The sequence below is a fragment of the Microcebus murinus genome, chromosome 15 (assembly GCF_040939455.1).
Source record: "Microcebus murinus isolate Inina chromosome 15, M.murinus_Inina_mat1.0, whole genome shotgun sequence".
In the NCBI taxonomy this organism is placed as follows: Eukaryota; Metazoa; Chordata; class Mammalia; order Primates; family Cheirogaleidae; genus Microcebus; species Microcebus murinus.
In genome coordinates, this window is record NC_134118.1 from 61,437,096 (window position 1) to 61,581,274 (window position 144,179).

A 144,179-nucleotide genomic window follows, 5' to 3' on the forward strand; every position below is an offset into this window, starting at 1 on the left:
TGATAATTGGTCTTCAACTCAGGTTCCTGACACAGAGCTCCTCATCCCTTGCAATTTCCTGAGTGATTATTCTAAGGCAGCTACTCTTGGTGGCCTCCTACGTGGAGCTGGCCACCAGAAAGCCCAAGCCAGGGTCAGAAGCTTAGAGCTTTCGGCCCCACTCCCCAGCCTCCTGAAAAGGGGGAGGGGCTGGAGATTGAGTTAATAATCAATCACTCCTATGTGATGAAATCTTACTAAAAAATCCCTGAACTGTGGGGTTCCGAGAGCTTCTAGAGTGCTGAACGCGTGGAGGCGTCTGGAGGTTGGTGCACGTGGACAGGGTATGGAAGCTCCATATCCCTTCCCACGAACCTCACCTTGTCACCTCTCCCATTTGGCTGTTTGTCTGTGTCCTCCACAGTAAGCAGGTCAACATAAGTAAAATGTTTTCCTGAGTTATGTGAAGTTTTCTAGCAAATTATTGAACCTGAGAAGGGGGTCCTGGGAAACCCAACTGGTGGCTGGTCAGTCAGAAGCACAGGTCACAACCTGGGACTTGCTGTTGGTGTGTAAAGTGGGGGCTGGCTTCCAAGACTGAGCCCCTCACCTGGAGGCCCTGTGCAGACTCCAGCTAGTGTCAGAATTGAGTTTTTCCTAGCCATGGTATACATGTCGGAGTCAGGAAATTGACATTTATACAACACTATTATCCACTCTACACACTGTACTCAGATTTTGCCAATTGTTCCAATAATGTCTTGTATGGCAAATGCATTTAGTTATTAATATGCTCTCTAGTCTCCTTTAATCTGGAACAGTTCCTCTGCTTTCCTTCATCTTCCATGACATTGACATTTTCAAAGAGTACAGGCCAGTTATTTTGCAGAATGTCTGTCGATTTCGGTTTGTCAGCTTTTTCCTCATGATTAGATTCAGTTTATGCATTTTTTAGCACACACAAAAAAATACTACATAAGTCATTCTGTGTTCTCAGTGCTTCATATCAGGAGGTGGAGGAAGTTCATTTGCCCATGATTGGTTGAATTAACTTTGATCTCTTGGTTACGATTGTTTAGACAGGTTTATTTACTGTGGAGATATTTTGTTTGTTTGCATTTATTAAGCTTATGAAAACATAAGCTTGTCACTCCTCCCCTTCTCCCAATCCTTTAAGGCTTAACTCAAGTATTGCTTCCTCTACCTAATATATTCTTCCCTGTACACCTATTCTCCTAAGAACGTCACTTCATTACAGTATTAATTATGCTAAAAAGTAACCATTTCTTTTTCTACATCACCTCATAGATCAGAAAAGCCTTTGTCATCTTGGACTTTATCTTGTTTTTGGTTGTATATTCTAGAAAAATAGAAGGTTCTCAACAGCTATTAATTGAAAAAGCTGGTAAATGAATAAATGAATTCCAAGAGCCAGAATGAAGAGGTATTATCATATCCATTTCATAAAGAAGAATCCTGAAAATCAGTGCACTGTGATTAAATCATGACAGCAAATTCTTAGCAGAGCTGCTCATTATGTAGCAGTGAATAGTATTGAGTTCATTTTATTTGAGTCCAAGAGGCTACTTTAATTTACTGTACCCCAAGAATAGGGGAATGATGTTTTTGTATCTAGATTCACAATTCTCAATGGATCAGAAAATGTTTCATGACTGCTGATAGTACATAGGCTAGCAGCTAGTGTAACAGTCAAGCTACGAAACAAACATCCCACAACTCAGTGTCCTATGACAGTGGTCATGACTCCCTCACACGCGTGTAGTCTGGGGTCACCTGGAGTCAGCTGATCAGGACCAAGATAGGCCAGGCTGGCTCTGAGCTTCAGGATCGATGCAGCTGTGCTTGCTCCTCTTGTCTCTCGTTCTCCTTGCAGCACCGGCTACCTGAGACCAGAAGGACGGCATGGCCAGGCCGTACTGTGCAATGGCTCACGGGGTTCATGCTCAGAGCTGGCACACTGTAACTAACTTCCATCCGCCGACCGTTTGCCAAAGCCCATCGCACGGCCACGCCCAGCCTCATTGCAGCAGGCAAATACACTCTCTGTAGTCAAATGGCAAAGGGTGTGGATACACTAGGGGTACAAAGATTTGAGAAGAGAAATGCAATCTACCACAGGAATACAAACAGGGGTATGAATGTGTGCAAACTCCCAGCTGAAGGACACAACAAGATCTCAAGTCCCATGAGAGACCTCTCGGGTGTCTGCTCGGCTGGGTGGGAGCCTGCGTGCTCCCTGGGCAGGCACCAGCTTTTCCTTTTCTGCCCTGTGCCTAGGCTGAGTCCACACCCTCACTCAGATGCAAAAGTCCTGGCTTCCCTTCTGACTACATGTGTGTGCAACCTCAGACATTTAACATTTTGGTTGTCACCATACTCCCAACTTCATTTCACACCGTTGTTGTGAGAATAAAAAGTCACCCAAGAGAAAAAAAACTGAAAAGATACAAGTGCTATGCTGCTGTCTTACTTGCATCACTGCTATGCTGCTGCTCAGGGCAGACCTGAGTCATTCTGCAGAGAGCTCCTACCCAGAACAGTAGAACTTACTTTCTGAGTCACGTTAAAATTTATATTAACTTGTATTAGACAGAAATAGTTCTTTAATTTCTGTAATTCTAAGAAAAAAACACTAGAAAATGTTCTATATGTCAGTAATTTTCTAGCAGCTAAAAAAGAGAAAGGGAGAGAAAGACAGAAAATTTCGAAAGCAAAACATCCCTCTCCATAGTGCCGGTTTTCAACAAATATTTTAGAACTGAATTTTTAACATATACATTTGTGTATGAAATACAAATTATAACTTCAAATACAGAGCACTCAAGTAAGAAGCATAGTAAATTCAGTCAGAGTTCCCTGAAAAAATCTATTTGCTCCATAAAGAGCAGATAAAAAATATCTTTTCCTCAAAAATGTTCATATTCTTTCTGTTTTTACAGCCTATAACTACAAAAGTCATGGTCTTCTTTTATGGTTGTAGGAGTGTTTTTAGAAACAGAAAACAAATGTTTAGGTCCTTAATATGAGAATGTGAAATAACTGGTTTGTTTTGTCATCTAGTCATGACAAGTCTTTACATCAAAACAAAAAATGCAACCAAACCATCATTTAAAGTTTTTTTTTCTTTTCATCAGGAAAGAAAAGAATTACCATTTTTAGTTTTTAAAAAGAGAAACTATAAAGAAACCCTTTATTCTAATAGATTAAAAGAAAAAGAATATAGTAGAGCCAAAGGAATTCTTCTATAAACCACAAACACAAGAACGGTGTTTACTATCTCTGTAATCTCATTCACCTCAATGTAAAAATGTGAACATTCATAGGCATGCAGTTAAAGGTTTGCTTTCTGTAATGCCAACGCTTTGTTCTATTTGTTATCAATGATCTTTTAGCCATTTTCCTTGTTCTCTTTCTCAGTGAAGTAACTGTGTAAAGGATAATAGTTTCAGGGTTTCCAAGCAGATCAGTCGCTGGTAGAACTAAATGTGCCTAAATTTGTCATCCTGATACTCAGAGATACTATTTTTAGAGCAATTCTCTTATGTCTCCTCTCATTCTCAATCTAAAATGTTTTCAACAGGTATCATAAGCATATGTTCAAGCATTGACTTGAAACATTTTCCCAGATTTCATTTTGGTAATTTGCATTTTGCAACAAACATATCTCACAAATATATGATAGCAAATATAATGTCTACAGTGTGTGAAGCACGCCAGTTCTGGCCTATTACATCCCAAACTTCTTGCCTGTCTGAAAGTCAACATTAATAGCAATCATTTTAAGCATATAGTATAGTTCTCCTCTGAAGCCAAATAAATCTCTGCAGAAAAATGTGGAATGAATAAAAACAGTCTGGTTCTCATTTGTAGAGAATGAAATACATGGGTTCCTAGAACTACACTTTAGATCTCAGAAAGTTTGTTTCTTTCTGTATCTTTTCAAGTTCCATGTCATTTGCAATGTGTGTCTTTCAAATGACAGGCTCTACAGGAATAATAAGACTGTCATAAGGCTTTCTTTAAGAACTAAGAGTTGCGTCCAGGTTTTATTCCCTACCTTCCTTCCTTCTTTCTCTCCTCCCTTTCCCCCTTCTCATTTTCTTTCTTTTTCCTCCAAATACAGTTTCAAAATCTGATTTTCCAAACAATAGGTTTGTTATATGCATTGGTGAGCTTATATTTTGTTTGTAAGGGGATTTCAAATTTGTTACAATAGAAAAAGTAAGAGAGAGTAGACCTTGAGAATTCATTTAAATAATTTTCTAGGTCAGGATTAAATGATTATATTTGGTCTGTTTGAATTGCCTTTTCTGTATGTCATCTTTTAAAATTGCATGACAAAAATATGTACTATACACTGCTTATTTGGTAGTATGTCTCCAGAGTAAATCTAAATATATTATGGATTTCACTAGTCAAGATTTCTAATATAATGATGTTTTAAAATGAAAAAAAAAAAAAACAGTCGATTGACTATTCTTTTTTTGAATCTTTTTTTTATTGTGGTAAAAACCACAACATAAAATTTACCATCTTAACTATTTTTAAGAGTATAATTCAGTAGTGCTAAGTATATTCACATTGTTGTGAGACAGAGCTCCAGAACTTATTTATCTTGTAAATATGAGTTCTATACCCACGAAACAATAATTTCCCTTTTCCTTTCTCCTTTGTTCCTGGTAACCAACCTACTTTCTGTTTCTATGAATCTGGCCACTTTAGATGTCATATAAGCGGAATCATACAGTATTTGTCTTTTTGTGACTGGCTTATTCACTTAGCATAATGTCCTCAAGGCTCATTTATGTTGTAGCACATGTCGGGATTTCATTACCTGTTAAGGCTGAGCACTATTCCATTGTATGTATATATTACATTTGGTTTATCAAGTCATCCATAGATCGACATTGGGTTTGCTTCTACCTCTTGTCTATTGTGAATAACGCCGCTATGAGCAGAATTCATATGATAGGAACTTCACAATGTTAATTCATCTGAACTAAATCTAGAGAGTATTTTCTCAGTTTCTCTAACACACAATAGATGAAAAAATTTAGGATTAAATACCTCACCCTATAATTTATAATGGAGAGTAACATATACATTAGATTAAAAATTATAAATTAAAAATATCTTGTACTTAGGCTTTACTTAACGTGGCTCAGGGCCATTCTTGCAGCTGGAAATGGGAATGTATTCATATATAACTGAGCACATGTGTAGCGCTGCTCCCATGCCTGGCCTTCCCCACAGCAGCCGAAAGCTCACCTTCACTTTCTGGACTCGCTCCACTGAAAGGAAAGAGCTGATTGTTCTAGATGGCTTTCTGATAAGGACGATTCCTTGATCATGATGCTTTTCTGATTACAGCAGTGCCGAGAACCATTTTCAGAGCTGATTCTTTGCTGTTGTTTCCTCAAGTCATCCATAACAATTCTTGTCCAATGATACCTGCAACCAGTGATTGAACTTAAGGAATTCACAACAAAATGACCAAGTACTTAGTAAGTGCTGGCCTAAATGTCATTCAAAGAGACACTCTCAACTGCCTTGGCAATATATCACAATACGTGTTCATACAGGGATGACAATACTTGCCAAACTATGTTGCAATGATCCACTTTCTTGTTGATTTCCCCTTTTAAACCACAAGCTCCTTGGGAATAGATTCTATGCTTTATTCAACTAGGCATTCCACATGTGATGTTACTGCTATTTAGCCATAAATTGTATTAATGACAATAATATACAAAATTTGAAACCAATGTCTAAACCATGGAAGTTTTTCAAGGGTAAGGTGCCTGTAGTGTGTATTTAATTATTTAGCGATAGCAAACCACTTATGTGGAGGTTCTGATACACAATATACTCAGAAAATAGCAACAAATTCCATTGTAAATGAATTTGACTTGGCAAGACCAAGGAAGCAAATCCTAGATACCGATTAAGGAAAAACTGTGCATCATTAGTAAAAACAAATGGCCCTTGGGCCCTTCAAATATTATTCTGACCCTCGTTAGTAACATGCACGCCTAATTATAACAAATCATATAGTTTATAAAGTGGCTCAGATACTGCAGAGAAGTGATATTACCAGGAAGCATTTCTTTTGATGTCTCTTGATTAATATTCCATATATTGAACTATAAATCATACAAATTAACCTATTAATTGAGAATTTTCATTGGTATGTGTGGTTAATAGAAAAAAGTGAAAGTTATTTCCTTGACCCTGCCTTCAGTAATAATCTAGAGAACTATTAGAATCTCATTTACTCTCCCAGGGCGGTATCACCAGGGAGCCACATTTTCTGACAGTAGAAATTCCTGTCTTTACTGGGAATGTTACAACTACTGTATCATAAATCAAGAAGCTCTAATGGATTGGGGGAAGGGGAACTGCTATAAGGAAACAAAATTAAACCACTCTTTGAAGGTAGCTTGTGAAGGTAACTAAATCCGTTTATCCCTTCCATGAACTTCACTTTTATGTGTGTTTGCTGAGGCTGTATCAGAAAACCAATTACAGATGTAGCTTCTGCAGTTTGCTTGCTGTATCACTGAGGAGCCACTGATGTCTTATAAACCCTACTCTGTTATCTCATTAATTGAAGAAACACAACTCAAAAGGGAAGTGTGTTTACTTTTAAAGTAATTAAAAGTAATGTCTAAAAGGATGTGGACTTGATAGCAGCCTGCCTGTCTTTTAGAAACACTGAATGACCTCAAATTTCCATTTTGTACTCAGGTGTATAAATTCTCACCAGGAAACTCTGAAGGGATCCAGTTAAATATGTTCCACATAGAATTTGTTCTTCAAAGATATATAATTTAAAGATACATTGTCTCGAGTATAAAAGAAATGTTTATATCCTGGGAAAAAAGGAACTTCAAACCAATAGCTAAGAAACACAAGCAGTCTAGCAAATTTTTTTTGAAGGTAGAAATGAAGACGTAAGAGTGATTCAGGAAGAAAAAGGGTAAGGAAAAAGGGAATTATTCCTCACCTCCTGTTAGCTGGGAAAGCTTTGTTACCAGGTGTAATTTCAGAGTTTTTTGGGTGATGAGGGTATTTGAATTGGGGCTTCATTGCATTTATTCTAGAAAAATACATAGATACTAAAATTTTAGACTGTATGTAGAGAGATTCTTAGAAAACAAAAATTCAAAAACACTCAACCAAATTTTCTCAAAGAATAAATATTCCCTGAAGCACTGTCATGATTTACCTGAATGATCTGAAATAGCGAAAGTGCCTCCCAAAGTACCAACTGCAAGTGAAAAGAAAATGGGCGTACTTATACATCAAAGTGCCTTTGGTGTAAATTACCAACAACCAAAATACAGTATACGGTTACAGCTAGTTTAACAGTCTTTTTGGCAACTGCATGAAAATCCTGACCATCCCCATATAAAGGACCTCAGGGCCAATTTGCTTTAAAAATCTCAATCTGTCTTTCAGAACACTTTAAACGTACCAATCTATCTTAATTTTCTCAAATCATTTTTAATGAATTGTTTACAAAAGTAAAGAACTAACATATTTAACCTGCTCCTATATCCCATATATTACAGTATATACAAGAATATCAAAGAGCAATAAAATGCTGAGAACTTGGAAATGAATAATTTTGGATGGGTGTTCACTGTATAATTACCTCTAACAGGGAATATCTTTGATACATTTTTCAAAGACCTAAATTGTCATGCACAGGCAATCAAAGTACCTGGTAAATAACTAGCAAGAATTTAAACGCAAATTTATGATAATAAAATTGGTTACACAGCATTTTGATAGGTTTAGTAGAAGAGCATTTTCAAGCGTAAATCCTGGCAGTGGCCCGTCTGCTAGCATAACTCAACCTAGCTTGCAAGATGATGTTTTAGAATGTCACAACTTCACTGACTGAGCAGTAATAAGAGCTACTTGGATAAATCTCTACTCTTGTGATAAAATAACTATAGTTAGCCTTTGGGGTTATGTAAAAATTAAGAAGGGCAGAGTGATACAGGGATTTGCCTTATTTTCTATGATTTAATCTTTCTTTCTTGGCTCTTTTGCCTTCTGTCAGAAAAATTTTTTGGAAAATAAACCTTGGATCCTTTTTAAGACAAGATTTAGGCACACTTGGTGGAAAATATAGAAAATATCCCCATAAATCATATAGTGCATACTTTTTATTTTTATAATTAATATCTCAAGTTACATAAGAAAACAATTATTTAGAGAGAAATCAAGCATTTAAAAGCAGAAGATGATGGATCCAGCTGAGTTTCAGGAACAAGACCTCACCTCTATCGTATGATAAATGTGTTGAGCTGTCTCAAATTCCTCTTCTAAGCACAAACCCTTCTGGGACTGGGATGTGTGTTAGTACCTGAAACCCTTTCATTCTGCACAGCGTTTCTGTGAAGGCACCCTTACATTTGACAGATGGGGAGACACAAACCTCAACTGAGTGCTGAGATTTTCACCCTTATTTTCTGACTCCTCAGACTGGGTTTAAACCACTATACCCGACTTAATGCCTTAATGGGAATTATTTAAGGAAGTGGGAATTTTAATGAAGAGATTGACATGACAGATATAGACTTTCCGTTATCCTCGTCTACCAAAGCAAAAACGACAGTCCCAGTCAATTTAATTCAATTAAAATTTATAGGGCATTTGCTATGCGCAAGGCAGCATGCTCAGTGCTGAAAGTTACAGACAGATGAGAAGAGTAGATCCCTGCCCGCAAATAATTTATATCCACTATGTGGGAAAAACATGATTAGGTTTGACCAGTCTTGGAGATCGGATATGGGTAAGGCAAGCACTGTATCTCCTATTTATGTTTCTCATTAGAGAAACATAAAGTGCTGTGGGGCAGAAAACAAAAAGACACTCACATCCCCATGATGGAGGCCAGCAAGGAAGGAGCTCCATGGATATATGATGCCCAGGAGAGACAAGGACAGAAAGGAAAAGTAGGCGGGAGTGACAGCCACACTTGCTTGGCTTTCATGACATTGCTCCAAAGAAACAGAACCCTTCCTTTCTGTGTCCATTTCCTTCGCAAATAGGTTTTGTATGGCAAAATATTCTCTGACCCAAGGCAAAGTTAAAAGTATGACAAACAAGGGGGAGATTGGGGACAGTGTGGGACAGGTGAATGCAGCTCTAAATCATCAGTTACAACTGAGGAAACAGGAGTCCCTGGTGTTTAGCACACACCTGGAGGCGAGAAGCTGAGACTTGGTGTCCCCCTCCTCCCGCTGCCTTGTTCCGTGTGCTTCCGAAATCCCCCTGGCAAACCTTCCTTCTCCCCTGCCCCCGCCAGCAACACTCATAAACCTGAAGTTCCACATATTTTAGAACTGACGATTTGGAGGGAGGATGGAGTTCATGGAAATAAAAGTGAGTATTGTTCTTGGACTCCCTGGCCCTTACATGGTGTGTTGAAAGGATTCCCCGAGGCATGAGGAGAAATAAGACAGGACAGGAAAATAACCCGAGGGAAAAAGTGAGAGAAATTGGTTTGGAAAGGCGCGTGCACCCCAGGGAAAGAGTGCAGAGTGGACTGGTTTGGGAAGGCAAAAAGAAAAAGAAAAAAAACAACAAAAGTCTGGCAACGTAGAAACAGTAGGAAGAGCCTCCACCTGTGAGCAAGAAAGATTTCACTAGTTTGTAATACTCTTTAAAATACACAAAAAATACATTGGCTTCTAAGTCGTCAGGATTACTTCTTTCAAATAATTGCTTATATATAAATTTTCTCATTTGCAGATTATCTTGGCAAGGTTTACCATTTGTTAACTGTTTATTCTTCCTCATTGTGCTTTGAAAAATTTGGAGATTATCTTACCCAAGTACTGACGTATGCAGCATCGCAGTGTGTCTGAAATGTTGCTTAGAGCTTGGAGAGTGTCCCGTTACGAGAACAAACCACAGGAGAATCCACAAAACATCATTCTCCTCAACAATGAATCTCCATGCTTCTTAGCGATGAACTCCTATACTTGATAAAATCATAAATAAGAACTACAAACAGAGAAAAGGCAGGGAAGCTGTGGTCGAGAAGAAAATATAAGAAGTGAGGCCTTTGAAAAAGATTTTAACTAAATTCTTTCAGTTCAACATAGAATTTATTAGTAAGTTATGCTTGCTAAGTGAAGTGCCATTTTGAGTATAGTCAATGACAAACATTTTCCCATGGTAATTAGGAATTTTCCTCAAAACCTATATAAATTGAACAATATTGTTCTCACACGACAAATGAAGACTTGAGTCTCTGAGAGATGGCATAGTCATTAGAAGAGTCACGATTTGAATCTGTCATTGTCTGGTTCCTGAGTTTCTGTTGCGTTTCTGCAAGTCCCTGTTCCTAAGAGTAGCCAACTCAGAGGCCTGCAGGGCACAGTGAGAAAATGTGAGGGAGTTCAGAGGTGGGATCCCTCCAGTTGAGAAGGAGTGGAGCTTAACAGTGCTTTTCCTATCTAACAGTAGTACCAAAAATAATGTTTTCAAACATATTAAGTTTGCCCAAAAAGAGCAGTAAGGGGACAGATTTTCCCTGAAGGTCACCAGCTTGTTGACTGCATCATAATATATTACTTCATTAGTTTAATTGCTCCCAATATAGACATGACCTTGTAGTAATTTTCACATGGGTTTAAAATTCGTTCCTCAAATAAAAGTCTGAGTTTGCTTCCTCTCTATACTCAAAACTAAATACTTTTATCCTTACCAGAAAAGCAGCTTTCCGAGCAGATATATATGCCAATGGTGTTCAGATTCTTGCCCTACTATTATTCTTGCTAATATGGCGTTAAGAAACAGTGGCTGTGTTCGAGTTTGGCAGCATGCCATAAAGAAATAAAATACTACTATGGTGGTAATGTTCATCAGGGATTGGGGGTAGGGGAGAAGACTCAATCTTAGGGATGTGGAGAGCATTTTGGAGGGGAAGGGCATAACTCTAACCCTTCTTAGGGAAAGGCAAAGATATACAATGTAACCAAAATGTCAAAAAAAAAAAAAAAGAAAAAAGAAAAAAAACTTTTCATCGGATGGTGGGCAGGCGGGAGGGGGGAGGAGGGGAAGGGTGTGCACTTACATAATGTGTGCCGTGCACGCCACCTGGGGATTGGACACACTTGAGTCTCTGGCACATGGGGGGAGGGAGGAGGGACAGGGACAATATTTGCACCCCTAACAATATTTGTACCCCCATAATATGATGAAATAAAAGGAAGAAAATAAAAAGGAGGTATGCCAAAAAAAAAAAAGAAATAAAATACCAAATGACCAAAGTTTAAAACTTCTATGCAAAGCCCTTAGCACCACAAGGTACTAGAAGAAGCCACATTAGACATGCGCCAGAAGTGTAAGTTTTGAAACCTTATATGTGTGCTGACATCAGCATTGCCCTGGAACACTCCGTAGGTTTCAAACAGAATAAAGAATTATCCTCGCTTTAGAAACACACAAACATTGGTTCAAAATCTGGGGCGGGGGCGGGGGGGGGGCAGAGACATAGATAGGAAGACGAATGTATGATAAGAAAAGTACACAGATTTTTTGCACACTAGATCAACTTTTAAAGAGAAGTTGTTTTTTTTTTTCTACAAAAGAAAAGTCACTTAAAGTAAGATTAATATTTTATTTACATGTTTTGCATGATCATTGAATTTTGAAAAATATCTAACTGGGTAAGTGCTGGACTAGTCAGAAATGTCTATATAAATCAAATATGCTATTTTGTCCATATCCTCTACTCACATTTGATTTGTCGCTACATCTAGAATCAAATATAATTTCAGTTGACTGAAGCAAGATTAGATAGAAATATGACAAGAAAGGAACAAGTCACACAATTTACTGTCTTAATTACATAAGGAAAAGGAAGACAATAAGATTTGTCTGCTAACAAGAGAGTCCCGGAATGAAAAGGGAAAGCAGATTGAGGAAAACGGGCCTATATACTGAAAAGTCATTATTGTGATCACTGCAATAACATTTCCTCATTGGCTGTTTTTTGGAGAAGGGAGAATTTCTTTTAAATAATAATCTCCACAAGCACGTTAAACTTAACATTTCTCCCCAAGCTTTCATTATTTCACTCACAGAATACCGCAGTCACCTCCTCAGTAGTCTAGCCACCGCACTCCTCTCATCTCCAAAATATCCTCTATACTGCTTCTAGAGTGTTCTTCCTAAAGCAGAAAGCCAGCCATGCTACTCCCCTCTTCAAACTGAGGGAGGTCTCTAAACCTCCTCAACTCCTTAATGGGACTTACAAGTGTCATCACAGCTGGGCTCCCTTGGACCCTCCAATTCCTCCATATGCCCCCCTTGTTTTGTGGCTCACATCTCTCTGGGGGTGTCATATTATTCCAAAATGTGAACATACCATGCTTCATACACTTTCCTTTCCTTAACGTGCATTGCCTCTCAGTCAAGATATCCCATCCTCTGTGTTTTCCCTCTACCTCAACCTGCAAAACCTTTATCAGACTGGGGAATCCTTCTTGTCCCACCAGATGGAGTCCAAATGTCACCTCCTCTCTCAAGCCTTCCCTAGCCACTTACCATTCTTTCCTCCTGGGCTGCCATAGAACTTCTACTAAAGCAGTGATCCTGCAGGATGCCTCCCTGTTTGGAGAGTAGACTACAGTAGAACTTACGTTTTATCTAGAAGTCTGCTAAAGCTGGTGCACAACAGCTTGTGAGAGGTGATCACAAACATTCAAGAATTTTACAAGCTGCTGGTTAAATTTTTGGTGGCTTGAAACCAACCTCAGTAGAAGTATTTATACCACAAAATTGACAAATACCACACATAAGAACAGTTTATTTCCTCCAGGAGGTAGTTTACGAGCATAGTTGGTTTTACCTCCATAGTCTAGCAGAGTCCCCAAGTATTCTCAAGAATTACTATAGTAACTAATGTGATTTCAATTAACTAGAATTATTTGGGTTTAAATTAAAAAAAGCTAACTTTAGGAACACTGGCAGAATTTCACAGGTTGCTATGCTTTGAATTACAATCAGATTTCAAGGTTATAAGTACTTGGAGATTTTATTCCAAGACAGCATAGGGCCAGGTGGTGAGTGGCTCAAGTGCAGAAATGTTCTCTTATTTATCTTTATGTCATAACACATCTCACAGTGTCTGGCATGTAGTTGATCCTCATTAAATTGTTATTAAGCAAATTTCCACATGGAAAACCATGGAGTATATTTCTGTACCCAAAGAGTTGCCTATTTTTATCCACTCATAGAGAGTCACTGCTGGAAGCTGGCAGCACTCTTATGGTAAATTTTTTGTTCAGAAACAAAAAATTAAGCTAGTTTGGAGCAAAGAAGAAGAGAATTTTTGAAAAAAATATTGAAAATAAATTGCTATTTCTCCAAAGCTGTGGAATTTTAAGAATAATTATATATTGAGCAATTTGCTTGTTTTTATGGTAAATATATATTTATAGGTAGTAACTATATTATATGGAACCATATTTATATATCTTATAGTAACGATTTATAATATATACAATTTCTGATGTTATATAATTGTATATTATATAATATGTATAATATATAGAATTTCTAACTATATAAACATTAGCAATTACTGCTTTGTAATAACTACAATTACTTATAGTTTTTTGGAAAAATATATATTACAGGATAACTTAACTTCGTTCACTTACATTTGTGTTTAGGTTTTTATCCACTTTAAAAGTCATCTGTATAAGTAGATCTACCATTTGATCCAGCAATTCCACTACTGAGCATCTACCCAAAAGATCAAATGACACTCTACAAATGGGACACCTGCACTCGAATGTTTACAGCAGCACAGTTCACAACCGCAAAGGTGCGGAAACAACCCCGGTGCCCATCAATACATGAGTGGATTAATAAAACGTGGTATATGTATACCATGGAGTACTATTCAGCTTTAAGAAACAATGGTGATATAGCACCTCTTGTATATTCCTGGATAGAGCTGGAACCCATTCTACGAAGTGATGTACTCACCAGCAAATTAGTATTAAGGGATCAACACTTAAGTGGACATCTAGGAATAACATTTATAGGGTGTCGGGCGGGTGGGTGGGGCATGGGCAATATACATAACCTTAACATTTGTACCCCCATAATATGCTGAAATTTAAAAAAAAGAAAAAAAATAACAACAACAACAAAAAAGAATTAAATCATCAGGATCACCAGAAGAGCCGTATAAACACAGAAGCCCCCAATGCAGAAATGAGGAAACACACAGTACGGTGTGCAAACCAGCCCAGGCTTTAAGGCTACCCTGTTAGATAACCTTTGTCCAGCACACTTATTTTACAGATGGGGAAGTAATGCCAAGAGAGCTTAATTTTATTTGTTCATTTTCATACAGCTGGCTAAGAACATAGCCAGGATTTTAATGTAGGTCATTGATCTGGGGGTCGGCATCTTTAATAATATATAAATTTGAAGTGTGTGTGTGTGTTGGCTATAGAGAAGTTAAGAATGCTATTAAGGAATTATTAAAGACTGAAGAACTAAAGAAGAAACATTTTAGACTTAAAAGTATCTAATTAGTAGTCCAGTGACAAACTGGTTGCCCAGAGAGGGGTTACAACCCAGTTGGATGACAACCCAGTAACAAACTCAAACCCATGACTCTTGGGTGTCTGAATAGAGACTTTCTCAGATTCGGATGAGTCATTCTAACACATATTTTATGTGTTTTTAATACATATTCGATTACTGCTGTGTCCATTACTTAATAAAATTGTTTTGTGTCATTATTTTTGCACTTCCTACCATAACATAGCAGAGTCTCATTCTGCATTTTCTTATTTTTAGTTTTGCATCTTACGGTTTTGTGAAATGGAGCTTACTAATAAACAAGTTTACCAAACTACTTTACCACTGATAATGTAGTGAGGGTTTGAAAAATAGCTTACCATATATTATATAAATTATTTTTATCATACTTGATAACTGCTTCCTAGGGGCTCTACTTTTGCCTCTATCTCTAACAGAAGAAATTTTGGAAGCTCACTCCAGCTAAATTTATCTAATAATTGAAAACTCTTAGATGAGTGTCTTTTTCACATATCTTATTTTGGGGAAAAGATTTATTCAAACATGTGTTCTTGATTTGTTGGAAAGATTAAAATATTCCTTTCAACTTAGGTTAAATATGTCTTACAACTCAGATTTAAGTTTCTGGCCAAAGAATACAGTCTCACTCAAGTAACACCCATAGTTTATGCTCAAGGAAAAGCAGTTGCAAACATTCACAATCCATTGGCTTAGGCAAACTTTGTGTCACCATTTTCTCAGTGGGGTTAATTTCATAATTCAAAAGGTACCCTTGCCATAATAAGAGAAATATCTTTAAGTTCTTGTTCAGGGGACAGACTACATTGTTTTTATTGTGTCAGTACTTAAAACAATGCCATGCACAAATAAATTGTCCAATGAATGCGAATCACAAATAGAATTAGATTTTTTAAAAATGAATGATCTAACACCAAAAAGATCTCACCTCTAAGATTCATTTTTTTCCAAAATGTCTTTCAGTTTATACCCTACATGGTTATATTTTTAACAGATAGTTCTATAATGTTACTTATGTTAGAAAAGTAATCTATTAGCTTTTTAGGCTCTTTAAGATTAAAAACAAAAATAGATTGAATAAAATAAAGATGGTTATTCTTGTTTTGTTTTGTAACCACAGGAAAAATTTCAGAATCTTTCTCCAGGTACCCACTGTGAATCGACCCCCGAAAATATTTTTGTACTCAAAAAAAGTTCCAGGAAAATAAAATAGGCACAACATTCATTTATTACAAGTCCTGAATTATAACCTATTACTATGAAAGACTACATGTGTACTCTTGTCCAGTATTAAAAGAGAGGGAGGGCATGGTGTGATTCTGTCTTAATTTACATTTTCATTTAATTGCTGCTCTCATGAGATTCTTGTGGTTAATTAAGAGTGAGAATAAAAAGCCATCAAATGGCCACCATGAAAAACTTATACTTATTTTAATGGATTATGAATTGTTTCTTTGACTCAGTGTTAACTAAATAAAAATTAGTGATTGAAAAAATAAAAGGTATTAAAGAAAAAAATATATGATAAAATTACTAAAAAATCTTCAGTTCACTAAAGTTTTATCAGATACATTGAACTATTAAAATTTTTAATTTTTAGAAAGATTAAGTATTATATAATTGTATAAAAATATTATCCTTCATTGGTTATATAGTTTAATTCTGCTATCAATATCATCAGTGACAATGAACATCTTATAACTTGACTCTAAAAATGTTCATAATAAAATAATATGTTGAATACCCACATTGTATAAATATGGTATATACCAATTATAATTATCTCCTAATTTTTTCTCTATTATTCCATTAGATTCAGTGCAATAATTGACATTCCTTTGGGAGGTATTTTCAAGTTTGAATATGCTCAAATATAAGTTTATACTGATTTTCACATATTAATGATATGTAATTCCCAGATATTTAGATGCATTATAATATTATGTAATTAACATTGTATTGATTGTAATTAACATTGTCATTGATATGACAAGATGCAATTAAATTGAACACAAGAATCAACTGCCTATCTGTATCCCAGATAGATGATAAAATTGTAAAAAATGCTTATAAAGATGAGAATTTTATATGTATTCTAATGAAACAGAAATTTCTCATAGAAGTATTATAAACACCTAAGCAACAATTTATTTCACTACCTACATAGGAAATTTCACTACAATTTATTTCACTGTATATAAACTGAAATAACTGTGCCTGAACCTACTTATATGCAAATGTATGGATGAATGTACCGAGGGATGGATGATAGAGTTTTCTTTCTTAGCCCTACTCTACCAAATCAAAGGTGGAAATTTTCTTGTACTTCCTGCTTCCTGCAAAAAGCTTTTGTTTTGTTTTGATTTGTATTTGTATTGTATATTAAGCATCCATGAAAATACTAGTCAATTCTGTGTGGCGATACTTTGGATAAATGATAATACCATATTTAACAAATATTTATTAAGCACCAGCCATAGTCAGGCATTGAATTAGACTCTGAGTCATAGCAATTAATTAAATAGATAAAGTCCTCTGTTCTCAATTATACTGGGGGGGGGTTGGAGAAAATGGTTAACATATATATGTTAAGTGCTGTGGGTAGTGGGGAAAGGACGTGGGGAGGGTAGCAGGTTTAATTTTTGTGATCATGGAGACCTCACTGAGAAGCTGAGATTTGAGTGCCTACATAGAGGCTATACGTAGTCTTACGGCTGTGAATATGTTGAAAAAGACTGTAACAGGCAGAGGGTAAGACAGTGTTGAGGCCACGGAGTGTGCTGGGCATGATTAGGGAATGGCTCTCAGACGGAGAGAGGGGGCAGTAGGGCCTTAGGGACTGACATCGAAAAGGGTGTGGAGCAGAGAAGTGACATGATCTGGTCATCACAGCAGGGTCACTCTGGCTATTGGTGATGGGATTAGACCATGGTGGGCAAGCGTGGGTAAAAGCAGAGACATATTACAATAATCTCATTAAGAGGTCAGGGCGCCTTCAGGCCAGGGTGTTGCCAGTGGAGGCGATGCGAAGAGATCAGAGTCTGGATATATCTGAGGATGAGCCAGCAAGTTTACTAATGGATTGAGCACGTGAGAGAATTAGAAGACTGAAGGGACACCATGATTTTGGACTCAAGCAACCAGAAGGGTAGAATTGCTCTCATCTGAGAGAGGGAAGCCTAGGAGTAGATCAGTTTATTTTTTCTATGTAGGGTGGCTAGTACCACATTGGAGCTCATTTTTGGACATCTCGAATCTGAGATGTCTGTTGGTGGAGAAGTAAGAAATGCAGTTGTGTTGATGAATTAGGAGTCTTAGAAGAAGACAAGGTTGAAGATATAAACTTGGGAGTGGTCAGTATGTAGATGGTTTTAAAGCTAAGAGACTAAATAAGATTTTCACAGGAGAAAACATAGATAGTAAAGAAATTCAAGGACCCAGACTAGAGACATTCTAGCTGTGAAAAGCCTGGGAAATATGAAGGAACCAGTGGAGGAGACTGAGAAACAGCAACCCTGAGGCAATAAGAAAGCCAGAGGAAGCTGGGAGCCTAGAAGTTGAGTGAGAAAATTATTTTTTAATGTGGAAGACATGCCCACCTATGTCAAATACTACTGATGACATGGAGACTGCAGATAGGGTATAGCAATGGCACGGCCATGTGTGAACTTAACAAAAACAGTTTCTGTAGAGCATTGGAATTATAAGCCAGACTGGACTGCATTAAAGAGAAAAGGAAATGCAAGAATTTGAAAACGAGAGAACATACAACTTTCAAGGATGGTTGCTAGGCAGAGGGGCAGATAGTAGGAACCAAGAGAAAAAAGTAGAATCAAGAGACAGTTTTGTAATGAGACAACAAATGCAATTAAATTGAACACAAGAATCAATTGTCTATCTCCCAGACAGATAATTTTTTTTTTTCTTGAGCCAGAGTCTTACCTTGTTGCTTAGAGTGCAGTGGCATCATTGTAGCTCACGGCAACCTCAAACTCCTAGGCTTAAGCGATTCTCCTGCCTCAGCCTGCCAAGCAGTTGGGATAACAGGCACGTGCCACCACTTCTGGCTAATTTTTTCTATTTTTAGTAAAGACAGGGTCTTGTTCTTGCTCAGGCTGGTCTCAAACTCTTGACCTCAAGCAATCCTCCTGTCTTGGCCTCCCAGAGTGCTGAGATTACAGGTGTGAACCATCATGCCCAGCCAATAAAATTTCTTAAAATGCTTATAGAGGAGACTTTTATACATAGTCTAATGAAATTAGATTACATGTAAAACTATGAGAATTGGGAAGAATTAGCCGTGTTTTGGTGTTCCAGCAGAGAAGTTGGCCATAAACAGCCGGGTGAGTATTTCAGAAACAGGTGGGAGAGTGGAGTACAGGAGAACACGTGCTGGGGGTGGATGTGTGTGGTGGGAAGAGCTGTGGAGGTCTGTCCTGATGGCTTCTGTTTTATCACTGGAATAGGAAACCAGCTCATCATATGATTGTAGCATGGAGGGGGGGACTGGAGATTTGATGGGCAAATGGCAGGTATGAAAGTGTCATTTATTAGTAGTTGAGTATGAAAAGGAATGTATCAAGAAAATGTAGTATAATTTCTGAGTTGCATTAAAATCTGCTTGAAATTAGTAATTTAACATGAGAATATTAGCATGACCAACCATGCAAGAGACTTTCTGCTATTATAGTGCATGGTGTCCTTAGTTTATAGATCTGATGCCCAACCCTAGGGAGGAAGCCAATAATAGATAAATCAGTATGCAGGAGGAAATGGGATAAGAAAAACAAACTAAAAACAAGTCATTCGATAGCTACTCAAATAGGTTAGAAAAGAGAAAAAAGAAGCACAGAAAAAAACGGGCCAAATAAAAGGTAGAAAGGGAGGTGGTATCAACAAATCCAAAAACCCAAATATATCAATGATCACAGAAATTGAAAGTGGACTAAACAAAAATCTTATGATTTTTTTAGATTAAATTTAAAAACCAAATTATATGCTATTATCAAGACATGACCAAGGAACTGAAAAGAATGAAAACAAAGGGATAGAAGAGATATATATGACAAAAATAAACAAAACCCCCCCAAGAGGCAATATTATTATTAATAGGAAACAAAATAATCTTGAATATGATTAGCATTCTTAAAGGTAGAAAGATCAAGAATTTAAATTGCCAGGGGGAATTTTCAACTCAAAGTCACCTAATTAAACAGCATCAAAAGATAAAATGGCAGAAATTGATGGATGTACAAAGAGAAATTAACACATTTTCCATCATGCTGGGAAACATTGCCATAGCTCTCTCAATTATTAGTAAACCTATAGAAAATTTGAATAACACAATTACATTGGTCCCATATGTTCTTTGTTTTTGTTTTGTGGCATTTTAGCTAAATTCTTTGCATTATTGTCATATAATTTTTGGAAATTATTCTAGGGATTGCCATATGCATCCTTAAATTATTATAGCTTAATTAATATCAGACTAGATCATGCAATATGTAAAACCTTTGCATCTGTATAAATGCATTTATCTGATACTTGTTGTACTATTGTTATCATGTGTGATACATCAGGTATACCTCACTTTATTATGATTCACTCTATGGCACTTCAAAGACACTGTGCCTTTTACAAATTGAAGGTTTGTGCCAATCCTGTGTAGAGCAAGTTATTTGGTAGCATTTTTCCAACACTTTGTGCTTCATGCCTCTGCATCACATTTTAGAAATTCTCATGACATTTCAAACTTTTTCATTATTATTATTATATCTATTATGGTAATCTGTGATTAGTGATCTTTGATGTTATTGTTGTAATTGTTTGGTGGCCATCATGAACCTTGCCCATATAAGACAAAGAACTTAATTGATAAATGCTGTGTGTATTCTTACTGCTCCATTGACCAGCCATTCCCCTGTCTCTCCCCTTCTACTTGGGTCTCCTTATTTCCTGAGACACAGCAATATTGAAATTAGGCCAATTGATAGCCCTACAATGGCCTCTAAGTGATCAAGTGAAAGGAAGAGTCTCATATCTCTCACTTTAAAACAAAAGCTAGAAATAATGAAGCTTAGTGAGGAAGGCATGTCAAAAGCCAAGACAGGCCAAAAGTTTGGTCTGTTGCACCAAACAGCCAAGTTGTGAATGCAAAGAAAAAGTTCTTGAAAAAATTAAAAGTTCTACTTCAGTGAACACACAAATGATCAGAAAGTGAAACAGCCTTATTGTTGATATGGAGAAAGTTTGTGTTATCTAGATAAAAGATCAAACCACCGACAACATTCCCTTAAGCCAAAGCCTAATCCAGAGAAAGGCCCTAACTCTATTCAATTCTATGAAGGCTGAGAGAGGTAAGGAAGTTACAAGAAGAATTTGAAGTTAGCAGAGGTCAATTCATGAGGTTTAAGGAAAGAAGCCACGTCCAGAACATAAAAGTGCAAGGTAAGCCTCAGGTGCTGATGTAGAAGCTGCTGTAGCAAGCTATCTAGATCTAGCTAAGATCATTGATAAAGGTGGCTACACTAAACACAGATATTCAATGTAGACAAAATAGCATTTATTGAAAGAAGATGCCCTTTAGGACTTCAGTGGCTGGAAAAGAGAAGTTAATGCCTTACTTTAAAGATTCAATGGAAAGGCTGACTCTCTTGTTAAGGTTGATACATTTGGTCACTTCAATTTGAAGCCAATGCTCATTGATCATTCTGAAAATTCTAGGACCCTTAGATTTATGCTAAATCTACTCTGCCTGTGCTCTATAAATGGAACAACAACACCAGGATGACAGAACATCTGGTTACAGAATGATTTACTGAATATTTTAAGCCCATTGTTGAGACCTACTGCTCAGAAAAAAAGGTCCCCTTCAAAATATTACCATTTATTGATAAAACACCTAGTCATGCAAGAGCTCTGATGTGAGAGGCACAAGGAAGGTAATGTTTTCATGCCTGCTTACGAAACATTCATTCTGTAGCCCACGGATCAAGGCATAATTTTGACTTTAAAGTTTTATTATTTAAGAAATATATTTTATAAAGCTATAGCTGCCATAGATAGTGATTTTTCTGATGGATGTGGATAAAGTAAATCAAAAACCTTCTAGAAAGAATTCACTATTCTATTTACCATTAAGGACATTTGTGATTCATGGGAGGAGGTCAAAATATCAGTATTAACAAGAAGTTTGAAAGAAGTTGATTTCAACTCTCAGGGATGATTTTCAGGGCTTTAAGACTTCTGTAGAAGTAGTAACTGCAAATGTGAAAATAGCAAGAGAACTAGAATTAGAAGTAGAGTCTGAAGATGTAACTAACTTGCTGCAATCTCTTGATAAAACTTTAACAGATGAGGAGTTGCTTCTTATGGATGAGCAAAAAGGTGGTTTTTTTGAGAAGGAATCTACTCCTGGTGGAAATGCTGTGTATGTTATTAAAATTACAAAAAGTATTTAGATTAGTATATACACTTAGTTAAAGCAGAAGCAGGGTTTGAGAGAATTGACTCCAACTTTGAAAGAAGGTCTACTGTGGGTAAAACACAATCAAACAACCACATATGCTACAGAGAAATATTTTGTGAAAGGAAGAGTCAATTGATATAGTAAACTTTATAATTGTCTTATCTTAAGAAATTGCCACCGGCCACCCCAACCTTCAATAAACACCATCCTGATCAGTCAACAGCTATTAACATTGAGGCAAGACACTCCACCAGCAAAAAGATTATGACTCTCTGAAGGCTCAGATAATTGTTAACATTTTTTAGTTATAAAGCATATTTAAATCAAGGCAAGTACTTATTTTTTAGACATAATGCTTTGCACACTTGGTAGACAGAAGTATAGTATGTAAAAATAACTTTTATATACCTTAGTATACCAAAAAATTACATGACTCACTTTATTGCGATATTTGCTTTATGGTGGTGGTCTGGAACTGAACCCACAATACCTCTGTGGTAGATTTTTATAGGCTACAAACTCTATCGTACAGTGCTATAATTTTTGTCTAAAAACTCATGTATATCCTAAAGAAATCAAGAATTTAAACATATAATTATATTCTTTTATATTTACTTATGTACTTATGATTTCTAGTATTCTTCATTCCTTCCCAGAGATCCAAATTTCCATCTGGTGTTATTTCTCTACAGTCTGGAAAACTTCATTTACATTTATTGTAGTATAAGTCTCCTGGTAACAAATTCTGTTTTTAGTTATCTGACAATATCTCCATTTTACCTTTGTTTTTTAAAAGATATTTCATGAGAGATATAATTCAGGGTTGAGGTTTTTTTCCTAACATTTTAAAGATGTTGCTCCAATTTCTTCACTTGCTCTTTTAAAAATTCCCTAAGCCAGCCTTCATTGGTGCCATTGTTCCAGCATAGGTAATGTTTCATGTGTCTTTCTTTCATGGCTACTTCTAAGACTTTTTCTTCACATTTAATTTCAGAAATTGATTATGATGTGTCTCATTTTTGGTTGTGGTTTGTTCATTTGTTTTTTGTTTGTTTGTTTCAATCTTGCTTTAAGCTTACTGATTTTCCTAGATCCATATGTTTGTTTTTCACTACATTTTGAAAAATTTTGCCCATTATTTCCTTAAATATTTTTCCTGCCCAATTCTCTTTCTTCCTCTGGGTCATAAATTACAAAGTACAACTTGACATTGTCCTAGAGTCCACTGAGACTTTGTTCATATTTTTTCCAATCTTATTTTTTTTCTCTTCTCCATATTACATACCTTCTATCAATCTATCTTCAAGGTCACTGGACTTTTCTTCTCCAAACACCAATTGCCTATTAAATACATCCAGTAAAATTTTCACTTCAGATATTGCATTGTTCAGTTCTAAAATCTCCATTTCATTATAATGTCTATTCTTCTGCTAAGATTCCTTATCTGCTTCTACATCAAGACCCTATTTGCTATAGTTTATATATTTGACCCTTCCAAATCTCAAATTGAAATTTAACCCCCTGAAGTTGGAGGTGGAGCCTCATGGGAGGTGTTTGGGTCATGGAGTGGGGCCCTCATGGATAGATTAATGCCCTTCTTGCTTTTGGGAGGGGTGAGTAGATTCTTACTCTGTTAGTTCCCACAAGCTAGTTTTTTTTTTTAAAAGAGCCTGGTACCTCCCCCTCCTCTCTCTTGCCTCCTCTGTCACCAGGTGATCTCTGCACACACAAGCTCCCCTTTGCCTCCTGCCATGAGTGGCAGCAGCTTGAGGACCTCACCAGATGCGGGACGAGAGCCACGCTTCTTATATAGCTTGCAGAACTGTGAGCCAAATAAACATCTTTTCTTTATAAATCACCCAGCTTCAGATATTTCTTTCTAGCAACATAAACAAACTAGGAAAATATTTTTCCTTAAAATTCTTAAACAAATTTCTAGTCAATTATGTCAATTCTAATACCTTTGTCAGCTTGAGTCCTATTTTTATTAATATTTTTTTCTTTTGATTATCGGTCTTATACTCTTGTTCCCCCCAAATGTTGATTAATTTTTGACTGTATGTTGCACATTGCAAGTAATAGATTTCAATGATTCTATATTCTGTTATCTTCCTTTGCATGTTGATTTTTGTTCTAAAAAATAGCTCATTTGGCTAGACAAGCCTTGTCTCTCCTGCAGTGTGCAGCAGCTGAAATCCCTATGCAGTCCTTCCAGGGTTGCTGGACCTCTGGATCTTCCCCTGAAATGCAGAGTTCAGAGACCAGTGAAGGATTTGGGTAGAGTTCACATGCAGATTTCAGAGCTCCCACCTCTGCCACTCTTTCCTTCTGGAATTTTATACTTTATATTCAGTTTTCTATAACAGCCCCAAAGTCAGACTTCTAACTCTTACCTGATTTTTCAAGCTTGTATACTGTGGTCATCTCCTTAAATTCTGGCTGTCCCGTACTATGAGAACGAAGTATGGGACAAAAAAAACATGCAAATGCAAATATCACTCAGTATAATCCTCTTTCAAGGGTTGTCTTCCCTCTCTTACATACCGATATTGGTCACTTGCCACCGACTTCATATATTTTTAAACTAGTTGTTTTCTATGGGAGGTTATTCTGATAGTAGCTACCCTGGCATCATTCTGTAATTCTAATAGTTGGCACAGATTAGGTGCTCAAAACTGATAAATCCATTACTAGGTAAGTGACTGCTAAAGTGGTTTAGAATATATTGTTATATGTTGTCAGCTACTTTAAATACTTCTTAAAATGATAATTGGCTTTCATTTTGAAGTTTAGAATAAGATCATAGTTTGAAATAGTTCTATGGGTCAAAGTAGAGGAATATTTTGGATAACTTTATACCTGAAGTTGGTTTTAATAGAAAAATAGTTTAGCTTGCTTAAGGAAATAACCAGATTATAAAGATTTTGGAGTGTTGAGAGAATAACTGACACTCTAGATGCACTTAAAATTCTGTCCAAGAAAGAAAGGGTAATTTAATGAAAAGTGAGAGAGAAGGTTAACTTCTCTAACTATTTATGACTACATATAAGAAAACACATTCTCAAGAACTATAGTGAAACATTATATGATAGAATTTATAATTTTAATAAAAATGTGTATATTATTCACTAGTGGAGGTTTTCCTTTTATTTCATTTTGATATTACTTATGATTACAGATTATTAAATCTATAGATCCTACTTATAAACTTTAAGTTTTCTGTCTGTAATTTATGTTGTCCTTGTATCTGTTCACACAAACCCTTGTGATTTGTTTCTGCTTCACCTAAAGACAGAATAAAAATATTTCCCATTCCTTTATACAAATAATTTTAACATTGCTCTATAGGACAGACTGACAGTGGTGCTATCTGAGGACTTCACACAATGAAAGTTTCACCCCACTCATAAAGCACTGTGCTGCTTGGGTGGCAGTGTCAGATCCCTGACATCAGGCATTAGAGATGATATCATGATGAGCCACCACCCTCTTTGAAGAGCTGTTATTCTCAGTGTGAAACAGCGCCCGGGAAGACAGAGGTCCTCCCTGAAAGCAAAGGCATAGCCAGACTTCCCAAATACCAGCAGTAGGTGCCCACCCACTGCCGGATGGTTTCTGCTACTGTGTTTTGCAAAGGGAGAACAGGTCCACACCTTCAGCATGGATGTGCCTGACTGCTCACAGATCTACACAGCACCCCTTGCTGATTGGATAAAAGGGCCTGAGCACCTTTCCTAAGGAGATGGAAGAGCCCGAGATTATTCTAAATGTTCCCAATCTCTGCCCTCAGGCTCTTTACACCACTTCTATTAAATATACAACTGCACAGAAACAGGGACAATTTGGGCATAGAAATAATAAAAAGAACTTTCACAATGACAAAGAAAAAATAAAAAGAAAGAAAGAAAATACTTCGCCATGAGGGAGAGTCCACAATACAGCAAAGTGCTTCACTTTGGGCATAAAATTATTGAAATCTTATAATGTTAGTTTTACCTGAGTTCTCCTGAAATCTCCTTGGATAGCCACAACTCTGTCAATCCCATTCTTTTATGCTTTGGTCGCATTGATTTTTCTGAAGGTTGTTGGGCTTTTATTGTGGTGGCAGGTAGAGAGAAGGAAGCTATTGATGAAATACTAATAATGGTAAAGGCATGGTTTAATCCATATGACTAAACCAAAAACAGGACATGTCACTTCTGCCATGCCACTTCTAAGCACAAAAAGAAGTTTTGGCAGATGAGGTTTTGGTGTCAAAATATTGGGATTTCCAGGATGATATTAGGTTTATGAAGCCAATATTATAAGAGAGTACTCCAGAAAACTCAGGGACACATCAGATATTCAGAGCATATAGTCTTCCTGGGTATAGTATATAAGTGCAATAGCTTATTAGAGAATTGCTTTGGGATTTTCTCTTTATGGCTTACAAAGAGCAGGGAGTCAAAGATTATGTAAGATTCTGCTGTGATCACTACAATGGACAAGGCCCACAGAAATTCTTTTATACTCTGTGTGGTTAGCATAAAACTACCCAGTGCCACTTGCTCAAGAAAAGAGTGCTTCAAAACCCATGAGGTCAAGATTCTTTTGTTTGACATTCTATGAAAATTAAATAAACAAAATCATAGTGTACATTTAATGTGTGTTTTCGCCGTCCATGCAGTTCTACCCCTAAATCGTGGGGTTACATGGCATTGAACAGAAAGATTCGAAAGAGCTGCACAACCTAAAAGAGCGTGTTCAAGAGGCCACAGCAGTGTGAAGTGCCTGGAGTGCTCACCTCTCATCATAGCCAGGGTGCCAGATGACACCTCTTAGGTAATAAATTCCTGATTTTGATTTTAAGGTCCTACAGGGCGGGATAATTCTGGCTGTATGGGTCCTAGAGAAGCACCACGAGCATTTGAACATTTAATCAGTGCTACTTGATGATGAATACAGGGTTTTACAGCACAGAATCAAATTGGTCCTGAGAGAAAAATAACTGACTCTCGGAGCTAAGTGCTTTCTCCTTAGTTGCTGAGTAGCGTCTTCCCGAGCTCAGCCCTGTGAAACTCCCCCAAGTAAAGAGTCACTTTCACTTGCCTCAAACCCCCTCAAGGTTAGGCCCAGGGATGACTAAAAATAGAGCTCGGATTTCATGGCCCACTTCACTGAAAGACCGAGAAAACTAACAGCGACTCTGGAAGGGGCAGCCATACTTACGGTCGTTCTGCAGGAAGGTCAGGCTGCCCCCAAAATGCCACAAACTGACAAGCTCTCAAGGCCCCGAGGCCCTTAACACATCTTGAGAGACTGCTGAAAAGATAATTCGCCTCTAATGTCTGGGATGTAATTTCTTTTAGTATGTGAGAGAACACAGTAAGCACTGCCTAGCCACTCATTAGAATCACATTTCCAAGTGCAGTCGAAGTCCTGGCAAAGTTGTCAGAGTCCAAGGGCATCCAGGCAGAGCTGCGAGTGGGGTCGGGGAGGGCCCAGGCCCGATTCCTAGGGCTGGCGCCAGCGTAGGCTCTGTCTTCCTTGGTTTCTGCCCTAACCTGTTTTCAAATTTGACTATTTCTATGAGCTATCCAATATTCTTCCAGTATTTTCCTTTTCACTGTTAAGTTAACCAGCATCAATTTCTGTTTATTTTACTTTATTTTTTTTTTTTTAAGAACCCTGACTAGGGCAATTGAGTGCTTTGTATTAAATGTCTTCATCATCAAGGTATATTGATAAACACAGGAAAAATTTTTGAACAATATATATTAAATGATACTACTTTTGCTTAAAATATATTAATATATGCACAGGAAAATGGAAAGATGGATAGCAAACATTTAATAAGGCGTGTATTAATATAATACTTTGGAGATTAGAAGTACAGGGGTTTTATCACCTCCTAATATATTTCCATGTTAGTTTTAGTTTTCATCTTTTAGCAAAATTACATGACTAAAAAATAAGAAATAAAAATGCTCATTATTAGGAAAGGTCCTCAAAGAAGCAGTGTTTTTATGACCGTCCTAATCCACACATTCCTGCAGTTTCAACTGTTCGATGTGGTTATGGCTACATGCAGAGCAAAAGTGTGTGAAATCCTAATGCCCAGCAGTAGAGGAGGAGGAACAGGAGCAGAACTCTGCAGGATCAGGGGCTCACAGGTGACAGTATAAGTTGTGCATGGCTATTTACTAAGGATAATTGAAGTAGAATTTTAATGTGTTTTGTATGTGTGTGCATGGGTGTGGGGGGTTGCTTTTAAGGCCAAGAATTCAAATGCACCTGAAAAACTAGCAGACATAGAGCTCTACCAGCTGTCAGGTACTGCAACAGATTTACCTACTTTTTTGGTCATTAATTCTTTAAAAATTTTTGTTGGTTAATTTTTTTCTTTTTTTGCCAGTGAGGAAATATATTGAATTTCACCAGCTCTTAAGTGGCAGAGCTGAGCCTTAAGCCCATGATCTCTAACTCCAAGTCCACTGCTTTTTTTTTCTGTTCATCCACATACTTAAGGATCTAGTGGGCTGTATGTGACATTTACAAGGAAGCCCCAAGGTTGGGAATCAAACACAGAGAAATTCTCTCACATCTAGGCTCTTGCATGCAGGTAAGATTTTGGTAGTAGCTAATTTGGCAGCTGCCAGCAGGTTTCCACCTTAAGCTAAGGTAACTCACAGCTCCCTCTGCTCGGCGCCATCTTGCCCAACCAGCCCTGTGAGGTTTGCTGGCTCTTCTATGACAGATAAACAAGTTCACCCATTATCCATAGCCCTCAGGAGAGAGAGGCTCACAGCTGGGTTGACAGAAGGAGCTCAGACAGGGCTTTAAATACATCCACAGAATGCAGGCCCTGGGGTCGGGGATTCCTCCATACTGTGGCCATCCCTCCACACTAGGCAGAAGCCTCAGTATAAGGTTATTATATTAGATAGAATACTTGGTGGTTAAATGGCCCTACTGATTTAGGAATTTTGTGTGCAATGTTTTGTTTTCAAGCTCAGTGGCAGACAGGCACTTCCCTTCCCATCTAGTTCCATCTGTGACCAGCAGAACCCAGTCACACAATGTCTAGCTGGAGCTGGAGCCATCTCCGCCACTGAGCAGAGCTAACTGGTGCCTAAACAGTGATTTCACTAAGTGAGCTAAACACACACATACTGTATAAGTACAGTTTTTTAGATGACCAAAGGTGTTACTTATTTTTCACATTTTCCTTAGAATAAAAAGAGTCACCTTATGTTTGGGACCTAACTAGGTCTCTTGTATTACCAATCCTCTGTTGCAGGCTGCTTTTCTGGAAAACATGCCTTAGAAGGCATTTAGGGTACAGGTTGTTTATTTGTGAGTGTCTTTGGTGTCAACACCAGTGACAAGGAAGGAAAGAGAAGGCGGCAGGGAGGGGTTGTGGGAGAAGAAGTTGAGCTCTGGAGCTAACATGACCTGTCAGAATTGCCTCATGTTGGGCCAAAATGGTGAGCATTTGTTCTCTCATCTTTGTTAGTCATTCGATGCAGACCATGCTGAGAAGGACATGACCTTGGGTGAGGTGGCTTCCTAACACTGAGGCCGTACCTGAGAGAAGTCACAAATGGTGGTTGTCTTCTGACAGTGTTGTTAGCATCTGGCACAACAAGTCCCCCTTGAAGGGTGCCTGTGTGGAGGGTCTCCTTGTCCACCCTCAGGGCCACTCGGATTCCTTTCTTCATCATACACACGGGGGGAGCAGCAGGTACTGGTGGGCCTCTGCCTAGAGGAAGCTTAGGAGAGAACAGTGCCCCACCACCCCTGGTGTGCACCGTCTCCTTCCTCTACCTCAAGTTCTAGGTTCTGCTGGGCTGTATGACCCAAGTGGCATGGCTGCTTGCACCATAGTCTAGATGTACTGCATAGCTTTTTCCTGCCCTGGGCCTACTCTAAGCTGGTAGCCCTTTTTGTCACTGATAAATGGGCCAGATCAGAATTCTCAGGTGTGGATTATGAGACCTCCAAAACCAAAAGAGTCTTACTAGGCATTACATTTCCTCATGGTGGGAGATGTAATAATTGGTCTTTCTATTTTTCTTGTGATGCTTTTGATCACTGACTGATTTTAATTTTAGTGATGTCAAAGGGATTCTGAACATTCATAAGGTTTGTCTCCTACCCTCTGGAGTCCAGAGGTGCAAACAAGGCCTCCAACATGCTAGCCATTTCTTGCATATCCACCTTGATTTTCATGATAGTGGATAAGTGTGATATTCTGTGGGATATCTGGACATTCAAATCACTGCACATTATATCGTGACAAAGGGAGGAAGAGTTGACATAGCCCCAGGGCAAAACTGTAAATATATACTTTTGTACATTGCACGTGAATGCAAACTGTCTGTGATTCTCTTTTCTGATAGGGATAGGAAAAAACTCATTCTGCACATCCAGGCTTAACACCAAGTACTTTAGGTCATACTAATCAGACCAGGTGAAGATATAAGATCTAGCATGGAGGCTACAATTGGGGCTACTGAGTGTAGTCTACTGTCCTCTCCAGACCTCTGGTTTCTGGGGGGCCAGGCTGTTGGGTTAAGTGAGACATGATGAGAATCACACTTCAATTTATTAAGGGAGGCACTAATTTCTTCCCTCCCTTCTTACCCTGCATTGCAATGCTAATCCTAATCTACTATTTCAGCCCGGTAGGGGACTAGTGTCAGAAGCTTTCATCTGGTTTTCCCACTGTCGTAGCTCTTATTCTTCAGGCAAACGATTCCATGTGGAACTGCACCTAATACCGAGTATGTCTATTCCAAACTATTCACAGTCATACATTTGAGGGCCCAGAAAATTACCCTGAGTGTGTCAGCAGACCATGAGGACCACAAGGACCCACTGGGAGCCTGGTCTTGGGCAGGATGTCATCTGCTCCCTGTCCTCATCCTCCCCCGAACGACCAAAAGGACCATAATGACGCTTCAGGTTGTTAGGTGTCAATATCAACCTGGGTCTTGCTTCCAGCATTTCTCAGTTTCAGTGTCCCCTTTCTCCAGGGTGAGGGGACCTTAGTAAGTGGCCACAGGCCCTCTGGGGAAGGACTGAAAGAATTGTTACTACAACCACGTGCCATGCTGCTGTGGGGTCCTCCTGGGAATCTGGTTCCTCTTCAGTCAAGAGGTTCTAGGTCTGAAAACTGGCGCCAGCCCAGAAACCAGACAGACACAGGAAGCCAAGGTTATCCCTGAAGATGGCAGACAGCGGAGACTATCACATCAGTGTCACAACCTGTGAGGTGTCTGGACTTCCTGGAAGGGCAATCTGGTGGTATATTACTGTGTTTATTACACACCCTCTCACTTATTTTAACAACAAAATTCTCTTTGGTAGAAACACATGAGTGTAAAGTGGCTGTCCTCAAACTATGGCCCACGGGCCACATGTCGCACGCCTAAAACATTTATCCGGCCCGCCGGGTGTTTTTGCCACCGCTGCCTATCCTGCTTAGCAGCCAACTCATCCTGGACCCACAGTGCACACTCTCCAACGGTCTGAGGGACAGTGAACTGGCCCCTTGTTTAAAAAGTTTGAGGACCCCTGGTCTAACGCAACCTCAATCAATACAACTTTTGATGTGGTAATTGTACGAGTCACCTGTCAGATTTGGTGAAAAAGGACTCAGAGGTTGCGCGCAGACTTGGCGATCATTTGTGAGGGTATAGATGGCCTCACCTTTGCTAGCGTTAGATTTCATTAACAACAGCCCTTTCAAGGTCACTATTAAAAGCAATAGCAAAAGCGGTTACATTGTAAGATCAAAACTATACACATACAAAAAAAAAATTAAAAAGAGGAACCTAAGGTTGTTTTAATGCTGTAGGAATTGACAGTCAAGGATTATGACCAAATATTCAACAGCAGCATCTTATATGGTTTCAAAAAGTTCTGTATCTCATGAAATTTAAATATAAATGGTGATCTTGAACTGTGCAAAAAGTGTGAGATGACTCAGGAAATGACACCGGTGATGACCAAGACTGATGTTCGAGACGCACGTGAAGAAAACGGCCAGAAGGCTTCCCCCTCCCTTGGTACCGAGGCTCGTGGAGTGGGTCTGTCCTGACCACGTGGTCCTCGAAAGCCTCGTGAAATTTTCTGTGAGATCCTTTTCTATCACTAAATTCAGAACCGCATGGCAGCTTTTCTTGAAATAGCCAATCTATGCAGCGTCAAGTTTTAACTCAAATAGAGTAAGGAGTCACAAGGGAGAAAAGTTGGTACAGAACAAATACTCAGAGACACGGAAAAAAACAAAAGGGAGAAATGGAGAAGCAGAAAACTTGAACTCAGAATAAGAGAAAAGCAAGAAGAATAAAGGTTCTGTAAAGTGCATGTGCACATAATATTGCTCAGAGATGAAGGCGTTTTGTTATTTTAGGCATTTTATTTTATTTTATGCTTTGGGCCTTTGTGGACACGGTTACAAAATCTCATTTGGTGGACAGTTGGCCTATTTCCTAAAGTATATGAGAATCCTATTATACTTTAGTCCCTCCTAAAGCATTTATTCTTGGCTGTGGATTGTCCACAAATCCAATTAGCACACTCTCAACTCAATTTACCGAGTATTTAATAGGAAGCCTGAGCCGAATGAGATTGAAAAGGGATTCCTCTGACACACAAGTTGTCGTTCGGCTACTAAGAATAACAGCAATTCATATTCTAGAATTTTCCCCTTAAGATTAGGATAAAATCAAAACTATTATTGTAACAGCAATAGCAATAACCGACATTAGGATAGTACACATATCTTTACAAAACTGGTTCAAAGCCATCATTTTAGTTATTCTTTTCAATAACCCTTTGGGCAGCTAAACATTACCAAATACATTCTTGATACAATATTGATCTGACTTGGGAAAATGTGAAAACAGTCATTTATCTTTGTAATACTGATTAGAAAACCAAAAACAACTTAGGTGGTTTGTAAGACTTTAAAGTTTATACTGTTGCTCAAAATTTTAGTACCGCCTATTAACCCTGTCCCATAATATCAAGCCATGTTTTTCTTGTCTCAAAAAATCCATTCTTACTTATTTATCTCTCATCTAACAAACACTGGCTATTGTTTTCACAAATATGAAGCGGACAAGCAATGATCATTTACATTTTCTGATAGTCAACGTGTATCCATGCATGTGACAAAACTGCTCTGAATCACAAGGCCTGACACCTGTTGGCTTTGGCATCTGCTTCAAGAGGTTGTGATAGCTCAGTTCCCATCAGATGGCTTCATCTCCATCCCACTTTCCCGAGAAAACCTCACTGCAAAGTGTCTCTGCTGCCCACATGGTGAAGGAAGAGGCCACTTAGAAGCGTTCATTTGACCCCTCCTTTCACTCTCTAGAATTAAAAAACATCAAACAATTTTCTTTGGAAAATGCAGAACAGTGCTGTCACGATGAAGCCACCTCTGAACAGAGAGCACACTAACTGCACTCCTAGGAGCAAAGAGTCACAAGGAATTGTTTTCCGAACCATTGGCCCAACCTTCTCTAATCCCGATCAGATATTTTAAAGTTACCATGATGCCAGCACAACTTTATACTGTTTTGCCTAGAAGAAAAACCTTAGTAACTCTCTGCCTAAACACATAGTTCTGGCCTTTTAAATTACAGCCGTCGTTTACTAAGAAATCCACGGTAGTCTCAACGGCAGAGTGGATGGATCACCTGACGCTGTGGGCCGCCTGGCTGAAGCCACTCCCTGGGTTCAGAGTTTCTTCCTTTGCTGCTTTTCTGGGCTTCTCTTTCTTAGCAGAAGGCTGGAGACTGAGAACATGCACTACCTCATCTTTTCACAAATTCCTGAGCCCTCTTGGGATGTGCTGGAGATTCCCAGGGCCCCAGAGCAGCACTACATAGTTAAATGTTATTCTTCTACACCAGAATTTGCCACTTCTAAGAAGGCTCTACAGGAGCCTGGCCTGGCCTCATGGAAACGAATGTGTATTTGTAAAAGGCTCTGTTCAAAATCCTCGATATTTTTAATGACACTGAGTTTTTATGAGAATATTATTTCTCAATCAATCCCTTCTCTTTTTCTCTTTCAAAATTTCATGTCATCTTTGTTACTCTCGAAGGTGCTTTTATTCCCTTCTGCAGTCAAGGATGGGCAAGCTGCCAGGCAGATGTTATAAACGTCTCCATCAATGTGGGAAGATATATGCAGGTTTGGCACGACCCAGATAAGAGACTTTTCAATATCAAAAAGAAGAGTTTAATTATCACACCGAGCATACCATGCAAAATTTTGCTAGGCTTATTTCCATTCACTTTTGCTTTGGACCAAAGAGCGAGGTACAAAATAAATATTAGTATTGTCCTAATTTGGGGCCCCATAAGACAAAGGCTGTGGTGGCATATACTACTGTTTTGTTAGGGAGCATAAGCCTGGGGACACAGGAGTGGGTGGAAAAGAGTAGTAAGATGGGAAAGGCGAAGGGGGCTACCCACCTCTCGCTGACAGCAGCTCTCGGCCGCTCAGCTTACCTCATGGCAATCATCAAGGACAGACAGACAGACGTTTTCCAAAATATAAATCAGATCGCCTTGTAAACTGCCTTCCTACACAGACTTAATATTCAAGCAATGCAGTTATAATTTTGGTAATAACATGGTGTAACTTTTTTTATTCATTGAGAACTTTGAAATGATTCATTTTTTTCCCCAAGCTTGATGAAATCAGTAGACTTGAATTAGTAGATTTAAAGTCTAATAGATGACCTCCTCTCTCCTTCCTACCCTCCCCCCTGGGCCACAAACACAGACATGTGCCACCAACTCTCCCTAGAAAACAGAAGGTATTCATAGGTATAGGGGAAAAAAAGGGAACAGGACGTATAACATTCCATGTTTGGAGGGACGATGTTTGCAATGACCCCTACAGACTCTTAAAGAGGAAAAAGGACATCTTCTGATGTCTTGTATGCACACACCGAGGAACTGATTTAACTGATGATGAGTTCAATACCTTTCCAAATACAATGACTGAGAATAGTAAATGATCACAGCCAAATTTTGCGGGAGTCTCAGGCTGTTGTCACACTGTGAGTTTAGCTCAACTTAGTTCTGACTAGTTGTTTCATTATCCACACGTAACACAGTTATCCTACATGTAATCTCAGTAGTTAACATTTGACCTCATTTGCCGTGTTTGTTTTTCAAATAATGAAGCATCTGTGAGCCATACATCATCGCTATTTTTCCTGATTTGCAAAATTCACTTCTACCCTTTTAAAGCTGGGATACCCTCAGGCCAGATCAAATTTAATGAGATGACCTCTCTTGCATACTTCCCTTCAAAGATGTACAGAGAGATACTCTTTCACTACATTTATAATTATAGACCAATTTTATAAAATGCTCACCAACATGCCTGGAAGAAAAACTCACGCAGACTGATATATGTGATAAGAAATTATTTCTGCAATTTTGAATTATCTCAGTCTGCTGGTGGCAATGAGAAAGCATTCACATGGAGGAGTGTATTTTAAAACAGTGGCAACTGGATCATTTGCCTGAAATGTGATAAAACAGTAAGATTTTTGGTTCCACTGTATCTGTGGTTTGAATAATCTTACCCTGGGCTGTGTGAGCAGCAGGAGTCTCCTCAGAACTCTCCCTGTATTTATTCCAGGCACGTCTTCAGGTATACCTCTGCCATGCTCCTGTTACTATTGTTTGGAAGAGGCGAGGAGTGGGTGGGTGTTGGATGGTGGAAGATGGATATGTGAATGGGGACAAGAACCTAACAAGGTAGTAAGGCAAAGTTCAAGGGCGATTAGCTTTGAAGGCAGCTGGGACTCACAATATGGTCCTCATGACAAAACAATTGCTTCTCTGTGTTCTGCCATATGTGCTCATTGTTTGATAGCCTAAAGGAATGACCCTTGAAATTTCTGACTTATAAACTCAATATGTCTACCCAAGAAAAATCTCAGGGGGGTTAGAAGAGGGGAAATCCACACCAAGTCAATGTGTGAAACATGTCAAAGAGAGAACAGAGCTGGTTCCTAAAAAGATGGCTATAATCTTGTCCCATCCTATTTCAGTGAGGTCCTTATTCAAAGGAATAGACAAAAGAAAGTTGAGTGTAGTTTCGAATGTGGTAAAGATTTTGTATTTGAAAGCATACCATGTTAGTACCCCATGTACCCCCAATACGCTTGTATAGTTTTTTTTGAAACATATTAGAAGTAAAAAGTTAGTACTGATTTTTCATATTAATGTAGAATAGCTGAGTTTCTGGGTTCCATTGAGCATACTTTCAAAAGGCACATCATCTCAACTTACACTAAAATCTAAAACAGATTTAAAGAGCTGATTCCTTTGAGGATTATATTTTAATTCTGTGCTTGTCATTCAATTTCCTCCCCCCAAGAGGAGCTTGATATACCAATAATTTAAGAATTTAAAATGATTAAATACCTAATGAAATTGAATGATGAAAGCAAAACGTAACAAAATTAACAATATTGAAGGATAATATTTTGAGCTTCTTGGTGTTTGATAATCTTTGCTTATTTTGCACACGACACACTTTTCAAATTATAAGCATGGCATTTTCAACTTTTTCAACTTTCTCAACTTTATTGACACTCTCTGAACAGCACTATGATGTCAATAATAGTTTTAATGACTGAAACTATGGTGAAGCCCTCTGAATTAGAGGCTCAGGCAGATGTGTGTGTGTGTATATAAATACATATGTGTATATAAGCATAATGTATATACACATACATCACCTGTGTTTTTACAGGCTATAGGTCCAAGGAGATTAACAATATCCCCTAAGTAGTTAATAAAGCAACATTTCCTTGGCTGTGCTTATATCTCAGGTGTTTGTAATAAAACTCAGAAAGAAGCCAATGCAGCCACAGTTGTCTCCTTCAGAGAGAGCATACATAACAAAATAGTATCTTTTCCTAATTTGTTTATGGTACAGCTGAGCTGCGTCACCTTCTTTCAGGCTTTAGCTTTGTGGTTTCCTTGATCAAAGGTTAATTGTACTAGACCCAATCCCTGGACTACACGTCCTCATACGATCCCACGTGGTTATCCTGTCCAGGCTGTCCTGAACTTGCAAAGTCTCACAGACCTTTAGTAAAATAGTTTTCCTTATATTTTGTTATTGTATCCCCTTTTAAAAGCTCCAACACAAGGCTCTGATATGGGTAAGGCAGAGACAAGGTGGAGAAGAAAATCACATGAGCAAGGTCTCTCTTCTTGTCCTGGGACCTGACTTGCACACCCAAAACTCTCCCTTCCACCATGAACTTTTTCCTGAGTTGACTGTACACAACCAAACATATCTGAATCCTCTGGGGAATGAAGCTCAGGCTCAACACTTTTTCTAATATGTGACCAAGAGAAAGGGAGATATGTCTACATTAATTCAAAATTTACAATCAATACAATGTATTCTGTTCAAGATGTACATACAAACCATAATGCCAAATGCCAAGCCCCAGCTGATTAAGGAAATTAATGACCATGATGTAAAACTAATCCTTAATTTCTCCAGTCATGCAGCCAAGAGAGGTGATGTCCCACTTTGCAAATATCTTCAAGTTCTGCAGAAGAGTGTCCTCGTTAATATATGCCTGTGTGTCTGCTGACCTACATTCACGATAGCTCCTGCTTTAGGCTGCTTATGTTGTGCTTTAAATCCTAACACTCATTCAATCCATTCATTTATTTTCTCCTGTATTCATTTAGAGAGCTTTTCTAAATATGAATACTATATAGTTGGGACTTCTTTGTGCTAAGCTATTTTCTCTGGAAATACAAGTATTACTGTGCATTATCATTAACTAGCACAGTTTAATGTATCAGTTTATAGTCTCCTTGTGGAAAGCAGCATCTACAGCAAGAAGTGAGTCTTGATGTAACTGTTGGAAATTGGGTTATTACGACACAGAGATAGCTTCCTAAGTAGGATGCCTCATTGAAGGACTTTGGTTAACCAAAAAATACCAAAAGCATAGGAGAGGTATTCACGGGAAGAAGGTAGCAAGTGGTAAGAAAAAGGAAGAAAAGGTGTCCCAGAGATAAATTTGCCAAGACTGTAATAGATGAGGCCATAGAGCTAAATGTCTTTGGAGCCAGCTTAGGATGACCAAACATCTAGATTTGTTTGGCACTTAAGGGCTTCCTTTAGTATGGGCTATTCAGCACTAAAACCAGGACATTTACTCTTCTAACCCTAAACCAATTGCAAACCACAGAATCCTAGTTGGGTTGTGATGCTTGATTAGTACAAAGAAATTATATGACAAATTGTAAAACAAGGAGAAGAAGATTTTCTCTGAATATCAATTTTATTTTTCTTTTCTTATTAGGACACAATCAAAAAATCGCTTAGCTCTTAGAACTCTTTGTACTACTTGAAAAGAATTCATCACCCAAGTTCACTTGATCCTTCTAAAAATGCTTTTTAAGGAAAAATATCATGGCTCATTAGCCCACAACATTAGGTGACAGGGCTCTAGCTATCTTATTATGTGGGGAAATTGAATTTTTCTATTATTCAAATTATTGCTTTTTAGTTTATATCAATAAAATTTTGTATATTATTGTGATTTATCAAAAAATACTCATATTAAACTTTTGAAATGACACGTATTCTAAGGCTACTTTTATTTATTTTTGCTCACTTATCACTTCAAGTGTTAACACATGTCATTAACATTTATATAGGATCATTCATATGCATACCAATTTTTTTTTCCAGGAAAAACTTCATATCATCCAAATAAATCTCATAGTATCTTTTGCCAAACAGTTCACATTCGATTTAATTTTATTGTCCATATCTGGACTGGAAATTGCTTTATATTTTTAAAAAAACTATTCTCATTACAAAGTATCTTTCATATCCCATTCATTAATTTTAGTGAGGCCATTCAGTGAATTAAATATTCCTAAGTATAAATATTGTTGCCTTTGTTTAAAGATATCTGACAAGTATAAGCAGTGCCCGAAGTTTGGGAAACAGGCAAACAAGTGTTTTCATGCCAATAGTATAGTCATCTAGTGATCAGAGCAGGGAAGAAAGATGCTTCCCTGAGCCCCTCAGCTGATTACACTACACCCTATGACTCTGCCTGTTCTTATTCTCTCTGCTTGTACATGTTCATTGCTGTGGGATGCTCCAACAATTCAGCTCTGGAATGTAATTTCACTCTGTCCTATGATGACGAATGATTCATATGGTTTAACCATATGAATGAGATTTACTTTCAAAAACACATTCTTGGCTGGGTGCGGTGGCTCATGCCTATAATCCTAGCATTCTGGGAGGCTGAGGTGGAAGGATGGCTTGAGCTCAGGAGTTTAAGACCAGCCTGAGGCAAGAGTGAGACCCCATCTCTACTAAAAATAGAAAAATTAGCCAGCAGTCATGGTACATGCCTGTTATATCAGCTACTCAAGAGGCTGAGGCAGGAGGATTGCTTAAGCCCAGGAGTATGAGGTTGCAGCGAGCTATGATGACGCCGCTGTACTCTACCCAGGGTGACAGAGCAAGACTCTGTCTAAAAGGAAAAAGAAAAAAGACAACAAAAGACATTCTCTTTTTATTATATCATTAATAATTGTGATTATTCAGTTTTCACGTAAACCAAAGTCCCAACATAGCAAAGCAAACTAATAGACAAAATCTAAAAGATCATGTTCATCAAGCCTTCCTGAATTATTTTCACATTTTTGTTTGTATTTTTATGGTCAGGGAGCCTTTTAACATTTTTTTCCAGGTATAACCATTTAACTTTCTCCTATTGAGTATCATGGTCCAAAAAAAGACCACGTGGGAAGACCAAGAAAGAAAGGCAGAGGCACTGTGTCATCTTTGTTACCGTACATATTCAAATAGAATCTTTATTGATCACTGACAGTCAAAACACATTTCAGAAGAGTGGAAATAGGCCCAACTTTCTGGGCCAGGAAACAGTGACTTACCTCTGTCTACATTAATTATGTATGATCCCCATTCTGAAGCTGTTTTTTTCTTTTATTTAAAATTAATTAATTAATTAGTTTTTTGAGACAGAGTTTCACTCTGTTGCCAGGGCTAGAGTGCCGTGGCATCAGCCTAGCTCACAGCAACCTCAAACTCCTGGGCTCAAGCGATCCTCCTGCCTCAGCCTCACGAGTAGCTGGGATTACAGGCATACGCCACTATGCCTGGCTAATTTTTTCTATTTATTTTAGTTGGCCAATTAATTTCTTTCTATTTTTAGTAGAGACAGGGTCTCACTCTTGCTCAGGCTGGTTTCGAACTCCTGACCTTGAGCAATCCGCCCGCCTCGGCCACCCAGAGTGCTAGGATTACAGGCGAGAGCCACTGCGCCCAGCCCTGAAGCTGCTTTTAAGGTTCTGAAAAATTCATTTGCTAGTCGAGTTTTATCTACTCCAGGAATGAGCTTTGTTTATTGGTTAACAAACTTTTCTTTAAAACAATGTAGAACTATATCTAATATACATTTTAAACTCTCAGCTACGCATTGCATGATCCAGCTTGCTTTGCTTTGTAACTTTTCATTCTTATTTGTCTTATTTTGAGCAGTTCCTTCTCAAAATGAGGAGCCTAACTATATAGTTCCCATATTTTAGGAATAGAGTCAGGAAGCAGGAAAGCGCACAGAAGTGAAAAACAGGGAGTGTGTTTCATTCACTTATGAATTTAATGAATATTTATTGAGTGTTTACCACATTCTGGGCACCATAGACTGTCTGGGGATATAGCTGTCAACAGCAAGAATAAAGCCCTGACTTCAGGTAGCTTATATTTTAGTAAGGATGTGGGTGATGAACTTTAAAGCAATAAACTCACAAAATAACTTCAATTTGTAAGTGCTAATGAAGACAGTAAATCAGGTAGTAGGATAAAAAGTAGTAGTAGGAAGATACTTTAGATAAAGTCACAAAGAAAGATAATCAAGAGAAGGTAATCCCTCACCAGGGGAAAGGACCAAAGATACATGTGTGCAAAGAACGGGGACAAGGCCACCCTTCCTCCTGGAGACAGTCAGCTCGAGTGCTCTGAGCAGGGTTAGCTGGAATTGGAGGAGTTTGCCAATGCGCCACCGCAAGCAGCCGGTCAGTAACTTTTCTCAGGCTGTGCTCAGCCTGGAAGTCAAGTTTTTCTGTCCCAAACAGCTGAGGCCATCTGAAGTCACTCCTAGGGACAGTGAAGAGCAAAGATGCTCAGAACAGAGAACTGAGAGCAGCAGCCTATCCCAGGGTAAGAGAGGGAGAGACGTCACCTTTACGGTGTCTAGCATCAGTGGCCCGTATTTGCAGGTGCACATCGAAGCAAGGACTTCATTCATGCGACACTTTATGGGATGGATCTGCAGTGGTCGCTAGAGACGGCCATAGAGAGGGCACTGACGGGGCGTCGTGCTTAGGGGGCTAACCTTGTGGCACTACACACGAGAAGGTTGAAACACCAGGCAGGCAGGATAAAGTCCCAGAAACAAGCGTGATGAGAAGTCATCTCCATGGATGGCTCTTTTCCTCTAACATCCACCTAAGGGGATTCAAACTCCACCCTCAACAGTAGCAGAATCCTTCCTTCGCTCCTGCTCGGCAGGTCTTCTTCCTCCAAGACTTGAAAGTACAGTGGGCTTTTTCTTATCTTCTAGAGAGTCGGTCCACTTGCCGCCTGCCCCTAAACTCTTGCCCGCAGTGACCGTTGCTCCATGCTGAGTCGTGGGCCTCTGCTGGCTTTGCCGCTGGCCACGGTCTAGACCCAAGACTGCCCCTTCCAGCATTCCCCAGAGCACATCAACACAAGGCGAGTGTGTTTATCACAGTTTTACTGAGAATGCTTAGAAAGAAGAACAGGTTACTCTTCCTAGCAACTTATTAATCCTTCCCTGTTAAAGGAAATGTCACTGCCCACGTCTCTCCAGACATCCCCGGGCAGCCTGCCATCTCGCTGAGCCTCTCTTTCCTTTCTCCAATCCACCGTCCCCCCTCCGGTTACACACACACACACACACACACACACACACACACACACACACACACCTCCAGGCGCCATTCGTAAGTGCCAAAATTACCGTTACTTCGCTCGGCAGCACAACGTAATTCTTTATCTAAAATATTCCCACCGAGGTCATCCCAGAAGCTGTTACACAAAAGCAAGTGATCACACTGGGATCTTACCCTGCTCCATGTTTAAGTCATTCAAAGAACAAAACATGTACCTGAAATTTCCTCATTTTAAGGGAAAATACTTAAGAAAAATACTTTTCTATGGGCCATGATTTGGTGATCTAGCGCAACCTTTTTGTCTTTAGGCCCTACCTTTAACAGCATAAAAAAGAAACCCAGTATTTGAATAGCATTTTGGTTTTGTTTTCTTCTTTTAAGAGGTTTCCAAACTCATCATTACATCAACTCTGGGAGCACACAGAGATTATTGTTCAGCAACTGAAGATACCAAAGATGTGAGAAGTTAAGTTTCGTAAAGTAGCCTGAGTTCACTCATGGCGTTAAAGACAAGGAGAAATGAGCAGGCTAACCCACACAGCCATACTCCCAAACGAGCTAACTCAACAAGGGGCATATCCATCCCCCAAAGGGACCCTCGTCTACAACCAAGCTGCCAGGTAGGTCTGAGTGCTAGCTGTGTGTGTGTGTGTGTGGCAGGGGGTGACATCTACTCACCAGGTGGCCCTCATCTTCTCTGAGAGGAAGAGTTCTTTCCCTGTGAACAAAAATACACGGCATGGGGCTTGTTTCTAGCCCGTCATTATATAACTATGCTTTCAAGAGACATTGTCAGCTCAAGCTGAGAATAAGCTGATAGATAAGACTGTTTTTTATCTGGGAGGTAGAATAGAAGAGTGACTAAAGGTCTTAGCTCTGGGCTCAGAATGTCCAGGTGCTAATTTTGGATCTGCCATTACTATGACATTAGGCAATTTAACTTCACCCTTCTCCTCAGAAAAAGGGCGATGATAGTTGTATTGACTGCGCAGGACTGCTGTGCAGATTAAATGAGATGATGCATACAAAAAGATTGGCACAGTGCAGCACACCCTGGAGGCTTCACTAGTTATTATAAATAATGTATAAGGACCGTATCTATCATCCTTTAATTTTCTCAGGGAAGTCTGAGCCATTTACGTTTCATTCTACTTAAAAAAAGAGAGATTATTATTATTATTATTTGGTCTAACAAACTGAATAAATGAAAACAGCAGAACAACACAGATCAGTTTTAATTAAAAGTCTCTAATAGTTGGGACATATTTCCTGTCTTAGTATAGGATTTATAAAGGTGACAGGAGATGTTTGAACTACAGGATTCTGAGCCAGGACACACAATTGTCCTTTAAAATTTTTAGAAATTCCACAGCAAAACTTATATCATCATGAAGAGATAAAGGGCTCTTCTCTTAGTCTTTTTTTTTTTTTTGTATAAAATAAATGATTCTAAAAGTTAACGCTCATCAACATGAAAGTAGAATTATTAATGAACTTTTAAAAATACACATAAGGAAAAATAAGCCCATGTTCATATTTCTCATCCAGCCTCAAGGACAGGTCATTTGGTCACAGCTTGGAGTCAGCCATCAGCTCCACCATGGAAAGAAATGACCTAGTTCACTTTGGTATTTCTCACTGGAGATTAAAATATATAAAAGTTTAAAGGGCAGTGCCTGTCTGGATAGATCTATACAAAGAAATCTGTATAAAGATAGAGGTGTATATATATATATATATATATATATATATATATATATATATATCTTCATAGATATATGATTAGTTATTAGTTTTACAAAATTGCATAAAAATTATAATAAATCCATTTCATGTGCATGTATTTCACTTACAATTTTATATATTAAAGTTTTATAAACATTTTGTTATAGATTTTTGCTCTGCCATTTCCAGAAAGAAAATATAATTTTTAAAAAGTCACCTTAGACTTACATTTCATCAGTGCTTTCATTTTTTTTTCATCTGGGTTGAACATAAGGGCCGGACTCAATTCCATTCAATGCCATTTTTTAAATGATTTGAGTCATGAGATTATAGCAATGGAAAGGCCTAAGTTGGTGACAGACTGTTTACTTCCCCAGCTCTGAATCTCAGGGCAGCAAGATAACCGCAGGGGAAGCTACCTCATGGTGGGGTGGGGGCTTGAGTGTCTGCAGGATGTAACTACTGCTGTCCTTGCTGGAAATCAGCTGGTTCGGAAAGTGCCTTCAAGGTTCAGTTCTCCCAACCCCACTGGTGAGGGATGTCTTTCTGGTTTGTGGATGGCCGTCTTCTTGCTGTGTTTACCCATGGCCTTTTCTCAGTACATGCGAGGAGAGAGAGAGAGAGAGAGAGAGATCTCCCTTCCTCTTCCTGTAAAGCTACCAATCCTATAAGATTATGACCCTGCCCTTATGATCTCACTTAACCTTAATTGCCTCTTAAAAGCCCTATCTCCAAATACAGTTATAGTGGGAGTTAGGGTTGCAACATAATGAATTTTGGAGGGACACAATTCAGTCCATAGCATATAACTGCCATGTTAATACCACTCTTCTGTAAATTTATCCAGATAATTCATATAATCTATTATAATCAACTGTCAGTTCATCCTACTTACTCTATTGTCCTTTCCCGACTTTCTCTCTATGACTTCTAAGGCTATTTCAATAAGTTAGCACTTGTTACCACATTTTTCTCCTAGTTAGTTCAGTTAACACATGCAGCATTATTTCAACAGTTAGTATATGAAATCAACAACCCTCCTTTTCCCATACCAACCAATTTCTTACCTTGCACATGTTGATTCTATTTGGTAAGTTTTGAACCTCTTGCATGTTTCCTGTCCAGTCTTCCTCAATGCCTGAATTTCACACTAAGATTCCTAGAGTTGTTTCTCTTTTAATATCTGGAAGCTGTACCAAAGGGGCTGGCCACCTCACATCCATATAAGTTCATATTTTATGTCTGAAACCCAAGCTTCTCACACTTCAGAAAGCTCACTGATTTGTCAAGGGAAAGGAGAACTTATTTTATTTAACTATGGTCACTGTATTTTACTCTGTCTCCCTTGGGCTGTTTTGGGGTTCCAACCAGAATAGTACTTCTGATTTCCCTATCTTAACACTAAGTTTTCTGACTAATACTCATCCTATCCTGCTAACTGACACCCATCACCACCACCACTTCACCTCCAAACATGTGAACACCCTCCCTTCCAGGGTATGTTCCTCCATGACTGCCATGTAGTGTCCTCTTTCCAGAAGAAAGAGATCACATCTCATAAGCCCCATGGACCACCCCACCAATAGATTAATATATTCAGAAAATTTCACAGAACCGAAAGGAGCCTCTGCCTGGAGCCGAGTGTGTTATTTCAATTGCAGACAATATATAGCCTGGAGTTTTCTGAAAAATTTTCAAGAAAAGTCACTGCAAACTACTTGACTGCCCCCACAGGCCCTTATTGTGGTATTAGTAGTAGAGCACTAAAATTGATGGTTAACTTAGGATAGGTCCTTGGTGTCTTGGGAAGTCTAAACCCAGTAACCATATTAGATGGTTCTCAGGTATTGGGGGAATAGTTTGAAAAACTTAAATGGTATCTAAATCAACAACATTGAAAAGAGTATAAAAACCTCTTCATTATTAACTTTCATGTCATTGTGATTTTATTTAAAACACTTTATCAAACTGAGTATGCCTGTTCCTCCCAGGACCCAGCCATCCAGCCACTCTGCAGCCACTGCTGAAGGGACCCACCGTTAGAGGCTCGACCCAAACTGGCCTGTGAGATTATTTTTCTCAGGAATGTAGAATTAAGACTGACGAGTTAGTCACTCTCTGGTTGCTCTTGAGCTAAATGCAGATAAGTCTACTATCTGCAGGGTCATCTTCTGCCAGGAGGCCCAGGCTGCAGAGAAAAAGGAATTGAGCTGACATACAAGAAGCAGAAGCACACATGCATCCTAGAAGGAGGAAGAGGAGGCCTCAGGAAATGAGCTTTGCATCCGAGTGGCTTCCTAATGACTGTTTCTGGTGGCTTCTGAGGGCCGCCTGCTATTTTTTAACTTGAACCTCAAGACTTTCCCTGTGTAGTGAGTTGGTGACCCCCAAAAGATATGTTCACCAGGAACCTCAGAGTGTGACCTTACTTTGAATAGTCTTTGCAGGTACAATTCAGGTAATGATCTTGAGATGATATCCTCCCGCGTTAGGGTGGGCCCTAAATCCAATGACAGGTGTGCTTATGAGAGGCTGAGAAGGAGAAGACAGACACAGAGGAGAATATGGAGGCGGAGATTGGAGTGATGCGTAGACAGGCCCAGGAAGGCCAAGGATGCCAGGTAGCCACAGAAGCTGGGAGAGAGCCAAGCGAGGATGGTCCCCTTGGAGTCCTCAAAGGGAGCCTGGCCTTGCTGACACCTTCACTTCAAATTGCTGATCTCTAGAGCTGTAAGGGCACACATTCCTGTTGTTTCATGGTTTGTGGTAATTTGTTACCTGGTTACCTGGTTTGTGGTAATTTGTTGCAGAAGATATCAGAAATTAATATACCCCTTAAGTCTTCTAATTCATTCTGCTTAAACTAGCATGAGTAATATTTTAGTTTTACTAATAAACAAAAGTTATTTCACTAAGACAGAGCTTGTTTGTAAATAACAGATATTTCACTAACCACTTAAAAATTGATATTGTTGCTATAAGGCAATTAAAAATATTATTAAAGATAATGTTAAAATTATTCAATAAACAAGGAGACAATATACAAAGGGTGCAGTAACTGCCCAATAAATGCATGTTTGGCCATTTGACATAAGCTCAACATACAGTATGAATATTTTCCTCAATATTCTAAGATGCGAATATTGTTGCATGAATTTAATATTTTAAAGTTTTTGTTTTCTAATCTAGTATATAAAGAAAATCACTTTTTTAAATATACCAGTCAAACTGCAGTATAAATTTATAGAATACTAAACTGAAAACTGAAAAAAAGAAGCCATCTGATAAAAGAGAGGAAAAGAGGTGCTGGAATCTCAGGAGAATAGGCTGGAATCACCACCCCAGCCTCTTCACAAATCAATGTGAATGGTCTCTTTGGCTGCTGCCATTTAACTCGATGATTCTCTAATATTTGGGGCTATGGTAAGAGATTCCACCTCCCCCAGTGGGACATCCAAATAGCAAACCCACACAGACCTAGAAAATAAACCAACCACTGGAGCAGGAGATTAGAGTTAGGGTTAGAGTTAGGGTTAGGGTTAGGGTTAGGGTTAGGTTTCTTTCTCAGTTTGCAGAGAAAAAGCTAAGACCCAGAAAGGAGACGTAATGTGAATGCCCGATAGCTGCATAGCTGCTTAATGCATTCTTTCTGCTAATAAGTGCCCAAATAAGGAGGCAACAGGACTAGGCTACTTAGAAATTCAGAAGCCTGCCAAGGAAAAGGGAAAAAAAACAAATCAGAATGGCAGCAAAAATGAAACACAACAAGATTTTAAAATGCTATTTTGTGGTCACTGGAGGAAACTCCTAATTCTGCCTCAATTCAATCTTTTTGTCCCTGAAGTGAATAAGAAAGAGGAGAAGTTCATGTTTCTTTTGAAAGCTATGTTGTCTGTTCAGCAAAGTCTGAATAGTCAGAAAATTAGGTTCTGCCCTGCCCTTGTCTATATTTTCCAGCTGGGTATATATTCCCAAGCAGTGTCACACATCTGCAAGTAAATTAATCCAGTAGAAAAGAACACAGAGTTTATTTAAAGTTCAAGGCATTTCTTGAACATAAGCATTTGGTCCGACAGGTCACTGATTCCATTTTCAGTGCACTGATAACAAAATTCATATATTTAAACATTAAAAAAATAGTAATAAGGAAAACCTTTTACTTGTTTTTTCTTCTTGTCCATGACATTTCTTGAGGGTTTAGGCATTTGGCTCCTAATGTTATTTTCACTTCATTGCTCTGACAGCCGAGCTGCATAGCTTGGCATTACAAAAAATTTGGTATGAGTGGCTGAAATACATAATTTCCTTGGTTTGGGAAGGCCTGCAATGCCTGGTCACTTCCTGCCCAGCCAACTTTGTTGGTTGCACTGACAGGAAAGGTCAGACAGCTTTGAGATGAAAGATACATCTGAAAGAAAAGAAGGAATATAATTATCTGGTGTCAGAGGCCAGTGGAGTGGAGATGTACCAGATAGCCTGGCGCTGACTTGGGCGTCTGCCCTCTTCCCACAGCAGGACAGGAATGTCGATTGGCTGATGCTCCTGGTTTAATATTCTTGCTGTTACTCAAACAAGAAAGTAGCCTTTCTTTTCTTTTCTTTTCTTTTCTTTTCTTTTCTTTTCTTTTCTTTTCTTTTCTTTTCTTTTCTTTTCTTTTCTTTTCTTTTCTTTTCTTTTCTTTTTTCTTTTCTTTTCTTTTCTTCTTTTCTTTCTTCTCTTTTCTTTCTTTTCTTCCTCTTCTCTTCTCTTCCTTCTCTTCTTCTCTTCTCTTCTCTTCTCTTCTCTTCTCTTCTCTTCTCTTCTCTTCTCTTCTCTTCTCTTCTCTTTTCTTTTCTTTTCACATTGTCACTGTGTTTTCTATAATCTTCATAATCCTTTACTTCTAATCACCTCTTGAATCCTGGAATCAATGTTCACTTTCAGCAGCAAGATCTTCCTGCATATCAGGTAGTGATTCTCTCAGGCGTTCCTGACTGCTGCCACACTGGTAGCTGCTATGCACTGAACGTTTGTGTCACCCCAAGTCCCTATACCGAAACCTAATCACCAATGTGGTGTTAGGAGGTGGGGCTGCTGGGAGGTGATTAGGGCATAAGGGTAGAGCCCTCATGCGTGGTACGTGTTCCTATGAAAGAAGCCTCAGAGACCAGCCTTGACCCTAACACCGCATGAGAACATAGCAAGAAGGCTCTGTGAACTAAGAAACAGGCCCTCCCCAGACAGTGAATGTGCCAGCACCTGAGGGCTTGGACTTGCCAGCCTCTAGACCTATGAGTAACAAATCACTGTGGCTTATAAGCCACCCAGTCTATGATATTTTTTTATAGCAGCCTGAACGGACTAAGACTGTAGCCTTTGCTTCCTCGGGCCATTAGGTAAGAACGTAAGTTGCAGCAAATCAATCCTTATCTCAGCTCTAACCCTTTCAAACAACTTTTGGGTGAGATTTTTAGATTCCAAGGAAAGTGAAGGCTCCATCCTGCCATCCTTTAGCCATATCTATGCTTGCTGTTATTTCTCACCAGGAAATAGCAACATACATTGAACTAACTCAGTTCTTAGGGTAAAGTATTGAATATTCTCAAAATCTTTAATTATCCTGTTTGGGGACAGAGAAGGGACCCTGCTGCCTTTATAAAGCCCCAACAGAAGCCATTGGAGGGCCTCTTTTCTTAACCATATTTGAAAACAAAAGACCAGGTATGGTCCAGAAGGGTCTATATTTGCCAAGTTTATAAACTATGAATGAATTGTATATGTCTTGCATTGTCATGGAAAAGGAAAATCTAAATTTTAAATATCTGCTCCTCATAAATGAGCAGAGAGAAAGAATATTCAGAAAATGAAAGAAAATTGAAATAAATACTTTTCTGCAAGGCCTTACACAGGGCTGCACCAATAGCACCAATAGCACCGATAGCTGTGCAGGCCGTGACTACAATGGTGCCATTCAGGTAGGTGCAGGCAAGGATGTGACTGGTTTTCCTTGGCTTCATTTGATGCATGGCCCCTCCTTTGGGGCAGGAACTTGGGGTGGAGCTGCCAGAGGAGTAGGCAGGTAGGAGACAGATGCTTTTCCACTTTAAACTGAGCTGAATAACATTTAAAAAAAGAGCCTTGCTAGAACACTCCGGAAGCACCCTCTGGACTAAGACCCACCTTCCTGCTGGAATTGGAGGTCTCGAGGCTCACAGGTATTTTTCTCTAGCCGCTCAGCGTGCTCCGCTTGGAATTGGGTTTATTCAACATTTAGTGCCCCCTTGCCCTTTTAACATAAGAATATATATGTTATTTATTTCTTTTCTTCACCCTTGTATATGCCAGCCTTTCCAGCTTATTGTTATTATTTATGGCTCTACTAAATGTAAAGCTGGCCTCAGAAACATCAAAGAGAATAATGGGAATGGAGAAGTAGACACAGAAGTGAGCTATAACCAGCCCCGTAGCTCCCTCTCCTGCGTGACAAATGTGAGTGATTGTCTTATATAGAGTGTTTTTGTGGTAGCATGAAAATGCCAGTCTTTAAAACGTGTGCGCGTGTGCACACATACACACACACACACACACACACACACACACACAAAAACATGCCAATTTGTCCATAGGTGAAAAGACCCTTTGCTGAGACATCAGTTTACCAAATTAAGTCTATATTTTATACTACCTCAATTTCACAGTAAGGGGGCTTGCATGCTCTTTGTAGAGAAAAAATTTAGTACACACCTATGTAAGCTTATTTTGATAGGCTTAATTTAAACCAAAAGGGAAAAATGAAAATGAAAAACTAAATTATAGATACAAAATGGAAGAAGGAAATCATTTTTACAAAACAAGGAATACCAGTAAGTATAAGTCACAAGTAAAAAAAAAATAATTTTACAAAATTGCAATGATCTCGATAAATTAAAAAGTACCTATCAAACACTAGGGAAATGGGGAGCCCTGCATTCTGGTTGTGAATCTTTTTCTAATTAATCATATAATGATGGCAAATCCTTCAACATTATGTTCCCTCCATTTTCTCCTGTGGGAGAAAGAAAATTGGAATATATAGTACTTAAAGTATTCCAGCACCAGGACTCTAAATTTACAGACTTTTAAGTGATTTATACAAATTCAAATTGAAAAAAATCAGAGAGGAGGAAGAAGAGGATAGATTGCAAAAAATTCACTGATTATTTTTAATAGTATTTCTTTTTAAAATATGGTTATGCTTATAAATAATAACTCTAATTTATAAATTCATTTTCATGTCTCTACTCTTCTTTGCAACATGATATGAAATCCACCATGGGATAGATGTTGTTAAACTAACATTGAATTATAGAAACTGAGGCATAAAAAAGTTAAAACACAAAAAGTGTAAGGTCTAGACTAGAAACCCAAGTTTTCTGAGTCACATATTATGTTTATTGTTCTAAACCATTTACTTCTCCAAAGGCACAAGAAGCACAAATAACTTTTAAGAGAAACATTGCATATATTCCTAAAATGCCGAGATGACTTCCGGTAAACTTGAGGGGGAAAGTAGAAAACAGTAAAGAAACTGACCTCCGAAAGGCTCAAAATATCGCATATAGAAATCTCTCTCCAATGCGGGAAGAAGAGTGAGAACAGGCTGTTGCTAATGCCTATCGTAAGTATATGTTGTCTTAGGCTGATTTCCTGGAAATAAACTCCAAATTGGAGATGTATGTGGTTAGGATTTATCAGGGAAATGGTCTTGAGAATTACAAATGAATGCTGCAGGATCAAACACAGGCCGAGGTCGAACCACTATGTAGCTGCAACACAGACTTCAACCAATTCTCCAGGGAGCTCTGGGGCTGAGGTTCCCTACAGAGATGCCTGTTATTTGACGAGGGGGCCAGCTCTTTGTATCCCCACTTCGATCAGCACTGGGTGCAGGACTTTCCTAGGGAGGAGACATAACACTGACTGAGTGGCTCCCTTTGCCCAAGAGTGAGTTCCACATAAGGAGATAGCTGTGAGATGTCAGCACCCAGCAGTCCTCATGGCGGCAGCTGAGGGAATGAGTTGCCTCCAGCCCTAAAAGGGGAACTGGGTAGCACACCACAGCATCCACTACACATCCTACCTCTTGGTTGTGTGTGCTTCTTTTTCACCTAGCCATGAGGAGCTCCATCTCAAAAAATGTATTTTGGAAAAACTGAGGGAAGAAGAGACAGCATCTCCTGAAAGGCTGTCATCTAATTATGTTGGCCAACACCCTAAATCCAAATAAGATTCTCTTTATGCACATTGCACATATTAGGAGATCTTTTTGTTTGTAAAACATCAGGGACTGACCAGGAAATTTCTACTCATAAAAGTATTTGAGAAAAAAAAAAAGTAATCCGCAAGGTGACTGCTGAGAGTGCTATGGTTTGAATGTCCCCTCCAAAACTCATGTGGAAATTGAATTGCCACAGTGATGGTATTAAAAGGTAAAATCTTCAAAGGTTTATTATGTCATGAGGGCTCTTCCTCATAAATAGATTAATTCCATTATTGTGAGACTGGGTTAGTTATCACAGGAGTGGGCTGTGATAAAAGCATAAATTTGGCCTCATTTTCTCTCTGTTTTGTGCACTCTCTTCTGTCTTCTGCCCTTTCACCATGGGGTGACCCTCACCAGATGACTAAGCAGATGCTGGAACCATGCCCTGGAACCTCCCTACCTCCAGAACTGTAAGCCAAATAAATCTCTTTTCTTTATAAACTACCCAGTCTGTGGTAATCTGTGATAGCAACAGAAAATGGACTAAGACACACCCTACTCCATAGAAGTCAGTGTGGCATAGCATAAAAGACATGAACTTTGAAGTCAGATACAGCCAGGTTTAAATCTAATCCCATTAACCTCTCTGATGGTTTTCCTTGCCCTTCTCATCAAGAGCATTCTGCATACAAATCATCTAATTGACCAAGAAACATTTATTGACAGCCTGCTGTCTATGATATGGCCCTCATCTAGGTGATGTGTAGGAGATTCACACAGAAGGCTCAGTCTTGCCCTCTGCTTATATCAAAGGAGGAAGCATATGCCACTTAGTAGATGCCACAGTGGGGTGATTATAATGTAGAGATAGAAACACATAGGAAATATTCTAAGATAGGAATTAACATGACACACATCAAGAACCAAGAGATTCCAAGATACCATAACATAGAGATTGACTTGGGAAGGGTGAGCAGTGGGAAAAACAGATTTAAAGTGAGATATGGAAAGACTGTAGAAGGCTTTGAATGCCAAGCTAATAAGTGAGGATTCTACTAAATAGGTTTTAAGAAAGGAATATAAGCAAATTAGTCTTCTAAGAGGCGTGTCAGAAGCATGCAAAATGGATTGAATTAGTGGAAAAACTCAAGGGTCTGAAAATAGTATTTGGCATTCAAGGGCAAGCTGACATTCTCACTCATCACATTGGCAGGTGTGAATAATCAGGTTGTTATAGAAATGGCACAGAGAAAAAAAATCATCAAAACCAAATATCTGTGTATATTTTTATCTCTAATATTACAATTGTATTACTGAAAAAAATGGCATATGATTTCTTAAAAAAAATGGAGCAATTCATAATTATTTCCTGTCTAAGCCTACAATAGTCATTAGTTTTCCCAAAAGGTAATCTTTCTTTCTTTAGAATTTAGATTAAAAATAAAACATTCTGAATGCATCTGTCTAGACTATTTAAAGACTTTTCTAATATTTTCCCAGATGTGTTACCTTTGCTTCCCTGTATGTTTTAACTTCTATTCTCTCTCACAATTTTATATCTAGCTAGAAATCTAAACACTTCTTTCCTCTCAAGAAATATGTTAAACTGCAAAACGTAATATCCAGGGTTTGAATAAGACAAAACAAACCAACCTCAAGGTATTCATGAACTTCAGATCATTCAAAATTCACCAATCTGTATACATTAGGCTGCAGGAATTTTAGCAATACGTGTAATGTGACATGCTGTCTGCTTTACATCTAGACAAAATAAATAGAAATGGTAATGATTTTATGGAAATCTTAATACACATGGACATTATAAGATACATTAGGTTGGAAGGCTGTTACAAACATTAAAACAGCATTTTATATAGGACTTTTGCATTGAAGAACCTGACCCAAATATCTGGTAGGTACACATGATCAAGGGGCTCTGTTTTTTCAAGCATCCACAATGAAGACAGTGCCTAGCAAAGAGAAAATTGGGTTAATTTTAATGTTTTGTTTCGCCCAGTCACTGGCATTTTCCATTTGGATACAGACTCTATGTATGAGCTTCTTCCTCCACTTATCTTTTAAATATTGACCTTTCTCACAATTAGGTTTTAAGCATTCTTTTCTTACGCACATATATTCTTTCACAGAGGATCTCACGCGTTCCTAAGAATGTAGATACTATCTATAATCCGATAAATGTTAATTTCGTCTTTAGCTCAAACTTTCCTCCTAGATCCAGGCTTTTACCCAGCTGCCTGTGTGCAATCTATATGTAATGTGTCATAGACATCTCAAAGAGCCTGAGATATCCAACACATTCCAAGTGTGTTGTCTGACCCCCCTGGACACGCCCCTGGCATAGTCATCCACTTAGTGACCAGCCAAGAGCCTGAGTCACCTCCGGCTGTTCCCTTCTCCTCCCTCACAGCCTCCCAGCAGGCTCTCCATGGCACTCCCAGATAGAACTCAAACTCAACTTCCTTCATCTTCAATCTCACCACCCACACCCAAGCCACAGTTTTCTCTTGCCTGCATCAGTTGCTAACTGCTCTCGCATTTTTACATTTACCCTTTTCAATCTATTCTCCCAATAAGCCACAAAAAATGATCTTTCAGAAGTGTAAGTCATATCACAGGAGTAAGACATGTCCCGACCTACCATCCTTCAACTGCTTCCAATGACTAAGAGGGCCTTACATTCCTTCCCGATCACCCATGTCCTCAGCCGCCGGCTCAGGGCACCAGTCACACACTGAACTCTCCCATCTCAGAGACGTCATGTTTTCTCTTTTCTTGTCCTTTCATGGGACTGGATCTTTCTCATCCTTTGAGTCTCAGCTTAAACCTCCACCGAGAGCTTCCCACCCCCAGCCATCTACATTGAAGTAGCTTCCTCAGATTTTTGTCTACTTTAAAGTCCCAGTTATTATTACAAAAAGATCCAGAAACCCCATTAGTGTTCTTTATCACACTTTTCACAGACCACATTTTATTTTATTATTACCTGTTTCTTTTCTCCAAAAGACTATGAGTTCAGAGTCAGGCTCTGTTCAAGTTATATTCCCATACCTGTCACATGGAAGATATGCTGAAAATACTCCGGAGTGAAAGAATAAATGCATGGATGAATGAAATTTGCAATTTGAATTAAAAATTTCAACAGTAACTAAAATCATAAATTCCCTTCTAGAAATCCTTTGCTGAGAGCTTAGTAGTTCAGTGCAATGGTAAAACTGTCAGACAGCCACCATCTTGGAACAAAATTCTTCCCAAAGTCATAATATGGAAAAAAAAAATAGGATAATATATTTCATGGAAAAAAGCAAACCATTTGTAATAACGTTACCACAAGTTTCTGGCTGTCTCAGAAGGAATTGGCAGACTCCAGTTGAAGCCAAGCCAAGGACAGTAAATAGGGCGTGGTAATACATCTTAGGAATCATATACGTTGGCAAAATTGGAGGAAGACAATTTTTCAACCGCTACTTATACATATTTGGGCATATGAGATAGTATCATTAGTCTTTTTCTTCCTTTCAAGAATGACACAATTTACAATTTTTAAAAAAATTACTTCTTTATGTGTAAAAACGAGCTCTAATTTCATAATCTTCACATTTAATAAAGTGTGAATTAAATAGTGTCTTAAAATGATGTCATAATTGGGAAATTTATGAAACACTCCAGTGTTATTAAAATTTGCTACGAAATCACAATTGTAATTAAAAACACTTGGAGTTAACTTACCCAGGCATTGCAAAGGAAGGCAAACTAGTAAGACATATTTCTAATGCTAAAATAAATGCACAATCTTTGGTAGCACATTTTGTAATTTTGGAACAAAAACTTGTTTCTTCTCAAAGGGAGGAATTTTCTTTCGACCTCTAGCATTACCCCTATTCACTGAGGTTTCAACTTCATTGCCAAAACTCCAGTCCCCACTCATTTTGATGATGATATGTTTTGCTAGCTCGGGGCAGACACAAAGCTATATGTTCACACGAGAAGACTGTTTCCCAGCTTTGCTTTCAGTTAGGGTCAGGCCGTATGACTGAATTCTGGCCAATGTCCTGTGTGTGGAAGTGATATATGATAATTCCAGGCCCGATTCCTACGATATCCTGGGACATCCTCTGTGATTCCATAGCTACTGGGCAAAGATGGAATCTTCCAGTGGCTTTCAGGTCCACTCTATGGAAGGTGCCTAAGCCCCTGAGTTAGCTGGGTGGAGATCCTCCCCTTCACCTCGACCCGACTGCTCTGATCACTATTGGACTGTGATAGGCACAAGGATTAAAACTTTATATTGTTAAATAACTGAGTTTGTGGATGTCTTATAGAGCAGTTAGATTTTTCTGACTTATACATCTGTAAAACCCAGTGTTTGTAACTGTTCAAATAAAAGTTGTGACCACTTTTCGTTTTAATTGTATGATTATATTAGATGCCATAGTGAGCACTTTGTATAAATTATCTTATTTAAATAGGTGACAATAATTATTTAAGTATCTTTTTTCTTTCCCAATTATTTATATAATTTTATTATTAACTGCTTTATTTCGAAGAATACAGTTTTTGAAGTTAGACCAATGTAGGTTCAATTCTGGCTCTATTACTACTTCTGGTTTTGTGGTGATGCACGTAGTCGAAATGCCTCGCTGAGATTTTCTTTATCGGTAATATACCAAATATACTTGGTTCCTGTAAGAATTAAATATAATTTAATGCAGACCACTTAATATAGGACCTGATACATGGCAGACAATAAATAGTGACTTAGAAATATGTGGTAGCATGTTTACAATAAAACAATATTTTTTATTTCTTGGATTATTTCTAAATCATAATGAGAAAAAATATGAATAAGAGAAATAATGTGCCCAAGGACTTTTATTTACAGATACTTTTGATCAGCTCATTATCATAATAGCAGAATCTAATACATCAAAAGAGATTTCTAGGCCTTTTAAGATGGGGAACTTTGCTATGTAAACAAGCATTACACTGTTTAGACCCCAGTCCACAGTTGTGTGATGAATATATCAAAACCAGCAACAGACAAATAAAGATCTTCCAGCAGGCTCCTTTTGATTTTAGAGAGAATTTTCTTTTATTTATGATTGTATGCCCTACAGGAAGATCCCAATATTTAGTGAAAAATTAGCAGAGAACAAACAAAAAGATTAATAATCAAATTACAATAATGAAATAAAGCAAATGTAAAATGCACAGTAGGAAAAAATAAATTCTGCTATTATTGAGGAATCATAAATGTAACTTTTGTGTTTCAACTGTTTCTAATGAGTAATCAAATTATAACAAAATCCTTTACATATTCATAAAAGCATAAAATTTTATTGCAATTTATAAAATCCTTATGATATAAAAATCAAATATTCCTCCACAGTAAAGAATTATTCACTCAGTAAAGTCATGCAGATCACTGAATATTTGCTTTTTAAGTATCGGGATACCTTTTAGGACTCTTCAGAAGTGTGCTGTTGCATATATTTATTTCACCCAATTAGTCCAGAGCATTCATCTTATATATTTTTATTGAATTCTTTAAGAAACCTATCTGATAGGCACTGAGGTTTCCCTTTCATCTTATAAAAAGCACATGTAGATTTTTAAATTAAATTTTAATAATATCATTAGTTCTGTAATATTTAGGGATCAAAAGAAATTTCTCTCCTCTCACTCTCTTCCTCTCCCACTCTGTCTCTCTCCCTCTCCTTTTCCCTCCCTTCCATCTCTCTTTCTTTCTTTTACTAAATACTCTCAAGATGACCTTAATCATATGCATAGTCAAGAATAAGTGTGCTTCTCACTAGGTTCTCACTGAGGACTTTAGGAATTCTGAATTTGGTAAGCAGTTGTCCCTATCATTGGTAAGCAGTTGTCCCTATCATTAATGACATTAACAAACTGGATCTAAAATTTCCCGTTTTATCATGGTGGAGGGTGATGTGTGGCAAAAAGCCTTTCAACCTCAGCATAAAACAAGAGACCCTGGTCCAGAAGGTCAGAATTAATTCCTCCACCTAAAGCAGGTGATGACCACCCCCACCCCCAGCCATAATTTTTATGAACAGCCAGTCCAGGATTCAAGGGAAGTAATCTCAATGTAGGATTAGGATTTATGTCATGGACGGTGCAAACTCTTCTGTTTTATGATAGAGTCTCAAAGCTCTCATCAAATTCTGTCTCTGCAGTGACTTATGGAACCTCTTTTATACCAAAATAAAATTATTTCTTTAAAAAGCAGATGCCTATGCAATCACCTTATGCCCCAAATCTCCCACATTGTAAAGTTTCCTTTGAAAACTTTCCCAGTGGCATTATTGATTCATGTGTCTCAGACAATCCTTCAGAATTTTTTTATTAATTTGATTTTGTGATGCACCTGGCACAAGGATATCAACCACATAGTCAATCAATATCAGGATTATTTATGAGAAGTTTTGGGAGACAGACATTATACATACAGATAAATAATCATTAAAACAAATAACAACAAAACATTTCTATACATCAAAATTATTTTCGCTATGAGGGCTCTCATCTAAAAACTGAGAGTGCAAAATTTTAGTACCATTAAGAGGGTTCACAGTCTCTTTATTAAAAGAATTAAAGACACTAGATTTGTGTTTAGAAATGGAAGGTTTCTCAAAAACTTTTATTACAAAAAATACAATACCAGCCAAAAAAATAATATTCAAAACATCTTCAGATGATTTCCAGCTGAAACCCAGTAAGTCACTAAGATTAATTTAATAACTTAAATCGTTGAGAGATTCTATATTACACAAGCTTGTAGATTGGGTCAGATATAGAATCTAAAATTTAACCTGAATGAGGTACACTGCAATCTGAGTGTGTTAAAATGAGAATTGACCTAAAACATAAGAGCAGCTGACTCAGGGTGGAGGGCAATATGTTTGTGACAACAGGAACTTCCCTGGACACCAGAGGTATCTCAACTTCCAGCCCATAGGAATCACCTGATGTCACTTTTCAGCAAGTGCAAACTGAGCTTCTATGAACCATCCCGATTGCCACTACTGCATTGGTTGTGCACAGGGCAGGAGGAGGTGACCAGAGGACTATAAAAAGAGAGCAATGCCCACTTGTAAAGCTTGAGTAAGTGGGGAAAGGATAACTCATCTGACAGCTAAAGAATGAGCAGGAACTTACTAGCTGAAAAAAGGAGAGCAGTGTTCTGCAAATAGATAGAACACTATGAGCAAAGACACCATAGCATGTCTTTGCTGAAGAGCGCCTGGGCCAACAGAGTGAGGAGTGAGAGCGAGTGTGGTTTGGGGTGCAGCAGAGTAGTAAACTCTGGGCCACGTTATAGAGCTTTATTTTCACCCTACTATCAGTCCAAATCCATGAAAGCATGTTAACAGGGGAGTGGCAAGAGCAAATGTTTTTATTTGTAAATTACTACACAGGATACTGTTTTAGTCTATTTGGACTGCTATAACAAAATGCCACAGACTGGGTGGCTTAGAAATGACAGAAATTTTATTTCTCACAATTCTGAAGGCTGGCAAGCCCGAGATCAAGGCACCAACAGACTCAGTGTCTGCTGAGAGCCACTTTCTCATAGACAGCCTTCTTTTCACCCTAACCACACATGGTGAAAGGAAGTGGCAAGGGAGCTTTTTCAAGATTGTTTTGCAAAGGCACTAACCCATTCATGAGGGCTCTGCTCTCATGACCTAATCACCTTCCCAAAGCCCCCTGCTAACACTATCACTTTAGGGGATAATATTTCAATATATGAATTTGGGGGACATAAACATCAGAAAATAGCAGATACCAAATGGAGATTGTATAGAAACATCAATAAATATGACCTAGTAAAGGGTGATAGATATATAACTTGAAATGCAACATATAACAACTAGGTGATCCATTTTTGGAAACTACATCCTTGATTCAACTGCTTTAGCCTAAAAGAATCACAGTTTACTTTTTTAATGCTAACATTCACATGCTGGTAGCTCTGAAGGTTTATTCATAATTTATTTAGTAACAAAATATGATACTTGGTAAGATTTCATTCATAGTATTTAAAGATAAAAGATTCCAGAAAGTGTATACATACCATTATCAGAAAGGGCATTCATTGTTTTAACTTTCAGAAGTTAGGTTTTAAAGAAATGAAGCATAAAATCTATATGAGCAGAATAAATATTTGATGGCTAAATTCAAGAAAGGCCTATGTTAGGTTGATCACCTTCTCTCTCATAAATATTTGTAACTTCCTAAGTAAATGAAGTTAGTGTAATATTGATGATTTCCTTCAGTGATCAGCGCTCAACCGCTCAGGCTGAAGGGGCTGAGTGGATATTTTCTGAGCCGATGAGTTTCTTAAGTACTAACACATCCTACCTTCCAAGAGCATTTTGATTTAGTAGTTAGGGTAATAGCCAGCCCCTAGATGTTTTATGTTTTAGAGAATAGCAATGTCCAAACAACTATGTTCCAACGTTAGTAAGCTAAAAATAATTTCCTGCCTAGTGAAAAATACTTTTTCCTATAAAATAATTGATTCTCATGAAATTCATATGCAAAGACATAAGAAGCAGAGAACGTCATAAGTCTGGAATGGTTTAAAAGAGACCGCTGAAAGCACAATTGATTTATAATGATTGGACTCAAGGTGGAAGTTTAAGGACAAGACATTCTTTCTCATGTGTTTTCCCAGGGAGAGGGCATTTACAGAGTACCCAAGTGTGACTGAGCTGATTTGTTTATTAGGATGGCCTGACATGCCAAGGAACTGTTATATGGGGCACTATATGGCCTGGCATATGTGGCCTTTGGAAGCTCTCCCCTGCTCTCCTGGAAGCAGAAATGAATTCCAAGACAATGCTTTTACCTTGGCCTAGGAATATCTGGGTTGGGAGGTTGGATCCCAGGCCTGCACTGGTCTGGAAGTCTTCCGTAAGCACAGCCTGGCCCCAGGATGGCTCAGGGAAAGGGTCACAGATCCAATTTGGGCCATCCCACTTTTAAACCACACCAAGAGAATTTCCAGAGTCAAGTATCCTCCAGGATTCTGAGCACTCTAAACTCCTAAAGATAGGTGTTGAAGCAATGACATGCTATTTATTTTATAGGTATCCATCCAGTGTTTGAAATAATGGAGTTCCCCTTAGAACCACTAATGTGCCCAAGTTAAATTTGTGTCTCTTTGAACTTCATTCGTAGAAGCAGACTCTTTGAATCTGTAAGGCAAAGTCCTGGAGAGAATGGAGTTAGTGTATTTGTTAGCAACACTGTGCTGCCTTCTGGGGCTTTATGAATACAGGCATTTTTAACAAAACAGAAACTGTTTTATTAACAATTTTAAAACATAGAAAAATAGAAAATATACTAAAAAAAGACCTATATACTCACCATTCATGTTCAACAACTGTTAATATTTTGCCTTTTATGTTAACATACACCTATACTCCATATGTATACTTATGTTTATATTATTGTTTATGACTATCTTTAGGCTAAATCATTTAAAACAACTTACAGATATCTTGACACTTTCCCCTAAATTCTTCAGGATGAAAAGAAATGCTCTCCCAGGTGATCACAATAGTATTACTGTACCTACCTCACAAAATCAACAGTCATTCCCTAATATCATCAGATACTTAGTCCAAATTCAAATTTCCCCAAATGTCCTTTATAACTTTTTTCCCTCAAACCAGTTCAATCAAAAGTCACTTAATACACTTTTTGTTATGTCTCTTAAGTAGTTTTAAATCATGCATATTTTGCATCTCCTTTTTTTCTTTAAGGACATCAGTCAGATGCCATGTAATGTTCTATTTCCTACATTTGTCTGATTATGTCTTCATAATGTACTTCATGTGTTTCTCTATCCCTTGGATTTTCTACAAACTAAAACTTAAAACTAGCATCATGATTAGATACAGGTTGAACACTTTTAGCAAAAATAGTTCACGGAAAAAACAGGTTCTTGTTGCATTTTATTGAGAGAATAAATAAGTGCTATTGCTAGATTAATTCTGTTATAGTCAGAACTGTACACCATAAATCCACACGTCCTTGTTTACAAATATCAAGTAATCTGTGGACAAAGAATCAGTATTACATGAATCTTCTGTTTCTCAACATTTTACCAAATATGTGAGCATCCACTGAGGATTCCTCACTTAGTTACTCCATTATGATTAACAAAAATGATATTCTAATTCTACTCTGCCTTCTACTCTGTAAAATGTAAAATTTTACATTTATTAATTGCTATTCTTCTGTAAATAAAAGCTTTATCAACTAGGATCACTTTTTTTTAACCTTGAAACTGCAGTTCTTATTTTAAAAGCAGAATAGTTTGTTCTCATCTTTTTATTCCTAATTTTCAAAGTAAGGAATTCATATATTATTCATCTGTTTGATTTTCAGTCTCTTTTTTTTAGTATGACTATTGACTGAATATGTATTTATGTGGATTTCAATGAGTTCTTTTTGTCATTGTTGTCATTATTACTGATGCTGGAATTATCTCACTTTGAACCACAGGGAGACCCTCAAGTTGGCAGCTCTGTCCTTTTGACACAATCCCATTAGTCCTTGAATATTTCCTTTCTTGTGATCTTTAAGGCACTGGTGATGTGCAAGACTCAGCTGTGCCCACCCTGCTGGCCTCCTGGCTTCCCCTTCTAGAATCAACTATTTCCTAAGTGGTTCCTTCAGTGTGGAATGAGAACTAAAACAAAAAATTGTGGGGGTAGGGATCACTGATAAGGAGCATTATTGCTTCTGGGCTTTTTCCATGTAGAGGACCAAAAGAAGTATCTTTTAAAATCATAAAACTCTTTTGTTACTTTCAACTTAATTTAACATTACAGGGTTGAACCTTTTTGATTTGATTTTATTTTATTTTATTTTTTTTTTTAGGAGAGTTAATACAGTTGTAAACCTTTTTGATTTTATACTTACATCTCTCTTTTCTTTAAATTTCATTGCAACTCTTAGTCCTTAAAACAATTACTACTATTAAAACGACGGAAATTATTTTAAGATTCCCCTGCCTTCTTTAACTTTAGAATACATATTTCTAAGAATAAAAAGAATACTATGTTCTAAAGCCACTCTGATGTGAATATTTATATTTTCATAGACTTGTAAGTGCCACACATATTGAGCTCCTTCAAGACAGGAACGAGGTCAGATTCAGTATTTTTAATCATCCCTATTGTCTATACCCAGATCCTGGCACACAGATGCTAATTTTTTGCTGCATAAATAAAAAGTTGAAACACAAGCTGAACTGTCTTTTTCTGTCAATGATACCAATTGCTAGGCTTCTCAGACCCTAGATAAAGAGAAGGAAAAATAACTCCATCTCCAACCTCTGTGGGTTTTTACTTTTTAAATGTCTCTTACACTCATTCTATCCCCTGCATTTACACAGCTATTGCCGTGGTCTAAACATTACACACTACATGCCTGAATCATTGTAGTGCTTCAAGTCTGTTCTTTCCCCCTGTGGTATCTTCCTTTCAAATTTGTCTTATAAAAACCACCTCTTTAAATTCCCTTTGCATTGTTTTAGTATAGACCTCCCAGTGGCTTCCGGTTACCTTTAGTATGAAATCTATTTGAATTTGGTTCTCTCAACCTTTAATTTGACACACACAATTTAACTGCATACAAAGTCTTAAATCCTATAAGTTTTCAAATGAGCACTGTTGAGTTTTGTTCTAGGCAATATTTCATCGTCTGTGCACTTTTAAGGACATCTAATTCTAAAGAAAACAAAGAGACCATAGGGAAGAACTGGTAGGTGTAAAGACTGCTTAATATTTTGGAAGCCCAAATAATGACCTTGAAGAATTTATTGCTAATATTTAAATGGATGAGAATTTGTTTGTGGGCTCACATTAAATATACTGAAATATAGTGGGTAAACTGGGAAGCTCAGATTCATCCCTTAAAATCTGAAATTTAATTTTTTTTTATAAATATTAATCGTAGAAAAGGGAACAATATGGAAGAGACCTAAAGATCATCTATTTTGGTATGTTCAAGAAATAACCAGACATTAAAAACATACTGACAAAAAAGATGATAAATGAATTAAATTCACAAAATAATGTGATAATGTTCTCCAGCCACTGAAGAACACAAGCAGTAATATTTCCAGCCGCAGACATCCTATATAAGAGCATTTGGATCCGTGACAGCTGTGGCTGTCAGATAAGAAGAGCTTTGTGAAACAGTAGAGCAGTAATTTTCCTCAATTTATTTGTAGTTACCAGGGCTGTACAGGTAGGAAGGAGGGGCCTGGGTGGTGTAGAAAAATCAATCCCAGCATGCAAGAGAAAAAAACTCAATACTTATTTTATAAACATTATACATTGAAACAGTGACACTGATAACCCACTTCGTTTCCCACGCTTTTTAGATGTAAATCGGCCCAGTGGCAAATTCTCACTGGTGCTAAGATGGGTTTCTTGGTAGATGTCAAGTGTTATAAGACAGCTGTAAAGCTGCTAAGAGCAATTCAATTTTAGCAGATTCTAATGACTTTAGTGTTGACAGAATAATATTCATGGCCTGTAGCCAGACCCGGACGGAGTCTCATGGAGATCTAATAACCTTCTGGCCTAATGTGAATGCCTATTTTATCTCCCTAAAGAAGTCAACGAGAGTAAGTTGAAACAATGGACTAAGACACACGGTGCCCTGTTCCTGAAATTTCCACTGGGCATTGAGCCAAGATGTTGGTTCAGTTACAAAGTACTACACACTTCCAATGGGAAAAAATATATCTATTGATTAGTAAATTGTTGGAACATCTTTAATCTCTTTTCCTTCCCCAAGACCTCTGAGCCCAATTATAAGAGGAAGAAGAGGGAAAAAGAGAAACATTTTTTTCTCCCTTTCTATAGGGAAAAGCTATGAAATCACAGAAGAGAAAAAAAATGCAGTGACAAAATATGGTGTATAATCTTTTTAAAAATATCCTGGTTGCCCCTTTACTCTAAGTGCTTCAACTGTGAAAATTATATGGTTTAAAAATTGTAAAATGCATCTTTGAAGAATTATACTTTTAAAGTAGATTAGTTATGACCCTGACACTATTATTCCCACAGCGTCCCTTGGGATTAGCTTACTTTCTCACGGGAGAACTGAGCCGACTCTTGAAATAGCCACGTAGTGTTCCAAAAATAAGAGTTTCCTGACTGTGGGGATCCCGGGGTCAAAAATCCAGCCGCCAGGGTCGTAGTCACGCGCCATTTTGCATGTGAGAGAAGCTGACGACTTTGATGGCGCCATGAACACTGGTTTTCCCCGGGGTGACCCCGTCGCACTGTGGGTCAGGTAGAACGCAGGAGCCGTGCGAGTAGGTCAGTGGGAATGGAAAGAATGGAGAAGGAAATCAAAGGAAACACCAAAACCCATTTATTCTGGAAAATACAGAGTCAACGTCTGTATAGAAAAACTGGGATAACCTAGTGTCCCTACAGCAATCATCGTGACACCAAAATCAATCTTTATTAATTTATTTTAAAGGGCCTGTTAAATCATTGGCTTCAGAAGTCTTCCTTCAGTGTTTATTTTCCCCCACTATATTCAAATATAATGCTAGGGAGGTAACTTAAGTGAAAATATACTCAGTAAGACTGAGTCTCTCTTGCCTGAGGCGTGTATGTCATTTGGGCCACTCACATGGCAGCTGTCACACACTGCCTCACTGCCTGATCTTATAGATTCATCTGCATCTGCCTTATTTTCCTTAATAAGGTATTAAACTCCCTTATTTTATTTTATTTTTTATTTTTATTTTATTTTATTTTGGAGGCAGAGCCTTGCTCTGTTGCCATGGCATCAGTCTAGCTCACAGCAACCTCAAACTCCTGAGCTCAAGTGATCCTCCTGCCTCAGCCTCCCGAGTAGCTGGGACTACCGGCTTGTGGCACCACACCCAGCTAATTTTTTCTTTTCTTTTTTTAAGTAAAGATTGGATCTCACTCTTAGTATGACTGGTTTTGAACTCCTGATCTGAAGGGATCCTCCTGCTTTGGCCTCCCAGAGTGCTAGGATGACAGGCATGAGCCACCGTGCCCAGGCTAAAATTCCTTTTTTAAAGCCAGGCATTTTCCTGGAACAAGGTATAAAACTCGTAAGCAAAATGACCTTGTCTTATTCAACTTGTCTCCTCAAAGTGCAATAGCTCCAATAGGACCAAATTTGGTAGGATAAAGTGGATCCACAAAAACACAGCTAGCATAGAACAAAACTTCGTCACAGACAAAAGCCCTTCATCTTCTTTTTTCAACACTAATGAGTATTTATAGAGAGACTATAATGACTATTACAGAGAGAACATGAATATTGTAACAGAAAATTGAATGGAAGTGGCAATAATGATCCCATTTTTAGAAAAGTGGCACATTTAAATTTTTAAATATAATTTTATTCTTCTTTCCCAAAATAAATTGTGTTTTTAACCTATAGGTAGCACGATGCCAACTTAACCACAATTATGTATATTTGCAAAGAAAATGCTGTTTATTTTCTATAATCGGTCCTAATCTTCCTTCCAGCACCACCCCACTGGGCATTAGGAAAAAAGAAGACTTTCTCAGTCCATTGCTATGGTTAATTTCAGGTGTCGACTGGGCTAATGGGCACCAGATAAGTGGTAAAACATTACTTCTGGGTGAACAAAGGAGATCTGCCCTCACAAACATGGGTGGGCACCACCTGATCTGCTGAGGGCCCAGATGGAACCAAAAAGTGGAGGAAGGGCAAATTCTCTCTCTCACCTGAAGCTGGGACATTCACCTCTCCTGCCTATAGACGTTGGCACTCCTGGTTCTTGGGCCTTTGGACTCTGGAACATACCCCAGCTGCCCCAGATTCTCAGGCCTCCACCTGGAACTGAGAGCGACACCCCAGGCTTCCCTGGTTCCCAAGCATTTGGACTCAGACTCAATTACACCACTGGCTTTCCTGATTCTCCAGCCTGTGGCACTTCTTGGCTTCTAAAATTGCATGAGCCAATTCCCATAATAAACCCCCTTTCATACATCTCTGTATATCCCATTGGTTTTGTTTCTCTGGAGAATCCTGATTAGTACATCCATTAACAGTGCCTGTTGTTCTTCTAGCATTTGAGAATTGTCCATTAACTTGGACAATTTAAGTGTCGATTAACTTCGTAAGTTTCAGATAAAGGCTGTCTGTCTCTCGGATGGCAGCCCGTGTCACCGTCCCATAAGCATACACACAGCACACGCACCTGCACACGTGCCTGACCTTCAATGCACACGCATGCATGCACTCGACTCCTCTGCAAGACTGCATGCGGGTGACTGAAGAGGAAATCTAATGCCCTATTAGCTAAGTAGGAAGAAAGAGGACCTTAAATCAATGAAGTTCTATTTGCACCTTCACTTCTCTTTGCTCCAAAGGACCTGGTGAGATTGCGGCTTGTTCCATTTACTCAGCTGTGGAGTGACCTTTCCTCGGTGTCTGGGCAGTAGACGCTCAGAGTCTGCGCCCCATCCACGGTGTGGCTACACCCAGCTCTCACCGTGATGGTCTGTGCCACAGTTTTGCCCTTAGCTCGGAGACCTTCTGCCCCTGGATCCTTTCTGTGCCACTCGGAAGGTGGAAAGTGGTAACTGAGGCCCACTACCATGCCACTCGGAGACCCCACTGCTCAGGGGCCTGGCCGTGGCTGAGCGCCCTAACGCACCCTGTGCTCCGAGCAGTTTTCATGGGGGTGGCAGCTGCTCCGCCACCTCCCTCGTTGCTTCAGAGCCTTCCTGTGAACAGCTTTTCCCCAAAGTGCCAGTTGGATAAAGGAGCTTAGATCTCCTCTGATTTCAGTTTTCTCTTCAAATGATTTAATATCCCCCCACTCTCGGTTTCCATCCCCAAAGAGTGGACTGAGCGATAAACATGTCTAACCACTTTTCTTTTCCTTTCTTTTCTTATGCTTTCTCATTTCTCTTCCTCATCAGAGTGTACGGGGCAGATTTTTCCCTTTTTTTTTTTTTTTTTTCCTTCCCAGTCCAGAAAGAATTCTCTCTATAGCACATCCTCTTCTCTCTCCAGGTGCATTTGTCCTGCTTGGAGGCCCGGAGGGTAGAGGGTACAGAGAGAAGCTGGATTACCTAGTAAAGGCAGTGTTACAAAATATTTTTAGCAAAACCAGGGGCTTCCCCTCCAGAGTCCAGAACTAGAGAGCACTTGGTGAAACCGAATTATCCTCTTAACCACAGGGGACATCAGGAATCATAGCAGAATCTTAAGCAGCCGATGCCAGCCCTTCCCTGCAGGTTTGTGGCAGGGTCGCTCCCACAGCCGAGCCCTTCGCCTGCGGTGTCGGCCGAACACTGCTGCGAAGTCTGCTCTTAGAGGCATGGTGTGCTCGACGCCAGATAGTCCTTCGTCAAAATACCATGGGGACTGTATCATGAGAAATCATTCATTTGACACTACCTTGAGTGCTCAAGAAAAACACCGAAAAATAACACTGCAGTATTAACTAATAACAACAATATGCTAACTAAATGTTAGGAACACCAAAGAAATTAGTTGGGTTCTAGCCAATGGCATTATCAACTGAGAAATATCTGCACAGGAAAAATATGAAAAACACGGTTCCAATCCAGGAAATCTACTACCTAATAAACTTAAGTAATGCTTTTTTAAAAAAATTTCAAAGTAACTCTTGGTTTCACACCCAGCCATGTGGCAGAGTGAGAGGAGGTGGTTCTAATCCTAGTATCAGTGCTAAGTTTCTCGTTTTGATTCCATCCAGGTAGCCATCAGCATAACCTGTGTGCTTTTCACCTGGGCCTGTCTCTCTGTTCAGCTCAACGTTTATCGATCCCTTGCTACGTGTCAGGCATTGTGACAGACATCAAAGACCCCCCAGTCCCTGCTCACAGATGTTCAGAATCATAGCTCAAACTCAACAAGTTGAGGCTATTACATTAAAAGTTTATTTACTGACAAGTAGTGTCTTAGGATAGTAGCTGATTACGAAGAAGGAGGTAGGGCCACTAACTGGTATGGTAAAAGTTCTGATAATTATGCATAAAAAAATCATCCTTAAACTTCCATATATCATCACAAAGAAGAAACCACTAGGGCAGTTTCATTTTTTTTCCATAAACACCCATTAGGATGTATGTCAACTATTTAAAATACCTATTTCTCCATCAAAAACCTCTTATAATTTATTTTGACCTGTTTTTAATCTGTATTGTTTCAGAGAGAATGTTGTATGTCCCCAAATCTTATATCCACATAAGACTTTTGTGGCAACTATTATTATCTGATCAGACTGACGTACGTAGATCTGGGAGGAAAAGATTTAACTAGCATTCCACAGCATTACAAAAAAAGAAAGAAAAAAGGGTTCGATGTCATTTTGCTTTGTACAGAACTAAGTTAAATAACAAGGTTCTCTGAAGTGCTTTGTTATTCTTAAAGATTCAAGATGCAAATAGCATCATTTTTGTAAAGGGGCCCAGTGACACATCTTGCCCTGTGTGCAGATGGTTACTCTCACTTTTGTGCTATCTCTGGGCCTGAACATGCTTCACTTCCAAATATGTACTATGCGATTTTTAGTAGAAACAAATTTTTAGAAGACTTTCTCCAGATAGACTATAAACAACTTGAGGTCAGCAGTTTTCTAATACTTAATATCATATTCAGTAATTTTAATATTACTTCTTTACATTGTCATGAGAGGAAGTAGCTTATTTGTATATATACACACATATACACATATGTGTATACACATATGCACAGCAAAATACAGAAATAGAGGAAACATGGCTAAAAAAAGAGAGGAGAAAAATAAATTTAAGGGCACATTAACACATGAAATTAAAGACTATAAAAGAAAGACCATTTCAGGAAGAGAGAAAAGATATGCAAAGCTAGAGATGCCTGAGACCGGAGTTCAGGGTCCTGCGAGTGACACAGAGTCAGGGTGACATCAGTATAGAGTGGGAGGAAGGCAGGTGAGGAAGGACAGGTGGGGTGTGGGGTGTGGAGTGGTAAGTCCCACAGCTTTGGCTCACCTTGTAGGCGACAGAGCCTCATCTGTTTATGCATGTCCAGCCTGCTTTGCTTTAGAAAAGGACTCTGGCAACTGCTTTCCCTGCCCTACGGTGGCTCTGTGGCTGTTTCCGCAGGGCTGCGGGGTGACCCCCGCCAGAGCCTCCGCGTGCAGATTTGCGCAGGGGCGTGTGGGTCCGGAGACCAAAAGGCAAACAAAGTCAGCAGATGCTATCGTAGCAAAATCAATTTTGAAAAATACATAACAGACAAAACACAAAAACTTTCAAATAGTCAATTTTTAATTAGGGAATCCCGGGCAGATAGGAGTGTAAGAAAGGGAAAGTCGTGTCCCAGACGTTACTCTCAGGGTTGTGGTAGAACCGGGCGGAGCGGTAAGAAAAAGGCCTAGACAGTTCTCACGGGGCATGAGGAGGAGGAAAGTCTCAATCATCCGGGAAGATTTTTTCCAGCTCTAATATATCTGATTCTGTGAATATTGACAGATTTGTTTAAGGAAACACGACAATGCAGGAAAGAAGCTAGACAGAACTTGCTAATAAACAAAGTATGTCGATTTCTGTGCCAAGTTATCTTGCCAATGCTCTTTAAAAATAAGGCTCAGATTATTATTAAGTGATAATTAAAAGAAAAACATATGCTCAGCACTAAGGCTTGATTTACTGGGGGATGGTAAATTTTGAAAACCCTGGCACTTCATAAATTTGTAATTTCTATTAAATAGTGGACTGACCCGGGCTAACGTATATGATTTAATTGATTAAAAATGCCAACGTATGCAAGATCAATTTTCTATTTCTCTTGCAATGAATTTAATTATTAATTCATCATGAGTTGTATAATTAAAAGCATTAAAACCTTTTAAAATTTGATTATTATAAATTCATGTTTTGAGAGAAAAATGAAGTGGAGCAATGTTCCAGCAAACAGAGGAAGAAAAGGAATAAACAGAGCCTTAAGAATGGTCCCTCTGAAAAGTTTAAACTTGATTGGAATAATGGTAGGGCCTTGTTTTTAATATAAAAGCAATGCCAATCTGCACAACAAATAAATTCTCTCATAAATTCTCATGGCTTTTACATTTATGATGAACACAGAAAACAATGGAAAATCCATCAAATCAGGCTATTCTCTCTGGAAACATTGGACTCCTGCAATCTTTCATCCACTTACAGATACTTATAACCAACCCATGTACCGTTTTGCCACATGCTACTTTCCTACAGGTGCTTAATACCTCTGTTCCGTAAGTTATTGGAACTCTGTTTCAAGGCCTGGTCCGCTGTAGCCAAGAGGCCAGCCACAGGAGGTTATGAAAAGAAAAGAGAGCTCTCTAATTTCTTTCCTTTAATTCCCAGAGCATATTATAGTAGCTCTCCGTCCAGTGTCACAGAGTTAAATGAATGTTACGTTCTGCTCAGGTGGGCGCCTGAACACAATTATGGAAATTCTCTGCAACGTGGGGAAAAGTTGGGAGGCGGTAACCTGGTTGACTTGCAAATTCCTGAGTTCTAACATGCACATTCTGCTTCACAAATGAAAGTTTATTTTATGAAAAACAATGCAGCTCTCCTTGGGCTTGTTAAAGGGCCACACAGTTCCCAGTGGCCGAAGAAACGTTGGTGCAGAAATCAGAGCCCGAGGTTCTTTGCCTGGAAGGAGCTGAAGAAATACAAACCTGCTTTTATAGAAAGCTTTCCAGAGATCAGACTGCTGTGATTAGGATGTGAAAATTGAGGGGTTTGCTTTCTAATATTTCCCTTTCCACGCTCCCCTTTGGGTCTTGACAATTAATGGGCCTACTTGGGGCTGAGTGCAGCTCGCTCTGTGATAATGGCTAGAAACCTATCTTGGCGTCAAAATAACTCTTCGGGAATTTCACTTTTCAGGCAATGAGAGACTCCAGAATAAACACTTAATCTCTGTCTGCCACATTCTTCCTAGTGACCTTTACAGAACCGCTAAAGGATCCACAAATTGGCAGCTGCTTTTTTCGAAGCTCACGCATGAAAAATTGTTGGCGGTCTGAACGTTTTATTATTTAGTATTAGACTGGCAAAATCGTTTTAGAGCACGAGTATTGAGCATTGCTGACTTCCATCTAGTTTACCCACGACAGAAGGGATCCACGTGGATTAAGGCAATAATTCAATCTGAATGTTTGCTTTGTATTTAAAAAACAAATGAAATGTTGAACAGTTGTCAGGTGTTAGCTTGATCCTTATTGTAACTCTTTGCTAAGATTACGAGGATTATACTGAGCACTTGAAGTAAGATTTGGATAGTGACAAATACCAGGTTACCATTATCTGGCTTCGGCATCAATCAAAGAAGTATTAAATAATCAGATAATGTCTCGGAGCTCTCAAAAAATAAATCCTTTTATGCTAATCCACACATGCTACTAATCATAAGGCAACTATACAGGAACTACACAGAAAGCAGTATACATGATTCCATTCACAGTTCCTGTACTAACTATAAAGCAAGAATTAAGGTATTCTGTTCTGATTCATCCACATGTCACATACCTTTAGGCAGTAAAAAGTGTCTATGGGGTGCAGCATCTGGTCTGGCTTATGAAATTCATTGTGGATCTTCATGCTGGCTTCTGGTAATTCCTTCGTATTTTTCAACAATCTTTGAAGCGACCTTCAAAGATTGAAATGTAATTATTATAGAATCATGGCATTTCGGATCTAAAAGAGACCTTCAAAATGGTTTAATCTAATCCATTCACTTTATAGGTAAGAAAACTCAAGGCTAAAGCGTTATTGTTCTTTTATAGCATAACTCAAAACTTCTGACCTACGGCGAAATTCTATTTTCATTACGCCAAACTACTCTGTTTTGTCTGCTTGCCTTCTAAATCATCATTGTTTGTGATGAGGAAAACAGAATTTTTTAACAGCTCTAGAACACTGCTTTTCATTGTCATGAGATGAAAAAATTGCCTTTATGAGCACCTTCAGTGAGCAGCGAGCATTCTAAGTATACCTAAAAGATAATCTGCTTACTTAGTACATATGTACTTGTTTGGTGACAATGACTGATCGACTCTGCTTTCCCTCTCTTCTACCATCCCGCTTCTCTCCTACATATGGTGACAACACTTTTTTGAACAGATGGTTTCTTCCTACTCACCATCCACTTTTCTCTGCAATTTGGTTTCCATCTTTCCTGAATGTACTGAAACCTGTGATCTATCCTACATCAAAGTCACCAGCCTTCCTCCTGCCATCTAGACTCTGCACTAGACAGAATTTAACCACCCTCTTTGCTCCCTAAACCCAGTTTTATTCTTCGCGATTCCTCCTTTAACTCCCTCTCAGTCTGTGGTTGTTTCCTTCATCTCAGGTTTGTTAGTAAAAAATTGAGAAGCTTGGCAATTTCTGAAACACTGAGAAGCATCAGTCTCATAGGGTTCAAAGGGAAAGACTGTGCACTTCTGAAGGCAAAATTAGGTCAACTGACCACGTGGCTTTCGTTACCTTTCCTCGCACACCATTTCAAGATTGGTGGGGCTACTCTTTCTGAAACCATCAAAATTGCATGATAGAACTATTTTCCCCCTCTTGGTTACTGTCCTATTAAGTAAGCGCTTGTTTACATATATATATCACCTTAATAATCCTCGTTACACCAAATCCTGCACCAGCCACCCCCTCATTTCTCTGTTCCCTTTCAGAATAAATTCAAAATTTATTTTGAATCAAAATTCTAGCCTGGACCTGCTGTCTGCTGCCTCTCCTCTCGATATCCCTCCTTAGGACACTCCAATTGGGCTTCTATCCTCTCTGCGCCATTGAAATGGCTCATGAGAGTGCCGCCAACGATCTCCATGTTGCCAAATCCAATGACCCTTTCCCTGCCTGGTTACAGCTGCTCACCAGCAGTTGGTACAGTGTGTGCTTTCCTTTTAAATTATTTTCTCCTCTGTGTTCTCTGACACAACCCTCTCCCAGTGCGAGCTGAGACTCAGGCCCTCTTTGCTTTTCTATCTTCTGTTCCTAAGTATCACTAAGCCTAATTATCTCACCCATAACTACGATTGTCAATACCTGGATATCTCCATGTTGCTGATTCTCTAGCCTTAACCTCTCCTCTGATATCCAAATTCCCATGTCTTTTGTTAAAGGATATCTGTTTTTGGTCTAAGTTCAAACTTAGCAAGACCACCCATCTACCATAGCCAGCTTCTTCCTCGCTTCCCACTGTCTCAGTAAATTGCACCACTAGCCACACAGTAGGTCAAACTCAAATTCTAGAAGCATCATCATTGATTGCTTTCTTTCTCTCTCTCCACCCACTTTCCATCCATCACAAGGCTTGTGCATGCTGTGTCTGAACTATCTCTAGAATCTGCACACTTGTCTTCACTGCTGCACATTCCATTCGGAATGCTGTTCTCTTGCGCATGTATTCATGCTCCAACGTCTTGGCGTTCTCCCGGCTTCCATTATGCCTTGGCTTTCTGCATGCATGCTGCACACAACAGCTGAATATGACTCAGGTTGTCACTGACAGATTAATTCTTTCTAATACTATTCAATTACAGGTAAATTTTAAAAATCCCTGTTCTTTATTGCGGTAGCATGCCCTATTGTCAGTAGTCCCCAACTTTCTTGGTACCAGGGACAGTTTTCATGGAAGACAATTTCTCCATGGACTGTGGGGTGGGGGTGGGACGGAGCTCTACAGCCCGGTCCCTAACAGGCCACAAACCAGTACCCGTCCTTAGCCTAGGGGTTGTGGACCCCAGCCCTCTATGCTCTGGCCACTGCCAGCTGCTCCAGCCTCATCTTCCATGTTCTGACTTACTCGGCACTTCCCAGGCACACTGGGATTTTTCTGTCCTTCAGACCTGAGCACAACATTCTATCTTAGGACCTGTGCTTTCCCCCAGTTCTAAGCTTTGTTTGCCTCTGTCCTTCTGTCATTTGCAGTATAACCCAAAAGTGATATAAAGTCTTTTTTTTTTTTGATCTCTTGATTTTTTTTATTTCGGCATATTATGGGGGTACAAATTTTAAGGTTTCAATAAATGCCCTTTCCCCCCTCCCCCTACAAGTCTGAGTCTCCAGCATGACCATCCCCCAGATGGTGCACATCTCACTCATTATGTATGTATATACCCGCCCCCCGCCCCCCTCCCACCTGCCCAATATCCTATTACTGTAGTACCTATGTGTTTATTTGTGAACTCTTTCACAAGAATGGAAGCTCCATGAAAGCAAGTAATGTGTATGTGTGTATTTTTGTTTGTTTTGTTTATTGTTTTTTTACTGGTGTTTCTCCACTGCCTAGAAGAATGTCTGGCACATGGCAGATGATTAATGAGTATGCATTTAGAAAATGAAGCATGAATCTCATAGACAGCAGGTCCTTGAATAGTGTTGTTTAGTGATAACACTGATGAGGAAGGGAAATTGATTCCTGGCCAAGGCCACAGTTTCTGTGGCGTCTGCTCATTCTCCCACATCTGTGTGGGTTTTCTCTGGGTCCTGCAGGCTCCGCCATGTCCCAAAGCTACTCCTCCATGACCCGTGCGAGTGAGTGTGGGCGTGTGAGCCCCTGCCACGGGGTGGCTCCTGGCCAGGGCATTGCTCCCCTTGCACCCTGAGATCCAGGAGGGGCTCTGACTACCTGTGACTCTGAACTGGAATAAGCAGATTGGAAAATTAACAAATGAATGAATATAAATTATTGTAAAATAAGATTTTGTAAAGTTTGGATAATCATATGAATTCATAACAGTACTAACAATACGTGATGTAGTAGGAAAGCATTCGACCTTGGTGAGCTTGCTGTATTTGTGATTGTCAAGTTTTGAACTCCTCAGTGGGAGGAGGTTCTCCCAACAGTTTTCACTTTGCAAAGATTTATTCCTTAATTAACCCACCACAACCCCTGTCACTCACTGATCCACCAAAAATTAGGCAAATAATGATCTTACTTGTTTGTATTCATCTTTTTTAAATGTATGTTTAGCTCATATGTATTGTGATGTTTGATATGAGAACATTCGGGTCTTTATTTCGATGTTTGGTGGTGTTTTTGTGACCAGAAATGTGCCATAGGGACTTAACTCTTGTTTATAACAATTAGCCTAGAGGAAAATTGGTTTCGTTATAGGTCATTTCACTTAAAGTCACAGTTTCCAAGAACCTCTCCGGGAACTTGAGTGAGGCTTTACTGTATAGAGGATTTGAATACGTGGCTACTGAGAGTTGCTCTGTACAAGGAACTCTTCAGGTTTCAAGGGGAAGCCAAAAATGACTAAGGAAAGAATTTTGACCTCCAGCTATTTATAATGCAATTGAGAAAATAAGACATACATAGATTAAGTATAAAGTCATTTCTGTTGTGTAGTGGAAGTAGTATAAACAAAGTATTAAAGTAACTGACAGAAGGAATTTGAGAAAGTTTTTGACATATCCACATGCTATCTATTGGGCATGGCAAAGAAGAAAAAACTTTACGTCACAAAATAACATGAGAGAAAATAGGGTGGTGGAGAAAAGCAAAAAAACATCCCAAACTGTGAATACTTGTATTTTGGAAGCATACCAGTAGGAAGAGAGAGACGAAACTGAAAAGCAGGTTGGATATGTCCTAAGTCAGCTTAAAGAATTTAGATTTTATTTAAGAGAAATTAGGAGTTGTGGAAGTGATTTGAGCAGGGTGATAATCCAATCTTAGAAACACTGTGGGAATTTTTCATGTGTTCATGCACATGTTTCTAGAATGTTTCTAGGAATCTGATTGTTGTGTTTCAGTAGTGCTTGAGAAACAGTAAAAGAATTCTTCAAAATGGAGGGAAGTGATATCAAACAGAGATTTGGAAGTAATGGCAAATACCTGAAAATAAATATGTGAGTAAATATAAAAGATTTAAGAGAAATTAATACTAATTTCTCTTTGGCAAATTTGGGGGCTCACTTCTGTGGTTTCCTCTGTTTTTGCTCCTCAGGTTTCAACAATTTTAGCCACAGATCTTTGCTTTGCAGTGTAGCAAAACTTGCCATCTGCTTTGGCCCATTCCCTGTCCCCACCCCACCCCTGCACCCACGCACACACCAGGGAGGTGAGAAATGCCTTGAGGGAATAAACCAAGGTAATTCTGTCACTTTTTTTCCTGCACGACTCTCTGTGTTGGTTACTTTCCATTGTATTCAAAGAGGTTTATTTTTTAATATTTTGTCAAGGTTTCACGATCGATGTCAACAGGAGGGTCAGCGACTCCAGCCTGGCTGGAACAACAGCTCAGCCAAGCAATCTTCAAGGAGAAAAATCAAAGCTGAAGAATTTAACTATGGATTTTTCAAGACAATTTATAAAGGTACAGCAATGAAGACAATATGGCTTGCTGTAAACAAAAATACATGAATAGAAGAGAGTCGAGAGTAGACATACACAGATGGCACTGAGTCTCAGAGGAAAAAGAACAGTGCTTTCAAATATTGGCACACGGGCTATTATCAATAATTATTTTGAAAAAAAATCCCTACACCTACCTCACATTATGTACAAAAATCAATGTCAGGTAACTTGTACATCTACATCTAAATTACAGAATAATAAAGCTTCTAGAAGGTGACATAGGAGAATACCTTAATGATCTTGGTCTAGGCAAAGACTTCTTAAACAGAACTAAAGATTAAGGAGAATATTTAAATATTAAACTACATTAAAACTACAAACATCTTTTCAGCAAACAACACCAATAAAAGAATGAGAAGGCAAGCTATAAAGAGGTAATTGTGTGTGGGTGGGGTTGTTTTGGATTTTTTTTTTGCACCCAAAATTGATGGAGTAACACTAACCATCTATCAGAATGGCAAAAATTTAAAAGATTCACAATACCAAGTATTGGCAAGGATATGTAGTACCTGGAACTCTCATATAATTTTTGGTAGGTGAGTAAATTGGTAACACCGTTTTGGCAGGATCTATTAAAGCTAACATTAGCAAGACATCTAAAATTGGGCGATTCTACCTCTAATATATTCCTAACAAAAGTTTATACTTATATTTACTGAAAGATACATACAAGAATGTTCACACTAACATTATTGGTAATAGCCAACAATGTAAACAATATGAATGTGTATCAATAGTATAACAGACAAATAGATTGACATATACAAAGGAATGCTGAGCAATGGTGAACATGAACAAAATAATACTGCATGCTATAATGCAGATGGATCTCATAAAAGTAATATGAGCAGAAGGTGACAGATACATACGTACAGCATATATAGCATTTGTCATATTAACATATATGTGAAGATCAAAACAGGCAAAAGTAATCAGTGATGTTGGAAGTCAGGATAGTGGTTATTTGAGGAGAAGATCAGAGAGTAGGAAGGAGCATGAAGGAGATTTCTGAGGTTCTAATACTCTTTACCTGGGTGTAGTTTACATGGGTGTGTTTACCATGGGAAAATTCTTCGAGCCCTACCTTTTGGTTTGTATATTTGTATGCCTACTGTGCTTTGATAAAGAAGAAGCTCGTTAAACATGAAGTTTGGTAGGACACAAGGCATTGGCAGAATGATAAACTGGCAAGAGAAAACAACAATAGGTCACAAAGAGATTTATTGAAAAAGCCAAATACATTTATGTGCAGATGTCAAATATAGGGTTTATAATGTTGCTTCTCTTCTTAAAGCTGATATGGAATAGTACACACACACAGACACACACACATATACCCCCCAGGATACCTCTTCTTTCCGTCTCTTGACTTATAGACATAAAGGACATTTGAGGTTCTTTTAAGGAATCCTTAGATTCCCTGCCCCAAATCTCTGCAAATCAACTAGATGACATTTTCCCTGTCCTGTATAATGTCACCTGAGCTTAAAGACAGAGCCTCTAATAAAACAACTCTCTTACTCAAACTTTTAAATTTTGAATCCTTTGGAGAATGGAGTATATTTAGGGCAATTCTCCCCAAATGTCTGCTCCCTGTCTCCTAAGGGTGACAGCGGGCTTGGGTTGCCACATGAGGCCTACGATTCGCCGAGACTCTCTTCCCACCATCAGGCACTGTTCAACGTGCTTCCGCGTATTAAATCAACAAATCTTCACAATCACCTCACGGAGTAGATATTATCATGATCCCAATTCTCAGATTAGGAAACTGAGGCCCAGAGAGTAATTCGTCTAGAGTCCCAGAGCCTCAAAGTGGCAGAACCCATTTTCAAAGGGAGGCTGCTGGTCTCCAGTGTTTATCAACTTAATCACCACACTCACTACACAGCCTCTCTGTGAGGGACGGCAATGGGGAGGTGTTTATTTTAGGCGATAATGAGCCATCCCAGGAAAGTACACTTCGTAGGGCCATGGTGTTTATAAATACAGGTGCTAGTGAGTGCTTGAAAGAAACTTCACATTGAGACTAAAGGCAATGAAATGGATATATGTCTCCCCAAAATCTATACTGTATCATTTTTGTGTTAAAAAATTACTTAAAAATGTTTTGTAGTTAGTTTATCTCTATGGAATTTTCTTTTAGTCATTCAACATAATGCTTTTGAAATTTATCAGTGTTGAGACATTGGCTCTCAGTCACTTTAACTGCTGCACAGACTTTCTCTGTACAGGTGAACATTCCACAGTCTAGTTATCTATCCTCTTATTGATGGGGATTTAAAACTACTTTCAATTTTTGTACTGTTACATAATGCTCTAATGAACAGCCTTATGCAGCTCACCTTGGACACATGTATTAAATCAGGAGGCAGCCAACTGTTTCTCTAAAGGTCCAGATTGTAAATATTTTTGACTTTGTGGGCTGTAGGGTCTCTATAAGCAATTATTCAATCTGCCATCATAGCTCAAAAGCAGCCATGGACAATACATCAGTGAGTGAGGATGGCTGTGCTCCGACACACTTTACTCACAAAAACAGGCACTCGACTTGTGTACTATCGTTTGCTGACTCTTGTGGGTGAGTTTTTCTAAGGCAATGGCTTTTAAAACTTATTTAAAGCCAACAACCCACTCTGTGTGTGTGTGTGTGTGTGTGTGTACTTATTCATATATATAAAGAAAATAAAATAAAAATTTTATAAAATAGCACTATGCCAATAGCAACACACTGTGGTAACTTCTTATCTGGTTACTTTTTAAAATTATGTTTCCTCAATCTGAAAAAGAGCATTTACAAAAAAATTAATAATTAAAAAAAAACCTTATGGCTAACATCATAGTTATTGGAGAAAATTGTAATGCTTTCTCCATGAGTTTGGGCATAAGAATAACATGTTAGTTCACTAATACTTCTGCCACTCAGGATTGTAGCAGAGGTGTTCAGTTTACGTAAGCAAGAAAAATCAATGAAAGTTATAAAGTTTGAAGAGGCAAGACATTTTAATTATGAAAGAATTGTGGATGTAGATAATCTAAAAGAATCTACAAATAATCTGTTAGAATTAGTAAGTGAATATAAGAAAGTTACTGGATGCAAAGTCAATATACAAAAATCAATTATGTTTCTAGACACTAGCAATTGACCATTAGAAAATTATAAAATAAAATTAACATACTATGATATGCAGTAATTTTAAAAACAATAGAGATCTTGGGAATACTCCAATGAAAAGTAGCTACAAACCCTCAGCATACAACAGCACACAACTGCAGTATGTTGCTATTGCCATTGTGCATTGAAGATCAATATTGTTAAAATGTCAGTTTTCTATGTATTCAATGGAATCCCAATAAAAATCTCAGAAGTTTTTTTTAAAGAAATGTATAAGATGATTCTGATACTTAGGTAGAAATACAAAGACTTAGAATGCCCAATAAAACACTAAAGAACAACAAAATTAGAGAATATACACAGTACTAAATATTAAGACTTACTGTTAACTAACCCACAAGGGTGTTCTCTCTGTTGCTTGCCACACAGAAAGCCAATTACTGAGACAACAAGGATTGTCAAGGAAGAAAGGATTTATTATGGAGAACACATCAACCAGGATGTGAGAGTAATGTACCACTTCAAATCCACCTCCCCAACCAACCAGGTTAGGGTTTTTTCTGAAGGTAAAATGAATAATGCATGAAGTGAGTGAGCATCATTGCATATTTGGGGAAGAGTGCAGGGCACACAAGTACAGTAAAAAATCATGCTAGTATATACATTGCATGATCAAAAAATGGCAGACAAATCCCTCCCAGGGCAGGGATTTTGGTAGTATAATGAGCTAGGGGTTGATATTGGTCATTCTTTCAGCCTTGTGCATGGGCAGGATGCAGGGGGTGGGCTGCTCAGTGGGTCATTGGGCACAAATGGTGGGGGGGGCGTCACTTATCTTGTCTTCTCTGGATAAACAGGTGGTGTAAGACTTTATCATTATCTCATGGCTGCAAGGAGGCTCTGCCATTCCTGGGAAAGAAATTTAAAAGGGGTTGCATCAGTGCAACAGAAAGATTCATAGTTCTGGTAACATATCTTACTGGCCTGGGAATGTGAAACATAAGAGAACTGCAAAAAGGCATTTTTGTTCAAGGAGGTGGTTACATTACTATAAAAGTATGTAATTTAAAGTTGTGTGGCACTGGTACCAGGGTGGACAAACACACTATTGGAAAGATAAGCTTTAGAAACAGATCCTCACATAAATCATTACCTGACTTACATTAAATATTTAAGTGAAATACAGTAGGGGATGGATTATTTTCTTTTTAATATTTGCTCTTGCATTAATCTCTTATTGGAAAAACAAAATCCCTACCTCACACCATACACAGACTTTACTTTGACATGAATCACTGACCTAAATATGCAAAACAATAAATAAAGCTTCTAGAAGAAAATATAGAAGAATATCTTCACAAGCTTGGGATTGTAACACAATAACCTCATAAGGTATGTATTATCATGATCTACCATAAAAGACCGATGACATGAAACTCTATTAAAATTAAGAACTTCTATTTACTAAAGCAACACTGGTAAGAAAATTACAAAATAAGCCATATACAAGGAGAAGATACTGGTAATGTATAAATCTGACAAAATACTTTTACCCAAAATAGAAAAGAACTTTAAGTCAATGAAAAAAAATTTTTTTTAATGAGCAAAAGACTTAAACAGGAACTTCTTAAAAGAACAGATTTCAATAAGCTATGCAAAAGTACTCAACATCACTAGAGAAAACATCACTATCAGAGAAAAGCAAATTAAGATCATTATGAAATACTAATATACATCCACTATATAGCTAGAATTATAAAGAACAGTAACAAGTGTTAGCAAGCATTTGGAGTGAATTTTACATATTTCTGGTGAGAGAGTAGATTGGTATAACCATTTAAAAACTATTTGATGAAGTCTGACAATAGTTAACATATTCTTACCCTATCACCCACCAATTCTACTAAGTATATATTAGAAACAATTTCAATGTTCATTGTCAGTACAATGTGTGCATTAAATGGAATAAACTCATATAGTAGAATACACAGCAATATAAAAAAATGAACCACTACTGTATGCAACAACGTGAATGAATCTCAAACACCATGTTGAGTAAAAATGCCCAGACACTAAATGTGTTCTGTATGATTCGATTTATATGAGGTCCAAGAACAAACAAAAGTGTGCTATGGTGAAGGAAATTAGAAGAGGCACACCTCTCAGTGTGTATATTGACAGGTGGGTGACAGCCCATGGAATGGGGAGATTTGGGTTAGGTAGGGGCAGAATGAGGGAGGCATCCTGAGTTCTGAAAATATCCTATATCATAAATTTGGTGATGTTCATATAGTGCCAAATTTCATGAAGCAGTACACTTAATGTTTGTACACTTTATGCAATTTTAATTTAAAATTTTTTAATTGCATTTCTAAAAAAATGTATAGTTTTTGCAATTTAAAATTTTAGTTAAAAAATTTAAAATTTTTAAGTAATCATTTAAACTAACTTTTAAAAAATTAACATCATCTTGGTTATGTATAGTCTTTTGCACTTCCATATAAATTTTAGAATCATTTTTTTGATCTCCGCAAATTCTGCCACGATTTTGATTTGAATTACATTCAATGTGTAGAATCAATTTGGTCAGAATCGTTATCTTTACACTCTTCAATCAAGGAGCTTTGTGTTCAGATTATCTTTAAGTTTTTTTAATGTTATATAATTTTCAGTGTAGAGACTTTTCTTCTGTTCCATTCATTCCTAGGCATTTGATGTTTTAGATCCTATTATATGTAAAAGTTTGTCTTTACTGTATTTTCAAATACTCTTGCATACATATTTTCATTAGGCACTTGAAAGTACTTATTTTCTGGCAGGTGAGATTGGTTTAATTATTATTACTAAAGTAAGATTGGTTAAATATCATTGAAGTTCACGTAGTAGCTTAAGAACAATGTCAAGAATAGATTCTAATTATGCGGCACCCAATCAAGACTGTAAATTATCAGTGGTCACAGCGAGTGTGACAGAAGAAATAGGGACAGAGGACATAACATAAACCATCGTCAAGAAGGCTAGGTTAGAATGCAAACTTTTTACCTCTATATACATTATAGTCACAGAAAACATCTACATTCTCTAGCTTCATACATATTAATATTTGGGATAAATCGAGTCTGTTTTACAATTCTTAACTATGGCTCACTACAAAAATAACCATTTGAAGACAGAATAGGTTAGCTCTAAAAACAATAATTGGACATCTGTTGATAGTAATATTTATTGATCTTTGTTATATGCATGATACTATTTCAGGTGCTTTCACATATTAATTATTAATATTTTTACAATCATCTATGTTTTATTATTTCCATTTTACACAAGAAGAAATTGGGGCTTAGAAGAGTTAACTATATCTCTCAATATGACAAAGCTGTAAGGGGTGGAGACATGCTTCAAAAGCTGGGTCTTCAAATTCCCCAGCCTGTTGTTTGAATCAAAAACCTATGTCATCTGTATTTTCAGTCAAAGAGAGCAAAACATTGGTTCATCAAATACTTTTTTTAAGAGAGATACATATACTGATTGAGAGTGGGGTTTCTTTTGTGTTTGTTTTGAGATAGAGTCTCACTCTCTTGCCTGGGCTAGAGTGCCATGGCGTCGGCCTAGCTCACCGCAACCTCAAACTCCTGGGCTCAAGCCATCCCCTTGCCTCAGCTTCCCACGAGTCTGGGACTACAGGCACATGCCACTGTGCCCAGCTAGTTTTTTCTATTTTTAGTTGTTTTGGCTAATTTCTTTTTATTTATAGCAGAGACAGAGTCTCATTCTTGCTCAGGCTGGTCTTGAACTCCTGAACTCAAGCAATCCTCCCACCTCAGCCTCCCAGAGTGCTGGGATTACAGGCATGAGCCACCACGCCCGGCCTGATGGAGAATGTGTGCACACTGAACACGAATGTGTGTGTGCGTGCATGCGGTGAATATGCGTATGTGTCTGCAGGTAAGGCCGACAATGCCCTAGTGCTGGAGTAGCCAAGACCTATCTAGGGCAAGGCAATTGGAACTTTAGTACCTGTTTTCCCTGGGAAAACCACATTGGATACAGGAAGAAATGCAATGTGCTTTATGGCTAGAGTCCAACTCATTGGGAGGTCACATTTTTCAAATGCGAGCTTTTTAGTTTTATATGTTTACTTGTTTATTTTGTAACCACTGGGACTTTTCGGGACTTGAACTCTTACTATTTCTTAAATATATTCTGGTAAGGATATTTAGATGTTCTCTTCCATGTACAACTTCAAATTAGGTTCAGAAACTCAAGGCAAGGTTATTCTGTCTGTCCTAACCCTTAAAGTTAATGACTTCTAATTAACCCAGCAAGAAGCTAATGACTTGTAATCACTTGCCAATTGATTCTGAGCATTTTCTTTGTAAAATTAGTCCCGGTGAACTTGGAAGGCTCTGGCTGAGAGAAGGTAGAGGAGGATCAGGGATTGGGAAGTCACTCACAAGGTGAGTTCTGGAACATATTCAGGGCAGTGGGAAGCATATTTGTGGGCTTTTACCAATTATTTTAAAACCTATGAATGGTATTATAAAAGAAGCTGCATATATTGGCGATTATATAACTGAAACACTGAAAATCGTTACCTAATGTCAGTTCAGTGACCTTAGTGTTTATCATTTGCATCAATTCAGCTACTAAAAGGGAAATAAGCACACCAATTATATACCAGATAATTGATCTGATGAGATACTTCACTTACAAAGATATGTTTACTTCGCTTGATTAAAGTCATTTCATTAGATGAGAGATAGAACATGTATGATTATGAATCAAACATTTATCTAGAATCTGCTCTTGGGCCAGCCTTTGGGATATGCACTGGGCATAAAAGGAAGAATAGTCTACAGCCCCTTTCTCCAGGAGTTTACAGTTTATGGCTGAGTTTACACCCAGCCCAGATTAACAAATGATCATCTACAGAGCTCTATGACAAAGGAACACCCTACAAGTTTATTAAATTTGAACATGCTTGTACAGTCCTCTCAGGTCCTTCATACTAAGCATACATATATTTCTTTACCTCTTAAAATCTGCCAGGTACTAGTCACATTGAAGTTCAGGAGGCTGACAAGGGAATCTACTATAAGGAAGATTTGATGAAACAATAGTGAATTTATTTGAACTGCAAGCAGTGTTTCAGAGAATACTCAAAAAAGAGTCTGTACAACTTCAGCCATGGAATAAGATTCAAGACTAACATTATTCAAAGGCATTATACGTTTAAAAGATTGACTTACGATTAAATATTACTGGTGGTAGTAGAGAATAAACAACTGGAAAAACTTGTCATTGTTAGTTATTGCACTTTTAGATAAGAAAATATACCAAAAAAAACCTGAACGTATACAACAATTTACACGCTCGTGTTTCAAAGTTCTTTGACAAGGAGACTTTTAAAAAACCAAATTTCATAAAGCAAAAAAAGTTCAATGCTTCAAATATTTTCCTCTTTTTTCCCCCTAGAAAATAGTTAAAGAAAAATTCAGCTCTATCATTTTTTTTCAATAGAAAAACAAGAAGATCAGAATTATCAGCAATAATGGGCCCTCATCCAGCTATGGCCTTCTCTGCTTTTAAATGTGGTCAATAACTTATTTATCCTCAGTCTTGCAGCAAAATCACCCACAGGCCCTTTCATTTTTACCTAGCACTCCTTTTTTTAAGTGCCTGCCAAAACATCCTACTTAACGGCCATGGCAAGAAAAATAATCATATTAGGAAAGCAACGAAAGAATAAGGCCATTGTGTGTGCAGGTACCGTCCAAACTAGCCTGTCATTTTCCCCAGGAGGGATTGCTGGACTGAATCGACAACTCAGAGTCTGGGCTCTATTCTCAGACCAACCACTGTCCTTGTGTGTGACCTCAGACAGGCCTTTTTTTTTTTTTTTAATTTTTTTTTTTTTATTTTGGTATATTATGGGGGTACAGATTTTAAGGTTTCAATAAATGCCCATTTCCCCCCCTCCCCCCAAAAGTCTGAGTCTCCATCATGACCATCCCCCAGATGGTGCACATCTCACTCACTATGTATGTATATACCCGCCCCCCTCCCCCCTCCCACCTGCCCAATACCCTATTACTGTAGTACCTATGTGTCCACTTAGGTGCTACTCAGTTAATACCAGTTTGCTGGAGAATATATCTGGTGCTTGTTTTTCCATTCTTGGGATACTTCACTTAGTAGTATGGGTTCCAGCTCTAACCAGGAAAATATAAGATGTGCTATATCACCATTGTTTCTTAGAGCTGAATAGTACTCCATGGTGTACATATACCACATTTTATTAATCCATTCTTGGATTGATGGGCACTTGGGCTGTTTCCACAGCCTTGCAATTATGAATTGTGCTGCTATAAACATTCGAGTGCAGGTGTCTTTTTTGTAGAGTGTCACTGGATCATTTGGGTAGATGCCCAGCAATGGGATTGCTGGATCCAGACAGGCCTTTTGATCTCTCTGGTCTTGTTTCTTCCGTTGGTTGGGTGTGGGAGCACTTGAATGTGTGTTTGAAAGCACCTGGGCATGGCTGATCAGATGCATGATACTTTAGCCTCAAGTTTTATGGGGCGCTATCACCTTAATTTTGTTCGGTTTAGTTTAATGGTGTTAATTGATTTCAGTAATTCTGACAAAAATATTGAAGATATACATGCATATATTTATGTATATATGGGTGTGTATAGAAATACATATAAAATAAATGTATATAACTATATGATATATTATAATAAGCCTTATAAGGCAATGAACAATTCATTATAGTAAGGACATTGTCATTGCACTTTTACTGACTACAGAGGCCAATTTGCGAACCATTGGAACAATAATCAGGAATCTCTATTTTTTGAGGATTCATGCATCTGATTGCCTCTAAGGACAGGAATAAAAATGATAATTTAGCATGGTAACAGTGGCATGTCAGAAAAAAAATAAACTCACAGTTTTCCTTACAAAACAAAAACTAAGATATGACCGGTTTTTGTTGTTTGCTTCAGACCAAGGGCCAGCATTTCTTATGCTTTCTCTTCTCATCCACAAAAGCCACTTTTTTCCTCTCTCTTTCTCCACACGATGACTCTGAGTACCACGAATCCCAAGGGGGGATCTAGTTTAAAAATACAGGAAAGTTCAACCCCAACTCCTGCTTGCACCAGTAAACCACAGTACATCATCCTTACAGATAAATATAAAGAAGAGTCATCCATTGATTTTTCCTCCAAACTACACAGTTCTCTGAGTAAAATTAATAAGGACAGACACCATTATGCACTATTAGCGCTGGTAAAATGTTTATGTAAAGAGCCCACCGCAAAGAGGAAAATGGAAATGGTAGTACATCACAGGTACAGATTTTTTGCCTTGCTACTGCCTCTGTCTGCAAGGTAATTTTCCCAGATCTTTGCATAGTTTCTTATTTCTCATTATTGAGGATTCAGCTCAAATGTAATCTACTGAGAGAGGCTATTCTTAACTATCCCACCTGATGAAGTGCCCCAAACTCCCTTTTCCACATTACCTGGTTTAGTTTTTATAGCACTTTGATCTTTATTTATTGTTGTCTTGGTAATTGGCTGTCTGTCCCATTTGCCCGTGAGCTTCACAGAACTGGGAGCTTGCCTTTCTGATTCACCACAGTGATCTCAGTGCCCGGAATAATGCTTGGCTTACAGTAAGCGCTCATGAATATGTGATCAGTGAATGAATGAATAAATGATATGCTCATTTTCTTATTGTAAAGAAAAGGATTGCATAGAAGCAAAAGGGTGACCAATTTTGAACCAAGCTGTAGGCTAATTTCCCATGGAAGTACTTACCGTTTACAGACAATGCTTATTGCACACTTGCATTTTCAGACCTGAGTGTGTTAGCCTCCTGAAATTTTGTGTATAAGAGCCACCTTAGATAATTGTGGATAATATGAAAAAAGAATACATAAATAACAAATGAAAAGTATTACAGCAGAGAAAAATCAACAAATCCAGGCTTCTTTAAGTGACAACTGGCTCAAAGTTGAATTCCTAAGTAATTGAATTAGAATGAAGTTACCCTTTCTTAATGAATTTGCAGATTGAGATCTACTAACTCTAGCAACATTATAAACTAATGAAACATAGCAATTATAAATCAATCAAAGTAGATTGTAGCAATAAATATTTAGAATCTGGTTCCCTCATAGGTGACCCAAGGATAGCCAGACAATACAACACAAAACAATAGGAATTGTTTATGCCAATGTATGTTCTAATGTGTTACTAATTGTGTTAAACATCTTTCATTATTTGAGTTTGAATTCCCATTAAAAGGAAAACCTTAAGAAACAAATGGTATTTTCTTAGCCATAAAAATCAAAATATTAGTTGTATGACTCTTAAAGTACTTTCTATGGCTAACCTTTTGCTATAAAAATTTGATAAATTGTTATATAATTTAAAAACATAATATAATCAAGAGACAAATTAAATGATTTTGATTAAATCATGCTTCAAGAATACTTATCCAAAACATTTTCTTTCTTCATCTAAGTGTCAAATCTTCCATAAGGCAGAACTTTAGGTAGTAGCTGCAAGCCAGAAAATTTAGTTGCAGATGCGTAATAGGCATTCTTGCATATTTAGGGTAGAACAAAACCCTCTTAATTTATTGTGTACTGCATTAATAGAAAAATAGCATAAAATTATATTTTTTAACCTTTCCTTGGTTTTACCATTTGGGAAAATTTTTGTTTTAGGTTAAATTCCAGTGATGAAGATATTTATAATTCATTCTATCATTTATACTTAAAAAACAAAAATTAGATAAAAATATAAGTAAATTTCAAAATCAGGATTTGTGTTACTGTGGAAGGTAAATATATAGGAAATAGAGTTACTAAACTGTAATGACTTTTTTTTTTCTTTAAGGCTAATCCAGGGTCTCTTTCTATAATGTAATATCTTACAGACAGACCTCCAAGAAAAAGTGATTCTGAAAATCTGACACACCTATGCTGGAATTCCACATGATTGTACTGAAGATTTACTGTTGAAAACACGTCTTTGCATAGCTGAAGGTTTGGAAAAATGCTAATGCTGCGCAGAGAATAAACATCAGTTTGTTAAAATCAATGGCGCAAGTTGTGGACTAATAGAAGGATTCATCATAAACCAACACAGAGACACTGAGCATTCAGCACAAGCTGAATGAAGGCTCCTAATGAATATTCAGTAATCAACATGTACAAAGCATTTTGAAATATTTTTTAAATCACCACTTAGAATAATTTCTGAGCCTTTTTCTCATTTCCCTAGGGAAATTTTTAGTCACTTACCAAGAGATGCTTGCAAAGCACTTTTATCCTGGAAGATGATCATTTAATGCCAATGATTGATTGACATCTGAGATATGTCAGGTAAATACCTTGGTCCTGGACAGAAGAGCTTCTAAGTCACACATGCCTTCCTATAAAATGAATATTGAAGTTTGGAAATGTATATATTATAATCACCCCTCTGAACTTGCATGTAATTCATACAATCTATGTAAATTCTAAAAAATATGTGTAAAATGGACAAGGTCATGGCCAAATTTGATGTGTAATGTGCAAGAGAATATTACTTAATAGTTTTTAATTAAGAAAAATTTCATTAATTTTATAGTTTTATTTTTATTTTAAATGATTTTGAACTTAAACTATTTATATTTCCTAAATTCTTCTGTGTTTCTTTCTCACAATCACTGCTGAACTTAAATTTGCCATTCCCTTACTGTTAGGGACACAGTCACTTAAAAATGATTTGCTTCTTTAAAGTGAAGTCCAGAGATGATATTGCAATATCATATTCTCAGGGTACCCTGATCATAATTCTGAGAAAATATTGACAAAGTTATTATTTTTAGATAGTAAGTACCAGTAATACCGTGTATGGAAATCAGACTAGTTAGCACACATTAAAGCCACCCCATTAAGGTCAGGAAAAAATAGTGCAAGAAAAACAATTTTAAAACGCTTAGATTAATTTTTTGATTTTTCATCTATCGAGTTATATCCAAGCTCAGTCTTCCTTTCTTCCTCTGTTTCTTTATATATTTTTAGAGATTCCTGATTCTATAAGCATGAATGAAAGATAGCTCATAATAAAATTTGGTTTTCAGTTTATTAGGGGAGAGAGGCAGGGAAGGAATAATTAAAATGCAAGCTAACATGTAGAAATCGTAACCCTCACACATTGCTGGCAGGAATGTAAAACAGTGCAGCCAGTGTGGAAAAGAATTTGGCAGTTCCTCAAACTGTTAAACATAGTATTACCACATCATCCAGCAATTTCACCCCTAGGTATTTACCCAAGAGAAATGAAAACATATGTCTACACAAAAACACACAAAGGAATGTTCATAGCAGCTTTCAGCATAATAGCCCCAAACTGGAAACAACTCAAATGTACATCCACTACTGATGAAAGGATAAACAAATGAGGTATATCCATACATTGGAATATCATTCAGCAATATAAAGGAATGAAGTAATGATACTTGCCATTACATGGATAAACTTCAAAAACATTCCTAGTTAAAGAAGCCAGTCACAAAAGACCACACGTTATATTTATCCATTTATTTGAAATGTCCAGAACAGGCACATTTATACAGAAATGTCATAGGTCGGTGGTTGCCTAGAGCCAAAGACAGAGAGGTAGGTAGAGATGAGAAGGACGGGCAGTGACTGCTACTGAGTACATGGTTTTGAAGGAATAAAAATGTTCAGAAATTAGATGACACGATTCTACAATTTCACGACTATACTAAAAATAATTGAGTTGTACATTTAAATGGTAAACTTTATGATCTATAGATTGTATATAAATAAAGCCATTAAAATACAAACTGATATGTTTTAATACAAAAAAAAAGTGCTCTTGAAGATTGGAAAATAGAATGAATAATTCTTCGTGTGGTAGGGTGAGGGAGGAATACACTATTAGAAGCTTCCTACAAAAGGAAACTGTTAGGCTGGATCTTGAAGAATAAGCAGAAGTTCTCCAAGTTGAGAATATCCATCATGCTAGACAGAGGGGCGAGAGCGTGAAGACAGGAAGGAACAGAGCTTATTTGCTGAATGATTGAGTAACAGAAAAATAGCGTTTATGGCAGGAAAGTGGCTGGAGTGGTAGAGAATGAGAGGAAATAAGACCAAAAAGGTAAAAAATAAGACCTTGAAAAAACCCTTTAGGTCATGTTAAGAAATTATACATTTCCTTGTAGATGACAGAAAACTATTTTTAAAAATTGAAAATAAAATTGGCATAATCATTTTTGTTTTTCAGAAATAAAATTCAAATCTTCAGATAAAATTTAAATCTCTGATCAAAATGGTCTACAAAATCTAGAAATTAATGGGGCGCTAACTAGTTCTGATTGTCCCATAATCCTAATCCTATTTTTCCTTGTTCCTTTTTTTTTTTTTTTTTTCTTTTTTGGTTGATAAACAGAACTCTTCCATTTTCTGGGAAGTATTACTTTTAACTTTGTGGTTCCAGAGGGAGCTGCTATATACTTACAAACATACCTCCCTGGCCACAGGGATATCCTCAAGCCAAGTAAGGTCAAGCATCATAAACCATGATACTATTCAAAGTCTTTGGCCCTTTGTCATCATTTTTTTTTTCTAATTGGGACTGAGAAACAAGAGTCTCTTTCTGTTTGGTGGTGAAATCAGAAGGATGAGTTAACCCAAAAGCTACTGGTATCTTTGGTGCCTGTATCACAGAGAATGTTTGTCTAAGAAAATGAAGCACAGTAGCAAAAGCAGGCGGCAATAAGAAACCAAGGGCACCCTGACGATATTCAAATCCATGGTTCTGACAGCCCCCGAGGCCACACCCTGCCCTTCTTGTCACATGGTAATATGAGCCATTCATTTCCCCTTTTGGATTAAGCTGGTCAAAGTAGGATTTCTGTCACTTACGGCAAAATATTTCTAATAGTAGTAGAGTTAGCTGGTTAACCAAACACTAGCAGATTCTTGCTGGCTTATTTTGTACACCTGAATTGTACACCTGTCATCTGATAACTATGCTCTCTGGTTTAGCTGGAAGCTGGATATTCAAAAGCAAAAGCTTAGCGTTTGCACTGCAGAAGGGGAAACTTGAAAAAAAAGAAATGAAAACATTGCATTCACTTTTGACATCGGTTCCTGGCTACCAGACGACATGATATCCTAACGGGACACATTGACTTTTAGTAAGCTATTTGCAACTAATAACGTAGGTACCAAATATCTAGTATCTGTGCAACAACTCTCCCTCGTGCTCTTGGCAGCCGGGGCTCACAGACAACAGAACTGTTTCACTGAACCTGGAGATGCTGCAGAATTCCTGAGCAGCCCTTGAGAAAAACCACTGACAAGTAGAGTTTGCATGCAAGATAAAAATCTGCCTGCCGGCCCTGGTTTAGGATAATGAGAATTTATCTTATGTAGCAAAATCATTCTGACCCCTCTTCTGTCCTTTATATAAAGTTCTACCAACACCAGTCTAAGACTGAAGGCCAGCTCTCAGGAAATCTATTATTCATGTATGCCACAGTGTCAGTTTCAGCAAGGAGTCACCTTTCCAAGTACATGTGCCTTTTAATCCTTTACTATAAACACTGGATGAAAGGATTTCCTTTTGGTGATAAAGAATTCCAGGCATCTGAGAGCAAATGGAAGCGTTATTTGGGAAGACTTTTTCCAGAGCCTCTGAAAGCCCACCATGTGTTTGGGGCTAATCCACCTTTTTCAGAAGTCACACTACCTACCTTTCAAGCACCAGGCCCACTCTAGACAAAGAGAATTTGAGAGAAAGTCTGATCTGGTTCATTAAAGTATACTACATAAAGGCAAAGACAGCACACTGTTCATCTTATAGATCAGTTCAGAAGTCTGTCAAACCTTATTTCACTATATCCCTCAATATTCTATGGACCTAAAGTTAAAAGTGGCATATACATGTATTTTTTTGCACCTAACATATTCTTTCATTTCTCTTAGCCAATGTGATAGAGAAAAATCAACCAGCTGTTTCCAAAAATCTAAGCCCCTGAATCCTTGCAACAACTGTTAGGAGTCTGTTCCCTTATAAATGCACACACACACACATACACATCTATTCTTAGGAGATTATGGCAATCTAAGGAGATTATATCAATTTACTTTAATGCACATGCACACTTTTATGCCAAGGGCAGAAATTCAAAAAGTGTCTGAAGAGAAAACCTGTCACCTTATTCTTTCCCTGTTAAAGTGGTCTCATTGTTCTTTGTTTCTTATCATGATGTTGTCAAGAGCAATGAAGGATCTGAGATTTTTATCCTACTTGGAAGCTAATAAGTTAGCCTGCCACACTTTCATGACTTCTGTCAAAAATCATGAGACTCGTAGGTCAGAGACAAAGGACTTTATTCCTCAAGAACCAGCAGTAGCCAGAGTATCAGCATTGTCTTGCTTCAATTCTACAGGCTTAATTCCTAAAGGGCAACTTAAAGAGAATGAATTGACAATTGTACCTGCAATGGCAATAAGTTGTCTTACGGGAGAGGAACCCTGAGATTGGGGAACCCAGATATTTTATAAGGGGCAGTGTGCCTACATGCCCATTTTTCTAGAGGAAGATATTATTTTATTATTATTATTTAAACAAATCTGCCCTTTTCTCTGCAGAGACACTTATCTTTATCTTCCAAAGCTATTTGCTGTAACAAAAACAAACAACAAAAAAAATCCTTGGGAAAAATACCAAGGAACAACAGTAGTCAATCCCTCTGTTCACAAGACATGTAGAAATTCAAGAGACATGGAGAATTATCTCCCAATAGATATGTACAACAAATTCTTATTTGCTAATTAATATAGATTAGTTCTTAGTAAGAGCAATGTAAGCCCAATTAAACTAATAGTGATCAATAGATTTCATGATAAATGTTCTCACAGAGAATTTTCTTAGTGTACTGTCAATCAACTACTATCATGTAATTGTGAGAGAAATACTGTCAATATATAAATTCAGAAAATATCAAATTTCAAAAAGGAATAGTTGCCATTCTATCCCTGTCTTACTCCAACAGGGGTAAATACAGTAAACACATTCAGGGGAAGATTTTATAATTAGAGGGGCAGCTTCATCCAATAAAGATCAGTCCTTTAAAAATGATGTAGTACACATGAGAGACATCGGTTTGTCTTTGTGACAAATTTGTAAAAAATATGACAATTTTGTGTGGCCCAGGAAACCAGCTTTATTTTAGATAAAATATGTAATTGACTAAAATAAACATCATATATTTATGCTACAAAATGACAACTCACATCATATTTTATCATTTTAGTTTTAAACTAAAGCCGGGCATGGTGGCACGTGCCTGTAGTCCCAGGTACTCCGGAGGCTGAGGCAGGAGGATCGCTTGAACCCAGGAGTTTGAGGTTTCTGTGAGCTAGGCAAACCTATAGTATTGCTAACTAGAAACAAAATGTGACACATACTACCCTGTAATATTAATCAAGTGATTGAAATAACTCCACAATTTTGGTTGTAGATTTGTCAGGTTTGTAAAATGCCATAACCCACAAACATGACTCACAGAAGTTTTGCTCACAGTTAAGCATAATGATTCCACGTCCAAGCTTGTTTCTGCTCGTGAAGGACCCTCATCTCTCACTGTGAGCAGAGTTGAGCCCTCCCTGCTCTTGTAGCTGCAGGGTCATATCTTTTCTGGGTTGGCACCTCAAATAGGGGACCCTACACTCGGAGAAATTTTTAGGAGTCACCACAGAATTGTATATTTGTCACCAATCCTGCATCAACTTGATCCAAGACCACATTCAATGAGCTTCCCAAGAAATTGAACCTCTTGGGCCACCTGAGCACCATTATGAACTTATCTATGGTTTCAAAGCTTTATTTTATTTTATTTCATTTTATTTTGAGACAGGGTCTTACTCTGTTGCCCGGGCTAGAGTGCCATGGCATCAGCCTAGCTCACAGCAACCTCAAACTCCTGGGCTCAAGTGATCCTCCTGCCTCAGCCTCCCCAGTAGCTGGGACTACAGTATGCTCCACCATGCCTGGCTAATTTTTTCTATATATTTTTTTTAGTTGTCCAGCTAATTTCTTTCTATTTTTAGTAGAAACAGGGTCTCACTCTTGCTCGGGCTGGTCTCAAACTCCTGAGCTAAAACAATCCGCCCACCTCGGCCTCCCAGAGTGCTAGGATTACAGGCATGAGCCACCGTGCCCAGCCAGTTTCAAAGCTTTAAATACTTCACATTCTAGTAGTTTCCTTTGGCTCCTGTGCTCCCAAATCATCTGTCCATCTCTAAACATGAGTTGAAGGGACCGTATACCAAGTTATTACAGTTTAATTGCAGACCTTTGCAGAGGCAACGTCGTGTTCCTTTAGAGTAAGCCTGCATAAGCACATGTTCACGTATTTTCTCTTTGTCACGCTCCATGTTTGTGTGTTGCATAGCATTTTAGCTCACGTTAATAGTTCACGTGTCATCAGGCTGAACTGTGTCGTGTACCAGCAATTTCCACGGTCTCATCACCGTATGTGAATCGCCACCCTGTCTACACTACCCCATTTCGAGTCATGCTCCCAAAGCGTGGTTTCCTGATGATCAGCATGTTGCCACCGACGTCCAGCATGGGAGAAACTAGCCTTCCATCTTTTAGTGAAAGTTGGCTCAATGGCTCTTTTAACCTTTTTAGCACACTGTTGCCACGCGCAGAAGAGTGACCGCTTTTGTTTGTTTCCTACTTTATGCCTGTCTGCGAAGCAGAGTGTCTGAGACTGAATGAACTCAGTAAACGAGGTACTGGTTTATATTTTTCTTCAGCATAAAGCCATAATGAGTTTGTTTTCCTTATAAAATGTAGAACGAACAAGATGGATTAGAGTGGTTGCTTCAAGTAATTATATAATTAGGATGCGTGTGCACACTGCTGAGTCCAAAATCGTTAGTACATCCTCTTCGACTATGACTAGTACATAGTAAGCAATGTTCTAACTTTTAAAATCTCAGTGAGTGTTTGTTTTCCTTAACATGCTTAGACTTTATTGGCATGTTGACCTACAAATTTTCCTGTTTATATTTAAAGTTTGAATGGCATAGAAATGCTCTAGAAAGGTTTATGATCAAGTCTGAAAATCTGAATTATCTAAAGAGTACTCGTTAAGAATTGTCTCAGTGCACTTTACTGCACCTAATAGTCAACAGCTTGGATTTTATGTACTTCTTTCTTCTAAGAGCTTGCCGTGAATTAAGTCTGTTTGGCCTGACAATAACATTATCTGAACATTCAAAATTAATTACATTGCTGTGCATATTCTTCAGGAAACTACATAAATCAATATGCAATTCAAAACTGCACAACAGTTTGTTTCATAATATACCTATTTACTTTTTTAAAATTATAGCATTGCGGTTTTTGAAATTAGCCATCATTCCATCCAAATTTGCCTTACACTGCTACCTAGCCGTAATTAATCACGAGTAAATGGAGAATTTGTGCCTTCAACATTTATAATCACCACTCAATAATTCATATCTAATGAACCAGAAAATATTCTAACTTGTATTATAATTATTTTGGTACATGTTTTATATTACCTCTGGACTCTATCTTATTGTCACCAGCCAGAGCACGCAGCACAGCACATTGAACATGGATTTATGCATATTTGCAGGAGAAAGGGAGAGAAGAGAGAGAAGGAGAATGAGCTTCTGAAATTTTTATTAATTATTTTAAACATTTTCAGAAGGTAAATGTGTGCTTAACGGTCACTAGGCAAGGATATCATGAAAAGATTCCAATGAACACATTTTGAGTTTTTGGCAGTGAGATTATTAAAATTATTTCAACACTTCTGGGTAAAATTTACTTTTAGCATAAGTTGGAGCTATGAAGGTGAATACTTTAATCTCAGGGATAAGTTAAGTTAACGGAACTGTTTTCTGGTTTTAACTCTTTAATATTTTACAAAGGCATTTGGTATTCTCTAAATTAATATGTTTAAATATATTTCTAGTTTATAAAACAGTATTGTCCCCAAGCATGAAATTCTTCCATGTCTATCTTCAAACACTTTAATTTAGCTATGACTTAAAAAAGAAGTAATATGTTTACTAATGATAATCAAGTCTTTTAGTAATTATGAATTTTCACACAAAAAATATTTTTTTGTTTTGACTACTAAGATTTTTTTCTTTCTCTTAACTTGGAGGCTTTGCAGGCTTCTCCTGTAACTCCAGCTTTGGAAAGGGCATGTTGCTGTTAGTGTCAAAGATGGCATCTTTCTCATAGCCTCATCTCAAATTACCTTTATGTTGACCATTTCTAAAAATTAATCTCAACACTACAGTCCAAATTTCTCCAACTGCTTAATCACTATTGCAATTCAAAAATAGTGTTATTTTTACCAGAAATTGAATTGAAACTTCACTATACTTTTTCTTCCTCACTGTGTCTGGACCAATGTCACCTATATATATCCCCAGTGACGCATGTCTGAAATAATTTTCAACTCTCTTATTCTACCTTGGATGATGACAGCCACCTTGTTCTCTTAAGTTCTGCTGGCATTTGGCTTTTCTTGGGAAAAGACTGGAATCACAGACTGGCAGGCTTGTGGCGCTTCAAAGTATGGAAGTGTTCACCCATGCATAGCATCCTGTTTTAAGGATGCTAGAGGCCTCTAGACTGTCTAGTCTCCAGACTAGACAGAAGCAGCATGCTACTGTAAAAGGCAAAGCTCGAGAGAAAGCAACATCAGTCAGGCAGCGGGTCAGAGTGTCCAGCACTCATTCTTTCCCAGAATCATCAGTTTGAACAACAATTCAGAAATGAAAGCACCTTCACGAGAGCCAAGGGCCCCAGGTGAGAGAGCACAAAAACACACGTGGAAAGGGTAGGGAGGACAGTTTCACATTACATTTGACAGCCCTCTCCCAAGCCCAGGAAGCACTGTGCTGAGAGAGATCCTTTACATGGCGTCAGGGACAGGGAATCGCCCACCCAACTTTGCCACAGACCCCTCCGCCAGGCCCACCCCAGTGAACCCTGGTGCCAGGCCAGCCCCCACAAACACAAGCTCCAGGCTGCAGACTTGAACAACACTAAAAACCAAATGGACCTAACGGACATTTACAGGACATTCTGCCAACAGCAGCAGCAAACACATTCTTTTCAAGTGCACACAAAACATTCTCTAGCATGGATAGTATGTTAGGTCACTAAACAAGCCTTAACAATTTTAAGAAGATTAAAATCATATCAAGTATCTTTTCCAGCTGCAATGGTATAAAACTAGAAATCAACAACAGGAGGAATTTTGGAAAATTTACAAATATGTAGAAATTAAATATTATGCTTCCTGAATGGCCAATGTGTTGAAGAAGAAATTAAAAAGGAAATTTAAAAGTATCTTGAGACACAAAAGTGGAATATAATATACCAAAACTTATCGGATGCAACAAAAGCATTACTAAGATAGAAGTTTGTAGTGATAAACACCTACATCAAATAAAGAGAAAGATCTCAAATAAGCAACCCAATGTTACACCTTCAAAAATTAGAAAAAGAAAAATAAAGTTCAAATTTAGTAGAAGGAAGAAAATGAGGATTACAGCAGAAGTAATGTAATAGAGACTACTAAAACAACTTAAAAAATTTAACAAAACTAAGTGTTGGTATTTGGAAAAGATAAACAAAACTGAAAAACCTTTATCTAAACTAAGGAAAAAAGAGAGAATACAAATAAATAAAATCAGAAATGAAAGAGGAGACATTATAATTGATACCACAGAACTACAAAGGCTATAAACAAATTGGATAACCTAGAAGAAATGGATGAATTTCTATAAACATACAACTTACCAAGACTGAATCATGGAGAAATAGAAAATCTGAACAAACCAATAAAGAGTAAGGATATTGAATTAGAAATGAAAAGCCTTCCATCAAAGCAAAGCTCTTGACCTGATAGCTTCAGTGCTGAATTCTACCAAACATTTAAAGAAAAACTAAAATCAACCCTTCTCAAACTTTTCCAAAAAGTTAAAGAAGAGGGACTACTTCCAAACTCATTTTATAAGGCAAGCATTACCATGATACCAAAGCCAGCCGAGGATGCTACACACAAAAAAGACAATTACAGGCCAGTATCTCTGATGAACATACATGCAAAAATGCTCAACAAAATATGCATGTTATCAGGTTTTCCAAAAATTTCCCGCTCTTCCCACGTCCACCCTCCATTGATCGGAAGGAATGTCTGACTTGGAGTTCTTCCCTATCCTGGCCACTCACTTTTTCTGTGGCTTTTCAGAATTCATGAGTAGCTCCACAGGGCTGTGAGTGGTGGGGACAGGGCAGAAGGAAAGTGATTATACCATCCACACTGGGACACTCTTCCCACCTTATTCTAGTCATCAGCCAACTCAGCCTTTGGGTAGGGAGAGAAGAGTTGGAAAAAGACATGCTGAAGCAAGACACTGAAAGAACACGAAGTCAAAAGGAAGGTTAGATTGATCTATAGAAGAGTTGCTTCCATTCAGCATATAATAAAAGAAAATCATGTGGTTTAAGCTTTAGATTCACATAAAAATTAAACACCCATTGCATTCTCTAAAATCTCTGATGTCTGTGAATCTATTAAGAAAAACTGTAGAATAATTTTTCTTCTAGCAATAGGAAGGTAGATTATACATTTTTTTGGGGGGGGGGGAAGTCTGTCTTAGAAAGTAATAAAATGAAAAGCCAAAATGTTTTGGTTTTATCCATATTCAGACATGGCTGTGTAGGGCTGACCTAACTCGCTCACTGGTAGAATTCAGCCTCAACCTCCACTCTGCCTGTCACATGGAATTTTAAAGCTGAAATTGCCTAAGACCTTTAATTTGACTTCCAACCAACAGTGTGTAAGATCTCACAATGGCAAAAAAATTTTGGCAGCACGAATGGAAAAGTAAGCTCTGTCAGGACAAAAGGACAGATTCCTAAAAGCAATCAGACACTTTTCAAAGAAGTTCTCTTAAAATCAAAGCATGTACTGGCGGGATAGAAACTCCACACCAACCATTTCTCTGAGAAGGTTAAAATTACACCAATTCAATACCAGAGCTTTTAGTGCAGTGTTGATATTGAAGTGTGATATCTAATTCAATGGGATAGAATTTTCCAGTATAATTAAATTCAAAGCTATGGCTAACGTGAAATATAACAAGGACACTTGGTGATCTAACATCACCACTGCACTAAATATATTTAGTTCACTTAAATATATGCAGAAAATATGTTTATTTATTTAAATTGTTCAATATATTCAGAAATAAATCGATGATAAGTTATTTGTCCACCAAAAAAACCCTAAAAAATAACAAAAACAGGAAGGAAGGAGAAAGGAGACTGCCAACAGGCAAGAAAAGGATTAGAAGAAATCGCAAATCTCTTTCTATAATTTTCTTTTTGCTTTGTTATTTATAATAAAAATCTTGAAAATGTTTCTTATTTGTGGACTATCTGAAAACAAAAATCAAAGTTATGTATCTAGCTTAGAACAGAAATCCAATCCACTTTTAATTGTCCATCACCAAATTATCCATTCAGATACAACTTCTAGAATATACACAAAATTAATCAAACACTAACACCAGCAGGCACAGCCTGTGAGTCTTGAGAAGCTGCAACAAAGCCCTCGCCAGCCGAGCACACGGCGCCCAGGGCCGGCATCTGGCCAATCCAGCCACTATGTAGTGCAAAGAAGGTCTAGAAAACTGCAGGTCTGCATGGGGACCTCTTCTGCTTCTGGTGATGGTAGATATTAATATTTGTGGCCAGGCGTGGTGGCTCACACCTGTAATCCTAGCATTCTCGGAGGCCGAGGTGGACAGATTGCTCGAGGTCAGGAGTTCGAAACCAGCCTGAGCAAAAGCAAGACCCTGTCTCTACTATAAATAGAAAGAAATTAATTGGCCAACTAACATATATATATATATATATATATATAAAATTATCCAGGCATGGTGGTGCATGCCTGTAGTCCCAGCTACTCGGGAGGCTGTGGCAGCAGGATTGCTTGAGCCCAGGAGTTTGAGGTTGCTGTGAGCTAGGCTGACGCCATGGCACTCACTCTAGCATGGGCAACAAAGTGAGACTCTGTCTCAAAAAAAAAAAAAATTTTGACTACTGTCATGAAATTTGAATACAGACATCCTTTCCTCTATTTTCACATTACACATTTATTTATATCTATGCTTTATATCCTGTTAGCCTATTACAGTCCATTGTCATGCACAGTCAGCCTCATTATGAACAGTCCTGTTAATAATTCAATGATAATAATCGTAATAATAAATAAATAATATTTATTTTTTTGTGTGAGATAGAATCTCACTCTGTTGCCTGGGCTACAGTGCTATGGCATCAGCCTAGCTCACAGTAACCTCAAACTCCTGGGCTCAGGCAATCCTGCTGCCTCAGCCTCCCGAGTAGCTGGGACTACAGGCGTGCGCCACCATGCCCAGCTAATATTTCTATATATTTTTAGTTAGCCAATTAATTTCTTTCTAGTTTTAGTAGAGACAGGGGCTCTCTCTTGCTCAGGCTGGTTTCGAACTCCTGACCTTGAGCGATCCTCCCACCTGGGCCTCCCAGAGTGCTAGGATTACAGGCGTGAGCCACTGAGCCCAGCCTATTTTCTAATATGAGAAAAATTGAAATCCCCATTTTTGGATGGAAAAACATGAGGCTTAGCTTGTTTCATTAACTTGCCCAAAGCCATTTATACATCTAGAAAGTGTCAAAGTCAGAAGTTGAACATATTTCTTACTTAATTCAGGGTCCATGCTCAAAACCATCATTGCTCTTCATGTTTTTCCCCATGGGGTTGACCTCTCATTCTCAATACTGCTCTAGCCCTCCATCAGAAGAAAAGTGCTCTCATAAATCAATATTCACTATACTATTGGTTCCTGAATAATTTGGCCAACTTCCATTGCCCACCTAATGAACTGCATTTTTAAAGAAGCTACTTAAATATCTAGAAGGGTAAGGCAGGATCCATCAAATAACTTTCTATCTGGATGGATTGGGGGTGGATGGGCAGGTGAAATATCAGGGACTAAGTTTCCTCTCATGTCACCTTATGTAAACAACTTCTGACTCCCTCAAAGTGGAAGGAAAGGTCTGCTCCTCTTCCTGCCCTAGGACTGTGACTTGCACAAAAATATATATCCTTGATGGAGGACGATGACAATGATAGACACCAAGATTGTACACAAAACTCTTCCTGAATAATTATTGAACGTTTTTTTATTATCAAAAATCCAGTTGTCCTGCCTCAGCCATTTCATCAGCTGATGTTCACAGATGAACTGACATCTTTAGCATTTTTATAAATTGTATTTGCAATGTATGTTTGAATCAAGTCATTTTTTTTTCTTATGACCTAAAATAACCTACAGGCTCAACTGTGTTCCTTTGTGTAATAAAAACTGCCAAACTTTTTACCCTGTGACATGCTGCCAGTTGCCCCTGGTGACCAAAATCCCCGGGCTCCTAGAACATCAGTGAGCCTTCCACTGAAGTTGCCCTTTGTGGTAAGGCACACTTTTGAGTCATCTGCCTTTAATTTTCTCCCTTCACTAGTTTCAGCAGAATATCACCTGCCAGTCACATGTCATATGACATTCCTAAGTTTGCAACGTTATGAACATTAGCTCATGAGTTTCCATATTTTGAACCTCCCCTGTGGATTATGTCTCCTCTCGGGGAAACCCTGCGGTCTCGTGGTGCCAGCTCCCAACATGTCCTGGGGCTGACACTCATCACAGTCAAGGGAGTCAGGCCTGGCAGAAGAAAGCGGTCCCACCTAGAGTGGCTCAGAATCGCAACAATGACATGTGGTGTTGATGATTACACCTAACACTCATTGAGCACTTACTGCATGCCAAACAGTATGCTAAGCTAATTTCTTCTTCACAGCAACTGAATGAGCATGTATTATTGTCCTTAGAAATTTCAGAAGGGACAAGCTAAAGCACACAGAGAACCTAAGTCACTTTCACGCGAACAAATGAGAGAGTGGAGCTTTTAACCCAGGCAGCCTGGCTCCGGAGCCTGCTCTGCTAGCAATGTTGCGGACTGCCCGTGGTGGTGAGGGGTGGACGATACAGAGGAGGTAGAGTGCTGAGCAGCAAGGCAAATGAGGATGGATGGGCATCCGGAATGAACGGAGCGCCGTGCAGCCCAGATTCTAGAGTTTGGAAAGAATAAAGATCAGCGTGAAGGGGATATCAAGGATGAATGCTTTCAAGACTGTAAATTCATTTTACTCAAACTAGGTGCAGAAGAATACAGATGGCTGCATAATTTATGCCAGTACAAATGACTGGCGAAATAACTAAAGCCCTTGGCCTTTGGGAAAATTGCCAGTGTGGTCCCAGATGCTTAGATGTACTCTCTGGGCTAAGGCAGGTGGGGACCTTAGGTGAATTAGTCCCATTCTGTGAATCACATCTCAAACATGTAGGCTACGTACTGTATTTTTATTTATTAAGCAACCATGAAAGACAAAGCTGCGGAGAATTCCCAAAGCACCAATAAACAATGGAAGAAAGCCCAACTGTTGTTTTGTTCACATTTCAGTTTTCCCACATGTCCTTCTTCCCAAACTGCAGAATTGTTATTCATCCCCATGTTGACTTCAACGAAATGGGGTAATCTGTAGGGATCGTTTTCTTTTAGGAGCAAATAGCAATGAAGCCTGCTATTTAAATCTTTTCTCCATTGATACACTTGAGTATTTAAATTGCACAGTTAAAAGTAATGAGCACTTAGTACCATTTCTGTCTGCATCAAATTGCTCTCTCCCATTATCTAAGAGAAAGTATTTCATTCTGAGCGGAGCTTCTCAAATAAAATAGAAAAGAATTTTTACCTGTTTTTCCTTTTTATGCTCATAATTCTCCAGTTCTCCCAAGCCTTGGCCCAACTGCTTTTTGATGCTTTCATGCTTTCTTTAAATGATGAACAGCTCCTCAAAGCTGTCTCAGCAATAAAGCCTTCTGCCTGCTTTTAAAAGAGCTGTCAAAATTAGTAAATCCACAACATATGTGTTTTCCCTAGCATACTTCCTCCAAATCAGTGATATTAGCTTTTTCTGCTGTGAAATTCTTTGCAAAACAGTAAAGCTATCATGAGCGTATCTCACTTGTGGCTCAATGTGTGACTTGCTAATCTGCCAAGGCAATGATTTCCAGTCGGAGGTGTCATCGTGAAAAAATAATGATTTAAAAATAGACTCGCTGATGCTCAGTGACCCAGGCTTTGGAGTGTAGGCTTCACCCAACCCTTAGTTTTCATCGTTAACAAGGATTTACCCTCAGAAATCTCAATTTAGATACAATGTCTTTTTCTCAATTGGATGGTCCTTTTTCCTCCCTCCTTGGGCTGGATTAATTGAAACACAAGGCAGTCAAATGGCCCGTCCAGAGTGTGCCCTGAGTCAACAGCCAGTTTGTACTGAGCAGCGTCCATCTGGCTGGCCGTCTGTTTACCATCCTCTCCTCCCGCCTGCCCCAGCTGGTCCTGCCAACTGCTGCAAGGAGCCTGGGAGGCCGTGCACTGCCCAGACCTCCTCTGGGAGCAACAGGGGCCCCTGGGGACACAGTCGATCTGCTCGCACCCAAGGGAGTCCAGCCAGCCCTCACCGCCCACCCTCGCCTGTCTCTAATAACGCCATATTACACTTTGGTGGGGTTATTTTTAATTAGAAAATAGTTTTTAAGAAGGAAAACCAAGAAATAAATGCTAGAGTAACTCACTATTTTTTTTAGACTAAATTGGTTTCTAGAAATTGAAATATGACACAACAGAAAATAGAAGGCTTTTTTTTTTTTTTGAGCAGCAAGCAATCAAGGAAGCATGAGACTCTGTCAAAAACAATTTTTAAATAATTTAACCCAAACTGCTTGCATCTATATTTGACATCTTAAATATACATGAGATGGCAATTTTAGATGCAGAAAGGAGAAACTTTCTCAACTTTATCCTTATAACTTGGCCAAAAAAAGAATTCATGTTGTAGCCTCATTCATTTTTTCATCATGTTACTTCATATTGTTGTTTTAAAATATATGCCAAAAATATATATAATATATACTATGAGAGAATAAGACAAATACCCATTTAGCCACCATTGTACATTTATATCGATACCTTTGACATTCTATTATGCTGAATTAATTAATAGTTATATAAAAATATTAATATTTTGAAACAATATTATTCAGGTATGTCTGATTTTGACTTTTATAATAATAAATATACATATATATGTAGATTTGTGTGTGTGTGTGATTTTATTTTATTCCCCAATATTATGTTTTGAGATGCATGCATCCTTCAATGTGTGACTCTTATTAATTCATTCTGGTTTTAGAAAACATTGAGTTGTTTCCAGGTTCTGCTTTTGTGAAAATTCAGCCATGAACATTACCATGCATATCTCCTGGTGCATATAGGCAAGAGTTTCTTTAGATTTTATTCCAAGGAATGGAACTGCTATATTTCTATATAATGGGCAAGTTTACCTTTACCAGATAAAGCCAAATTGATCACCAAAGAACCACTGATTAATGAGAGTTCAAATCTTCTGAACATTTGTACTGTCACATTAAAATTGTTTTTAATTTAATTGTTTTTAACATTTAATTGTTTTTAACACCTAGTCTATTGGTGTCAAAAGGCAGCTAATTTGATTCTACTTTTATTCCTCTGATTTCTAATGAGATTTAAGATTTTTTTCCATAATGTATTAGCCATGCATGATTTCACTTTTATAAGCTGCCTGTTCACATTTTTGCACATTTTTCTATTGCATTGTTTAATTTCTTAATATTTTCAACTTCATGTCTTCTAATCATTGACTTCTATCAGTAATAAGTGTTGCTAGTATTGTTTCATAGTTTGCCTGTTTTTTCACTCTCTTTTTGTGTTGTACAATGTACATAAATCCTTACTTTTAATGTGTTATAGTTTATCCATACTTCCTTATGTGGCTGGTGCATTTTGTTCCTATTTGGCAATTATGTTGCCACCACTAATTAATAAATATGTTATCATGGAAGGTCTTTAAATTTTTTTAATGTTTCTTGTCATATAATTTTTTTGATTCGTCTGGAACTGATTTTTAGCCAACCATTCCAAAACCAATCCACTGATCTACAATTTCATTTCTGTCACGCTTCCATATTTCTATGTACATGTGGCTCTGTTTCCAGATTCTTCATTAATTGCATTAATCTATTTGGCTTTTTCTGTACTAATATTCCTATATTAACGATGATTTCTTTTTAACAAGTATTATATTTGGTAGGAAAAGTCTTCCTAACCTAATCTCCTTCTTCAGGTATGACTGATCATTCATTGCCCTTTGTTTTTCCATATTTTTAAAAATCTTCTTATCTAGTTCCATGAAAAACTATTTTGAAATTTTTTTCTTTGAAATATCAAGAATTTCTGGGTCAATTTTGGGAGGAACTGACAAATTTCTGATGCTGAGTTCTCCCTATCATTATACATGGTATAACTTTCCATTTATTTAGGTCTTCTTTGAAATCTTTCAGCTAATGTTTTGTAATATTCTTCAAAAGAGACATATATTGCTTTTAGATTTATTCCTATGCCACATATTTTTGCTGCTATTGTTAAATAGTATATTTTGTGTTCAACTTCTAAGCATTATCCAGCAAATGATTGTTAAACCACCTTATTTATCCCAATGATTTATAGATTGTTTTGAGTTTTCTCTTTGCTTTAAAGTAAAGACAGTGTAGAAGCACACCCTGGAAAAGGCTGGAAGAAATGCGTAGCTACTTTACATCTGAGATGCACGTGATACGCTATATAACACAGATCTAGAGAAGAATAAGTAAATAGGCCACTGGGAACCCTCAAACTGGGATTTCTCTGAAGGAGCACATGTGTAAGACGTCTGGGTGAATTTCTTTTAAATTGTTCACCTATTGCTCAATTTAAACCAAACTTTCCAAGAGTTTTTTTTTTTCCTTCCCATGCATTTCTTAATCTCTGCTATTTTCTAGTTCAAAAATTAACATGCTGAATAATTCATTAAAAACTTTTTAGTTTTTAAAGAGTGAATGAAATATAATAGAACATTAAACTAAAATTAAAACATTATAAAGTAGGCAAAACCATAGAGTTTTAGATGAATACACAGTGTTTTGAAAGCATCCCTACATTTAAACTCCATTTTTTACAACAAATATTCATTAAGGGCTTTGTATTTGCAAGACGCTGACCCATTAGGAAAGTATTTGTTTGGTCATCCCTGTACTAGCAAAATTAAGAAGATAGTAAGTTTAAGTAATTTAAGCCATCAATCTTAGACACAGAAACAGCCTTCACCCCTATCTTTGTTCTGTAATAGGTTTTTCACCCTGATTTATTGGGTAATTGCCTAATCCATCTTGCATCTGTAGACAAGACTTTGTCAACCTGAGATACTTAAATATCATTGAAAGAAAACTCCATAGCTAACCATTATGTTGTAATTCATGAGCTAAGGTCATCACTTAACACTTTCTAGGGAAAAGTAATATAAAAAAGTACTTAGGAGAATTCTTTTTCTGAATAAAAATTCTAGTATTTTCAACTCATGTCAAAAACATGGAAACACTATGCTAATATTTAGCCAAACCTGACCAAAATAGTCTTAGATATATAATTCCTGGCTCCAGCTCTTATGATAGTCCTTGTAAGCATAAATAACCCCTGAACATGTTATAGGTCTTCAATAATTATTATCTTCTCAATATTTGTTATGCCCTCTCTTTTCGTCCATGTGAGGGGAAAAAATATCTTTCAGGGGAGCAAACACTTTGAGGATTGATTTAAATATTAGCTATTAAAAAATTTAAAATATTAGATGTTCTCCCATTTAGTTCATTGAGTTACTCAAGATTTTTATACGTGCCACACCTGCCAGTAAGATGGGAATATATTTAATTATAACAAATGCACACAATACTGACATATGTTGGGTAAAAGTGCAAATCCCCCACTGGCGCCATCCAATCTTGTTTCATACTCCAGAGGGAATAAAAGCAACATGTTTTGTAATCTTTAGAACATTTTTCTATCCCTTTAGGTAAATAAATACGTAAGTGGATAAAAAGTCAGAGCATAAACAATATATGGTTTTGTTTTATTATAAATGAAGTCATATTATATAAACATTTCTGCAAAATTATTGACTCATAATAACAGATCTTAATCATATTTGTTCACATCACTTCTTTTCATTCAATGCCATGCAGGAGTTCTTTAAATAGTTTTGGGATATTATCTAACCATTCAGTTATTGATGGAAATGTATAACATTCACATCTATCTATCTATATATTTTTTAGACCACCCTGGAGTAAATATTCTTATACATGCGTCTTTTTTACATGAGTAAACAAGTATCAGAGAAGATACTTTGAAATTCTATTTTCCCAAAGGAAAAAAATTCCTACCAAAACTTTTCCACCCATGCATCCTTGCATTAGCAGAATCAGAGACTCATGGCCCCAGAAGCCACTCCCCTCTTCATCCACCTACAGCACATACCCAGGAGTTTCCTCTAAATGCATTTACATGTTTCTCCCTAGCAAATCCTCATGGCCAAGTACTCTGTCTTTTCCATATTCAATCACCTCTATCAGATCCTATAAGATTCTTTCTCCTGGTTAGCCACGATTTCTAGTTGCCCTGGGTTGCTTAATATATGATACAATTTAAGATGTACATGGTAGAAACAATTGCTTAAATTTGGCTGAATGTAGGTCAGCTGAAACCTGCTATTCAACCCAACAATGTGTTCTAAATTAATATGTATAAGGATTGTGTTAAAAATGAATATCAATAGGAACTGATTTTTCAAGTATTAATTCTTTTGTTGCATATCATGCAACCCCTCATTAACCTTTTAAATATTCAGACTCATTTCTAAACTGCAAAAGTGTGCCTATTACATGTTATATAAATAATTTTGTCTTATTTGTCAGGAGAAATGAGATCATAACCTTATTTTGCAATCCATCATGACTTATTTAGGCTATCTTGTTGCATATTGTAGAGAATTTGAATTTTTTCCATGAATTAGAAATTTTTAGATATATTCTTTCTCTAATTTTAAATGCTAATTATTAGCAACTATTTCCATATTACCTGCTTATTTTTATACTTGTATTTCTAATTCATTCTTACCCAATAATGCCCACTCTTTCACATTTTTCATAGGGAAACATTAGAATAACTCAAATGTCCATACTTACCTGGTAGGAGAGATACGGTGACCACCAAGTTTCCAAAAAAGTGGCTGAGTTTAGAAAAATGGTTTTTTTTCCCCTTGTACAAAATACACCATATAAATAGAATAGACATGTTTATTTTAAAATTAATATTTTTAAAGTATAAAACCCATCCTTCAACATTTCAGGTCTTTTAAATTAATTATTTAATTTTTTATTTGTTTCTCTCTTTTTTCATATTAAAGACAGATGCATGCTTTTTTTAAAAAATAGAAAAATACAATTAAGAAAAAGAAAAGCATAAAAAATAATGGAATTTTACCCATCCCAATTATCCATTAATTTTTTAATTATCTATTTCTAAAATATAAAGTAAGTTTATTTTATATTATATATTCTTATCTCATTTTTACATAGAAATAAGATTATTCCATTATTTTGTAACCTATCATAATTTATTTAGGCAATTTGTCAAACGTTTTATTCCAACATTATCTTGTGTTAAGCAGAGTAGTACAGGAATAATTTTAATTTGAATTAGAAATGTAAAAAAAATGTAGAGACTAATGAGAAATGAATGATTAAACACAAAAGAGTATGACTGCAACAATATTAGATATTAAAAGGCAAAAAAGTAGAAAAATACCTAGAAATTGAAAAAAATACATCATACTGTATGAAGTTCTGCAAAATGTTCCCAGGGTACACCAATGATGACTCATATTAGAAAAGCCAGTTTCTAGGTATTTTTGAAACTCATTATCATTTCAGTCAAAATAACCTGCTGACCAACTTGCTTTTAACTACATTGCTCCCAACAAAATTATGTCCTTTTAAGTTTCATTTGTCCATATAGTTTCTAAGTTTTTTTTTTTTTTAATGATCACATCATATGCCACTATCAAGGATTGGAACTAGGTATCTAGAAGCCATTTGTGTTCCACCCTTAGTTCTTGTCTCTGCCTCTGTCTGTCTCTCTGTCTTTATCCTTACATTTCATTACAGATCAATCCCTGTGCCAGGGCTGTGAGATTCCTGCTGTGAACACAAACACCCTTTCAAAGACGGCCTCCTTCATACCACAACTTCAGAAACATGCTGGAGTGGTAGCTTTCTGGATCATATAATATCTCACTCTCCAATTCTCAGTTGATATCCTAGTTTCAGGATGTTACCTTCAGTCATTTTCAAACTAAAATTCATGTATCGTCATTCTACTTCTCCTTACTAGATAAAGACTAAACATTTAAGGGGAATGCAAATAAAACTTCTGTCACTATGTAACTAATGAACAAGCCAACTAAGCTATTTCATTTCTAATTGCAAAATTTATAATAGCCTACTTCATATCTATCTAGAACACTCCCTCTCCTTATGGCTCCATCCTCTAATTTCCGAAGCCGCCTGCATCATGTTATCCTCACAGTAGCAATGTGATAGGAAAAACAAGTTATGAGTATACAAACATTCACAGCCTTTCTCCCCTGAATCCCAGAGATTCTTGTTCGAAAAGTCACCTAGGGGCTTCTCAGCTGCAGCCCCAAATCCGAGTGGCAGGTTGGCTATAGCTGTAGCGGGGCGCGGGAAGGGTGCAGTAGGATCACTGGGGGTTCAGGTGAAGGAAGGTGTGCTGAGTGAGGGTAGAGACAGGAAGCAGGAGCCAGTGAAAAAGAGATCAGAGAGGCCTCAATGAAAAGAAACATTGCAATTTTATTTTGTGTATGTGTGGCTTTCATGAATATGTAATTACAGAAAAAGAAATTACATCTAGAAAGCATTTACAGTAAACTTGCTGTGTGATGGACAGAGTAAACGCTTAGGCTGGACTTGTTAAGAAGGCAAAAGGCAAAGACTATGTCTCAAAGCTTCTGCAATCAGATTCTTGTTTCCTTTCAATGTGACTTTTCTGGGTTATGTGGGGATACAGTTTACATAATCTCCTGGTCAGGAGACGAATAACCCGTCCTGACCACGTTCTCACAGGTAAAATTAGAATGAAAACCATCTTCCACCTGACAAGAGGCTCCCAGGGAATGCTCGAGTGCCAAGGGGCAAGCCGGCCCCCAGGCCGTAATCTTCGATTCATCCACCTAACAGAAATCTGCACAGCCATCAGCAACCCAACTCCATTCCGTCTCAAATTCCTCTCAACTCTACAATTAACCCAGCTCTTACTTTGCAACAAGCCCTTTCAGCCCGCTAACCACACTGCACCCAGCATCTCACTTGAGAATGGAACGCAAGTCTGTCATCCGGACAGTATTGAAGCCTTGCCGTAGCAGGGCGGGTTGCGGCGCTTGCGAAATTGCGCGGTTCTGAAGAGAAGGCCTGAGAAGCCACGACCCAGCAATAAATCCCTGCACACGTCGTGGCATCCTTTTCCTGACTCTGCCACAGCCCTCTACTACAATGTCCCCAGAGAGGCCTTCCCTGACCACTCGAGCAAAGCCGGCCACCTCTCTTGGGAACTCTCTATCCAATTGCCCGGCTTTAAGAACATCAAAGCAATTACTACAATGAGAAATGGTCATATTTGTTTGTTTATACATCCATTTTCTGTGTCCTGCCTTTTCAGTGTGTGCTGCAAGAAAATGCATCATCAAAGGAAAAACTGCCAATGAATGCTTAAATATATAAAAACGGAAATAATCCTTGTAAATGATGATAATGACACATGGATATGACAGGGTTACATAACAATATCACAGATAAAAGCTTGATTCCAAACACACACACACACATACACAAATTATAACATCACTAGCCATAATCTGCCGAATGAGTGATCCTTATAATTTAAGAACCTACCCATAAGGAAATAGAAATCATAAGCCATATGCTGGAAAAAATGCACAGAAACATAAACAAAAACACAGAAACTTCAAAAATAAATTTCATTAATACCTGGTGCTGCCTAAACTATGTAATTCAGAGTAACTTGGTCAGGCTAAGAATCAGATTATATGGATGATATTATGATAATATAATACTTACAATAAATTCCTCTATAGAATTGTCAATTCTGTTAGTACATGGAACTATAAACATTATATAAATTGCAAAAATCAAGATAAGAATATATGTTTCAACAAATTAAAGGTGTGTAATATATATGCACAAATACTGGCAAAAATTTAAATAGAAATTTATAGGATGTAAATACCTTTGCTTTTCACGTTTGCAAATATTTTGCTTTTCGTTAAAGTTCTATAAGCATCTAATGCAATAGATAATTAAAATTCCCTGACACACTCTTTATGAAGGCTTTTGTCACGGAGGGAAGAGTTGTTTTTGTTCCCCGGTGTTAAGGGGCCCAGCCTCAGCTCGCTGCTTCATCTATTCATTTCTCTGTGGATGACAACAACTGCTCACGGTCACCATCACCTCTGCCCTTCCTGGCATCCCAATCTAAAAACCAGGGAGATAAGATCATAAGACACATTTCAGCATTGCCCTCATGAGGGATTTTTTTTTATTAATCAAGACAATTGTTATCAAAAGAACTAATGACATTCAGTATGGAAAACTGTCCCCCTTTTCCCAGATTTTGGGTCACACCTTGCCAGCTTCACCGAATGCTGTTCCCTGGCCTCTGCAGGACTTACACTCACAGGCACTTAGCTGTTGGGTACCCCTATGTTCCCAAAGGATAGCAGGCAGGATGAACCCCTCAAAATACAGCTAGTTGGTCCTGGCTGGCCTTCTGCCCCAGATTCTACCTGCTTGGCAAACGTTGGTTAAACTGGGAACTTTGGAAGTCTCTAGAATTGTACTTGTCCTTTTCCTTAAGGCCTAAACCAGAACTAAGGGACCCAGGCCCTTGCATTATAGTACTTGAATCCCATCCTGACTTTTCTAAATTCTCCGTAAGGAAAGAAACCTCAAAAGCAAAGGAAACAGGGGGAAATGTATGATTTCAGACATTGTTTCAAATACTTTCATCGTTGCCTGAAGATCTGGCATTGTCTGAAATGGCACATCGCGCAGGGACCTTGCAAGCCGACCTCTTAGCATTTCCGGATTCTCTCTGGAGGTGGATCTGTGGGGAGGTGAAACATAGCCAACATTTGCTACTTTGAAAATTATTTTCCAATAAATGCAGAATAAAACCCATTAAGTAGACTATCAGTATCTCGATGTTTTTCTTTTTTCTTTTGAGTATCTTGCCTTCCCCCTTTTCTTGAATATAATTTTTGTTGTTGTTTTTTTTTTTTGTTTGTTTGTTTTTTAAGAGACAGGGTCTTAGTCTGTCACCCAAACTGGAGTGCAATGGCTCATGGGTCTCTGTTATCTTGAACTCCTGCGCTCAAGCGATCCTCCTGCCTCAGCCTTCCGAGCAGCTGGGACTACAGACGTGAGCCACACTCCTGGCCTTGAAGTCAAAAATTTTAAAGAGATTTTCTTAGTTCCTTAGCATACTCCAGTTTATTATGACATTTTAAAACTTGAATAAGGGGAAAGGTAAAAAGCAATTTGTGAAGTATCTGATAAGAAAAGGAACTAAGGGGAAAAATGTAAAATACTTGTGCAAAAACATGAAATGTTTCAGATTATCATTTCAGACCATTATATGGCTGAGCTACATAAATTTTGTTGGAGCATAAGAACTAGACAAAGCAGTGGGAAAGCTTAGAACTTGGAAGATAAGTTATGACTTTGTACTGATAGTTTCTAAGAGAAATTAATTATGTCTCTCTTAATAGAGGGATAATAAGTCTACAGAAGATAGAGAAAAAGGGCTATAAAATTTTTGATACTTGAATAAGGTATTTTAACTCCCAAATGAGGAGCCAGTGACAAGTACCATAAAATCATAGATGACCCAATAAAGATTTGGGATGAGCTAGTTTTACTCAAGAATGAGAGAAAATCAGCATGAATAATAATAGAAGGTTAGGGGGAAGTGTATTTAATCACACTTAACTTAAAAAAAAAAACTTCTGATCTAAATTATATATTATTCATTTAAATGTGCATTATTTAAATGTACTAGATAGTAATTCTAGTAGACACTAAATATAGTCCTTTTAAGTACTCTTTGTGTCTTAAAAGAGTAGAAAAAGGACATCAGTTTAAATCTCTCAATTAATCATGGTTTTAGGAAACCTGGATGTTAATATGAGGACATAGCTCAGCTATCTCCATACACTTGGGGGGAAAATATGGAAATTTGAGCTATGATTCTCAGAAGATAAAGTAAAAAGTCCTTGAGTTGTAGCTTACTAAACACATAAAGATACGTTTTAAATATCACTGTAAATATATCCAGTTTTTTCGCTTTTCAGCAAGATCAGTTTAAATCTTCAGTTTAAAAAATAGAGCATCCTTTCTAAAAATCTATTATAACTTCTGAAGTTTGTAAATACTTTTGGAAGTTCAAAGTTGTTCTAAACTGTCCACAAAGGACTCATTAACTTCCAAGAATACGGTCTTTACTGCCCAGCAACCCTGCATTCAACTCTGTGTCCAGCTACTTGCCAGTTGGTAACTCCAGACAACTAAGAGACGTCCATCAAATATTAGCTGTTAGATTATGATTCCTTATCTTGAAAACATAATTGCAGTTAATAATATTTTAAACTCTATGACAGGTTGGGTGGAGAAAGTTGATTGTGTTCTTGAACTCTTCCTGGAAGGTTCAGATGCCCTAATCGTCCTTGTTTTTTTCATTGGGGCCAGAGATAAAGAAGCCAGAATTATGTTCACTGTGGCCAGGAAGGAGACCTAATCTTTTTAATTTGTGTGTATATAAGTTTCCTTTGTTTGTTTGTTTTGAGACAGAGTCCAGCTCTGTCGCCCTGCCCCAGGTAGAGTGCAGTGACATCGTAGCTCACAGCAACCTCAAACTCTTGGGCTCAAGAGATCCTCCTGCCTCGGCCTCCCAAGCAGCTGGGACTACAGGTGTGCACCACCACAGCTGGTTAATTTTTCTATTTTTTGGTTGGGATTGATTGGGTCTTGTCCTGTTGCTCAGGCTGGCCTCAAATTCCTCGCTTCAAGCAATCTTCCTGCCTCCTGAATTTATATTTTTAAGACTGTTTATTATTACCAAGTCGTAATTGATCTCATAATTTGCTTCCACATATGACCACGGAATATTTCCTTCCTTTATAGCAACTCTCCACCTACTATGTTCACTGTTTCTTTTAATATATGATGTTTCTATGGGCTGCATTCAGAATTCTAGAGTTTTAAAGTATTTTTGAACACTAGAAATATATCTAAAAATAGAAATATTCTTTTCAGAGATCAGATATCCAGCAATAATTTAATTTGCCTAGTGATGTTCCATTTTCTTATAAAAGTAGCTATTTTTCCTCAGCAAGCATATTCTATATGTCTAAATGAGCTAATTTTAGAGATAGAATCTCCTATCTAGATAATGGGTGTATATATTCCCACATCTTGTTTCCATGTCTATATTTCTCTTAAATGTTTTCATACTAACTGTTAACTCTTTGCTTTGTAAAATTGTAATTAAGAAAATTCCAAAGACATTTCTTGTGCTCTTTTAGAAGTTGAAACTCTCTTTGTAACCAAACCATGACAACATTATTTTCAGATTTATATTGAAATTTGGGTTTTGTGAAATCTTAGTAGTCAAAATTCTTTACCTTCATGGCCTGCACAGAGAATTTAGTGTCCATTATTTTATTTTTTAAAATTTATATCTACTTAGTTTATTTGACAAAAGTTATGTATGCATTTTTTAGTTTTCATCAAAACAGCAATTGGGTATACTTGAAGTCTTTTTTCTAGATTTTTCTGGGGTAATATTTTCTTCTATCTGTAAAACCAGATAGATTTTTAATTCAATTCCATCTCTTCTACTTCCTAACCTTCAGATCTTAAGCCTATTACTTAAACTCTATTTATTTTTTTAATTTATATACTGAGTATAATAACACCAACGGCATAGAGCTGTTGTAATGATTCAATGAGAGGCTATGCTCAGTAAATACTTAATTCCCTTAAATCTAACATTTTTTTGACTCTTCTTTATAATGAAATTCTTGTGTAGATAATTGTAGATTCACCTGGAGTTGTGTGAAATGATACAGAAATGTCCTTATGCTTTATAACCAATTTCCCTCAATGGTAACATTTTGCAAAACTATAGTACAATAATATCACAGCTAGAATATGATGTTGATAAAATCCACAGATCTTGTTCAGATATCCCAAGTTTTATCTGTACTTCTTTGTGTGTGTGTTTATATTTTTATTTTAAAATAATTTTAAACTTACAAAAAAAGTGAAAAGAATAGTACAAGAGCTTGTTTTGTTTTTCTTTTTCCTAAACTATTTTAAATTAAGTTGCCAAATATGTTAATATAAATGTCCTACAAGTAAGGATATTGTTTCACATAACTACAATATAACCATCCAAATCAGGAAGTTAAATGGAGACATTACTACCATCTATTCCACAGACTTTATTCAAGCTTCTCCATTTTTCCAGTAATATCCTTTACAGAAAGGCTGTGATTATATTTAGCTGGCATGTCTGTTTAGTCTCCCTCAGACTGGGTTCATTCTCCCTCTTTTCCTGACTTGTGTGTAGCCGTGACAGTTTTGAGACTACAGGCCAGTTGTTCTGCAGTATGTCCTCCAATTTAGATTTGTTTTATTTTTATTCATGTCTAGATTCAAGCTGAGTATTGTGAGCAGAAATATCAGAGCAGTGACAGTGTGTTATTCTTACTGCACCCCAGCAAGTTGCAACCAAATTCACTTTGTCCCATTTCTGGTAATATTAACCACAAGCACGTGATTAAGGCAATATCTTCCAGGTAAAGATACTCTTCTCTCCAATGGAATTGATAAATACTTTGTGCAGAGGCACTTTGAGACTAAGTATTTTGTGCCTCGTCTAACTTTGACCCACATATTTTCTATGCATTGATGTTTTTGCTGAATAGCTTATTACTGTGACGATTGTAAAAGTATTCCTTCTATATTCAGTAGTTGACCTTATTCCTCTATTAGGAAAATCTTTTACCTCTTCTCGTACATTCATTTTTTCATTTATTCATATTTGCATGGACTCATAGATTCCTATTTTTATTCACTTTGTTATAATCTGCTATTGTCATTCCTTATTTGATGGTCATTTGGTCCTGTATTTGACCAGTGGAAGCCCCTTCAAACTGGCTTGTGTGTATTCTTAACATGGTTCTATAACTTTTAGAGCATTTCTTATTTTCTGGTACAAAAATATGTTCTATATCTTCCCTTCCCCAGCTCAGGAATCAGCAATTTGTCCAAAGTGACATGACTCCTATTAATGGAGAATGGTATTTATAAACCAAGAACTGAGTGAAAGATGTGCTCATTGCTATCGGGGTGTCACTGCTCCTAGTTTTTCTCAGAGAACAGAACTAGGAAAAACATGAAATATATACAATTATATTATCAATATACAATTATATTATACCTAGCTATCTATATTTCTATTTATCTATCTCTCTATTAAAAACTATGAGTCCACTCTGACATTTCCACTTCCAATCCAACATTACAGGGTTCATTCCAATTTTCTCTTTTTCCATATATGTAATTCTCTGCACCCGTGAGGATAATCTGGCTCAATTAATCTCAGTACATATAATTATTTGATCATTTCCCTTTATAGGTACCCAACTCCTATCAAAGCCATCGCCCTCTTTCTCCTCACCCCACCTCCTGGTGTGGACAAGCTCCTCAACCTGTGTGGTCTCTCATCACCCTACGTACGGCGCTGGCAGCCACCATTGTCACATGCCACTCCTTGAGGATGCCTTCTTCTCCCACCCAATCTCCAACTGCCTACACTGGACCCTACCACCCTCTGCTCTGTCAGACATCGTCCCCAACTGGCTTATGCTCTGACAAGCTGTGCTGAGCTGCCACCAATGCACCCCTGCCCCACCCCACCCACCCTGCACCTCACTCAGATGCCACAAGCCTCCCAGGCTGCCTCCGCAACCCCTCCCAGGACAATGTTACAATGTCCACACCTCCCCTGAGTGCCCCTGGACTATTTTAGGAAGACAGAAAGGAAGGAATGGAGGGGAAGAGGAAAGGAGGGAGGGAGGAGGGAAAGGAAATGAAAGGAAGAGGAAAGAAAGAATGGAGAGGGAAGAAAAGAAGGATTTTTCTTAAAAACCAAGGGATTTCTCACCCCTCTCCATAGAGATATGATAGGGAATGTTTCTCTTTCTAACCAGCAGTGTGCCTGTGTCATGGAGAAGATACAGTAAAAGAAAAATTTAATACAGAATTTTAAAAATAGGCAAGAGTCATCCCCCAAAAGTTCACAGAGTGGTTAAAATGTAGATTTTAGTGCCTGTGGCCTCCCATTTTGTGTTTTCTGCTTTCTCCCATGTGATGGGCACGCGGTACCCTCGTAGGGTCTCCTGACCTTGCATCCAGCTATTAGGCAAGGGTTTGAAACTCAGACATATTTTAAATAAGTAAAAGCCAGTTCCTTTTTAGATAAAGCAGTATGGGGAAACTAGGAGCTGAGTATTCTTTATTTATTTCAGATCTTTTTCTAAGTAAATGGCTTCCCGAGGCATCCAGATAATTCGGCCTTGCCTTACTTCCTATCATGCTTAAAGCCTGGGTGGTGACTCCATTCTTGACCTGTTCATCCCACATCTAATTTCTCCCTGTCTCCAGCACGCTATGATCTTGCTCTAGCCAGTGTCCATCATTAGTCCTTGGTTCTTTATGAATAAAAAATATAGCAAGCAATGACTTCTCATTTGCCCAGTGGAAAACCTGACCATAGCCTGATGGTGGGAGTATGGTGAACTGAATCCATGCTATGCTTCTTTGCATCCTTCTTCTGGCATTAAGGAAGTGGGAAGGTTCAAGAAGGCAATCCCAAGCAGGACAGTCTGTCTCGCAGTGGATTTGAGGTGCACAGAGGCAGGTGTGCTTACACACAGGGGTCAAGGGCGACCCCAGGGAAGTGGTTCCTGAAGGCCTGAACCCACGCTGCGATCGCCTCTCCAGGTCATTGTGGCGCTTGGACGTTCAGAACTTTAGTCAGAGTTCTTTAGACTTTCCTTCTTTTACGGTTCTATATGGTGAGGTGTTTTATTGAATGTCTGGAGTAGCAGCTTAGGAAAGTGTCATAAAAATGGGGGAAATTAAATGCAACACGCCCAGTAAGAGCCCGGCACGAATGCACCAGTTCCTGTCCTTCATTGCTGTTCTTTCCAGATGTGCAGAATTTTCTTGAACTGGAAGAAACAACAACAAAAAGAAATGGTTAGTGGTGTCTAAAAATACATAATTGGATTCAGTGACTATTGTGCTGGAAAGGTGTTTTTCATAAGCACTTCCTGGAAAGAGAAGTCGTAGAAGAAATTATAATTTGGCTTGCCTGGCAACGTTATTTTCCACCATGAGGACTGTGACTGTTTTATCTGGCGATCATCCTCTTTGCTTTACTGAGCATTAACCCCCTGAACATGTATTAAGAACCAGCGCCAAGATAGCTGTACAATGTCTCTGCTTCAGCTTCTCGTTGGCTGGTGGTTGCTGCATATTAAAAAAATAAGATATATTGCTGTGAAATACAGGGGAATATTTTCCTGATGAAGAGAGCCCAAAGGGAAATGTGGAAAAGAATTACTAATGTTTTAAAACGCCTTTTCTTTGTATTTAAGTTGCTTGAAATCTTCTTCCCTTTCTCTCACTCAGTGTTGTTGACTGAGGTTTATCCATCTAAAGGAAAGTCACTTTCTCCATATCATCCTATTTTAATGCCTCTCATGATGAGTGTTGAAACTTGACTTGGTTTTTTTTTTCCTCTTTATAACCCCACTGTTTTCCTTATCTAAAAAGGGTAAAAATTATAACTTGATCCTTGAGACTGTGATATTTCACGAAGTCACATATGTATGCAGCCAACAAATGTGCCAACTTCCTACCCCCTATCTTCCTATCTTGTCATTTTCCAGCCCAAAATTTGAAATGAAAGACCACATAGGTTAGATTTAAAAAAGGAGGAGAGGAATCCTATTGTTCCAAGATAACTTTGCCATTTTTCCTGTATTCAGAATATTTTATTCATTCATCCATTCATCTAATGTCTATCTACTAAGATTTACTAGCTAGGAGGTAGAGTATTCAACATTTTAGGGGATATAAAAATCTATTAGACACAATCCCTGTCCTCAACAATTTAGATCCTAGTAGATAAGAGAAGATACATTTAGACTAAAAGTACCAGGTAATAGGATGAGCTAAGAGCCATAGGGAAAGTACTTTCTAAGCACTAAAAATGAAAAGACATATGGGAAGCATGAATCGCAGAATTATTACATTTATTTTATTTTATGAATAAAGGAATCATTTTATGGAGAAAGTTTCATTTGATTTGGGACAGGAAAACTGGTTGACTTTCCACGGGTAGAGAGAGTGTGGGAGGAAAGGAAGAATGGTATCAGTGTTGTCGCTTGTGACACACGACTTTACCTGTAGGGAACTTGTGAGACCGTAGAAGTGTCCCACCCCTGCGATGTTGGCTGTAATGCTTGCACATGACTGTGCATGATTCCTTTCCCAAGCTTCGGTCCTGCCCCTGAGGCCTTGATGGTGCCCTGTGGAGCCAAGGAAAATGTGAAAACTTCCACTTGTCCTCCAAACGGTCTGCTTACACTGAAGTTTAAGTCCAAACCTGTGACTCCTGAGGCCTGGGAATGGCACATAAGTGATGAGGATGTGTGCACCCTAGCCCCAAAAGGAATTTTTCCAAAACATAGACTCAGCATTGGAAAGGGACCTGGATTCGTGAACGTGTTCATAGTTTCTCCACAGCTACCCAACTCCTGCTAAAATACCTGCGGACACATGGAGCTCACTACTCGTAGAATGTGCCCATTCTTCTTTCTGAAAGCTTTTACTATTAGGCAGTTATTTTTTCATATATCGAGCAAAAATCTTATCGTCTCCTGCACTCTGGCTGTTCTCTCCAAGAGGACTGTTCTTAAGGGCAGTTAGGAAGCAAGAAAATCCTCTTCTGCTACAGAGACAAACTCTGTTCTTCTTGGATCGATTGACTACAGGTGCTAGGAACTGAATGTTTGTATCCCCCAAAATTCGTATGTTGAAACCTTAACCCCCAGTGTGATGGTATATGGAGGTGGGCCTTTGGGAAGTGGTTAGAGTTAGAGAAGGTCACTAGGATGGGACTCTTGTGATGGAGTTAGTGCCCTTTTTAAAAGAGGAGACCCAGTATCTCTCTCTCTCTCTCTGTCTCTCTGTCTCTCTCTCTGTGAGACCATGTCACCAAAAAAGCCCACATAAGGACATAACCAGGAAGATGGCCCTCACTGAGAGCCCAGACTTGCTGGCATCCTGATCTCCAAGTTCCAGCCTCCAGAACTATGAGAAAATAAATGTTCGTTGATTAAGCCACTCAGTCTATGGTATTTTGTCATAGCAGCTTGAGCTAAGCCAGCAGGCTTTTCTCTATGAGGGGAAACACAGAGAACGCCTCCTACTCCCTGGCCCATGATTTGGAATGCTGAGTGGATTATTTTGGGCTTTTATTATAAAATAACAAAAACCTCAAAAATTCTTTCTAAAAATAAAAATCTCACAATTAAGAATGAATGGGGAGGGAAAAGAATTCAACACTATTGGCAAAAAAGAAAATAACGCCTTTATAAACATCTTTCCTTTATGAGTCATTCTCTCAGGAAAACAAATAGCCTGAGTGTACAGAGCCTTTGTTCCAGGATGCTTGCAGCACGGGCTCGGAAGATGGCAAGGCAGTAATCGAGCGGCATTCAAGGAGGTGAGAGTGGCCACGGCGATTACACTCTCAGGACCTGTTTACCACAGCCCGGGCTGTGAGGACCTATTCTGTGCAGGAAGATAATGTTTGTTAGAACACCAGGGAAAACCACTGATTATCGAAAGTGTTGTTGACTTTCTTATTAAACAAAAGAGTAAACCTACACCCAGAGACCAGAAACAAAAATCGTTCCAAGTTCTGCTTTGGCTACAGGAGCATGTCTGCATCTCTAAATAAAATAAAATAAACATAACTGTTCTGTATTTCTCAATGTCTTGGAGAGAAATGCTTGTTTGTTGCCAAATATTTAGTGGAGCCCAGTCCCCCTACAGAACAAAGAGCTTTGGCTACTTTTAAGACTATGCCTCCAGCTGACTATAGAAACTCCTTTTTCTAATGTTATGAGTGAGCTATTGGATGCCAAACCTAATGGCCTGATCTCAAACCTATTCTCCTCATTTGCACAGTGTTTTCCTGCTCCCCTTTGAAGCTCTTTTCTCCTTTTGGATGTAAATATATCAAGAAGAGCTCAAATAGCTACAATTCAGAGCTTGGGTGTTTGAGAAACTAGTTGGCCAATGACATTTTTCAAAATCTTTTTACAAACATTGATAAATAAGGAGACATTTTGCTCTTTAATTAAAGAAAGAGGATAAAGTTATATCTTTTCTTGCTTGTCTATTTAACCAGAGAAAGCAACATGGTGTGTCATGTATCTGGGCTTGTTTATCGCTCCTAGAGAGGGAAGCCTCTTAAATCCAGAGCAAGGTCGCAAGTGCTATACAGAGTTGGGGAACAAGGCATTCTCCACCTTTATGTAAAGAATCTTACACACTCGTCTGGAACCTTAGGAATTAGTGGCCTTGAGAGCATCAGATAACACCGTCTGTGGGATGGACTTCGGCATCTCACAGTTGGTACTTGGGAGTGGCAGAGGTCTGAGTCACTTTCTAGGCAGCTTCCTAAGCAAAGGACAGCAAAGAGGAGCTGCCGTGTCAGGAGAAGAACAAGATAGATGCAGCATGGAGGTTATTGACAGATGGATGCATCAGCTCACGGGACTCTCAGAAGTATTTAAGGGGCACTTTCAAGAAACCAGGAGTCCTGGAAAACCAGCTGGGGACAAAAACAAAAATTGCAGCTAATGATGTTAGGTGACGTTATTTAATGTCCCAGGCCATGGATGCCTGAAGACAATCAGATTACATAAAACATTTTGTTCCCATTCATTTATTTATAGATAAGAGTATCCATGAAAAACATACAATGCATTAAAATAATCTGCCAGCTCATATTATGTGTCAGGCACCATCGTAGGGGCTGTGAACTACCAAGAAACAGACAGTCAGAAATGCCCTAGTGGTTTCCACCTAGTGGTGGAGACAGACAACAGACTTGTTAGTTAATAAACAAACATAAATGTAATTTGATGTAGTGATCAGTGCCATTAAGAAAAACAAAAGGAGGAAATAGAGAATGATTATAGAGAAGTGAATATGGTTTTCTATATTATTGGATTTGTGTGTGTGTTTTTAAACATCTACATAAATCTACATAAATATCAGTTATTCTTATGTTTTTAACTCAATATGATACTTCTAATATATTTAAGTTTTACTCCTTCTAGGTCTTGTTTATTCCTTCTGTGTAATGAATGATATGCCATCTTATGGATGTACCATTTCCACTTTTCATGGGTATGAAGATAGACTCCAACATATTGCTGAGTTAAACACCTTCGCACATATCTTAGCAAAGTCATTCTAGGGTTTACTCCCAGGAATGGAAGTGCTGGATCATAATGCATATGCATAATGTTTTCACCAAAAAGGCTAAATTTGTTCTCTAAATAGTAGTGCCAGATGCACTGTTACTGGTAGGTTACGAAGGTTACTGTCCATGCATCCTTGCTAGCACATGATATTAATCAACTTATAACTTTTGTCAATTTGATGGGTGCAAACTGATGTTTCATGCTTGTTTTAATTTTCACTTCTTTGATTGCTAGTTAATTTGAGCGTCTCTTTAAGTACTTATTAGTATTTTGAATTTTATCATAGGAGTTGCCTACTCATAACTACTGCCCATTTTTAATTGATTTCCTATTTTTTCCTGAAAGTTAGAAAAGTCTAAAACAAATTCCCTCAGTCTATAATCTATGTGTTTACTCTGACTCTAAATTCTGATAGCAGACAGTTTGCCATGGGTCTCTCACATTTCTGCACTTCTTGAAAGCAGAGACACTGACAAGTTTGTTCTGAACCATCTTTTCCAGGGTGTTTGTATGGTAAACAGCCTTGGAAGACAGATACTATCTCCATGTGGATTAGAGGGCATATTTAATATCCAGTATGACAAAGGTAATATCTCCCTCTGTGACAAAAGCTAGGCAGGTTGCCAGGTGGAAACCTACAACTTTAAGGCAAAATGTGGCCTTCTAGGTCCTTAAGTGCAGCCTTTTGACTGAATACAAATTTTACAGAAAAAAATCTTTTTATTAAAAGGGGTGCAACGTAGAAAGATGAAGTTTTTCTTGCCTCCTTTGGTGCTTAAAAAAGAACAACCTTGAAATCAGAAGGCTGCAGTGTACCCCCACCTTCAGAATCTCATGTTTCCTGCTCTGCCATGAGTAACAAAACCCTTTGTCTCAGACCCAGGAATCTCATGCCTTTTCATAGCATCCTGAAACTATGGCACTGCTAACTTGTGAAAAGTCTGAGATAAAATCTGAGATCCTTCACAGTTCCTGGTAATTTCTCTTATTTAAATGTATAATTTTGATGTAATAAAATGTACTTTTGAAGTATTTCATAAACATTTACAATTTCTGACACACTGACTCACAAGGATATCTCGTATCTTTTCTCTCATAGGGTTTATATAGATTTGCTTTTCAGATTTGGATCTACAGACTGTCTGGAGTTTATTTTTTTATATGTTATGAGGTAGGATCAAAGTCATTGTTTCTCCACATACTGAGTCAATTTTCTTAACAGGATTAAAAATATATTGTATCCTTTATCATTGATATTTCATGCCAGATCAACTATATTCCAAATTCTCTTATATAAGAGGGTATGCTAAACACACTTTTCCATTTTATTAGTCTATTTGTCTGTTTCCATGCTGTTGCCATATCCTTTTCATTACTATAACATTGTAATATGCCTTAATATTATAGCTTGGGGCTTCTTTTTCAAAATCATCTTAGCTAACTGTGGACCTTTATTCTTCACTGTAATTTTTAGATTCAGTTTTTCAAGTTTCCCAGTAAAATTAGCTAGAATTTTTATTATAAATGTCGAATAGTCAATTTTACATTAAGTTGGAAAGAATTGACATACAATGATTTTTCTTTCCACTTAATTTGGTATTTTTAAAAGTTCTTTAATAGAATTTTAAAAACATATGTGTGTACTTATGAAATTTTTATGCATTCTCTATTAAGCTAAATCCAAGATATGTGAACAGATAGTATTTAATGTATTATTATATTTTAATTTGTCATTATGTCTATAAAGGGTGCAATGGATTTTATGTTGATTTAATTCTTGGAAACTTGCTGAATTCTTACTGCCATGAATAATTTCTTTGTGTAGATTTTCTTGAGTTTTCTATATAAGTGATCAGAGCATTTTCTAACCATAATGTTTTTATCCCTTTATTGCTATCCTCAATTCTCTTGGCCCTTTTTAAAATGACTTTTATTTTTTGCATTGGCTAGAACCTCCAACATCACCTTACTTCTTTTAAGTCTTAGTTCAAATATTACCTTCTGACCAATTTATTTAAAATTGTAAGTTTTCCCAGTACCCTCTGTCCTCATCTTTGTTTTCATTTTCATCATATCACTTATTACCTACCCAGCTATTATAATTTGCATGATTGTTTGATTTATTACCTACTTCTGTCGGAATGTAAGCTCTGTCAGCATAAGATTTTTTGTGTCTTTTGTGTTTTCTTCACAATTGCATCCCCAGTACCTAAGACAGTACCTGGCACAGAATAAATGACCAGTAAATATCTGTTGAATGAATAAACGTTGGACAGGAGAAGTCATAAGAGGGATTCTTTTCTTATTCCTGAAATTAAAGGAAATATATCTAAAATGTGAACATTTTTAGTAAACATACCTTTTATGATATTAAAGATATTTTTTTCTGGTCCCAGTGTTCTAGTATGTTTATAAAATATAAAGTTTTAACTTTTTCAAATGAGTTTTTTTGCATATATTGTAAAAGAGGCAGCATAAAATAGTGCATGGTTAAAAATCTGGACTCTGGAGCCAGACTGCTTGTACCGAACCTTGGCTTTGCTGCTTATTAGCTAAATGACCTTTATTGACCTACTTACATAATCTCCCTGGGCTTCCGTGCTCATCTTTAAAATGTGGATAATAATATTATCTACCACATAAGGTTATCATGAAGATTAAATGAGTTAATATTTATAAAGCCTTTGAGTTAGACCAATGTCTGGTGCAGTGTAAATATTTTGGTAGTGTTGTTAAATAACTGCAAAAAGAACCATGGGATTTTTCTCCTAAATTCATTAATATGCTATTTTCCACTCTAGAGTTTTTTAAAATTATGGTAATTCTTACATTTCAGGGAAATATCAGGCTTGATCTATTGATTCTTTTTTTTTTACTACTCTATTGGATTCATCTATATACAATTTTATTTAGGATATTTGCAACTTGTTTAGAAATAAAATTATCATACCAATTTTTTCTGCAGTGCTGAACTTTTTAAAATGTATTAGTCTTATAATATGAGTTAGGAAGTTTTCAGCCCTTTTATGTTTTCTGAAGCAATTTATGTAAGATATAGATTGTCTGTTTCTTGAATTTTGGGGAAAGCTGACTTGTAGAACAGTCTGGGCCTCATGTTTACTTGTGGGGAGAGACTGTGAAAATATCCAGCACATAATGCATGTATAATCCATTGTTTTGTTATAATCCATTCCTTTGCTGATGATATCTAATTTTAATTTACTGTGGTAAGAAAACATCGTATACACAATGTTGATTCTTCATATTTTACGGAGGTTCTCTTTTGGCCTATTACATACTCAATTTTAAAAATATTAATGTGTGTGCTCTTATTCCATATATCTTTGCATTGGTTAGGGTTAAATTCTCTGTTTCTCTATTTCTCTCTGTCTCTTTGGAGGTATAATATACACACACACATAGATATGCTACAATCCCAAAGAGAGATTCTTTACAATAAGTTGTTCAACAATAACCTGTTCTGCCCTTGAAAATAAGGGGTGCAACTCAGTTCTTCAGATTCCTATTCTATGTATAGTAATTTATGTATAAAATAAATATATCATATATAAAATTATATAAATATTAATAAAGAAAAGAAAAAGATAAAGTAAACTCTTGCAATACTCCCTATTAATTAATACAAACAAGTATTTGTAATTCACTCTCCATTCCAAATGTGTAATTTCTTCTTCTATTGCTCTCTTTTATGATAATTCTGGGGACTGTGGGAAAATATCCAGATATTAAGGCCATGAACTAGACTTTCTTGTAAAGGTGCTCGTGTTGGGAAAGGATTACTTTGAACATTAGAATTTTAACACATCTCACAGAGTACCTTCTATGAATCTAGAAAGAGGGAAAAACTTTAATACTTTATTGTCAAGTGCTAATTAGTAAAACCAAGAAATGCATGTACCTATTTGTTGATTCCTAATATTTATAGTGCAGGTTTATCATATCTACAACTCTATGAACAAGATAAATCAATATAATATATACATTGAATATAAAGTTATTCATTTTTCCTCTTTTTTTTTCATTTCCACATTCACTATTATTTTTTTAGTCTCTGGCCCAGTACCTGCCACAAAATAGCTTCTTTATAAATAGTTGTTGAATAGAATAGTCAACAGTTCCCAAGCAAGAAATCTAGAAATAATCTTTATGTTTTAAAATACTGAATTTGGTGTATATGCTAGTAGTAATAAACTTCTTCATGTCACCTTGAACAAATGCAAATTTAGGTGTAAAACTTGTCACTGAAGAGAAGGACTCTGGGGAAGTTTTGCACTTTACACTGTGTGTTGAAAAAGGTTAACGTAGCAAAGCTCTGTGCAGTTCATTTGCATTTAGCAGGCATGCACGTGGAATCCAAGATTTTTTAAAATACAGACATGAATAGGTGTGATTTTCTGATCATCAGATATGAGCAATGACAAGGCAAACTTGATTACTACTTAAAATATTTGGCTCTGGTTCTGGAAACAGTCTAAGGCTTCCTAGCAGATGAACTTACGGTAAGTGTATTTCATTAGTTCCGTTGATTAGAACACAGCGAGGCCCAAATCAGAATCCGAATTCCTGTAGAGACCAAATTATCTTCACTGTACACCATGGCCAACTCCTAACTTCAAACAGTAATTCTAAGTTGTTGGTCTCAAGATGATCTGAGTGAGAAGAGGGTGCAGTTTTAAATTAAACCTGTCATTACGAATGGAGAAACAATCACAGCTGTAATGATTGTCACTCTAGGCTGTGAAGACTTCTTTTCTGCAATTACAACTAATCCAAAAGAACAAAACATTAAACTTTTTAAGTAAGGTACTGGGATGGAATTTTTCTTGGGGACAGTTCAACTGAAAATATATGCACCAGAGCAAAGTTACATCTTTATTAAAATCTAATTCTAACCCACTAGGTTTACTGATAAGAGTTAGGAGTAGTTCACTTGTCATCTGCAAAATGAAAATGGAAATTACATTCTTTATTATATGACAAAAAAAATTACAGAATTGGATCCAAAAATTCAAATTATATAGAAAATTTAAATCCAGGAAGAGTAACAGTATAATGTCTTACTCTCTTTTGCCCCGTGTAACATTATATTTAATAATATTAATAATAATGAAGTGTATTTCCTTTGTTTTTGTTAGTGTTGCTGTTATTTCTTTGTTTCATTTTCAGCTCAAATGAAAATGGATTTTTCTCATCAAGTAATGTGAAGATGTGAAATTCTGATTGTTTCAGTATGAAAGAAGAATATCTCTTGTTGCCATTATAAGCAAATTTGATATCACTAAAGCCAAGATGAAAGAAATAGTCTGATCAATTATTTGTCATTGTCAGACTATAACAATTCTATCTTTGTCTAGAATATTGACAGAGATATTAAAAATTATTAAACTTTCTAACAAATATAAGACAACACAGAACCACTTAGTTCATTTTAAGAAATTTTGATTATAAAATACCACAAAGGCAAATGAAAGAAACATAATGAAAATTATAAATAAATTTAAAAATAAGTTTTAAAATAAAAACAGTCAATAGGCCGCCACGGTGGCTCACGCCTGTAATCCTAGCCAAGGCGGGTGGATCGTTTGAGCTCGGGAGTTCCAGACCAGCCTGAGCAAGAGCAAGACCATATCTCTACTAAAAATAAAAAGAAATTAGCTGGAGAACAAAAAATATATAGAAAAAATTAGCCAGGCATGGTGGCGCATGCCTGTAGTCCCAGCTACTTGGGAGGCTGAGGCAGCAGGATTGCTTGAGTCCAGGAATTTGAGGTTGCTGTGAACTAGGCTGATGCCATAGTACTCTAGCCTGGGCAACAGAGTGAGACTCTGTCTCAAAAAAAAAAAAAAAAGTCAATAAAATACTCATTTAAATATAAAGCTTTTTGTTTATATCGTCAACATGTACATATTTTATTTGAAAACTTTAATTTTACTATAACAATAAAACATGTGTCATGTATTGAATTATTTCCTATGTGCATGGTTTGTTATAAGTGGACATAGGCTAAAATTTTAATCATAGATTTGATAGTTTTGAAGCACACCGGATAGTGTTTTGTAGAAGAACCCTCATCTTGAGTGTGTCTGACTTGGCCTCACGATTAGATTCAGTCCATGCATGTTTGCCTGAGGTACTAACATAAGTGATGTTGTATCCTTCTTGGTGCATGATATGAGGAGGCACACGGTGAAGATATTTTTCAGAGAAAATTTGCAACTATTCTGCCACCTTGATAGTTTCTCATTTTCTATGAAACTATGTTTTCTGATACTTGTAATCACTGCATGATATAATGTTTTATCTTGCTTCCTTTTCCAACAGGACAGCTTTTTTTATGCTTCTGTGTAACTTCATAATTGCCATTTAATAATTGCAAATATTCAGCTGAGCTGATGTACTATAATTTATCTAATCACCTGTCTCTCATCAGACATTCAGATTGTTTCAAATGCTTCATTTTACTTATTATTTATAGTGAATAGAAACCATATATGTTGCATACTTTTGATGGAACTACTAGATTCAACTGGACAAAAATAATAGTAAAACATTATTCTAATATAAGCTTCTCTTGTGTAGTGTCAAGTCTCCAGCAACTGTCCCCATTCCCAGCTGTCCCTGTTCCCAAGAAGCTGCCTCCTAATGGATGCTTTGCAGCCAGCAGGGTCTGGCAGGCAACAGGTGGGCGTCAACAGACATTTTTCTCCCATCCTAGAAATTAAAGTGTAGGCCTTAGTGACAGTAACTCTCTCTTGTCATTTTTGTGGCTTGCCTACAGAATGCTTTTGTATATAAATCTGCTTAGAGAAAAATGTAACTTAAAAAGCTTAAAAATGTGCTTAAAATCATTTTAAGAAAGAAATAACTTATGAAAAGCTTAGGTATGCATCTAGAAGCTTTACGCATGCTTTCTCCATCTCTTGCACTAGAAAATACCTACAAGAACTTTCTGCATACTTACACAAATGGGGAGGAAACTATGTCTTGCATAAGGCAGCCCTTGTGAATGTAAGCAAACCACTGTCAAGAAACAATGTGTTGATGTCCTGTAGTGAAGTCTTACAGATCCTCTGTCCAATAGGAGACACCTCCTGTGCCACCAAGGGGCCATTTGGAATGTCTCAGAAAGTAAACCTGGAATCACAAGGCCAAGCATCCTAATGCAACACTGGATCTTCAAGACAGAAAGACAGAGGGAAAGAAGAAGAAGAAGAAAGGAAGACAGGAGAAGGACACTGTTGATCTCTTCTTAGGCTCAGCAGCTGCCTAGGTTCCCAGCAATTACCTGTGACTGCATTTCTAAAACTCGCCCAACCACCAACGTAATGAAGAGCCTATCAGAGGATCAGCTGCTGAGTGGGAAGGAATTAGTGTGGCTTGCACTGGTTACATCAAGGCTTAATTGGACTCTGCTGTATCTGGTCAACTCCTAATTACCTGCTCTGATGGCCTGGGAGGGAGAGGTGGGGGCGGACGGCTGTCACACAGCTAACGCTGAAGAGCAAAGAGGGCCAAATATTTCCTATTAGGCTTTTGCATACATCATGTGATTAAGAGGGAAGTATGTTTATCTTCCTAATTATGTTTAGCTTAGATTAATGCTTTTTAAATTCCCATGCCAATGAAAAAGCTATTTCGTATTACTCAGATAGCAGACGGAACAGCCTAGGTTTTAAAATCTTTGAGATAAAATTTATGAAATTGGTAAATTATAACCCAGAAATGTTTTTCTGAAAAGGTGGGCCCTTGAGTGTTCCTACTACCTCGGCCCCAGCCTCCCCTGGCTCCCCCCCTCCCCCCAAGCAGCCTCAGTCAGCCTCCTCTGCACCCTGCAGCCAAAGGGGGGCGCAGTGACTGGGGAGGGCTGGGTTTCCACCCCCACCCTGGCCCACCCACAGTTTAGGGGCTGAGGTGGGTCAGCCTGTTCCCTCCACAGGCCCATGAGTATTTTAACCTACTGAAATGAAAGGTCCAGGCGGTGCCCTGCACGTGGCAAATGTCTATCTGGCAGGGCCAGGTCTGCTCGCCGTGCCAAGGGATGGCCCTTCCGAACAGCCACGAGAACAGACGCTTCTCAACATGGTTGAACTGTGCTCATGCAGCCTGGCACACGTTCTGAAGGCTTGTCCCGACCTCCTGGAGCGGCAGCCCAGCTGTGCTGGCTTCTCCATCTCCACTCCGTCATCTGCACATGGCCATTGCCCACCCAGCCTTCCCGCCTCCCCCGACAGCCACGGCATTTCCACTGTCAGGCCCCCTCCCTGGGTCGGCCCTCCCCCAAAACTGCACTCCATCCTGTCCCTGCTCATGACACCTCCTCTCAGCCGAGGTGACTCTTACTATGAGCTTCTCCCCTTCTCCCATCACAGCCTTGGGATCAACTTCATCCCTTGCCTCTGCTGTCAATTCTCAAGAATCTTACCTGCCTTCAATAAAATGCACCTTTCGCAAAGGAAATTGTTTTACCTTCCAAAAGCATTGCTTTGGGGAAGGAGTAAGACTCGGGCGTCTATTTTGGAAGGAAAAAAGAACCCAACTTTTATTTTTTTTCTCTTTGTATTTCCGGTCTAGCAATCCAGACTCTCCTGTGGTAGGCAGGGTGGCTACCCCTGCTCTTTCAGGAAATGAGAGTCGCTTCCAAGAAAGTTTAGAGAGGAAAAGCATGGATATAAATATTTCATGTCTTATTTCAGTAGAGAGATTGTTCTAAAACATCTCTCATGGTTTTCTCCTGCTTAAAGGCTCCAAGGCATTGAGACCACGCCTCCATGTTCCATGATTTCCAGCTTAGGTTTGTGTCACTCTCCCCACAAGGCCAAACTCGGCAAACCATTTTCCGTTCTCCAAAAGCATCCTGTGTTGAGAGTCAATGTGCTTTTAGGACAGCGCTGTTGATAGAAGAATATGGACTTGGAAGCCTGACTGTAGACCCCAGCCCCACATCCACCTGTACGATATTTTGGTCAAGTTTCAAAGTTGAAACTTTATTTTCCTCAAAAAAAGCAAAACTGAATGTTACCACTTACCCTGCCCTTTCAGTCTTTTTCTTTATGGATTGGAAGAAGCAAAGCTGCTTCTGAAATTTTCATAATCATGAAGCATTGCCCCAAAGCTCTGTGTCTGCACGGTGCCTGAGTCTGTGTCATAATGAATATGGGTGAGGATATTAGATTCCTCCCCTCCAGGGCTCTTCCCTGGGCCAAACGGAAGGTGATTTTTATTACAGATAAATTCATATTTTCATAATTACATAAAGTACACTAGTGGTAAATTTAACACTTTTAAACATCATCTTTATGATGTAAAGGTGGGAGAATAAAAATGCCCTAGGTTAGTCAGTAAGGCTTATGTAATAAATGTTTCTCAAAAAAAAATTATCCCTTTTAATAGATGATTAAGTCTAGTATCTATGTTTCAAGTTCTATTTCCACCAGGATCCAACTGAATATTTGTAATAGGTATTTAGTGCATATTTTATAGAAAAGGAATTTTTTAAAAAGTCTGCTTAAACACATTTCAGAAAATCATTCCATACCACTAAATTATAGGCTCTTGGAGACTCAATGAAGTGAATGTCATTTTACCCAACGCCGGCCCAAGGAGGGACAGTTTTCTGTGTGGAAGCTTTTCCACACCCTTCTAAAGCACGCTGCCATGGCATTTTTTTTTTTTTTTTTCATTCAGAGCATTCAGATAAGCCCAATCAAGACCACATAGGTTATAGTTTTAATTATTAAACTGAGACCATGTGAACACCAGGATTAGTGACATGGGGACTCTTTAATGGCAATTCCCTGTTAGTCACAGTCTCTCCACCCACTGCAACAATCGTCCACTGTGTAATCAGCTAGGCTTTAATTCAGCTCAGGATTAATCTCGAAGTCTGAGCCCAAGCATTTCTCTAGTGTACCTCCGCGGAGGATTCGCCAAGGCTGGATTCTGAGTTCGGAGACCAGGAGTCACACGGGTAAGGGAGCACTGCCAAAGGAAAGGTTGGCTCGCATGGGCATGTCTGCTATATCCCCTTCCCATCTATAAAACTCTGAAAGACCAGTTTATGTTGGAAAATTAATCTTTCCTTTGGTACACATTCCACTTTGCGAAAAAAAAATAGCTCATATGAAAATGTCTCTACAAAAGTGGCCATGGTGTACATTGTAAGCGTACATATTATATAAGGCATAAGGGGAGAAATAAAATATCTTTCCTATTTCTTCCCTTGGGCACATTCCAACATCCACCCCACCTAGCAATAGGCCATTCAATCTCTACTTTGTTTCGCTCCTTTTGGAAGCAGTGAAATTGCTATGGGTGAGATTTATAGACGTCCTCAGGTGGCCATGTGCTAAGGCACTTTAGGAAGCACTGTTTTACATTACCTGTTCCTAGGGCTTCTGTTTAATCAAGCAAGAGTATTATCTTTAATATTCAAAGGAGGAGAACATGGATATAACCTCCTCACCTTGGTTGAAAGCCCGCTCGCTGCACATGAAGGGCAGGTGGCCGGGATCGAGTTGCCAGGGGTCAAATCCCAACTCAGCCACTCACTAACTAGACAAGATTGGGCATGCTACTTAATCTTTCTCTGCCCCTGGACTTTCCCTCCCAGGATTACAACAGCACTTCCTTGAAAGGATATTTTAGGAATAACACCAGTAGTACTATGTTAGTCTATTTGGCTGCCATTAAACAGGATACCACAGACTGAGTGACTTAAACAATAGAAATTTATTTTCTCACAGTTATGGAGGCTAGAAGTTCAAGATCAAGGTACTGGTAGGGCTACTTTCTGATGAGACCTTTCTTCCTGGCTTGCAGAGGGCCACCTTCTCGCTGTGTCCTCCATGGCCTTTCCCCTGCGCATGCACACTCCTGGTGTTTTTTCCTCTTCTAATAAGGACACGAGTTAGTCCTCTTGGACTAGGTCCTCACCATTATAACCTCATTTAATCGTAATGACCTCCTCTAAGGCCTTGTGTCCAGATACGCTCCTGTTGGGGGTTAGGGTTTCAACATATGAATTCTTTCTTTGAGGGGGTACACAGTTCAGTCCATAACAAGTATATATACAGTGCCAGGCACCTATTAACTTCACAATAAATACTACCTTTTATTATGGGATATATTTGTACTGTCCTCTCAGACACGTTATATGAGTGCTAGTGACAACCTTTATCATTCTGTCTGGTTAAAATTCTAGTTTCTAGAACAGGCAAATCTATACAAGTAAACCCCAATGAACGCATTCATTTATGACGGCAATGAGCATAGTTTCGTTTCTAGTGGGATGTCGTGAATGCAGACATACACACCAGACCCATGAATTCACATAACACATTTTTAAAGGCCCCTCAACTCTGCAATCCTGCACAATACACCATTGGTCAGTGTTGGAAAACTATGACCTATGGGCCAAATCTAGTCTGCAGTTTGCTTTTGCATAGCATGTGAGTTAAAAATCTTTTTTGCACTTTTAAGTATGGCAAAAGAAACAAACAAACAAGAACACATATATACACATACACACACATACTAAAGAAGAATATGTGACAGAGACCTTATGTGGCCCACAAAGCCCTAAAATATTTACTATCTGCCCTTTTACTGAAAAAGTTTGTGGACCCTCACTCCAGTGAGTAGCTTAGCCCTAGTCCTTGGGATGTATCTATTTCTCATAATGTGGACACCCCAGCTTTCCTCTAGTCTGGGCAAAGTTTGGTGTGTTAACCCCAACACTATCTTTTTGTCTTATTTTTTTTGAGACGTAGCTCTAAAGTCTCTGATGAGTCTCCCAATTTCCTGAGAAACACACTGAATACAGTTTCACCTTTTCTTGGTTACTGGGACCCAGTGATGGCCTCAGAGGCCAGGCAGGATCCTGGTCTGTTTTAGTTACTTTGTCTCTTTGTCTATTTTGATATATCATATGGGCAGGCTGGGCTGTTCTTTCTCGCTGTCATTGGTCTGTCCATCTTTGATATCGCCTTCTCTCCTCCCGCGTCCAATCTGTCATGGGGCTGGGAAAAGAGGGAGAAAACACAAGTCATCATTGAAGAACACTTTCTGTGTATCAGGTTCCATTTGCTTCTTTTCATATGTTAGCTTCTTTAATTCTCATAATGTAACTTTATGCTTAAAATGTAAATTGTTTCTGCTCTACAGATTAAGAAAATGGGCCTCGGAACAGTTAATTTACTTGAATTCAAGCCCAAGCCCTTCTGGCTTCGAAATTCAAGGCCTTTCATCACAGAAATCAAAAAAACCTGGCTAACTTGAACTGTATGTAACATAAGGGTAAACAGATTAAAATGACACTTTCTAAATAAAGTGCCCAGTGTAGAAGTGTTCTGAGACATCTGTTTTGTTTTCTTCTCAGTTCTGAGTTGTGTTCCAGATAATTCCGTTGTCTGACAAACAACTTTCAAATTAGTGAGATGTTGTGGTAACACTTCCCTTGTTCAAATATATCCTTGGACACCATTCACTCAATACATTCATTCAAATGTGAATGCTGAGAAAGTATGGATGTTGATGATCCCAGAGAAGGTCCAAAAGTGAATATGGGTACAGGATGATGGGTATATGTATGTGTGTGTGTTATCAATAAAGATAATACACACACACACACACACACACACACACACACACACAGAGTTTCCTCTGATGTGTACCTTAGAGGCTCGGGCAGGTTTTAACTTAAACTCCTGAGACATATCTGCCCTCTCCTCCTCCTCTAAGCCTCCTAAACCTTGTGCATAATTATGACTGAAACAAACAGGAGACATTAAATAATTTTTAAGGCACATATTCATGAGAAAGTAGGCACTCAAAGAATAGGATTTATTAAGTAAATTATTTCAGATATAATTTTTTTTAATTACCCAATACCAAACTACCTAATTGGCTAAATATTTTAATTTTGATATCATTATTACACAAATACATATGTGATTATGTTTGCGCAATAACAAATATTTGAATAAAAAGACAAGGAGCAATGTCAGCACCACACCAAATGAACCACTAGATTTGGTGGCAAGCAAAGTCTGGCAGTCTACCCGGAGCAGGAAGGAAACCCCGGGCTTGCGGACAGATTGCAGGTATATAAGGGCAGGAACGTTGCAGTACTAAATTTTTCTCCCCAGTGTTTTTCAAAAGCAGCTCAGAACTGAACGTATGTGAAGGATGTTCATTGCAATGGAAATTTACTTTAGTTCTCTTTGCATATTTCTTTCCCTGTGACAAGCGGGTGGGTCTCGTGGTCTTCCCTGGTCACAGGGAAGGTTTGGGTCATAGATGGAAATCAGAAGGTGGTTAGAGCTGCTCCTTTCTTGGGTTTTGGGTTCCAAAAGCCTGAGCTCTTTTAGGGTGCTTTGCTAGGAGGAGCCGGTAGGGTGAGGGTGCCAGGGTATTCAGAGCCACTAATCAGAATAATGAGTCCCTCATAGGAAGGCAGAGAATTGCTGGATCCTCCAAACAGCAGTGACCTCTGCCTCAACCTAAGGGGTGCCTCCAGGGGGGGTGGAAAGACTTCAAAGGGGAATGGCTACAGGGTGCACCAGAGGAGGGCAAGCGCTAGGCACTACAAGTCCCAGCACCAGGATGGCTTCTAAAGCAGCCACAAGAAAGGCCCCAGTGTGAGGGGCTTAGAAGATACCGATATCACCACGAGGACCTAAAGATAAGAGGATCCTTTCCCTGTTTTCTAGATGCCACAAGAAATTCTTACATTCATGTTGAACCTAGAGAAGGTGAGTGTGCACCAGTAATAACTGAGACAGAATTGCAAAATGAAATCATTTTTATTTTTTAAAAAAATGAAGAATTATTGAATATCTTCTATCCTTAGGTTTGGACCAGAGTCTCAGACACGTCCACAGCTAGTAAGGGTTCTTTCCACACGCTCAGATCGAAGGTTCTTCCAACCGCCCATGGGGGCGTGTGGCCGTGAACCAGGGTCAGGGTTACCAAGGCCAGAGAAGGCAGGGGCTCCGCTCAGGGGCCCTCACAGCACCCCCAACCTGCGTGGATCTCCTCTGCCTGGCAGAACGAATACACCATCTCCATTGTGTCTTCCAATTCCCCAGCTACCGCTTCAAAGCGACCCCAAAGGGCATCTTTTAGTATCGTTATCGGCTCTCAACTCTTACCTATAAAGTCATAAAAAATGTCTAGATTTTCCTGATCTTTCAAATAACAGGAGCAAACAAAAACACTACTAACTCACTTGCCTGAGGCGGGCAGCAGCACCTGAGGCAAAATGCTGAAATAGTCAGACTGTTTCCTGCCCCCCGGCCCTGGCCCTCAGGGACGGTCATGCCACCCTTGGCAGCCTTTCCTGCATCACCCCTCCTCCCCCACACTCTCTGCGCCCCACTTCCCAGAACAACCCACTTTGCTGAGTCTAATTCCTTTAGGGCTTCCTCCCAGGACAAAAAGGAAACTGAGGAGTCACATTGGCAAAACAATGTTTTAACCCAGAATCTTAAAGTTCCAAATGCCAGAAATGGAAATTGAAATGCCTCAGAGAATCCAAGAAACAGTTTGATTAAAAATGAGAAGGGGAAAAATAAGGTCAAGCCTAAAAACAAGAACATCCCTCTACACAGGCGTCCTCAAACTACGGCCCTCGGGCCACATGCGGGTGTTTTTGCCCATTTGTTTTTTCACTTCAAAATAAGATATGTGCAGTGTGCACAGGAATTTGTTCATAGTATTTTTAAATTATAGTCCGGCCCTCCAATGGGCTGAGGGACAGTGAACTGGCCCCCTGTTTATAAAGTTTGAGGATCCCTGCGTCTACCTCTTGCCTTTGCTTTTGTCTCTTGTACTGGAGAGCAACTCTTTCCTTTCCTGAGAGACACGACCCTATGGCCACTACCACATCCCAAGCTGTTGCATACAATAGCTTCCCAAACCAAAAGGGGATTAGATCTTATAATGTCTTTCCCCAAAAATAAGCCCTACCCATAAAATAAGCCCTAGTAGGATTTCTAAGCATTTGCGCAATAGAAGTCCTACCCCGAAAATAAGCCCTAGTGACGGGCGTGGCTACGCAGCATATCTCCACAACCCATGCATGTCGTCGCAGAGCTGGTAAAGAAGACGAGCAGCCCTTCTCATCCATCCCATGAGAGCTCTAGTGCTCGGCAGAGAGATTGGGGCCAATGGTTCCAAAGGAAATAGAGTCACAAGAAATTCAGGATGGAATTCGGGATTTGGAGAGTTATGATGATGTTCCAGAAGAAGACGACTTAATTATATTTGAATAAATGTAGATTGTTGTACCATACTTAAAAAACAATAACACATCCCCTGAAAATAAGCCCTAGGGTTTCTTCTTGAGGAAAAATAAATATAAGACCCTGGCTTGTTTTGGGGAAAACACGGTACTTTCTGTAGCGCACACACCTAGACTCACACGCCCGTACAACCAAAACAACAGCAGCAGAAAACCCAGGAAGGACTCTATGGCTCAGGTCATATGTCCATTCATAAGTCAGTTAATTGTGACCAGAAGGAAAGTGAACTATGATCGGCCCATTTGGATCATGTTAGATGGGATAAAGGGGTCCTGTAAGAACGCAGATTTCCCAAGATAGCCAGGTGGCTACGTGGAAGTATTTTTTAGGAGAAAGAAGAGTTTCTAGCAGATAATCACATACATATCGACATAGAAACATTTTCGGGTGCCTACCAAGCCAGACAATTATCCGTAAGACTAGGAAAAGCTAGAAATTTTTTTGTGAATCTCGAAGTAAAGGCTAATAACAATACTAAACGGTGTCCTCTGGGTTCATTTTGCAGCTGTCACAGTGGAATTGGAAGGCACAAAGGAGAAGGCGTATTTCATTCTTCCAGGCAGACAGGGAGATCGCTGCAGATGAAGGGCCACTGTGAGGGCCCTTGAATGGTGTCGGTTAGGCAGGCAGCTGCCTTCTCTGCCCATTGGGACACTGACCCTGGTTCCCAGAAGCAGAACCCCGTGGGCGGTTAGAAGAGCCTTGGATTTGAACATGTGGACAGGACCCTTGCTAGCTGAGTACTTGTGTGAGACTTTGGTCCATAAACCCAATCTTAGAAAATATACCATATTCTTTACTGTTTTTAAATGAAAATAATTTGACTTTGAAACCCTTCACTTATTATTGGAGCCACTCCCTCTCTCCAAGGTATAACATGATACGAGAATTTCTTGTGGTATCTATAGAATGGAGGAAGAATCTGCTTATCACGGTGATATCCGGTATCCTCTTATCCCAATCAGGAGGAACTTTCACCCACCAGTTTAGGTGATAAGGGAAACCCCCGTCTATTATTTGGTGCATCAGGCACTGGAGCCCCCCAGAAGACCCACATCAGCATAATACTAACCGTTACCTGGCCCATCAACTAGTCTATTGCATGGCATCAGCATAACACTAAATCTATTGCCAGGCACATCAACATAATATTAACCTATTATCTGACACATCAACTAACCTATACCTGATACCCCACCCCTCCTCCGACCACCCCAACTTAATAAAAGTGGGAAAAATCGGGTGGACAGTGCTCAGAATTTGGTGGCGGAGACCCCTCTGAGTCTGCCAGGGAATAAACTTTGATTCTCTGACTCTCCGTGTGCCACTCGATTTGTCCTCGGGACCACCTGCAGTAACACGTGCTGTAACATAGGAACACTCTGCTGCTTAGAAAGCCAAAGGACACTTTTGTAAATAAATATCAGTATTTGAGGACTCAGAGTCAACCTAATATAAGATTACTTCCAGAAAATACTATTTATTAGTCTTTATTTTCTCTATTTATAAGCATATACTTTTGCAAAGCTGATGGGTTGTGAACAGCAAAAAGAACAACTACCTTTTTGCTTCACCCGGGCAGAAAACTCTGGTGCAGAAAGCCCACCAAAGACGTCTCCATCTCTACAGAAGCCCGCCAAAGGAATCTCCACCCCCTACCCTATACAGGCCTTCCCTAGCCCTGATTGGTTAAATCTGAATCCCTCGTTTACATAAAAGGCCCCTGGCTCTGACTGGCTGGTTCTGAATCCCTAATCTGCATGACGAGCCTGGTCCCTGATTGGTCCCTTTTTTGACACCTAGCTTTGCATAAGCAAGACCTCCCGCCACCCCTTAAACCACCCCCTACATCACCACCAAGGGCTCAGGCAGGGCCTCTCTCGCCCCTCCCAGCAGAGGTCCAGCACTTCTTCCATAAATAAAGTTTGTCGTTGTTTAAAGCTGTCTCTCTGGCTCTCCTTTTTTTCTTTCATCCTCTCTAAACCCTTTTTTTGACAAGTGGGAGATCTGGAAAAGTGCAGGATAAACATTAGCATTTCTTGTATTTATGCCTCCAGAAATTCTATCTAGATTTTTTAAAAATAAGTTTTATTTTTTAACTGATGCATAATAGAGGTACATAGTTTTGCAGTATATGCAATAATTTAATACACTCGAATAATTGTAAAGATCAAATCAGTGCACTTGGGATATCCATCACCTTAAATATTTTGTCTTTATTCTAGAAACATTTGAATTATTCTTTTCTAACTATTTTGAAATGTACAAAAGATTATTGGAAACTGTAGTCTCTACTGATCTATCTAACACTAGGTCTTATTTCTTCTATCAAACTATATATTTGTACTTTATTAATCTACTTTTTAAATATACATTGGTAATATTAAAAATATTTAACTACCTGCATAGCTCAGGCACCAGCCAATCAGAACAAATGCTGGCTGATGCTGGGGAAGGATCTTGAACAATAACCCCTACTAATGACAACCAAGCCTTCCATGTTTGGCTTCACCTAGTTGTTGCTTTACTGTGAAGGCATCCAGGGGTGCCAGATTTCAGGGAAGCCCTGTGTGGGTGGTTGGTGGGGGGGCTCCTGGTGCAATGGCCAGTCATCAACTGGTAAGCAGGTCTTTTGATATTTTAAAAGCTGGTGTGAACCGTCTGCAGCAATTTGCCCTGATGGAGTTATCAGCCTGGAATATGCTGCCACACTCTCTTACGGTTTGCCTTTTTCTTAGCTTAGCAAAATCTAGGCAACATTTTCCTATGGTCAAATACATTCCTGTACATGGAAACTTTCTACATGGTTTTGGTGATGAGGCTTAGGCATGCTAAGACATTGATCCCCTGAGCTTCTACCCTGGCTAGAGGGTCCTGTGCCACCAGCTTCCAAAACCAGTCACTTCTGACCAACTTGACCGTTTACCCTAGCATGTGATAAGCATGTCATTCTCATCACGGGTTACAAGGTGGAAAGGGCTGAGAAGAACCACTTTGCAACATGGCTTCTAATTGGAACATATTGTCCCATTGCATGGCTATCATATAGTTAACTTAAACCGCTATTTGTGGAGTTTTGACTTGCTTCTCTTTTGTTCCTCAATCTTTTCTTTCTAATTAATATGTTTATACATATATCTGGCCATTTGCTTAGGACAATTTCCTGAAAGAGGAATTTTGCTGTCTGAGGGCCTATTTAAGGATATAGAGATTACCAAATTTCCCTGTCTTTCTGCGAGTGGCCAGGGATACAGGCTCTGGACCTTGACTGCCCTTATGAGCACCCCTGCTCATCTCCTAATCAGACAGGTGGCCTCGGGAGTGCACCTACCTCCTTGCTGAAAATGGGGCTGGTCTTATTTTCCACCTCCCTTGTGAAGATCAAATGAGTTAACATACATGAAGTAAGTATGTAAAACAGTTCCTGGCTTGTTGTTACTGTTTATTAAATATCAGCTATTTCATTAGTAGTAGTAGAGGTTTCACTCCTGCAAAAATATATAAGAATATATTTTTTCCCTCAATCCCGAAAGCATTGGAAATTAAATACTTTATATTTATTTGTACAATACAATAGGCATATAAAGATTTTTCCTTTTAGAAAAAGGCTCTTCATTTACTTATAAGATTGAATTTTCGAGATTGCACATCTCTGATAGACATGTATGTTTTATTTATTTATTTTTTTTTTGCTTATTTTCTATTAGGCTGTTTGTCCAATCCAGGAATATTTTTAAGAATGGGAAATTTTCTGGGAGTCCAAGGCAGCCTCTTAGCCCACCCTGGGTAAAAGGAAGAACAGAAATGCCAAAGTAATCGAACTTCATGGACACGCTCTAGATAGAGAGTTGTGGTTTTACAACCTTGGCCGTCCACTGTAATCACCTGGGAAACTTTAAAAGCTGCTGATGGCTGGGCCACACCCCCAGAGACTGTAATTTAATTGGTCTGATTTAATTACCTGGCATGGGGATTGTTAAAGAGCTCCCCAGGGGATTCTAATGGGCAGCTGAGACTGAGACTTGAGTCAGTGGTGTAGGTGGGTACTGATTAATTTGGGGTTAATTGGGTGTGTCTGTGAGGCCCAGCGCTGGAGAGAATTACTTTCCTAGGAGTCAGCTCTCCAGGCCAACTGAGTCAATTGCCACAGTGTGAATTGGCTACAAAGCCTTCTGACTAAGACCGAAACCCAAACATACTATTCAGCTAGACTTGGCAGTATCTTGAAGTGTGTGGCCTGGACAGTTTCTTTCACTTTGACAATTTTTTTTTCCTTAAAAATCAGCTGAAAAGTTACATTTGCATTTTG

General features: G+C 38.2%; 1 long non-coding RNA gene across 2 annotated transcripts; it reads right to left on the reverse strand.

Annotated features, from left to right (window-relative positions):
• Positions 1-862: 862 nt before the first annotated feature.
• On the reverse strand, positions 863-44,970 carry LOC142876410 (uncharacterized). 2 transcript variants are annotated; one of them, XR_012923309.1, is made up of 5 exons: positions 44,889-44,962; positions 42,775-42,814; positions 9,848-9,995; positions 5,269-5,451; positions 863-1,883 (listed from the first exon to the last, which is right to left on the reverse strand). It is a non-coding gene; the product is annotated as an uncharacterized LOC142876410 (long non-coding RNA). The 2 variants fall into 2 exon arrangements; XR_012923308.1 differs by lacking the exon at positions 9,848-9,995 and having other exon boundaries at positions 44,889-44,970.
• Between the last annotated feature and the right edge of the window lie 99,209 nt (positions 44,971-144,179).